This window comes from Lissotriton vulgaris, chromosome 12 (genome assembly GCF_964263255.1).
Source record: "Lissotriton vulgaris chromosome 12, aLisVul1.2, whole genome shotgun sequence".
In the NCBI taxonomy this organism is placed as follows: domain Eukaryota; kingdom Metazoa; phylum Chordata; class Amphibia; order Caudata; family Salamandridae; genus Lissotriton; species Lissotriton vulgaris.
In genome coordinates, this window is record NC_141700.1 from 306,050,520 (window position 1) to 306,194,698 (window position 144,179).

Here is a 144,179-nt window from a genome sequence, read left to right on the forward strand (position 1 = left end):
AATGGGCATTACTTACCCATAGATGGGAGGGATTTAGTGAAATTAAAAAAGGGGTGTAGGGAGGAAATGATAACACAAACACACACAAACCCAAAAGTGTAAGACAATTGATAGTCAGAATCTACATTTTTAAAGTTACTACAGTCCTAAAGGTGTCAAACTAAAGAAAATATATGTCAGCCCAGACGTGGATCCGATAGGAACATATCTTAAGTGAATGCCATTATTTTGACATTTAAATTCCTTTTCTTTCTCTTTTTCTCTCTCTCCTCATGCACACTCTCACTCTCTCTCTCTCACATCCACTCATAGTCCCAGGAGGAGACCCACATACCCACTCAGAGATCCACTCAAAGACTTATGCACCCACTCACATACCCACACATCCGGTCGCAGATCCACCCAGACACTCATGCACCCACTCACACACCCACACTCACTTCAGATGTCATCAGTAATGTCATGAGTGAGGTCACTGATCATGTAACAATTAGGGGTATGTGAATACCTCCTCCTCAATTTCTCAGTGCTCCTCCATTAGCAGATATAATTCACAGTTCCAGGTGGTGATTTTAAATATATGTATTTATTTAGATATCCAGTATTTGTTGCAAAGTGCCGTACAGTAAAAGATCTTCAACAGCTGACACGTGTTTCGCCCTTCAGGATCAATCAGACCACGGCTTCCTCAAGGTTTTCACAGTGATAACATCAGGTTTTCCAAAGTCAGCTCAGGGTAAGTAAATCTTGTGGCACAAAAGTAATTCAGCATATATAATAGGTCGGGCTCAAATGCTTCTTTGGTGGAGTTAAGTTTAGAACCTGCAGATATTGGCCAATCACTCGCACGTTAGGTAACTATAACTGCTGAATTTCACAGTTTTTGTACGAGTTAAATCTGAGTCTAACTATAACTTCACCGTAACTTTTTTTTTCTCAGTGAATTTACATATATATATATATATAAAGATATATATATATATATATATATCTTGCCGTTTACCGCGTTTCACTGGCAGCCTCCCGCCTGTTCGCAGCGCAGCGCTGCACAGAAAACCTCGAACACGGACTAATTTGGTGAAACTCTTTTTAATGATACAGAGACTGCCGCATGACGTTTCGGCTCCTAGGAGCCTTGCTCACAAGACAACGCCACAAATCCTGTTGCTCGTTTTTAAAGTGCCAGTGCTCAGTTTAATCATCACCACGTGATTAATTTAAATGATAAACAGTGAAGATAGATTCAAATGGATGCAGAGGCTCACCTATTAGGCAGCAAGGTCGTGGACCAAAACAAATTTAAGCACAAAGGCAAATATTGTCAATGATACATTAATTGATTAAAAAATAATTATGTTCAGTTGATTAAACAAGTTTTGTCAATAGCGGTTAAATACCTTAAAACTCATAAAATCATTGGGTATCCACATCTGCATGTCTAAAAATTGAAACGATTGACTGGGTCACTTGAGGCACCTCAATTCTGCATGTAAAAACCACATTGTATATCGCCATAAATTAATCTAAAATTGCAATGTTAAGAATAACGATAGATCAGGACTCGTATCTATTCATGTGCAAAATAATGCTAATAGTGCAAAAATGCAATGTGCACATTTGATAATATAAAGTGCAAATGCTTTAGGTATATGTGCAACAAATGCTATGTAAACATAACCCTATTCATAAACAATTATGAGTTTTCTGATCATCTTATACAGAACTAATGACGATGCTTTGCTATAAGATAGTATAAACAATGTGATAGCTGACACACAAGGAGATGCCTTCTTCTGATCAGATGAGTGACCCTCAGATCTTTTATAAATTAATGTGATCGAAGTTTTTTTAATGGTTAACCTGCCCATTATGCGAATCCTATCCAGAAATATCAAATAAATGTGAAAAAAAAATGTTTAAGTGCTCTTGGTGGTTATGAACCTGTGTATAATTATTCAATCTACTAATGTTAGATATAGGCAGTGGCAACAGCACATATACAGGACCTCTATGATAAAGAAATAAATTCATACTGAACCCATGAGGATATTTCATGTATGTACAAACAAACTGAAGCCACACCGGGGCTATATATACTGGAGCAGTACTGGTCGGGGCCCTGTAATCCCCTTACATCTGGATACCCTGAATCCATGCCCCAGCGGGAGCATGGCTGAATGTTTATCAATAGGAGTTAAAGAATACCCCAGACAAGAAGAGCCATGATGATGTCATATTCACTGCCCTCCAGGGATGCCAGCCGGCTATCCCTGCCTCCTAAGTGCAGCCAAATGTTCACTGAAGAAATGGTGGGTTGAAAGAAACACTATTGCAACTATATAATTATGGTAGGCAGGTGTAAAGATCCTCTGTAGTATTTAGCCCGCCAGGTGTCATGGTGTCAAGTTGCAATATATATCGGGTCTCCAGCTTACGGAGTTTACTCTCTCTATCACCCCTACGCCGACTAGCCTTGACAGAGTCAATAACAAAGTATGTGAGACTGCTATTGTCGCTTTGATGGATTTCACGGAAATGCTGTGCCACAGGATAAGTATTGTCCTGATTTGTAATGGCACGTAAATGTTGAAGTATGCGCTTGTGTACAGGGAGCTTTGTGCTCCCTACATACTTCAACTGACAAGGGTACTCCAGGATATAAATTGCAAACTCTGTTTTGCACATCAGCACTTGAGTGATGGCATGTTCCTGTTTACTGAAACCATCAGTGAATGTCACCTTATTTACTCCATGCTGGCGAGATTTGCAAGTTTTACACTTGTAAAATCCATTGTTTTCCTTCAACCAGGTTGTCCGGTCAAGGACCTCATGGCTGGTGTTAACTAGCTGATCTCTTAGTGATAGGGCCCTACTGAATGTAAGCGATGCCCTCTTGGGTAGCAAGGGCCCAATTATGGGATCACCAGTGATGATAGGCCAATTCTTATTGATGATGTTATATATGGTCTTATGCTGCCTGCTGTAGCCCGTAATAACCCTGAATTCCATTTTGCATGTCATGTCCTGATATGCATGTATATATATATATTACCTACTGGCAGTCGCTAGTAGGTAGTTATAGTTAGGACCTAGTTTCCATAGGAAATCCGCAACATTCTATTGGGAATAACTTTGGTGTCGGTGGACGAGTCTTCGCAAATTTCTCAAAGAAGATGGCCCGCTCTTTCCCTGAAAGTTTTGGGGGGATTCATCAAGTGGGGGCTGAGAAAAAAGGGGGGTCCCAAAACGTGTTTTCCTCACGTTATTTTTCATAGGACGATTAGACACGGCTACAGCCTGAATGGCTGAACGGAATTACAAGAAATTTGGCAAAATGGTAGAGTCTGATCCGCAGATCACGCTTTTGCTTAAATGGTGTAAATCCCTCCAGTAGTTCCTGAGAAAATCAAAAGAATATATATATATCTATAAGCGCGCACCGTACGCGCACGGGTCCGCATACCGTGCACGTACCATATTTGGACCCTGCGCGTACGTACGCGTGCCTGTGTGGACCTTCGCGTGCGCGAGCTGCATGCTGATTGGCTGCCACTGTCTGTCAACAAACCAAAACAGAAATTGTTGGCAGCCATCTTGTGCCTTGGTAGATTGAGGTGGTGCGCGTATCCTGCGCGTACGGTGTGCGTACGGTGCGCATACTGGTCCGCGTATGTACATGTACAGTATGGGTACGGTGTGCGTACCTTTCCGAGAAAGCTGCATGCTCATTGGCTGTCAACACTCCAAACCAGGAAGTGTTGGCAGCCATCAAGTGTGGGGGGCCCAATCACACTGCCCCCGGGGACCGCCGCCCCCCAGGGCAAAGCAATGCAGCTCCCTATACTGGAGGCTCCTGGTGGGCTAGTTGGCCCCCAGGGACCCCAGTATGCAAGGGGAATTAGTTCCCCCTCTGCAAATGCGCCAGGGGGCTGCGTTGCAGAAAGGTGTAAAAAGGGGCATAGCCTCATTGCACCTTTCTGCAATGCAGCCCCCTGGTGCATACTGGAGGTTCCAGGTGGGCTAGTTGGCCCCCAGGGACTCCTAGTATGCAAGAGGAATTAGTTTCCCCTCTGCAAACATGCCCGGAGGCTGCGTTACAGAGAGGTGTAAAAACAGGGTGTGGCCTCATTACACCTCTCTGCAATGCAGCCACCTGGTGCATACTGGAGGTTCCAGGAGGGCTAGTTGGCCCCAGGGACCCCTAGTATGCAAGGGGAATTAGTCCCCCTCTGCAAACTCACCCGGGGGCTGCATTGCAGAGAGGTGTAAGAAAGGGCTTGGCCCCAGAACATCTCTCTGCAATGCAGCCCCCTGGCGCATACTGGAGGTTCTAGGTGGGCTAGTTGGCCCCCAGGGACCCCTAGTATGCAAGGGGAATTAGTTTCTCCTCTGCAAACGTGCCTGGGGGCTGTGTTGCAGAGAGGTGTAAAAAAGGGTGTGGCCTCATTACACCTCTCTGCAATCCAGCCCCTTGGCGCATACTGGAGGTTCCAGGTGGGCTAGGTGGCCCCCAGGAGCCCCCAGTCTGCAAGGGGAATTAGTTCCCCCTCTGCAAACACGCCAGGGGGCTGCGTTGCAGAGAGGTGTAAAAACATTTTTTTTCAATTTATATTAAAAATATGTCATGTAATTTAAAAAATAATATATCTAATAATAAATAATTTATAATAATGTAGTAAATCAGTATAAAAAATATAACAATTATTACATTTAAAAATTATCATTTAGAAAACCATTGAAATTCACTGAAAAAAAGCATAGGTTTCAGCCACGTTATAGTTAGGAATTACCATTTAAAAAAACCTTTGAAATTCACTGAAAAAACGTAGGTTTCAGCCACGTTATAGTTAGGAATTAGCATTTAAAAAACCTCGCAAATTCAGTAAAAAAAAACATAGGTTTCACACACTTTATAGTTAGGAATTAGCATTTTAAAAACCTTTAAAATCACTGAAAAAAACATAGGTTTCACACCAGTTACAGTTAGCTGGTCATTTTACTCATATAAAACCTTTGAAATTCCCCCGTTATAGTTAGTTCAGCTACCTAGAACTCGCGCGCCCGCAATGCACTGCTGATGACGTCACATATTACATCACTCATGACATGGTCAGTGACATCACTCATGACATCGCTGATGACATCTCAAATGACATCACTGATTACATCATCCTTGTGAAAGAGTAGCAGATCTCCTCTTTCTCTAATATAACCTTTGATACACACATTCAAAAATAGAAACAAAAAATTTCAAGAAAATGGAGATACCAATACCAGTTACAGCAACCAATTCCAACATCTTCTTCCACATCCACTCATTCACCAACAGTTCTATATAGTCACTCATACATGTACTCAATCATCATATGTACTCATACACCTTTACATCCTGTTACACACCGATACTCATCCATAGAGTTACTTACACATATACTCACACATGCAAATAAACTATCAAACATCCATTTACTTCCATATACAGCTATGCACACAAACATACACATACTGACTCTCTTAACCCTTTCGATGCTCATGACGAGCTCAGCTCGTCATGATGCACAGTTGAGCTGTGCTGATGACGAGCTGAGCTCGTCATGAACAATGGGAGTGATAAAATATCAGCACAGGAGGGGGAAAACGCCTAGCAGCCAAGGTGTTAAACGATCACTTATAGAAACACATACTTAGTTATAGAGGAACTCTTCAAATCTCTAAATCACATATATACTCACTTATATACACTAATACTCACATATAGTCGTTTAACACATATGTACTTAGTCATAAAGACAGTCATTCACTCACTAACACACCTATACACACACTCATCCACCCATACAGTCCTGCACACATGCTGTCTTCAAAACACATATAAACAGTGAGTCACTTATTAATGCATCTATGTGCTAAGTAATATCCCCCACCAAGCCATATAAACACGCAGACACTCATACTGATACTCAAAATACCAACTGATAACCTATATAGACACTCATGTAGCTACTCACCAACCCATGCAGCCACTTATTCAAAAAATGTGTGAGACTGATACAGATGTTTACATATTTAAACATTACTCACTAACCTATGTATTCACTGAGATACAATTAATCAGTCAGTTATAGTTAGGTGAACTAACTATAACGGGGGAATTTCAAAGGTTTTGTATGAGTAAAATGACCAGCTAACTATAACTGGTCTGAAACCTATGGTTTTTTCAGTAAATTTCAAAGGTTTTTAAAATGCTAATTCCTAACTATAACGTGTGTGAAACTTATGGTTTTTTCAGTGAATATATATATATTATTTTTTTATATATACATAATTATTGCATCATTATTTTGTCACTTTAAATGTTAATTACTCAGTTAATTATGAAAAAGATGCATTCAAATAAGTTCACATAAGTGGTAACAACATTTACTACTTATTCTATAAAAGCAAGAAAGTAAATGAGCGTGAGACATTTTTGTGATTATTGTTTATTAAATATTTAGAAAATAAAGTGATACATTTAATTTTCATATGTTTTTTCAAACACATTTTATTTGGTGAGCTTATGTGATGTAACATGTTATTTTATTGTTAATATGTTATATATGAATATTTTACATTAATGTGCATGTAAAGAATACATTAAAATCATTTAAATATTTTTGGAGAGAATAATAAACTTTACTAATTTTCCCTACACTTTCCAAGCGAGATCCCTCAGCCATGACGGCAGAGAGCTCCACCTGCTAGTGCAGAATTAGTAGTTATTTTTCACTTGTAAAACTTGTTGTGAGATGCATCATGCCCTGATGTTAGGGGGTGGAGACATACAAGTCTACAAGTAGGTGTAAAACTACTCTCTGAAATGGTGAGGAGCAAAAAAGTGGAGAGTCACACTTTGTGAACAGCCGCGGCCACTGCTGGTAAGAGCGGTGAGTCGGTGGGGCTGGCTGGGGGGTATTTTGCAACACGACCACATGGTAAAATTAAATAAATAATTAATTTTATCTCGTGGTTATCTCTCGACACCCCCCCCCCCCCCCCCCAAACCGGCCTCACCGCTCTTACCTGCAGCGGCCACAGCTGCTTGTGATTACATTTGCTGCCGCATATTTATCTTTGTGATACCTTAATTTTGTCTCGGTAGTTCAACTGGAGAAATATGATTTTTAAACAAATGAGCAAATTAAGACTCTTCCACACATCGGGTAAGGTTTTTTGTAAATATATACCCTTTAATGCTGTGAACACATATACTGGTTCTGCATACATTATACTCTGAAGAATTATTTTTCAATGAGTAATCTGCAAACTGCGTCTACCAAAAATATATTTGCCTTTCCCTTATAATATTTTATAAGTTATTTTATTGAATTTCGTTTAATATTCTAGAAAGATTAAGCGCTATCATTCGATAAGTACCCGGAGACTATTTTTATTGGCATGTGGCACCGCACACGAACATTAGTGGGTACAAGACATGACTTGATGAATCATCCATAGTTTACTGAGGCGCTCTATTCAGAAAAGACTTACAATCAATAGTAAGTGATTGCACATTGTTTCTCATCGATAGGCCGCAGGAATGCTTGACAAAATAATGAGCTGCAGCTGATGACAATCACTGTCTACTGTCTTTATGCCAGTTTGATTGCCTGCACATCCTCTGGTCTGTACAAACAATCACAAAACACTGAACACAGCAAACACAATATCCAAACAAAAGTCGAACTTTAAAGGGCTGAGTGCTTAATTCACAAGATTGTGACATCATTAGGTTAACAGCCACCTTGTGCTTTTATGGTGTTATGCTTGCATTTCAAATGTCAAAATGTAGCTGTAAAACACTTATGCCACCTGTCAGTGGAACCACTTTGCTACAGCATGTCCCTGATATCGCTTACGCATCTAGGCACAAATCACCAATTCATTTTCAGCATGAAGTATACATTTAGAGCTAAAATTGCGTCACTTTTACCTCTGAGCAATTCACTTGAGGATTTCTTGTATGAGTAAAGGATTTTACAACTCCGTGGGGCATATTACTTTTTGCCACTAAAGTGGCGATTTTTTTATCGCCCTATCAGCAAGCTGTCGCTAACAGCAATTACCGACAGCTTTCTGACGAAAGCGATCGGTTTGGGTGCCGCTTTGTATGTCAGCAATATTTATCGCTAATGACATGCAAAGTAGGCATTCTCGACCAACAGACCTGATAAACACCCGCTAACAGGCCTATCGCCTATGAGCAAAGAGGCTCGGGCCCCGGTTAGCGATGTAAAAAGTTGCGCTAACCGGGGTCATCGCCGTTTTTTTAACACCTGCTAATTTCATGACTTAGCAATACCTAATATGGGGGGGGTGGATTATGCTGATACAACCACAGGGTAATATCAGCAAGGTTTCTCTCAATCTCCATGCAACATCTCTGGTTTTGTCCCGATGTTAGCCCTTCCCTCCCACTATCACTGGAATATATATCACCATAGTGCTAATTGTTGCTAATACAGCTTTTGCATGGCGATATATTCCAGTGATAGCTGGCGATAGAAATGTTTGCGCTAAGCGCACTCTGCGATCTTTGTCGCAGTACCTTGCTAATATGGCCCCAAATGTGTCTGCCCAAAGTGTGAAGAAACCTGTAGTAATATCCCCATGCAAAGAGGGAGCAGGTCGACTGCCCTATTTTTCCCGGAAAGTTTATAAATAACTTCCCTTCTGGTATAGATAGGGGAACAGACATCCAAAAAGGCTTTAGGGAGTGTAGAGGAAGTTGTAGATCAGTGGGCAAAATGATTTTCCCTGAGGGAAAAAAAAATGATTTTCACATGCAAATTCACACTTCCCCAGTGCATAATTGTAAACCTATGAACAATTAAGCATTGGGGCCTGGGAATAATGTTACATGGCATTTCTAGTAGTACACCTGAAACCTGTGGCTAGTGCGACTTTCCAGGGGCTTTATTGCATAAAGTGGCCCGAGGGCACAAAGGGTGCTTTCTGCACACCTGGAGCACTAATGTATTACAGAAGGAGATACAGATGCTTGCACAGATAGCACCAGCGCGATTGTAAGCTGGTGTCCCTCAAGTAAATGTGGGCCTGGCAAATGAGTGACGCACTTGATTATGTATTATGGACTCAGGTATGGAAACAAAATGGCCGCTGGGGCTCAAGCTGATTTCATGCTTCATAGAGGTGGAACACAGTCATTCCTATGGACCCTGCCTCTGAAACACGCCACCTGCAGGTGGGTGTCATCCCTCTCTGCACCCACTTGCTGTGGAATCTTTATCCCTCCCCCTTATATAGCAAGCTGATTGCTGCTTGCACTGTAAAATACATACCAGCATCTTCAAGCAGTCCCTCTGCTTTCCACTAAGATGGAACTGTCCTGAGGGCAGCTGAAAGATCCCAGCAGGACTGAAGCACCACTTCATATGCAAGAAGGCACACTGGCCGTGTTTGCAACTGGTACATAGCAGTAAAAGTATGCCATGGTGCTCACGGGTATTTTGAGGATACATAAAACACAAGGACTGACCCAGAAATCCAGTCTGGAACCTGGATCAGCTTTAAGAAAATAACACAATGGTCTCGTGGGTCAAATTTCTTTCAAAGATTTACTACCCCATTTAAACCTGAACCTCTGTAGGTTTAGTAGTGTACCAATAAATGCATTTACAGGTTCAATATATCATGCCAATATGATGGATTCTTTTCACTGTGTCATGACATCATGAGTTGGAAATTCAGTGCAGGCAGTGCAAGGTGCATAAAGTACTCAGTGCAGAACACAAATGTACATATATACGTGAGCACATCAAAATAATTCAAGGTATCCACAATAAATTCACAACATCATCATAAATGTACTAGCATGTTGAATTATGTAGGCAGGCTGACGCCGTGGGTATGTCAATGTTTTGACCCAAATGGAGCTAACCCATGTTCACATGAATGCAAAACCTTAGACTGAATCACAGTGTTTGCTGGACGTGGATTATTCCTGTGTCGCGAGGCCTGGATCTTTGAATGGAGCCTGTTCTTGAGTGATGACAAACACCCTGTTCAGTCTTAGGTTCGGCATGTTTGGCAATATGGTAGTTTGAAATTATAACACTGGTAGACAGGCCCATTTGGGATAAAAATGTCCCTGTAATCTTGGATGGCAAATGTGGCGTGTGCAATAATTACAATCCTAGGCAACAATAATCTTTTCCTCTTTAAAAGGATGACTACAGAGTCAGTGGTTGCGCATTACATGTTAGTGTGATTGTAACAGGGCTTTATTTCTGCAAGGTGGTTGCAGGTATTCGGTACCCACATTCATTTTTCGAGACCAAGGCTTATATTTCATCATCGATTTTGATCAGGTGCAAGAGGGAGACAATGCAAGAGGGAGAAAAGGAGATAAGGAGAAAAGAATATCCCCACAAAATGCTGGCCCCTTGCAGTAAATGACAAGCCTACCTCCTCTGTTTCAGTTCGCAGTCTGGGAGTTATTTTCTGATAATAAACTGCCCCTTGAAGATCACAGTATAATCCTGAGCAGGTTTGATTATTGTAACTCTCCTCTTAAGTTCCCCAATCTTTTTACAAATGGACTGTAAATGAATATGCTGCTGCTGCACAACTAGCTCTGAACAAGTTCAAAACCCTTGTCCACCTCGGACACTCTCAAGGAGCCACACTGGTTACCAATCAAGCAGAGAATAGCTTTTACACCTTTACGCATTGTTTTTAAAGCTCTCCATGGCCTTTGACTAGTCCCTCAGCAGAATCGCTTTCGAAGATATTCCCCAAGGAGGTGTCTATGCTCTGCATCAGCAAACCTAGCCAGCATCCTTAAATTGAAGAAAACAAGCCAGGGAGGGTGGACTTCCGCAGTGAGAGCAGCTCAACTATGGAATCAGCTTTCTTCCTTCCTCAACTCTCAGAAGACCTACTGTCTTTTATTAAAACCCTTAAAACTTGGGGGCATATTACCAAGGGGGGCGATAGGCAATTATCGCCGGTTTAGCGGTCGTTTTCGGCCGCTAAGCGGCGATAATTCTATCGCTATATTAGCAAGCTGTCGCTAACTGATGTTAGCGACAGCTTTTAGGCGATAGCAAGCGGTTTGGGGCACGCTTTGCATGTCAGCGATATTTATCGCTAATGACATGCAAAGTGGGCATACCCAACCTGTTAGCGACTGAAAGCAGTCGCTAACGTCGCTATTGCCTATTAGCAAGGCGGGCGTAGCGATGGAAATATTCCCGCTATGGCCAAAAACTAACGCCTGCTCAGACCAGTTCTTAGCCATGTTATCCAATGGGAGGTGGATAACATGGCTAAGAGCATTTCATCGCTAATGCGTGAATATCGCTGCATTCTCAGCGATATTCACGCTATCGCTGGAAAAATTATCGCTTTGGAGATAAACGTTGCTTAGCACGTTATCTCAGCGATAATTTCCGGCGATGCTTAGCGATAAAAAAATTGTTGCTAAGCCTAGTTAGCGATAAATATCGCTACTTATTGGTAATATGCCCCCCTGGTTCTTTCCTCAGTATTTCTCTCTCTGGTTGGATGTGCAGCTGCTGTTACCCCCAGTATTTAAGGTTCTTTAGCACCTTGATACCTTTTTGCTGATAAGTGCTCTCTATAAATACTTAGGTAAAAAGAAAATATAAGTACGATGAGAATGGTAGGAAAAGAGTGACAAAGGGAGAAAGGAGTGATGAAAAAAAAGGGCCTGCAAAGGTGAGATAAACATGAAGTGTAGGTTGGTGGAAGAAAGTGACATGTGGTGGAATCAGGATTAGGGAGCATTGATATTCAGCAGCACAGCATTCCGCAAAGTCAACTTAGGGTCCTCACTTTTTCCCCTTTCCCTTATTTTTTTTTTCAAAGTAAGCACTGAAATGCATCTGCGCTGGTGAGGGGCCGCTCTGACAAAAAAAGAAGTTAGAAAAATTCTCGACTGACAAAAGGACAATTCATAACTTTTTGAAGGCTAAAGTTAATGAGTTGATGATTGGATTATTAATGAGTTAATGATGGGGCACAATGAACTTTTGATTAGTCTTTTATTGAGTTGTTAATAGGATAACTAATGAGCTCGTGAATGAGTAATTAAAGAACCTATGAGGATGTAATTAATAGGAATATTCGGCCCCTCAAAACAGGGTTTGCGACACTGTTTAGCTCAATCACGTGATTTGTTATGAATAAAAAAAAGGGCAGAGAACTACTTGCTTGTCTTCTCCTCAAGATAGCATAGTAACATTGGTCATTTGATACAAAGCATCCTTATACGCTGTGACAATTTTAAAATGGCAGCATTTGGCAAACGTATATGATATGGCTGGGAGAACAGCTAGATTTAAGCAATTAAGTGAGTCTGGATGAGAGCTAATGAGAGCCCTGGGATCGATGCCTGTGCAGTAAGAGGATATTTCATAGGACGCCGAGCTCAGCACACAGCCACAATTTCCTGACTTTTATTCCTTTCAGTCCCTTTCGTTTTTTGGCACAAAGACTATCAGTCAATGAGAACCCATTAAGTGCAGAAAAATCTGAGGCTTCTAAAAAATGACACCCAACAAGACCCAGTCCTCTCCTTCGCTGAAAAATGTAGAGTTGAATTTAACTGCTTGGTTAGAATAGAATCCCGTGTTCTCGGTTTGTAGACAGCAAATCAATATATGCATTTTAAAGGTGACATTTCAACAACTGTGGCAAACCCGAGGCTCTGGGTATCATTTTAGTGTCATGTTTAAACCGACCCTTTAAATAAATTATGGGTGTCTTTCTTGCAATATTTTGCATATTTTATACACACGTATCTTTATATACATTAGTGTGCCGCTAATCGTTACAAGGGTGTTCACCATAAAACACGGTGTACAAATATTGCTTGACGCAGTTTAGTGTTTTTTCACTGTTTATTTTTAGAGTGAAACTCTCAAAATGGAAGCTGAAATAAAAGTTGTTTTGCAGCCAATACTCTGCTTTCTTCTCTATCACAACCTCACCCCCTCTCTTCCTTAACTTTGACACCCCCACACTTACATGTGTGTTTTCCTCCCACAGAACCTTTATCTCAGTTTTTCCAGCTTCTCACTCGTGTGTGTCTTTTTTCAGTCCCTTTAAACTCACCCCAGCCTCTTTTTTCTGTTAACTTAACTGTCTTTACCCTGGAACCCTGAAGCAGCCCTGACAATTTTTTTTCTTTTCATTTGATGCTTTCGGTTAAAATATTGTATTTTAATGGCTATCAATTCACTAACTTGTTTAATAAATCATGCAGCAAAACAAAACAGGATTTGGGTAGCACAATGAAGCTAGAGGAAACTTGCCTTTATGGGCGATGGAGCTCTGCCTTCTTTGCTTACTGACCCTTTTATTTACAGCATCCGTGAATAGTAGCCTAATACCCATTGCTGGTATGATAAAGACAAGCATTGGAAAATGCAATAGGTTTCGTCTATTTGATTAATCATATACTTTGTTGTTGTAAGTTTTAGCTTGGTGATAAGTTACTGAAACTCCATAAAAGGGTTAAGACTTGTTTATTGAGAAAGCCAATATCTTGAACAGTAATTTGTGGTAATATGACGTGGGGGGATTAGGTAAAGGGCAGGGTAGAAAAAAAAACATGCACGTTTGAAACGCGTACAGCTCCGGTGAGATCAGGGAAAAAGTTGAGGAGAAAACAAACAAAAAAAACTAATAAATGCACGTGTAATTCATCGCAGGAACCCGGAGTGCTAGAGTTTGCTGATGACAGGTCCCAGTGTCTCACTTTGATGCCTTTCAGATAGCAGCTCTTGCAGGTTAGTCTGTCATTGCCACTTTAAGGAGTGCACTGCAGCAAGCTGCAGGGAAGTTCATATGAGTTAGGACATCGGAAACTGTCTGGCTGCTGAATGTTCATCTGTCATACAATGTTGGGCAAGTGAAACATACCTCGGATTGAGGAGGAGAGCCCACCACAATTTGTGCACACACAAAATGGGTATGAGTGTGTTTGGGGGGAGGGTGCTGTGCAAGAATAAATGAAAACATTGCCCAACAATGTTAAATCTTAGGTGCCTATTGCTTCTGCATGTCATGTCCCCAAGCACCAAAGTGAACACTGAACATATGTGAACTGCAATTGTATTACGCCACCTATCCAATATTGTGTAACACGGACTATTGGCATTTCAATAGCTAAGTGATTAAACAAATAGCACTATACATTTTTAAACAATTTCAACTGACACCGTTTATTTTTCTTTAAAAGAATTTGGTGAGAGGATGTGGCATTACGGTCGGAGCTGCTGACCGTGCTACGTGGGACTGGGTTTGGGTCTCAGTGTTTGCTCGGCATCCTGTGATTCTGGGCAAACTTCTTAATCTCCACATGTCTAAAAGAAGAAAAAAATGAAAGTGTCCATGTGTTATGTAAATGGTACTCATGGAAAGTGCTGCAATGCCATTGTGTGGGAGTCGTGCTGAATAAAACCACAAAAAACAATAAAAGGTCCATAATGGAGATAAAAAGGGAAGGTAGCTGAACCAGAGAGTGGGTAAAATAACAAAGGAGGGAAGGAGTTTGTTAAAAAAACGGCGAGCGGATGATATATTTTTCTTTTTTTATAAGAGATTTCGCAAGCACAGTGCAAGAGCAAGCACTGTGCAGGTGAAACCTAAAAAGCACCATGACTTTTTAACCAGGGTGATGAGACTTTTGATCATCCATATCAACATCTGTTTACTTCATGCCTCGGTTCAGCTGTAGTGCTCACATATCTGCTTTCACCTTTTGTGCTCTGCTTGTTGTTTCTCATGACTCCACGACCTCCGCTTTCATTTACGTGTCCCATCCAGTAAAAGCAGTTAAGCAGAGTGTTGTATCTTGCCCCTTTAAGTGTGATGCACCTGGAAGAATGCTAGGTGCATCACATGAACACTGGGGAGCACTTCAGGCAGTTACTGGTATGTGGACTGCAGTGTGGTGGCTCTCCGGTGGGTGTCACTCATAATACTGTCAGCTCGCTTAATTACTGGTGACGAGCTAAGAAGACGCCCACCGAGTGAATCCAGTGTGTGGAGTTGAAATAAACAGCTCCCATCTCGGCAAGCCTATTGTGGATGACTTTGCGTACTAAGGAAAGGTCAGCTACTGCCTTCATGACTGGAAGTAATGCTAGGAAACTGAGTGCTGACTTTGGTTAGTTTTGTGACTTATTTGATGTTGAGCGTATTTTTGTGGTGATAGAACTTTCATCGTACATATTGCAGCAGTTGAAGAAAGATGGAGTATTTTTTTAAAAAACAACCTCGAGATGGCCATAGCGTCATTCTGAAAAGAATACCGGGCACGCTACACAGAAGCAAAGTACTCCCTTTTGGACAGAGCATTGATCTGGTGGGTTATTCCATTCAAACCATCGTTTTTAAAGGTAGGAAAACTGTTGGCAAGGTGTACATTACAAAAATAGGTAACAATCTCCTGGGATGGTGCCACCAGAGAGATTGGTACAAAAGGGGGTGGTGAGGGATGGAGCATCTGAGCAAATCAAACACTCACACCCAGTCAACAGATCTGTGTTTAATCCATCACCGTTCTTTATCCCACTCTGCCACCCAAGTTCAGACATGGCCATATGCAAATCAGTCTGACCCTGTGCCTCATGGGAACAGTCCAGCCCAAACTGCCAAGCCATGCCTTCCCTGGACCGGAAACAAGCTTCCTAGGACCGGACAAAGCGGTACCACCCCCTTTTGTACCGCTTTGTTATGTTATGTTATGTTATAAAATGCTCTTTTATAGCGCACGGCTACTCCAAGGAGTGTCCCGGCGCTTTGGCAAAGAGAGAACGTGGAAGGAAAATACATAACACAGCACCCTCCACATGGCAGAAGAGAAATTACTGGGCAAAGAGCCACGTCTTGAGGTCCTTTCGGAAAGCAAGCAGGTTAGAGGTAGATCTCAGAGCAAGCGGAAGCTTGTTCCAGCAGCACGGTGCCAGATACCGGAAAGAACGACCTCCAGTTCGAGCTCGTTTTATGATGGGAACAGCTGCTTTGGCCTGCATAGCGGACCTCAAGAACCTCCTAGGAGCGTAGAAAGCCATCCGCTTCCGGAGATAATTCGGGCCGGTCGAGTGGAGAGCTTTAAAGGCCAGAGTCAAGATCTTAAAAGTGACTCTTTTAGCAATCGGAAGCCAATGAAGTCTCTCAAGCAACTCTGACGCGCGGGCCCTTCGCGGTAGTCCAAAGATGGCTCTAGCGGGCGAATTTTGTACAACCTGCAAACGAGCGAGAAGATATTTCGGGAGGCCTAGGTAGAGGGCGTTCGCGGAATCAAGGCGTGAACCTATCAAGGCCTGAACTATGATTTTTTTATGTTGGAGGGATATTAGAGGAAGGAACTTCCGCAGCATTTTTAAAATACCGAAGCATTTTCTGGACAGCCCTACAACCTGGGGTCTAAAAGAGAGATCAACATCAAATAAAACACCCAGATTTTTGGCTTTTTGCGAGGTGTCCTCTGGCGGAGACATATCACGCGGCCACCAGGACTTCCACTCGGGGTCCGGAGGACTTCCGAAGAAGAGCAGCTCCGACTTAGCCGAGTTGCATTTCAAACTATGCCTCTGAAACCATTCAAACACAGCTTCCGGACAATCCCTGATCTGACCACTGTCGAAATCTTCACCCTTGTTACACGTGAAAAGTAGCTGGGTGTCATCAGCATAGGATATGATCTGGGCACCAAAAGATTCCGCTACCTCCGCTAGAGGGGCCATATAGATATTGAAAAGGGTGGGGCTCAGGATTGACCCTTGAGGAACCCCAACCTCCAGCGGAGGCATTTCAGCAGAAAACGGGGGTGCCCAGACCACTTGACTGCGCTTTGTCCGCCATAATTTGGCAGGGTATGCTCAGACGTGAGTCCCTTGCTCACTTTGCCACTGGATTCAAGCAAGCCTGGCTGAAGACAGCTGTAATGCCAGAAACCGGTCCTAGGAAGCTTGAATCCGGTCCAGGGAAGGTATGGCTTGGCAGTTCGGGCTGGACTATTCCCATGAGGCACAGGGTCAGACTGACTTGCATATGGCCATGTCTGAACTGGGGTGGCAGAGTAGGCTAAAGAACGGTGATGGATTAAACCCAGATCTGTTGACTGGGTGTGAGTGTTTGATTGGTTCAGATGCTCCGTCCATCACCACCACCTTTTTTACCAGAGAGATCTGGGCATCACTTTAAATCCTAATGCTCGTGAACAGGTTAGGTTAGTCACACAACAGAATCAGAGTGCCAACATCATCAAAAATTACCCAACAGTTTTTAGCAACAAACTGGGGTTGCTCAAAGGTTTCAAACATAAAATAATTGCAAAAGCACGATCCAAGCCTGTTGTACACAAGGTAAGGAGAGTACTCAACCTGATGTTAGTAAAATTACAAGAGGAGATCAACAGACTGATGGACCTGGGGTAATTGAGGAGATTTAAGCATTTGAATGGTTGGCCCCGATTGTTTTGTCCCCAAAGGAAAATGGTACCAAGATCCGGATGTGTGTTGACTTGAGGAGCCTGAACAACTGTATCTGGGTAGATAAGCAGCCTCTGCCTAATATCAAGGAGGCTCTTGAGAAATTGTATGGTGCCACTGTTTTCAGTGTAATGGATCTGTCCTCGTCTTATCATCAGGTCTTACTGCATGACGAATCAAGGGCTTTAACCTCTTTTGTCACACCTCTGGGAGGTTTCAGGTTCATCAGAATGCTGTTGGGTTAGCTTCTTACGCTGCCTGTTTGCAGAGGTTGATGAATGAGGGTTTAGCAGGGATAGATTCAGTTCTGTTTTTACAGGACAATATACTTGTCTTTGGGAAGGACACGACTAGCCATGATGTTGTTACAAATCAAGTTCTATTGAGACTACAAGAGTGTGGTTTAACTTTAAAAAAAGAAAAGTGTAAAATTAGTGTTAGGTCTGTGTCATACCTGGGCCACACCATCTCATGGTGAAGGTATCAGCCCCAAGATTGATTTAGCGGAAGCAATCTCACAAGCCCCAACACCTGTCAACAAGGAACAAATTAAATTCTTCCTTGGACTTTCTGAGTACTATTCAAAGTTCATTCAGAATTTTGCATGTGTCATACATCCGTTGAGACTTTTACTCAAAACTAAAGCAGAATTTGTATGGACTGAAGAATGTGCATCTGCTTTTAACAAAGTTAAGGAAATTATTTTTTGCATGCCCAGTCTAGGACACTTTGATGTGGCTAAAAAAAACATCCTAACCACTGATGCAAGTGTGCATGGTCTTGGTGCTGTTCTGTCGCAAGTTGTTGATGGCTGTGAAAAAGGTGTGGGTTTTGCTTTGCGCGTTCTTAAAGGTTCAGAAGAGTGGTATTCTGTTATAGAACGTAAAGCCCTAGCGAGTAGTTGGGGTATCAATCATTTTAGATTTTATCTTTGGGGACAGACCACAAACCATTAGTCCATATGTTTACATGCAGGAATGTTGATAGCACCACACCTAGGATTAAGAGATGGATTGAAAGGTTGTGGGAGTATAATTTAATTGTTGATTACTTGCCAGGTTTGAGAAATTTGCCTGTAGATTTCGTGTCCAGGTTGCCTTTAGAAAAGCCTAGTTTCACCAGTTTTAAGTCTGTCATATATGTGTCAAAGAACCGGCCCTTAACAAGTCTGAATGGAATTCAGGAATTGCAAATGATGAATCTAAATTATTTTGGATGACTATGTGGTTAAGGGATGGCCATTAAGTGCTGATGTGCCCCATTTAGTGAAATGGTTTTGGAATGTGCGTGATGAGCTATGCTTAGTAGAAGGGAACCTCTATAGGGGTGACAGATTGGTTCCTCCCATCTGTTTGAATAGAAAAATTATAAATCTTGCCCATGAGGGGCATCTTGGGCGCTGTCGGACCCAGTCTAGGGGCAGAGAATCATACAGGTGGCCTGAAGCTGACCGACAGGTTGGAGATGTGGTCAGGGACTGTGTCCAGTGCAAGCAATGACAAGTCTAAAAAGTGAGAATGACCCCACCTTCACCAGCGGATTTACCAGACCAACCTTGGACTAAACTAGCTTTAGATATTGTGAGGCTGTTTGTCATTTTAGCCTCCAATGAGAGATTTGTGGTCGTTTTGGTAGACTACATGTCTAAATGGGTCTCAGCTTGTTGCATGGGATCTGTTATCACAGAAAAAATAATAGAGTTCCTTAGAGATATATAGTAACTGACAACGATGTACAATTCACTTCACTAGAAATGGAAGAATTTTTTAAATATCTCTCCATTACCCATCATTGCACAGCCCTTTACACACGGCAGGCCAAAGGCCTCATTGAAAGCATGAACAGGCTGGTTAGAGCTGGTGCTCAAACTACTGTTGAAATGAATATCCCTCTAAAGAAAGTATTGCATGAAAAATTGTGGGCTCATAGGAATGCCCCCAACAGTGTCACCGGTGTAACTCCCTTTAAGAAACTCAGAGAGAGGCCAGCTGGATCAAACCTCACACCCCGGTGGCTGCATACTAATAAGAATGTTGTAAATGATGAGTCCAAAATTAAGGCGAGGAGATACCAGGATATGTACAAAAAGAGATATCATGAGAAGAAGGGAGTTAAAAAATGTTTTTGGAATGTAGGTGACATGGTGTTTATTAAAAAAAACGGAATGGTCTCACAAAGGTGAAAGCAAGTTTATGGGCCGTAGGCGTATGTCATGAAAAATGTGGTTATGCTGAATGGTGAAGATTTTTGGACCATGTCTCGCCTCACTAAATGTGTGGGGGGCGCAGACACTAATTAGAAGGTGGTTCAACATGGTGGAGTTCAACCTGATTCTTTGTCTATAGGGAAGAGGGTGAGGAAACCTCCACTGTATCTTAGTGATTATGTTCCCATGTAGTGTTCACCAACATTGTATTTACAATAGTATTTACAATTGTCTTTTGTTACATTGTATTGTTCACCAACCATGTATTCTTGCCTTTCTTGTTCTTTCTTTCTTCTGTTATATTTCATCAACTTTTTGTAAAGGAAAGATGCATTGTATCTTGCCCGTTTAAGTGTGATGCACCTGGAAGAATGTTAGGTGCATCACTAGAACACTGGGGAGCACTTCAGGTAGTTACTTGTATGTGGACTGCGGTGTGGTGGCTCTCAATTAGGACTTCCTTTCCTTTCACTCATAATGCTGTCAGCTCGTTTTATAACAGAGTTCCTCACAGTCAACCAAATGTGAAAACAGGTTCTGTGTTTTAAAAATAGGACATGAAACAGGAAAAGAGAAGTGTGAACAGATCTGGAAAATATAACCAGCTTAATTTAACCCCGCAAGCACTTGTTAGGTGGTTTATAAGAAGTGCAGTACTTGCTTGCACAGAGCAGGAACTTAAACAATGGAGTCATTCTTATTAACATTCTTTGGAACAAAGGAAGTCTGCTTGGACAGATGTCCTTAGCAGTCATGCAACCCACCGAGCAGCCTCACCATCTTTCTAAATCCTACTGCTCACCATCCTCCCTGTCATTGGCTCCCATGTTGGACCAAAACAGATGTGGAAATGATAGGCTGCTGCACTGTATCACAGCTGGATGGTGGGCGAGCACTGTCAATATACACTCGCCAGAATAGAACAGTATCTTGATGCATAGTGCACATACCAAGATGCACACAAAATAAAATGTGCTATCCTCCGCCCAACATTGCAGCACCGAACATGAGCTATGATATAGCAGAAAAGCTTCAGCACACTAAGTAACTCTAGCACAGTGTTTAATAGAAAAAAATGAAATTGTCAATGTGCAATTGAACTGGTGCACATGGAAAGCAGTCAAATACCTTCAGGTCGCATTTGCATTATATAATAGCTCTAAAAAAAGAAAAAAAAGGCCTGAATGGAGATAAAAAGCATGAAGGAGGAGCGTGGGAAGCACTAGGAATGGCGCAGCAGGTGGCTGAAACGTGGGGGTCCCACAGGAGTGGAGTATTTCAGGAGCACTACAAAGCTCCTCAGAAAGTCGCGGCACAGCCATTTTTATATGGCTGTGAGAATGGGAACAGTTAAGGAGCAGGGCTGCTGCGATTAAGGGACTTCTGAGGTGTATCTCTATCGGAGTCTGTTGCAAATATCAAGGAGGGAGATCGACACGCCAAGAAGCCGCTCAGCAGCTGGGGAGCGACAGTTGTTTCTCCTAAAGTCTGAACATGGGATGATGTGGCCATACAGAGGATCGGGCACCTAACATGAGCTATGGCGTCGTGGAAAAGCTTTAGCATACTCTAGCTCAAACACAGTGTTTAATAGAAAAGCAAAACAAAATGAAAGTGTCCATCTTTAATATAACTGATGTCATCATTGTTGTCTATGCCAAAACAAAAGCTCCACTTTGGCTCACGGAGTAGACTAGTCGTAAAGTACTGGCTTTTCTACTTCTGCGAGAATACTGTGAACTCTTGAGGTTCCTGTGGAACGTCCATGGCAGTGAAGGCAACCGGAAATAGTATGCTATAGCCAATAGAAATGGAGAAAAAGTAAGTGGCAAACACACAAACCAATGAAGCGTAATGTTGGGATGTAAGCCCCTTCGAAGATTTATATTAAATACAATAGATTTCACATGCATACCTCAAGCGGTGTGCAGGCAAAACCTAAATAAATGCTGCCCCTTGGGTTCAGCAGCAGTTTGAGGCAGTGACTGCAGTCTGATGGCAGTCCAGGTGTATTAAGGCACCTGCACCAGCCATCAGAGAGATTGTCCAGGGTTGGTGAAGTACCAGCCCTGGCCTCAGGGACTTTCCCAGGTGTGATGTGCTGAGGTTTCACTACTAAAGGTAGGCCTGGGTGCTATAGACTTAAACTCTGCAGTGCCCGTGACTGTCAATCAGTCTTTCACCCCACCCTTTCCCAACTTGCCACAATGTTAAGAAAGGGTGGTGTGAAACAGCAAGATGGTGAAACCTGGTACCTGCAAATGTGCAGGTGTGAGGTTTCAGTTCTATTCTCTAGTGGTGTTGGAAAATAATTGGGGGGTGTCTGTCCAAGGGTAAATGAATCAAGAAGAACTCATAGAGAACTTATACAGGCAGCAAGATAAGTAACGATTGCTTTAAAATGTTAGGTGAGACTAGAGTAGGTCTGTCTATGTTTGAGCACATGTACAAGTGAAAGTGAGTGAGGCAGTGACAGGGAGAGATGAGGTGAGTGACAGCAAGAATGAGTGAGTCAGACTAAGAATGAGTGTGTGAGAGCAATAGTGAGTACAATGGAGCGAAAATGAATAAGTGGCAATTGTGGGTAAATTGTGAGGCAGATAAACTGAGTTGTAAATCAGCCTTAGCCTGCTACCATCAAAAAATTAAAACCTCTAGATGTGCATTTATACAGCTGCAAATAGAACAGGCTGGAAACTCATCTAAGGCATTCTTTGATATTGTCAAAGACTTTGCCTCTCCTCAAGAATGTAAACAGTCACCCTTAGAAACAAAGGAGCTTTGTGATTCTTTAGCGATGTATTTTCAAAATAAAATTTCATTAATTTACGATAACTTTCCCACCTGGAGTGCCAACTATACTAGCTCCACCGGGTGTTCGGATGTCCTTATTTCGGTGCATGGTTGTCATCTTAATCATTTTGAACCCATCTCAATAGAGGATATTAGTCACCAACTTTATGCATCAAAACCAGGGTCCCCAAGCGATATATGCCCCCAAATACTATGGCGCTTCTTGCATCCATCTGTGCCTCCCCAATTCAGGAGATTTTTAACTCCTCTATTTATAGGGGTTCTATTCCAACCGGGTGGAAGGAAGCCCATGTTCGCCCAATACTTAAAAAATCTACAGCAGACCCGAAGGTCTTGAATAATCACAGACCGATATCTTTGTTACCTTTGTTGGGGAAGATATTGGAAACCCATATAAATAAACAACTGAGCCACTACTTAGAGTCCAATAATATCTTGGACCCTTCGCAGTCAGGCTTATGGTCGGGCTTTAGCACTGGGACCGCCTTATTGGCGGTCACAGATTCAATAAGAATGACCCTTGATAAGGGAAGATCCGCAATGCTTATTCTCTTAGACCTCTCCGCAGCATTCGATACTGTCTCCCATCGACTGCTTGTGAAGAGGCTGCGGAAGTGTGGTGTTGCGGACCTCGCCTTGAAATTGCTAACAAGTTTTCTGGCCGACAGAGGGCAAATAGTCATGCTGGGCCCTTTTAGGTCAACAAAAATTCCAGCTGGATAAGGGAGTTCCGCAGGGCTCATGCTTGAGCCCCACTCTCTTTAATGTATACATGACCCCGTTGGCCAAGATCGTTCGACCTTATGGGTTTGAGATTGTATCAAACGCGGACTATACTCAACTGGTCTTCTTCATTGAATTAAATCTAAATGAAGAGAGAGTACGTTTCTCTGCAGGAATGTTGGCTATTTCAAATTGGATGGCAGAATCCTGCCTCCAACTTAATCCGGAGAAAACAGAGCTTATGTTTCTGGGAAAAACACAGGATCTGAATCTGGCCGATTGGTGGCCTGTCCAGTTGGGGCTTGCTCCTAACCCTTCATCATCAGTAAAGAGCCTGGGAATACAATTGAATGACAAACTGACTATGAAGGATCACGTCAGTAACATCATGGGCTCTTTCTACTACAGTCTTAGACTACTTCATAGAAGTATTCCATACTTGCCAGTGAAACATCGCAGAATGGTGGTCTAGGCGATGGTGGTGAGCCAACTGGCCTACGGGAACGCCCTACTGGCTGAAGTGGGTGAGACCTTAGTAGCAAAACTCCAAGTCATCCAAAACACAGCAGCATGGATGGTCCTAAACCATCCCCCGGGTTCGCCATCACTCCCCCTGCTAAAAGAGCTCCACTGGCTAACAGTAAAAAATAGGTCTTTTTTAAGATTTGCTGTTTCACTTTTAAAGCCACCAATGGAACAGGTCCTGGATACTTGCAAAACAAACTTTGTAAGCAGACCTCATGCCGCAACCTGAGATCTAATGAAAGGGCTCTGCTGATGATTCTGCGCATCCGGCGGACGCGATCTGAGGGTAAAGCTTTCTCATATATCGCCCGTAAGTACTGGAACTCTTTACCAGAAACACTGCATAAGTCCACCTCATATCTGGTTTTTAGGAAACTACTTAAGGCCTTCTTATTTTAAATTTCCTTTTGGCTTTGATACATAATTCTCCCCCCTCAGTTTCTCACCTAGGTAAGCGCTGAGATGCCCCGGGTGAGTCATGCACTATATAAGAGGCCAATAACATAACATAAGTGACTATGAGTGAGTGAGAATGAATGAGAATTCATGAGATTAAGAGTAAGTGTGAGTGCAAGTGAGTGTGAATGATTGAGAGTAAGAGTGAGTGAAAATGAATAAATGAGAATGTGTCTGAGTAACAATAAGAACAAGTGAATGGCTGAGTTAAAATGAGTGAGATAGAATATGTGTGAAGGGGTGTGAGTGAGCGAGTGAGAATGAGTGAGAGTGTAAATAAGTCAGAAAGAATAAGAGTGAGTCCAACTGTGACAGATAGTAAATGAGTCAGAGTGAGTGAACATGAATTAGAATCAGTGAGTGAAAGTAGAAGTGTGCTCAAGTGAGTATGAATCAGTGAGAAAGTAAGAGTGGATGTTGGATGAAAATAAGAGTGAGTGAATAAATGAGTCTAAGTGAGAATGGGCGAATAAAAGTAAGAATGAGTGCAGGAAAGTGACATGTGACAGTGAATGAGTTAGAGAAAAATAAGAGTGATTGAGAAATGAGAATGAGTGCGAGTGAGTGAATATCAATGAGCATGAGCAAGTAAGAGGTTGTGTGACTGAGTGAGTAAATTAAAGTGAACATGAGTGAGTTGAAAGGTGGTGTTGGACTTGCAAGTTTGGCATTGGCGCTGGAATACTGAAGGTAATTTTTTGCTTACAGCAATACTCATGGCATAATTGTGTCAAATGCTACTGGAGGGCCTGCAGGACTGATTGTGCCACCCACAGGAGTAGACGTGCAAACATGTCTCAGGTCTGCCACTGCGGTATCTGTGTGTGCAGTGCTAAACTGCCATTTCGATATCCACTTGCCAAGCCTAAACCTTCCCTTTTATTACATCTAAAGCAACCTTAAGGAATACCCAAGGAATCCCCATGGGCAGGGTGAACTGTATTTAAATGATAGGGCATGCACTGATGTGTTTTACATGTCTTGGTAGTGAAATACTGCAAATTACTGTGCAGTTCATGCCTTGAAGGAAAGGTTGTACATGCACACAGGGGGGACCCACTATGTGCCCCCTTGCATGTATACCCAGGCCTAGAGGCAAAAGGGGGCCCTGTAGCCCCCCTAGTTTCCTCACCACCAGCATTTTCCTGGCATGAGCACCGCCATGAGAGCACTGGTGGTGAGGAAACTCATAATATGCTTGGCTGTGCTGCAGCGGCACCACCAAGCGTATTGCAGCCTCAGACGGCCACCCCACTGCCAGTGATCATGGTTCCCCAGCAGTTGGGGCAGCCCCATGGTGGTCAGACCACAAGAGTCTTATTACGGTGGTCAGACCATTGGTACGCCGGTAGCCACACCATCACCATTGTGTCACCGTGTTTGGTGGTCCACGGACCACCAACCTCATAATCAGGTCCTTTGTTGCTTCTGCAAAGATTATGGCCCAGAAATAAATGGTATAAAAACGAAATATATAGCGGCCGATTAGGAATGGCGGGCAGATCGCCCCTGCCAGGCTGGCAGAAGCCACCGCCGGCCTGGCGCGGGCGATCCGCCCGCCATCCTTGCTCTAAAGACCCCCTATGACGGGGGGACAACGGCGGACGGTCGGTTGGTCAGCTGCTTTTCCGCCCCGGTCGCAAGGCGACGGGGGCGGAAAAGGTATAATATGGTGGCGGTGTCTATCAGACACCGCCAGCCATATTATGATGGGCAGATTTGAATGCCTTTATGTGGCAGAAAGGCATGTGGCGAATCCCTGTGGGGGCCCGTTCGCGCCCCCAGGGACTCCGGGGGGTGCACATGGGGCATTTCAAAGTGCAACATGGCAGGCACCACACAGTGCCTGTCATGTTGTGCTTTGAAATGCACAACATGCATTTTTACCATTGCGGCGGGTGGCGCTTTCAGTACCGCCCGCTTCAATGGTAAAAATACAGGATGCGCCCCCCAGTGTGGTGGGCGCATCCTAATTGCCAAGGCGGGACCGCCGCTCCTATGCCGGCAGTCCCGTTTTGCACGGGGATGGCGGACGGGCAAAGTCCGACCGCCATCCTAATGGGGGCCATAGTGTTCAATGCACACAAAAAAAGCAAAAAGAAGAGTATTCTTAGAAGGGAAGATACTGGAAAGGGTCTACAAATTTGATTACCCAGGGGTGAGACTTATTTAATCTCAGAATTGGAAGACTCAGATTGAGGAAAGATCACTGACCTTAAGGCATCAAGCTGGGGCTATTATTAGGTTAGCTAATTGAGCCTCGTCATATCCTATTCCCTCAGCCTTGGAGGTCTATACAGCGCAAGCTTGTGGAGCATCTCTATTTGGCGCAGAACTGGGGGGCTGAAACAAGCTAGATACACTTGAAGCAAGTGAGAATTTATTGATCAAAACACTGTTGAAACTTTCAACTAGTGCACCATCACTACCACTAAAACGTGACCTGAATTTAAAATCAATTACTTATGTAGTCAATTTGAAACAAATTTTATATTTGGTTCGTAGACGAATAACTGAGGAGTTGACACCCTATTGAGAATGTCTTGAGGACATACTAGGTAACCATCGGTCACACTTAATTCCTTGGCTAGGATATATAAACACATGGCTGACTGGGCTACACTTGAGCGAGTATTAGATACACATTACAGTATTTCCATCTAAAGATCATGAATCTGTGAAGGTCATTTATTGGAATACTGTTCTAATCACAAGATTTGCTGCTGTGCCATCAGGCAGCCTTTCTCGCCATTTCTTGACTTCTTAGTGTGAAGCATATTTTGCAGAATTCATGTATTATGTTAATCCATTTACCAAGTTCAGGTTAGGGATTCCCCCTCTTGCCTCTTTAGCTTGTTCATGGCCTAACAGTGATAATCCTCCAACTCTATGTCCTGTAGTGCCTAGGTGCGCCTGTGTGCCGTTCCCTTTGGATCAAAGATCAATATAATGTATTCAGAATATACAAGACAACAAGATCTGTACCATCTTTTGGATTTCAAAATGTCTGCAATCAATTTGGCACGTAAGAACCAGGAAAGGTGTCAGACAAAGATTGTGAGGTATATTTTAAAAGCATAGTGCACTTTAACCACTAATATATGGATTAGTATTGTGAAACAGTTGCTAGTCAATTACTCTGAGTTATTCTATATGATTTATATGCTGCATTGACTCAGTTGTTTATCATTGTAATTTGTACTTTATGAGCTGCACATTTTTTATGTATTTATATGTTTTTATGTGTACTTTTATGGTTATATGTACCGAATTAATGTTCTTGATGATGAGTAAAACTCAGATTATGATCACAAATACTTTAGCATTAGTGTGACAATCATAGCATAAGGTATACTAGAAAAGACACTGTTTAATCCAATGGCAAATGTAGACATAGAAACAAAAAATACAAAAACAAATGGAAATAGAAAAAAGACCACGCCAGAGGTTGGCACAGGCATATATATTCTAGACTCCACACACTTCAGCGCCGCATGACTATGTGTTCATCACTTCAGTACCTCATCACACATGCAGTCATTTGAAACCTACACTAAAATAAAGTAGCGTGTATAAGATAAGGAGCAGATTGAAAGACAGTTTAAAAGTCAGAGCTAGCTAGGAACATTAAATACAACTACATTTTGCTGGACTGCAACATGGCCTGGTCTGAAGTGTAGCTTTTATTGTGCAGTCACATTCTCTGGGTTTCACGAAAAGGTGGCTAAGAAATATACTTTATGTCTTTGAATTTTCATCTCAGATGAGGAACTCTAGTCACGCATGACTCAGTGGTGATTGCCATGGTCTGCTGTGCAATTCCTTCCATCTAGTTATGCTTTCTTCCCCTGCTTTGCTGCCTCAGCTGGCTCCACCTAAAGAGCTGTGCTGGTGCTGCCTCTATTCAACATGGACATTTTGCAGCCTAATATTCCTAAACATGCCATCATTGCTAGGTTAACAAGCATCAGCAAATCCAATAAGTTCAGCCTCAGAAAGCTGACATGATGGTTACTTTCAAAATGTATATTGCAAGACTATGCCACAAAAAATAACAACAGAACAAAATAAAACATGCAGCCACCTAAATGTGGCTGTCATATGTTTGCAATAAAAAGGTTAAAACTAAAAAACATTCACAGTTGGTGCTAGTCATTGTTTTTGAACAACAAGCCTTTCAGTTGTATCATGGGTTATTTGATTATAATTATTTGTTAAGGACACAAGACTAAATAACCACCTAGCCAAGCACTCAAAGCTCAGGCAGCTACTATGTTACAATATCTCTTTAAAACGTTATAATAGCAACTTTAAAAAGGACTGCCAGCAAAATAAATTACTGTTATTTATGTTGATATAGATTATAAATAAAATAAAACCTATTATGCACCAGGTTTGTCAGTGAAGGTAAATCATTATTTGTGGGTGGTCATTAACAATGTGCACACACGCTTCGTATATTAGTCAAACTGTGGAGGGAGCCAATGTGTAAAGTGTTCTGACCCATTTCCCTATACTGAATGCTGTGGTGGGCCGAATCGGAATTTGCCAAGCAATGTGACAGTAAGTTCCAATTCTGTTAAGGACACGGAGGCGAAGATTATGCTTATCTCTCTTCGCTTTATTATCATTAAAAAAACACAGGAGCCACAAAGATAAACAACCTATCATCAACTAAGAAAAAACTACAACAAGGGAGGTATGTGAGTCCATAGTCCTTTCGCCATTTCCAGCACTTGCAGTACATAGTTCCATGTTTGTCGTTCCTCTTCCTCTTTCTTCGCGCAAGTCACGCCCAATTATCACTGGTCCTGTTTCGACCCATCATTTCCTGGAAAGACAAAGATACGGTCAGGAAATGAAGAACTTAAAGAATCTGTAAAAATGCACAAGAACGACCGTATAGAACCAAGAATGGATGCACAATCTTCACAACCATCAAAAAGACACCAAAAGTGATTACTTACTACAGTACGGGCGGGTTCGCACTATCGTGCTCCGGGTGGGATAATCCTTGCCTCTGTGTCCTTAATAGAATTGGAACCAACCGTCACACTGCTTGGCAAATTCCGATTCTATGTCAGGACCAGAGGCTTCAGATTATGCTACTTTAAATCTTACTTACTACCACATAAGCCAAAACCAGTTTAAAATAAAAACGTTTGAGCGTAGGGTCCGAAGACCAATCCGCTGCTCGCATCAAATCCTCCAGGCGCACCCCCAACACAAATGCCTTAGAGGCCATGGCTCTTCTAGTGGAATGAGCACGAAACTGTTTCGTGTCAATGCCAGCTTTTTGCATGACCCAACGCACCCATCTTGCAATTGTAGGAGACGACACAGCCTTGTGTGGTTTCCTGAATGCTATCAAGAGTTGTGGTTCACCTGGAGGACGAAATTCTACGGTCAAGTCTTCATAGGTCTTGAGACAACCTACCACACACAACTTCGGAGTATCCCGAAAAGCCAGGTATGATACCATTCGGGCATGAGACTTAGTATGGCGCCCTATTGTAAAAACTACTCCATCTGGCGAAAATGTTCTCGCTGAGATGTCCAACGCACGGACATCCAAACCTCTCCTGCTGGATACCAAACACAGCAGCATAGCCAATTTTGAGGAAAATTCCTTCAAAGAAAGGTATTTATTGAGTTGCCAAGATAAAAAGAGATTCAGAACTAAATTAACATCCCAAAGGACCAAATGCCGAGGCTCCGGAGGCAAGGACACCAGGATAACAAGTAAGAGTCTACAGACCAAAGGGTGCTCCCCAATTGGTTTCCCATTGAGCGGGGCATGACCCGTGGAAAATGCTGCACGAATCACATTTATTGAGCAATACGCCAGCCCATCATATACCAACTCCGCCAGAAAATTCAAGACATGCACGACGTCCGCGACCACGGGATCCAAGTCCCTTCGAACACACCAACGAAGCCATCTTTTCTCAAGCGGACTTATAACGTTTCGTGGTGCTGTCTGCCCAAGTCTTTGATAAGAGGGTTGCAGCCAGCCCCGAAAGGCCTGGCATCGACCAACACTGCCTGAAAGCCGCCACACCATGAGACAGAGTTGTCCCTGCCCGATTAGATGGTGTGGCATCCCATCCGGGTTCAGAAGCAGGAGAGGATACCAGGGGAGTAGGGTTGGAAAATCCCAAGAAAGTTCCAGAAGAATCGGAAACCAAACTTGAGACCTCCAACAAGATGTTACCATGATCACTTCCGCCCCTTGGCGGCGGATTTGAGCCACTGCTCTTGTTATCATTGAAAACGGAGGGAACGCATACCCAATCTCCATGGTCCAATCCTGAAGGAAGGCATCCATGGCCACTGCCATTGGATCCGGTCTCCAACTGAAGAACCGGGGAATCTGTTTGTCCAAGCGGGAGGCAAAGAGGTCCACTGAGAATGGGCCCCATAGAGACTGGACCCATTGAAAGATGTGGGGTTAAAATTTCCAGAGACTGGAATCGTGCAAGTTGCGTGATATTTTGCTGTGGCCGAAATGTGGTGATCCAGACAGAATGTCCAGAAATCCTTTGCTAAATTTGCCAGAGCCCGCAAACAGGAGCCTCCCAAACAACTGACGTAACAGACCGTGGAGACGTCGTCCATCTTAAGAAGGACACAGGATTGCACTCTGTCCCTGGTCCAACATTGGACTGCAAAGGACCCCGCTAACAGTTCTAGACAATTGATGTGGAGGTTCTGCTTGACTGCAAACCACACACCACTGGTGGAAAAACCCTTGCATCGCGCGCCCTAGCCAAAGCGGCTGGCGTCAGATTCGATGACCAGGTCTGAAACCGAGCCGAAAATCACCCGCCCGTTCCAGGCCTCCATGTGGGACAACTACCACGTTATCTCCTCCCTGGCTTCCTCCGAGAGGGGAATCATATGGTCGTAAGACTTCCCCTCCTCAGATGCAATGCCTTGAGGCCTTGGAGCGCCTGGTCTTGTAGGGGCCCTGGAAAGATCGCCTGAATTGACGAGGAAAGAAGGCCCACCACCCGGGCCAGTTGTCGCAAAGAAATGTGGGATTTTGAAATCGTTTGGTGCAACTAGTGACAAATCTTTGCCATTTTCCGAGACAGGAGACTTAGATTCGCTTGGACAGAGTCAATCCCAAAGCCAAGAAAGGTTATCATCAGGGAAGGCTGCAGAACTGATTTGGCCTTGTTGGTCACGAACCCCAAACCTTGGAGCAGAAACACCGTCTGATGGAGCTGGGAGGCAAGGGTCCGAGGGCACTTTGCCATGAGAAGTAAATCGTCCAAGTAAACGATCATGTGATTGCCCTGAGCGCGAAGGAACTCCACTACCAGATGAAGCACCTTGGTGAAACACCATGGTGTTGAAGACAGATCGAACGGAAGGGCGGTGAATTCGAACACCAAGCCCTTCCAGCAGAACTGCAAAAACCGACGATGTGGCGGATGGATGGGCACCAACATATATGCATCTTTCACGTCTAGGTGGACCATCCAGTCGCCGGCAGGAGAATGTCGTGGAGAAGATAGATTCCCTCCATTTTTAAATGACGATACACCAGCCAGCCATTAAAGTCCCTGAGGTTGATAACCGGACGTTGGCAACTGTCGGCCTTCTCCACCAAGAAAATGTTGCTAAGGAACCCATGGGGATGTATCGTTGATCGGCAAATGGCCCCTTTACGGAGCAACTTGGAGACCTCTTCGTCAATCAAATGAACATCTAGGGTGCTGAAAGAGATCGGTCAAGGAAGAGCCTCTTGTCAAGGGTCCCCGTGAAACTGTATATGAAAGCCCTGAATGGTCTGGAGAAAACATGCGTCTCAAGTTATGTTTGCCCAAGCGCGCCGAAAGTCCGCTGGCTGACCCCCAATGCGCACTTGAGCTGCTGGTAGCACACTTACCGTTGGGATTGCCGCCAGAGTTAGTCTTGAAACCTCCGTGTCCTCTGAACCTTTGTCCTTGCGTTGGGTAGAAGTTAGTATAGTTTGCAGAAGTATTATATTGTCCGTGTCCAGAGCCTTGTCCCCTGTTGGAGTTTTGATGGAATCCGCGGCCGGAAGAGCGGCTCTGCCTAGCCTGGCCCCACGTAAAACCCGCTGGTTAAAGACCTTTTTGATACTAGACTGGGCTTTGTCCAGTGAAGTGAAAATCGCAACAAATTTCCCCAGCTCTTTCATAAAGGGGTCACCAAAAAGGCCCCCCTGCGACACAGCTCCTGCCTCCGAGGAGGCCAGATCCCCTAGTTTAGGACCTAATTTAATCCAAAAGAGAGCGACGACGCTCTGTTCAATTAGCGTTGCCCATAAAGATATAGCACGTTGGGCCCAATTAGAAAGGACTTCAGGAGAAATGGGGGACCCCGAGACCGTCGCCTCTTCAGCCATGTCCAGTATTTCCGTCATTGGACCGTTGGCATCGAGTAATTTATCTCGACTGGATCACCAGGACCTGTCAATGCCATTCCTGGGATCCTTTGTGAACTTAGCATTAAATGTAGCCATTTAGGGGTCTAGCTCCAGCTTACGCAATCTTATTCGCCAACGAGGGTCTGGGGCACTATGCACGAAGACAGCCTCGAGCTTCCTTCTCCAGGGGCTTCCGGAGCCTGCTAGCCACAAATCTGGCCACCTAATCACCAGTAACCCAAGCCGCCGAACGAGGATGCATGATTTTATCGGGGTTGAGCATGTCAGAATCTTCCTCTGCTGTAGCGGCGGAGGTTGAAGGGGTCGCTGACGGAAGCCAAGGCTGTGAAGACCCCGCCTCATCATTAGTATTATCCTGCGTGCCATCATCATCAGTTGCAGGGGAAGGGGGTCCAGGGGCTCCTGCGGGACGTCCATCGGCGGAGACGGAGGGACAGAAGGTGCCACCGAGGCCATAAAAGCGGACTTAAGGCACCAAAGCCTCCACATCCACCCCTTCTGGGCGCTGCTTTTTAGTAGATGGAGGGTTCTCCCCCGGCTGCTGGGTAGAATCCGCAGTGGGATCCGCATGCGCGGCCGCTATTTTCGTTCACTCCATTCGACCAACGACCTCATTGACAACTCTATAAATTGAGGTGTCCACCGCCTCAAAGAACTCGTCATCCCAGGGCAAATAAACCTGCACCTCTTCCTCGTAGTACTCAGAGTGACTTTTCATTGCCTGTTATGTTATGTTATGTTATGTTAAACAAATTTGTAAGGCGCAACTAACACCATTAGGTTTCTTGGCGCCATAATGAAGAGAGCAGATGAGGGAGCAACAGAGACCATTTATTTGTAGGATTCAGTAAAAAGAAGAGTTTTGAGGGAAGATCTGAATTTGGGATACGGAGTAGACAATCTGAGAGGCAGAGGGAGGGAATTCCAAAAGGTGGGGGCCAGGAAGGAGAACTTGAGCCCGCCGTGTTTCTTCCTCTTGTATCTAGGAGTGGATAACAAGGCCAGTTGGGAAGACCGGAGAGTGCGAGGAGGGGCGTAGGGTTGAAGGAGGGAAGAAATAAAGAGGGGGCCCTGGCCGGCAAGGGATTTGAAGATAATGCAGCCCAGCTTAAACTTGCAGCGGGCAGCTACCGGAAGCCAATGAAGGCTTTTTAGGAAGGGGCGGACGTGTTGATCTCTTGGGAGGGAGTGGATCAGGCGGGCAGCCTGATTCTGAATCCGCTGGAGCCGCCTAAGTTGGTAGGCTGGAATGCCAACATAGAGCGCGTTGGCGTAGTCGATCCTCGATATTACTAGCGCAAGCAGGGCCAGGGTAAGGGCCTCAGAAGTAAGTAGCCGGGAGATTTTCCTAATTTTCCTTAATTGAAAATGGCTGGAGGAGACTACCGCGCTAATCTGGGGCGTCATAGAGAGGACGCTGCTGATGACGACTCCCAGACTTTTGGCGCAGTTGGCAGGGCGGGGTGGACTGCCAAGGCTGACCGGCCAGAAGGAAGAGTCCCAAGGGTTGGAAGAACCCCCGACAAGAACCAGCTCGGTCTTGTCGGGGTTGAGCTTCAGATGGTTTGAGCTCATCCAATTGCTAATGAAGCAGAGGGTGTTTTGAAAGGTAGAAATGGAATCAGCAGAGGAATCAATGTTGAAAATTAGTTGTATGTCATCAGCGTAATTGAACGCTGTGACATTAAACTGTCGGAGGGCGCGAATAGGTGGGGAAAGATACAAATTAAAAAGGAGGGGGGAAAGAGAAGAACCTTGTGGGACACCACAGGTAAGTTTAACCTGGGAAGCAGAGAACTGGGATAGTCTGACAGCTTGATGGCGTTGGGTCAGAAAGGAGCGGACCCAGTCCAGGGTGGAACCCTGGATGCCTGCCTCCCCGACACGGTCGACCAGAATATCATGGTCGACCGTGTCAAAGGCGGCCGACAAATCCAGGAGGACCAGAGCCTGGCAGATGTTAGCGTCCGCTCCCCTGCGCAGTTCCTCCATAACAGAAAGAATGACGGCTTCTGTTGAGTGCGCGGGTCTAAATCCAGCCTGCTGGGGGTCCAGTACACTAGAGTCTTCCACAAAAGAGCTAAGAATCTGAGTGACGTGCGACTCTAAAACCTTGCTGAGAAAAGGGAGAAGGGAAATTGGACGATAGTTGCTCATAATAGAAGGGTCTGCCAAGGGTTTCTTTAGGATGGCAACCACCTCGGCCTGTTTGAAGGGTCCAGGAACCTCCCCTATGGTCAAAGAGTTGTTCAAAAGAGCAAGGGGGGGGTCTGGACAGGAAGTAAAAGCTTCTCGGAGGACCGAGGGGGGGCAACAGTCGCTGGGAGAGCCAGAAGAGACTTTGTGTAGGAGTGACAAAAAGTTCTCCTTTGAAATAAGGGGAATGTGAGTGAGAGTTTGAGTGTAAGAATAGCTGGGAACACAAGAAGGTGTGGGAGCAGGTGGAGAAATGGAGATACTGGTTTTAATTTTGATGATTTTCTCCACAAAGAATTGGTTAAGGGAGTCGCACAAGGATTGGGAAGGGAGGGGGGCTAGGGCGACTCTTTCTGGGTTAGATAGTTCATCCACTATAGAAAAAATATCTTTGGATTTATTGGAGGAGTTCAAGATTTTGCTTGAGAAGTAGCATGATTTGGCCGCAGTAATTGCCTTCTTGTACTCCTTCAACCGAGACGAAAAAATCTCTTTTGATTCGAGGGAGTAGTCCCGGCGCCAGCACCTCTCTGCTTGGCGGAGACTGAGTTTGTGTGCGCTAAGCTCAGCGGTAAACCACTTTTAGGCATCATGTCTGCGCCTTGTCTTGACAGGTTTTAAAGGTGCCACAGTGTCGGCCGCGGTGGTGAGCCAGTGTGTAAGGGTTTTGGACTGAAGGTCAGTGGAGGTGTTGGGTCCAGTGATGAGTGGGGACGATGAGCTCAGAAGAGCAGTAAAATGGTTGAGATCAGCTTTATTCCAATTACGTGCCAAGAAATTGGATTGGCGGGCAGGAATGATAGGGGAGGACATTGCTAAGGAGAAGGTAATGAGGTGGTGATCTGACCAGAGACAGGGAAAGATGAGGGGGACAGAAGTGACGAGAGAGGTGGTCCAGACTTGATCTAAAGTGTGACCTTTAACATGCGTAGATGCATGTATGTGTTGGGTGCAATTGAGACTCTGCATTAGATCAGAGAAGGCGCGCGAGTCAGAGGTTTCGTGAATGTCTGACGGCCAGTAGTTAAAATCCCCCAGGACCAGCACGTTGGAATTGCTGATGGTAAGCTGGGTGATCAGGTTGCCGAACTGAATAGAAAAGTCGGGCATGGGTTGAGGGGGACGGTAAATCAGCACACAGATGAACGAGGACCCAGGCTGCTCCAGTCTTAGTACGAGACAGTCTGTCGAGGAAATGCTGGGAAAGGGCAGTAGGGAGAACCTAATGGGGTGTCTAATGATAGCTGCAACCCCACCGCCCGCTTTGCCAGTAGGGCGATTGGTCTGCAGAATGTAATAACCAGGGGGGATGGCTGCCAGGATGTCTGGAGACGAGTCATCTGTAAGCCAGGTCTCGGTCATGAACAAGATGTCAGGTTGTTCTGAATCCAGGAGGTGGAAAATTTCTGATTGATGGCGGACCAGAGACCGGGTATTGAGGTACATTACAGACAGTGGGGAGGAAGAGGAGCTAGGGAGTGACGGGTTGCGGGCCACGGGGTCCGGGGTAGGAGAACATTTGTCAGGGAAGGTAGGAGAGATTTCTGGGAAGGAAGTTCTGGTCGTGAACAGGTTGTGGAGTAGCAATTTAGGGGTGGAAGGGGGGGAGGAAGGGCGGGGTCGTGAGCAGAGACAAGAAAAGAGCGAGTGTAGGTAAGAGGGGAAGCAGAGTAACATGCCCTTAGCCCCGGCCGGCCGCGGACGGGCGCAGACGGGCTTAACTCAGGCACAACTCCGGCGCTTAGGCGCGCCCGCTGCGCTGACACATAAGGGCCATTTAAATAGGGGAGGAACGAGGGTGGAGTGTCAGGGCTACACTCCAAAGGAACAAGCCCAATCCAAGATGGCGCCCGCGAGCGCTGGGAACCGGTGGTTCCAGGCAGCCCCCAGTCAACAGCTCACCTTCTGAAAATAGAATTTCAGGGGTTAGTAGCCTGCATAACAAAAAGGATTGTGTTAAAACAATTAAAATAGATCTTAGCGAGAAAACACGACCCGCTCGCAATCAGCGGGGCACAAAGCAGGTGATGCCTGAAATTGCTCTCTGAGTAGTAACACCACCCAAAGTTAATTCCCAAATGATCTTATGGGAAAACAGGCCAATCAGAAGCGTAAAAACCAATAATATGCGCTGAGCACCAGGAATGAAAGTGGGGAATAAAACCAAACAAGAATAGGCAGGCTGACAGGCTGTGCACATTTTTTGTAACCCCAAGGGTCACAATAAGGCCTTCACGTATCCTCAAACGCGCACGACCCTCAATAAATTGACTGGGCCTTCTGCCTCCCTGTGCACGTGCCGCGAGATGCGTGGTAAAAGGTAGGGCGCGTTCGCGCGCAAACAACCAAAGTGGGACTTGTGCACAATACAACGCTTAAACAAGTGCGTCATAATGCAAGTGAAAACCCCAAATACGGACCCCCGCCGGGGCGTTAAACACACTGGAAATACAACCCGGGAAATACAACCTGAGTAACCCGGGTGTCACATTGGAGCAGGCAGGGACAAGGCGTTTGTTCTCCACTCTCGCCGAACGACTCCTCAGTGAGGAGCGACGCTGCGAGAGCAACCCTCTCTTATCAGATACTGCACTAGCAGGGGGCCAGTCGCGTGAGGAGCGGAATGAATGCTTCCCCGGCTTACGAGAGAATCTGCAAGGCAAAATATAAACAGTGCCAAACAATAACCGATTACACACAGGCAATAAAAAAATATACGCAAAGAACACCAAAGTAAAAAACAGGGCCCAAAAACAGAGAAATAACAATAGAGAACTTATCTGGCTGCGAAGCAGCGAAGAAAGAAAAAGAAGAAAGACAAACATGGGACTATGTACTGCAAGTGCTGGAAATGGTGGAAGGACAATGGACTCACATACCTCCCTGGTTGTAGGGAGTTGTACTTTTTTCTTTGTTGATGATAGGTTGTTTATCTTTCTGGCTGCTGTGTTTTTTGAATGATAATAAAGCAAAGAGAGATAAGCATAATCTGAAGCCTCCGGTCCTGACATAGAATCAAAATGTGAATGACAATGTAACAGACCAATGGATGAAGCCCAGTGTATGATTTTTGTAAAGAAAGAAGAACAATCCGATATAATGAGTAATCACACAAGAGATGTGTCTTCGTAAAGGAGAGGTTTATTTCCGTCCTTTCAGGTCACAGGTTAACACAAATCTGCCGTTTCCCATGAGCCCATTAACCGCCCTCCAATAAAGACACTCAAAACAAAACACAACAAGGAGCGTGACAGCCAGCCACGAGCAGGGAGAAATACACTCGAGACTGCTCGTGACTGTCATGTCAACTTGTGACAGCCACAAGCAGATGGAACATGCTAGTGACTGCCATAACAGTATACAACACATGTTCCGCATTTCTTTTTTTAAATTTTTTTTTTTACTTATAACATAATCTTTGTACTTTTCTGGTAAATGATGTACACACACCCTCTTGGTGGAGGAATCACAGCTATGGCGGGAAGAGTAAGAATCCTGCCTGAAGGAATCACCACCAAATTCAACACCTGAAGATACATTTCTGCTTATATCTTTAGATGCAAGAACACTTCCCTTGAAAACAGAAATCCTGTTCAAATCCCAAACACTTCCACCCTCAATTCTCACAGCATTATTGGGAACTTCAATGACTTTCTTGGGATTTGACCAACAGTGAGAACCTTTATAAACACATTCTTTTTTTTTTAAACGGACCAAATCCCCAATTACAGTTCTTTCTTTACTCGCAGTACCCCTTTTCCTATCCATGACTTGTTTCATCCTCTCTTTATACTCGTTAACTCTGTGCCTAACTAATTGATAGTCAATTGTAGCTATATTTTTACCTTCACTTAATTTTTTTTAACCACCAAGGAACTAACTTGGTACTTGGTTTGCGTCCCCCTAGAAGTTCAAATGGGCTAACCAAAGTGACTGAATTAGGTGAAGTCCAATATGCTAACAACATAGATTGCAAAGCGTTAGGCCAATTAAGACCTCCCTTAGTAGACAATTGGATAGATTCCTTTACTACGCGGTTAAAACGCTCAACTTGACCATTAGCCTCAGGATGGAACACAGCTATTCTTCTATGGGTTATTCCACATTTCTCCATTAGGCATTCCATTTCCCTACTTATAAATTGAGGTCCATTGTCTGTGAAAATCTCCTGTATCCAGAAATTCAATTACACTCTGTGAGGTGACCTCCTTAACCATTTTGACCTCAGGCCATTTGGAATAATAATCAATGAGAACAATACAAAAACTTTCATTTTTTGATAGCACATAAAATGGCCCAATGATGTCCAAACCTAATTTCCTCTATGGACCAACAGGAAAATCAACAGGATGGGATTCGGCACGCAAAACAGCAGCTGACTTGTCACTGTTTGAATACTTTGCGCACAAACGCACAAAATGTTCAATGGAAACATCTATTCCAGGCCACCAATATGTCTCCCTGATAAGTCGCCTAGTAAAATAAATACCCAAATGTCCCTCATGTCCAATGTCCATAATCACATACCTTAAGGCAAACGGAGGAACAATTTTGTCATCTTTCATGACTGACCCATTTTCTTTTTTTTTTTAATTCAAATCTTTTTTATTGAAGAACAAAGCTGAAAAGAAAGACAATACAATGACTCTTCCAAGGTACAAATGAGCAGAATGATGGCACCAAGACACTTACAGTAATCAAATCAAGTCAAAGAGGAGATAGAAGAAAGATGGGAGAGAAAAGGAGAGGAGGAAAAAGAGAGAAGAGAAGAGAAGAGAGTAGAGAAGAGAGAGGACAGGTGTATCCACAAAGCGGTCATAACCAGTTTACCCAAACCTGGTTCGGCATGCATGTATTAGGAAGTATACAGTAAGCATATATGGTTGAACACACTAAAATTCAATAACAGTTCTATGGAACAAGTTGACCATTGAGATGTGCCTCATGGGGGTTCAAAGTGGCAGGATGACGCATCCAGGGATGACCAGAGTTTGTTGTTCGAAGGCTTCCAAGTGGCTGACTGTAGCGCAGGATTGTCTGCCCCTCTTAGAAAGGAAAGCCATTCCAGCCACATTTTAAAGTTGACTTCAGCAAAATTTTTCCACTTGTAAAGTATGACCTTGCACGCCAATGTTAACATGATATCAAGCAATTGTCTGTCATGATTCTCTGGCAATTGTTCCTCCAGAGGGCCCAGAATGACATATATAAATTCTTGAGTAGGAGTTATTCCAAATATCTGTTGGATATATGAAAATACTTTGTCCCAGAATGGACGCAGTAGGGTACAGTTAAAAAGCATGTGTGCCAAGTCACCTGGCGCTTCTTGGCAGTTCCAACAATTAGGCGTGTCCCTCAGATTACATTTAAACAGTTTCTGAGGGGTCCAGAACACTCTGTTCAACAACATATATTTCGTTTGGCATAGGATCGGGGAAACCTTGTTTGTTAGTGCGGTGTTATGTATGACCTCCCAATCGATTACTATTCCTGTGGAGTTAGGCTCTGATTCCCACTTGATTTCGGATAACTTATGTGGCTTCTTGGGCAGGGGGAGGAGCAGTTTATATACTCTAGAAACAAAATGACCAGCATGGTACAGTAACCGGAGGCGGTTCACCAGCCAAGGCGGCTCTGTAGAAAGGAGACGCTTGGAGATAGCAGCTTTCAATTTCAGGAATTGGTAAAATTCTATGTGAGGCAATTCAAATCTCTCTTGCAATATCGAAAAGGGTAGAGGCCTACCACTTTCATAGAGGTCATTCACTATATGTATACCCTTAGTCGCCCACAATTCCCAATAAAGGGTCTTCCCCTCTATCCTGAGCATAGGGTTATGCCATAGTGAGAGTAGAGTAGATCTCTTGATCTCCGAAGCAGTCTTATGGGATTGGTCAAGTCGGAGGAGTGCTCTTCTAGTATTTAGTAGAATGTATTTAGAGTGAGGTATATGGGTCAAATCCATGGTGAGGAGAGCCGAGAGGGGTGCACGCGCCATTAACGACTTTTCGATATTTAGCCACACTGGAGTGTAGGATGTATCATCAACTAGCCAAAGGGCCCCTTGTTTACAAAGGAAGGCTGTTTGGTAGTTCCTGAACGAGGGCAGGCCCAGGCCGCCTTTGTCTTTTGCTAACTGCAGCTTTTTTAGTGATATCCTGGCTTTTTTCCCTCGCCACAGGAACTCACCGAACAACCTGTCCACCTTCTTGATGAATTCTTCTGAGAAAGTCATAGGGAGCATGCAGGCTAGATAGTTAACTAGGGGCGTGCACATCATTTTAAGGGTCTCAGCCCTACCCCACCAGGATAGATATTTTGGTGACCAGCTATCTAGCAATGTGGATATCTTTTTTAATGTTAAGTCCTCATTTAGCTTCAGAGTCGTAATCAAATCCCTTTCAAAGTCTAAGCCCAGATATTTAAAAGCTTTCGGTTGCCAGGTAAGGCCAGAGGAGCCTAGAATGTCTTTACTCCCGATATTGTTTAACAATTTGACTTCTGTTTTGTCCTTATTCAGTTTATATCCTGAAACTCTAGAGAACCCCTCGATTGTGTCCATCAAGGCCGGGATAGCCTCGTCAGCTTTTTCCGTTAAGATCAGCACATCATCGGCGTAGGCCGTCAATTTTACAGTGCAGTCATCAAATGGGATACCAGCGATTGCTTTGTTATGTCTAATATGCCACAAAAAGGGTTCTATTGCCAGTAAGAACAAAGATGGTGATAGTGGGCAACCTTGCCTCGTCCCTTGTTTCAGGCAGAAAGAGGATGAGAAGGAGCCACCTGCTCTGACTTTTGCAGTGGGGCCGGCGTACAGAGCCATTACGAGTTTAGTGAACGTTTCTCCTAAGTTAAAATGGTGTAACACCGCCTTAAGGAAGGACCAGTCCACCTTGTCGAATGCTTTTTCTGCATCCAGCGTGACAGCTACCGTGGGAGTATTCAGAAGTTTTGCTTTTTCTAGGGCATGGGCTAACACCCTGGTGTTATCACTAGACAGTCTATGTTTTAGGAAGCCCGCTTGAGATGGGTGTACAAGAGTGGGGAGGACCTTTTGTAAGCGAGCTGATAGAACCATGGCCAACAATTTACAGTCCAAATTAATCAGGGAAATCGGCCTATAGTTTTTTGGTAGCGACGGGTCTTTGCCGTCCTTTGGGAGAACTGCAATAGTCGCTTCTGCTAACGTACCCCTCACTTCCCCCGACTCAGTAAATTCGTGGAAGAGGCTCAGAAGAGGGTCAACCAAGTCTGATTGAAAGGTTTTGTAAAATTTGGCAGTAAAGCCATCCGGGCCCGGTGCCTTCCCACATTTCAGTCCCCTAATTGCCTTTTCCACCTCAGTAGCCGAGATCGGCTCATTAAGACTGAGTTGTTCTTCAGGCTTTAACTTTGGTAATACACACTCCTGAAGATATTCTTGAATTTTGTCTTCATCCACCAATTCATTTTTGGCGTATAAGTCCTTATAGAAGTCTTTAAAGACTTCGGTTATTTTTTGGGGATCCGAGTGAGTAACTCCCGCCGAGTCCTTGATAACATTAATAGCATTCCTTTGGACCTTAAATTTCAAATATGCCGCTAGGCTCTTGCCGGCTTTATTAGATTCACATAGCTTGAACCTTCGCTTTCTGTCTAGCCACACCCCGCCCTTTCGCTTACTAGTTTGTTATATTCGTATTTTTTGTTGGTCATGGTATTAAATGTCTCCCGGTCTCTCGTCATTTGGTGTTTGTTCTCTAGGATGGCTATTTCCGTCTCTAACCCTTCTAGCTTTGCATTACAATCTCTGTTCATTGCTGAACGAATTTTGATACACACACCCCTAATTGTACTTTTCAAAGCCTCCCAACGTACTAGGTCCGAAGTGTCCCCTTTCGCATTAATCTCCAAATAAGACCTAATGGCTGATAGAATTTGAATTCTGTTTTGTTCTTTACTCAAGATTTCCTCATTGAGTCTCCAGGACGTTTGTTTAGGGGACGGTTTAATGTTAGTGATGGATAGAGATATGCATGAGTGGTCTGATAGAACCCTAGGTTCAATTGAAGTATCCTCTATCCTTGCAACGCCATTTTGTGTAATGAATATGTAATCAATGCGGGAGAACGAATCGTGCGGGGAAGAGTAGAAAGTATAGTCCCTATCAGTAGGGTTTTGTATTCTCCATGTGTCAATTAAGTGAAATTGTTGGCATAATTTGATAAATGCATTATGTGATCTGCTTGGTTTGAATACACATTTTGAGTCCCTGTCTAAGGCCGGATCAAATGGAAGATTGAAATCACCCCCAAGGATATGCACCGCCGTATCAGGTATCGTTGCAATCTGTTTGGCTAAGTCCCGCCAAAATTCTAAGTCATTAATATTAGGTGCATAAACGTTAGTGACAAAGAATTCTGTATTATCTTTGGATAGTTTCACTGTGACCCAACGACCCTTTTCATCTGATGAGGAAGACAGTAATTCTACCTTGGACTTTCTTGATAATAGTACCAGAACACCATTCTTTCTTCCAACTGCACCAGAACCGACAACCTCTGAATAAAACTTATTGCGCAGAGTGTAAAATTGTTTAACATCTAGTTTGGTCTCTTGCAGCAGTACAATGTCTCCCTTCTGTCTGCGCACATAGTCTAATATCTTTTGTTTTTTAACGGGCTGATTTAAACCTTTAACATTCATAGACAGAATCTTTAATCGATCAAGCGAGGTTGTCCCAAGCGGAGTGGAAAGTGTTGTTACTGACATTTATAACAGTGTAGGTATCATGAGTGCTCCACGAGAGCCCTGGAAATACATGTTACACAGCGCATAATGGGAGGAACACATTTCTTTGCCCCCTATGGAGTATAACAGGCGGAGACCATGGTCCATCATCTGGGCGCCCAGGGATGGGGCATGGCTAGTCTGGGTACCGGTATACAAATATAACATATGCATGATACAGCTTGTCCAGATAAGAGCAAAGAGACAGGTCAGAGGGGAAAGAAAAAGCAAGGAAAAGAGAAGAGGAAAGGAATAAGAGGGAGAGAGAAAGGAAAGTACAAAAAATGTAAACCATAGAACATAACACCCACCCCCCCCAATACCCCACATCCCCCCACCCCACCCTCCCCAACTGTAATACAGAAGCATGGCGACGTGAGGAAAACCGCAGTAACCCTCCCGTCTAGAACTAGTCATGTATAAACATTGGAACAGCTATGCACAACGTAGAGTGCCGATAAACATTATGCAACATTATGCAAACAGTGTAATATTGGAGTGATGTGGCAGAACTAACTTAGGCATAGTAACACGCTCCTTCTGCACATTTTTGATAATTCAGAAACAAACCAATATACCTACAGTATATCTATCAAAGTGGTGCTGTCGAGCAAAAATTTGACAATATAGCCACATAGCCTATTGGAAGGTATTATAGCTTCATACCCTCAGCATAGGGCCCCTAATGGTTATTGGTATCTAGGTTTATGCGTCAGTGGTGAAGAACCTAGTCAAAAACGAAAACCTGCCAGTAATCGTTCCTTAAACAAAGAGCCCCAGCACGGCCCGTCCGAAACCAGTCTAATCTGATCAATCCTGCCAATGTACCGGGTTTTGGATTCATTCATACACGACTTAACACATCTTACACCGGTATCTTCCTCATTTTAATCAAACAGGGCAGACCAGCTCCAATCAAAAAGTTTAGATCACTAGCAACAGGCCACGTCAAGTACAACCTAGGGAAATAAAGTCAGGAGACTCCAGGACCTTAGTTCAGATCTTCGGGCCACCTTTCAGGCAGCGTAGAGTTCTCGGTGCAACGAGGCATCCGTCAACTTGAAACCTTACAGAACGGTGGACTTGCAATTTGAACAGCTCGTTGGGCTTTGTGGAATTAACATAGCAGAGATATCCTAGTGAGAGCACTAAACCTCAGATGTGGTCATCTGTAACCTGACGCCGAGGCCGAGGCTGCTTGACTTTCTGGGTTATTAGTTTCCATATCGCGTTCCATGTCCCGTTCTTCCACGTCTTCAAGCATACGTCTGAGTTTCCTGGGGTCCGTGAAGTAGGAAGACGAACTACGTATTGTCACCCTGTACTTTGCTGGGCCCACAAAGCCATATTGATATCCCTTTGTTGACAGTTGTTGGCGTAGCGCAAGGAAGGCCTTCCTTATTTCTACGGTTTCCTTACTGTAGTCTTGAGAAATGTAGACCTTGGTATCCTTCCACAAAATATGATTGTGCTTCCTCACGAAGGCCAGGATTTGCTCAACATGTTGGTAGCGTAACGGTTTACATACGATGGGCCTTGGTCCTCTCTGTGTCTTAGTGATTCTCCCCGGTACTCTGTGTGCCCTATCGAATTCAAGAGGGTTGGTGAAAGTCAGGTTTGTGGCTTTAGTGAACCATGATTCCAAAAATTGAATGCATGAACCTTCCGACTCCTCGGACCCTTCCGGAATTCCAAAGATGCGTAGGTTCCCCCTCCTATTCCTATCTTCCAACTCGGCCAGTCGTCTAGTCGTCTGGTCACAGGAGATGTGTAGGTGCTTCAGAGCCTTGGTGGTTTCAACCTCTATGTCCTCCAGGCGGCTGATTCGGGATTCGGTTTCTGTTAGGCGCGCATTAGTATCTCTGATGTCTTGACGGATTGCTACCACTTCCTCCTTAGTGGCTTTGGCTAGGTCCTTCACTTCATCTAGCCTATTCAGTATCATGTCAAGTGCGTCCGGGGTAACTTTCTTTGGCTTATTTGGTGATCCCGGGTTTGAGTGATCCGATTTAAGTCTTTTAAGGGTACCCTGGTCTTTGGTATCCATCCTGATTACTAGAGCCTCTTCTGAGTAGTTAAAATCGTGGAGTAGAGTATACAACAGAAGTCCATACAAGAGGATAGCCAGCTAGGTCTCAGTACACTGGGAGCACGTCATAGATAGAATTTTAGGTACAGGGCACCACATTCATATATTCCAAAGGCGCACGGTGTGTGTACAATGACCTTGGAAACTCACTGCAAGGACAACACTATCATTGAGGGGTACACCACATGTGGGTTGCTGTGTAATAAAAAGAGAGCCGAGTTGTAGGCACTTGACAGCCTTCTGGGCAGTACTGGTATAGTAGGGAGCCGAGTGTCGTTTTGCTGGCAAGCAATCCAGGTATTCAGCACAGCAGCTTCACACCCTCATCATCAAAGTCACATCCATCAAGAGCAGAGCACTGATCAAGCGTTTTGCAAGTTCATACAGTCTAGTGGCCGACAGTGCAGGCATGCATCTTAGTTTACACTAATTTCTTATGGCAGAATAGAAATGAGCGCAAGTTTTCCATACTGTAGGGGTAGGTGCCAGAGTCGCTCCCCCGATGTTACATGCAGGCTAAATTGGGTAGGTTTAGTGAGGAGAATCACTTTGCCTCGGTTCCCAGTCATTGCCGAGTGGCGGCCGCCATCTTGGTTAAGGCGAAGGAAGCCCCCGGCATGGCCGATCACACTGTACTCACGCGACCGGCGACCGGTGATTCTGCCTTCTGTTCAGCGAGCGCACCTTCGTGGACTCTTTCCTTCTGTCTCCGGTCCTCTCGTTGTGTCCGGTCACCGCATCGTCGCGCTGGGGGTTCACTTCTCACTCCGTGTTTTCCCCTCACCACGCACTGCCGCCATGTGCGTCCGGAGCTCCGTTCATCACAGTGCACGATCCGCTGCTGCTACGGACACGCGGGACGGCTTCTTAGATTCAGGAAGTGGTCCGGTTCCTGACTCTACTGTCACATCCCCGCTGCAGAGCCGAAAAAGCGTTCCAAAACTGGATGTGGACGCTCGTGACGGGAGGAGAGACGCTCTAAGCAGCCATCTTCCTCGGCGTCCAAGCCACGCCCCCCATGACTGACCCATTTTCAATAGCTAACTCTTCTGAATTTTAAAGAAACTCATCATGTCACCTGACAACTTCCTTTGTTCAGGCCAACCTTGAACAATGTATTTTTTGATGGTATTTAACTCTACGTCATTTTCCATTTCTGACTTCCAAACTTCCTCACAAAAATTGGGTCTTTCCCCATGTATTAAATTTACATCACGTGAAGAGAAAGCTACTTTACAATCATCCTCCTGATGTATTTTGCACAAACAGTTGGTAACCTGGACATGCAATCAGCATGCATGTTCGCCTTTCCTTGGACATACTCAATCCTGAAACAAAAAGATTGTAGTCTTGAAGATAGCCCAGCTAAACGTACAGAAAAAGATTGACCTCCACTTGGAGACATTAAAGATATGAGTGGCTTGTGATCAGTTTTTTTGGTAAATTCAGTCCCCCATAGAAAACTTCTAAAATGTTCTACCTCCACAGACAGGCAAGTAGTTCTCTCTCAATGACCAAATAGTGTTTCTCAGCTGTTTTTAATGCCCTGGAAGCACATGCTACAATTCATTCTTTTTCATAGTCCTTATGTAATAAAACACCTCCCAATCCCAAATTGCTAGCATCAACCATAACAATGAATTTTTTTCCACATACAAAAGGTTTTAAACATGGTGCATTTACAGTAAAACATTTTAAACTTTCAAATGCTTCAGACATCTCACATGACCAAACAAATTTTGCATTTTTCGTAAGTAGACATCTGAAGGGATATACTTTGGCTGAGTAATTAGGAATGAATTTTGCATAAAATTCCATTAAACCAAGGAACGCAAATAATTGGTCTTTTGAAGAAGAAACTGTGACATTAATTATACTATCAACGTGCTTGTATTTAGGTTTAATACCATTTCCACTAATGGTATGTCCGAGGTATTCTACGTCTTTTGCTTAGATATTGCATTTGTCTAGACGAAGAGTGAGACCTTTGTTTGCTAAAGCAGCTATAACATTGTGAAATTACAACTATGTACTTCATCGTCCTTACTGTAAACTAAAATGTCATCTTGAAATGCAGCAGCACAAAATAGTCCCTCCAGAGTCTCTTTCATCAGTCTCTGGAAAACCGAAGCAGCACTAGCAGGACCGAAAGGCATGCGGCAGTATCTAAACTGGCCTTCCGGTGTATTGAACGAAGTCAAATTTTTTTTAATCTTATGCTAGAACTACTTGGTGGTACGCACTCGCTAGATCAATGCACGAGAACACTTGTGCACCAGCCTAGGTTGATACCATTTCATGTAAATTAGGTAAGGGATGGGAATAAACCCAAATGGCATGATTTAGGCTGCGTAAATTGACACATAACCTGAGCTCGCCTGAAGACTTAACCGAAATCACAATGGGAGAAACCCATGGAGAGGATTCTATGGGTTCAATGATTCCCCAATCACATTTTTGAGCATATCTTTTAACTTGCTCCTGTAGGAAAGAGGAACGTTCCTTACTCTATGACGTATGGGTACAGAGTTATCATGTAATTTGATAACATGCTCAAAACCTTGGTATATCCCTAACTTCTCACTGAATACACTAGGAAACTCCAAGGTCAATTTATTAATTACATTTGAATTAGATTCAGTAAAGGAATCTCACGCATACACAGGTGGATCAGCTCTGGGGTCTAGTCTAATGCCCAATTGTTCTTGATGTGGCCATCCTAACAGAGACTTTCCTGACTTTGCGACATAAACCTTGCTGAAAGTGTGACGACCTGAAAAGGTCAAATTAGCTGAGAAATAACCTACTGAATCAATGTTGTGTCCTGTATAACCTCCTAGAGATACATCAGGAGGGAGAAGGGGTCTATTTGGCCATTTTTCATTAAAAACTTTTGAAGATATGATAGAATACCATGCACACGAGTCTACTAAGAATCTCTATTCAACACCGTCTACATTGATGAAACATGAGGGAAATTTATAAAAGCATTCAGCATCACAAATATTGATAACTGTGTTGATGTCATTTTCTTCATTATCACAACCAAAATCCTTATTTTCCAAGCATTGTATATAATTCACATTCTTAGTCGGAGTTTTACAAAACTTACTGAAATGGCCTTTCTTATTACACTTAGAACAGACTTTATCAAATGCAGGACACCCTTTAAAATTTGCTAAATGGCTATTGCTCCCGTATATAAAATATAGTAGTTGTAAAGCAGTTCAAGAGTCTCTGCATAGCCCATAAGGCAATTTTTGGCGAGGCACCTAAATATATAAAAGTTCTGGTGAACAAGTACGTTTCTGGCAGGGTTTTACGATCATTCAAGGCCTGTAGGCTAGCCTCATCTAGGTAAAGCCTTAAAACCAAAGGGGGCAGAGCGTTCTTGGTCCTCCTCCCACAGATCTGGAATGATCTACCGGAGAACCTGTGAAACAAACTGGTTTTGCTTACCTTTAGGAAGCTCCTAAAGACCTATCTATTTAGAGAAGCACTGACATCGGTATAAGCTCTGCTTCCGCTGCCGCTAGCTATTTGACTCTAGCGACCTGTTTACTTTCTCTAGAAGCGCTTAGAAACCGGTTGGTGATTTGCCCTATATAAAAATAACATAGCATAACATAACAGTTGTGAGGTTTTTTTCTCAAATTTTGTATTGCTATTCTTATATTTGCTTTCATATTTATTAAGGTTATCGTTCCTTTGGGTATATCCTTTCTTTTGTTTCTCTGTTTCTTTAGAGTCCTTGTTGACACTAAAAACATTGCCTTTCTCATTGCCTCTAATGTCTTTTCTGAATTTTTCTGAATGTTCACTTGACTTTGCGATGTCAATGGCAACATTTAATGACAGATCTGATGTAGACCATAGTTTTTCTTGAACTTTTTTGCTGTTGGTTCTCATTAATATTTGATCTCTTAAGACTTGTTCGTATGAAATATGCTCAAAAGCACAAGAAACTGCTAAAGATCTACGTGCTGACACGTAATCCTCAATAGATTCATCAGGTTGTGGTTTGCGTGAGTAAACAATACATCTTTCCATAACTATGTTCTCTTTTTTAACCAAAACAAATGTTGAGTTGAGCAGAAGCATACAGGTACACATTAGTTCTCCCAGGGTTGACTAATGCAGGTAACGTTTTAAATTCTTTAAGGCCAAAACCTCTCAAACAGTGTTTCAATAGTAACAGTTTCCTTTCAGCATCACAGTCGTCTCCTTCTAAGACCTCCACATAAGCTAGGAAGACCGGTTCCCAAATTTCCCAAGCCATTGGAGGTTCTCCAGAACATGAGAGAAAAGAAGGTGGAGGAGCAATCCCAGACATTTCAGTTTATAAGTGATATCACATAAAATAAGCAAACAAATAAATGGTTCAACACAATAATCGTTTTGAAAAATAAATAATAGGTATCCCATCCTCGTTGTGTAAAGAAAGAAGAACAATCTGATATAATGAGTAATCACACAAGAGATGTGTCTTCGTAAAGGAGAGGTTTATTTCCGTCCTTTCAGGTCACAGGTTAACATAAATCTGCTAATTCCCGTGAGCCATTTAACCGCCCTCCAACAAAGACACTCAAAACAAAACACAACAAGGAGCGTGACAGCCAGCCACGAGCAGGGAGAAATACATTTGAGACTGCTCGTGACTGTCATGTCAACTTGTAACAGTCACGAGAAAGATGGAACATGCTTGTGACTGCCATAACAGTATACAACAATTTTGTTTGGAAACAATTGCCTGTAGAGAGAGATAATTCTGCCTCAAGTGCCAGAAATAAAATGGAGACACATTGAATATTTCTCATCGCTGCTAATTACATTTTACAGTCTGTTACTGCGGAAGTTGCCAGCCTCGATCCGGGCCTAACTGTTCACCATGTTTGAGGGGAGGGTCAGGCAAGTCTCTGCGCATTTGCCAATTGAGCCTGTACCAGAAACAGAGGCTCAATTTGTATATTTTTATATTTTACAGTCGACTCATCCTGTTGAGAGCAGCAGATACAAATGTGAACTTCACAGAAACAGCAATGTGTTGTGCATTGAGCTGCTTCCTGTCGATTGTCCATCATCTGCTAATATTTATAACTTGGCATTCGGGTGTGTGCCAAAATGTGGAAAGGTCTTCAAAGTCGCTCAAGATCAAGGTAAAAAAAAGTATAAATATGATAACTTAACAAGCATGCAAGTGTAGGTCACAGTCTACAGGTCTGTGGAGAGCCTCATTTTCATCAGTATAATGCAGGAAAAAACAAGATTCCACAAGTAACATTCAGCAAGGCAAAAAACATGTGAATACAATGTTTCAATCGCATCGAAAACAATATGTGTATGCCAATACAACAATGAAGTTATACACAATAGACTACAAATGCATCAAAAATAAAAAATAAAATACATCTTTAATCGCAGTAGGTTTGACGATTGATTGCCTACATTGTATTTTGCAACAGCCAAATGATTTTTGACACACAACAGCCAACACATGTATCTGGGTGTGTAAACAAATATGCTTCTTCAGGGCTTAAGCGAACTGGTTGCTAAACAATATTTTTCCCTTCATTCAATATATTTAGTATTAATGTATTTGATATATACCATGTACAGTTTCTTTAATAAAATAGTGTTTTAATCTGATTTAAAAACTTGCATTTTGCCTTTCCAAATGTCACTGTTTGAATCTAGATTTTTCAAATTTATTCTAACGTTTGGTAGAATTAGTCTTTCCACAGACCTGTAGGCTGTGCCCTACATTTGTATGCTTGTTCTAGTACTAATTCTTGGTATAGGGTTGCCCGCCTGGTGGATGGTTGCCTCGACAGCAGAACCACTGGTGTGGGACAGTTGTCTCTTGTTACCCTCTATATGCATTTTCCTAATCCCCTATTGCATTACAAGTGTTTGAAAAAAGAAATAGAAAACTTGATCAGTGTAATATGGCACTGTACAACATGTATTGAATGAGTGTGGAAAATCAATATGTGCTTGCACAATGTCATATGCTAGTGTGTAACCTGTATTTTCCTTTCAGTTTGTCTGTCTCAGATATACCTTAGTTATGATACTTTTAGTAAAGGATGCATGCGATTTCAGGTGTTTACCTTAAATGGATGTTTTAACTATCTCTCGCTCTCTCTCCACTTCATTCATAATAGCCATTATTAACCGAATTGCTGACTGGATACTACTTTCGTAAAGCTAGTTACCGATTTGAGATAACAGGACTGGACTATTCCCTTCTTCCTAGTTGATGCGTCACCAATTTCCTTCCATAGTCGTCGTTTGGGACCACTGCACACGCAGGTGCTGCGTGGCCCACTAATGATTGAAGCACCTGATGTTAGAGCGCCTCTGAACTGGTAGAATATTTCTTCGGTGTGAGAGTTTTTGAACTCTTCAGTATCAGTTACCTCAAATGTTTGAGCCGTGTGGTTTGCTGCTGAATGTATTAAAATACATATTACACAATCTAGCACGTGCTAGGGTGACGAAGAGAAATGGGTGAGTGTATCACGGAGCAGGTCTACTTAATAAAGTAATAAGATACCAATATGTGCGCGCGCGTGATCCACAGTGGCGTTTATACAATATTTACATGACCTTCTTGTAATGTGTCCTTTCACGAAAGAGAAGTGTGTTTGGTTTCCTCCATCTTTCGAGGGGCATAATTCAGGCCCCTGAAGTCACTGCGATATTAGGATCTTTAGGTGGCCACATTTAGCCTAACGGCACTGAATATCTCTGATTTAAGGAGTCTACAGGGGAGGCCCAGAATGATTTACACCACTGCATCTTCTCCTTTAATGCACATTCTACATGTTTTTTATCTTTAACGCAAAATGGTAGCCCATCACACACAAACGTTGTAAGATATGAGACTGTATAGTTTTTGTCTGTGCAAAAAACGCCACGAGTTAGTGACTGATTGTGCAGTGCACTGAACGCCCAGCAGTTAAAATGTGTATGTTTAACTGTGGGCAGGGACGAAAGTGAATCTTTTAGGAGTTTAATTCTAAATCTCAAAGGAAAAAATACTGCCAGACTCTTCTGCTAAAGCTCCAAAGGGAAAGCTACACGAGTTCCACTTTCAGAAAGGAATATACCAAGGAAAAGTAGTCTCGAAAAATGCGGTAGCTCATGTGAAAATGTACCTTTCTTCATCAAAGCTAGGAGGTACAGTTCATATTTGGGAAGTATGTGTAAACGCGTGCTCCTTGTCCTGAAATGTCGGCTTAATACAATTTAATGAAGCTCCCCTGCTGAATGTGATGAGTGGCCCCTGAGTCACCCATGCCTCACAGATATTCATTAACCTTGGGCTGAATGGGTCTCCTTGAACGGTGGTGGCCCCTGGAGTGTTTTGCCCCTTTCAGCACACCATACTCTTTTAGTTGAGCAGTCATTCGACATTCTGAATACCTCGTTCCTCTGAGAGATTCAGGTGGCTTGGAAAGCACTAGCTGTGGGCCTTCCACTATGTTTTTGGTGTAAGTAAACCAGTAAACAGTGACCCAGGCAGAGAGTGTATATTGGCTTCCTTGTAAGATGCCCACATCCAGCGAGAAGTGCTAGATCTTACATAACTTTCAATGGGTGGAAGTTCTGCACCTATGTCATCAGCAGGCCAGCACATTGTGGTGCCGTATTGTTGTAATTTATTTTTATTTTATATAGCGCTAGCTAGACCCGGGGTTATCAGAGTGCTTTACATACATAGGTGCATAGCATAGCATGACAGAGAGCTGCGCTCAGATAAAAAACAAACATTATAAGCAGTCGTACATTGCATAGCACGATATAACGGTGCATGAGGATATTAGCAACACATTATAACCAGGGGATGTATTGTCAAAAGGGCCTCAGGTGCAAAGGACCCACGTTTTACCATGCGGGTGCACTTTGTTGTTACTGAAGGGGTCACACATGCTTGCAAGGCCCCCTCTGTAATATGTAATGCACCAGAACACATGCAATGCCAGTGAAGTAAAATGCCAAGGTTGGCATTTCCTCAACAGAATAGGTGTGTGTCTCCATCTATTAGAAACTCTGTTTCTGGTTTGTAAAGGTATACACACTGTCCAGGCAGGAACCACACTCCTAGTCAGAGTAAGTCACAACACACTGTAAATTATCCTGGGTTCACCCTATGGTAGCTTGGCACAGAGCAGACAGACTTAACTTAAGATGCAATGTGTAAAGTATTTGTGCAACACTACAAACAATAAAAGTGAAAACATAACAAAAAGTCTCCAGACCAGGTTAGATAAATAGACAATAATTTTATAAATAAAGCAAGACCAAAACAACAAAAATCCAATAAGTAGAAGCCTAAATATACATTTTTAAAGAATAAAGGTAAAATAGTTATTAGAAGCAATAAACGCTTAAAAGGGATATCTGGTCATGCTAGACCAGGGCAACGCCAAAAGTTCAGGCCGACTGCACTGGTTTGCGAACAAGATGCAGGGACCCTCTTGGGACTGCTGAACCAAAGTACCATGATACGGAATGTGTCGTTGTTGATAAAGGTAAGAAGTGAGGCCTAAGCAATGCGTCACATTTCTCCACGCTATTTCGTTGATATGGCCATTCTAAGTGCGATGTGCTGGTTCTGTATGCAATGCATGGCTGCTGCTCCTGCAGAAGGGGATGCGTCAATTTCATAGGTGATGTGCTGGTGCTGAAGGCAATGTGCCGGGTTCATCACTCCAAGCAAGGAAGAGAATTTGCTGGTTCCAACTCATGCAAATGTGTGCCGTTCGATGAGAATGCATGGGTTCTGGTTGAATCAGCACTAGGGGCCAGATGTAGGTAATCCTATTTTACAGATTCTAAAGTACCGAATTTTACTGATTCAGTATTTCAGAATCGGTAAATGGGATGTAGCTAATTATTCGGTAAATTTTACAGAATCAGTAGGATTTGGTATTACCGATTCTGTATTTACCGAATCAGTAATTCCTATGCGCCTGGAGGCCCATAGGAATGATTGGGAATTACTGATTCGGTATTTACCTATTCGGTAAATACCGAATCAGTAATTCCCAATCATTCCTATGGGCCTCCAGGCTCATAGGAATGAATAGGAATTACTGATTCGGTAAATACCGAATCGGCAATAGGGGGGACCATGTTCAAGGGTGGCAGGGTGTCACATTGACCCCTGTTGCACCCCTGAATAGTGCATGGGTGCACATGTGGCTCACATTCATGCCCTAAGGGCATGTATGTCTGCCACATGGCACAGTAAAAAAAGAACAACATTGCTTTTTATTAAGGTGTTCGATATTTACCACCAACTTTTATTTGGTGGTAAATACCGAAACCTTAACTGTGCAATGCACTCATTTGAGTGTTCTCTACGTTTCAGATTTGGTAATTTACCGATTCGGTATTTTAAGGAATCGGTAATTTACTGATTCCTTAAATTACCGATTGGGTAAATTACCAAATCTGAAATGTAGCCACCTACATCCCAAATGCCAAATACCGGTCGGTAACTGTCGAAATTCAGTAATTTCATCCGTTAACGACCGGTATTTGGCCACCTACATCTGGCCCTAGATACCCACTTCCAAGTTCAAGCAATGCAGGTCCAGTCCTTCTCACCCAAACAGAAGGACAGCAGGCAGCAGGGCAGCTAGGCAAGGCAAGAGTCCAGCAAAGCAGCAGTCCAGCAGAGTGGCAGTCTGTTCAGCAGCACAGAAGTGCTACCTCCTGGTCGAGTCTTCCCAAGTCCAGAAGTGTACTGAAGTCATGGTGTCAGGGGTCCAATACTTAAACACTGTTGTGCCTTAGAAGTGGAGGAGACTTCAAAGAAAGCTTGAAGTGCATAGATGTCCTTTCTTCCTGCCCTGATTCCAGACTCACTACACTGAGGTATTCAGCCCTTTGTGTGTGGACAGGACATAGCTTATTCATCTGTAAGTTTGAGGCTGAGCCCAGCTCCTCCGTCCCATTTCCCAGGAAGGCCAATCTAGACACACCTAAGCTCCCTTTGTGTGCGGCTGTCTAGAGACAACAGGCTGTCTTGGGAGAATACACAAAGCCCAGCTTTAACAACCCACACTGAACAGACAGGCAGCAGGCACCAAATGGCTAAAGTAAGTAAATGCCAACTTTCTAAAAGTGATTCAGAAAAGGGGGTGGTGATGAACAGAGTGTCTGAATTAAGCAGACCACTCTTACGCAGTCCAAAGATCAGGGCTTGATCCATCACCGTTTTTTAGCTCACTGCACCATTCCCAGCTCAGAACCTGGCTACATGCAAATTAGTCTGACCCTGGCCCAGTGCATCATGGGAACAGGGCAGACCAAACTACCAAGCCAATTCTTATACTGGGAAGTAAACAAGCTTCCGGGGACCGGTTTCTGGCATTTCAGCCGTCTTCGGCCCGGCTTTCTTGAATCCTGATGGTGCAATGAGCAAGGGACTCACATCTGAGTATACCCTTCCACACTGTTCATCACCATCCCCTTTTCTGGCCACTATAGGTGTGGCAGGGTATACTTAGACATGAGTCCCTTGCTCACTGCACCATCAGGATTCAAGCAAGCCGGGCCAACGACGGCTGAAATGCCAGAAACCGGTCCCCGGAAGCTTGTCTCCTTTCTGGTGAAGAATTGGCTTGGTAGTTTGGTCTGTCCTGTTCCCATGATGCACTGGGCCAGGGACAGACTAATTTGCATATAGCCAGGTTCTGAGCTGGGATGGTGCAGTGAGCTAAATAACAGTGATGGATCAAGCCCTGATCTTTGGACTGGGTAAGAGTGGTCTGCTTAATTCAGACACTCTGTTCATCACCACCCCCTTTTCTGAATCGTTTTTGGCCACTATAGGTGTGGCAGGGTATACTCAGACAAGAGTCCCTTGCTCACTGCACCATCAGGATTCAAGCAAGCCGGGCCGACGACGGGTGAAATGCCAGAAACCGGTCCCCGGAAGCTTGTTTCCTTTCTGGGGAAGAATTGGCTTGGTAGTTTGGCCTGCCCTGTTCCCATGATGCACTGGGCCAGGGACAGACTAATTTGCATATAGCCAGGATCTGAGCTGGGATGGTGCAGTGAGCTAAATAACGGTGATGGATCAAGCCCTGATCTTTGGACTGGGTAAGAGTGGTCTGCTTAATTCAGACACTCTGTTCATCACCACCCCCTTTTCTGAATCAACTTTCTAAAAGTGGCATTTGCAAAAATGTAATTTAAAATCCAACTTTTTGACAAGTTGTGATTTTAAATTGTGAGTCCAGTGACACCACACTTGAAAAGTCTATGTCTTCACAATTGGGAATTACACTTAAAAGATATTATAAGCTAACCACCATGTTATTGTATGGGAGAGATAGGTCTTGCAGTAGTGATGAACGAATTTGGGGATATTTCAATACAAAGATATATAAAACTTAATAAGCTAACCACCATGTTATTGTATGGGAGAGATAGGTCTTGCAGTAGTGATGAACGAATTTGGGGATATTTCAATACAAAGATATATAAAACTTAATAGTACATGTCCTGCATGTTAAATACATTGCACTGTGCCGTGTGGGTTAGACAGGGCCTACCTTAGAGTTGATTTCTATATATAAATAGGAAAGGTTTATTTCAGGCAAGAGGGTTAGCTTGCCAGGTCGGAGGTTCAGTATAAAACTGAACATACAGGCTCTGCAATGGCAGGCCAAAGCCATGGTTAGATGGCTACTGAAGTGGGTGGCACAGTGAGCGCTGCAGGCCTGCTAGTAGCATTTAATTTACAGGTGCCCAACGCACATGTAGTGCACTTTAGTACAGACTTATACATAAAATTAAATATGCCAATTAGGGTTAAGCCCATGTTACGATGTTTAGTAGAGAGAGAACAAGCCCTTTAGCACTGGTCAGCAGTAGTAAAGTGTACAGAATACTAAAATCAGCAAAAACAAGGTCAGAAAAATGAAGGGGAGGATGGTAAAATGTTGGGGGAAGAACATGCTAAGGCTGTCAGGTCTAACACCATCCAATTGAAGAAACTCCTTACATTTGCACCCGTGCCACTTACAGACTAGGCAATACCAAAGGGGATGATGGACAGAGGGTTTGAGCAAATCAAATACTCACCCCCAGTCAACTGATCTGGGTTTAATCCATCATCATTCTTTAGCTCACTCCACCACCCCAGTTCAGCCATGGCCATATGCAAATCAGTCCAACCGAGTGCCTCATGGGATCAGTCCAGATTCGAACTGCCAAGCCATGTTTCTCCTGGACCGGAAACAAGCGCCCTGGGACTGGTTTAGGGTTCATAACCCTCATCAACCAGGCTATCTTGAATCCAGTGGCAAAGTGAGCAAGGGACCCATGTCTGGGCATACCCTGCCAACTTAGGGGGAAAAAAACGATACCTGTTAGACATGGCCCTTTTCGTAAGGTCATCCCTGAACTTTTTGTCTTCCTCCTGTATTTGGTCTGACCTGTTTTTGTTAGTTTTATGAGTCTGGGCACTTTACCACTGCTGATCAGTGCTAAAGTGCATATGCTCTCCCTATTGTAAATTGATGTATGGATTAGGGACTCCATGATTTGCTGATTTGGATTACTTGTCAGACCATAGTACAGTGCACTGAGAGTGTCCAGGGGTTGTAAACCAAATGCTGCTGGTGGGCTTGCAGCACTAGTTGTGCCACGCACAGAAGCAGCCTGTAAAAATATGTCTAAGGTCTGCCATTGCAGAGCCTGTGTGCAGTCTGGTACTGCCATGTTAACTGAGCACATGCACCCACTTGCCAGTCCCTAAACCTTCCCTTTTCTTCACATCAGACACCCCTTGGTAGGCGCAAGGGCAGAGTGCATTGTAAGTATTAGTTAGGACAAGCCCTGGTGTGTGGTATGTCCTAATAGATAATTAAAGCCATTTTAGTTTTTCACTATTGCAAGGCTACCTGTTCTCCATAGGTCATTATGGGCAGTTAGATTATTACATCTTATAATCCTTACTGACTCAGGCAACACAGTAGAAATTCGAGTTTAGTATGCCTGAAATCAGAATGATAAAATACATATTTTAGTGAAGTTGATAGTAACATTCTGTGTTTGAAAATACCTCTTTTAGAAAGTAGGTGCATCTAGATGGGAGGGAGGAGTTGCACTTGGGACCTGAATAGATCTGTGCCTTCCCTCCACAATGCTGGCTCCTCCTCGTGTGGGGTGACTGATATTTGTGCTCTGCACTGTGAAAGCAAAGAAGGAGTCATGTAAATAGAGTGCTCAAGGACTAACCAGAGCTGGTTTGGACTAGGCAAAGGCCCCTCTGCCCTGAGAGGATAAAGGATTTTGGGGTATAAATTCTGGGACCCTTATCCCAAGAATTTAGATCACTTTTGGACAACAAGAAGAAACCTTTGCTGACGAGAGGAACCAGAAGAAACTGAGTGAAGACTATCCCTAAGCTGAAGTGCTGCTTGGGGGATTGGCCTGCAGTGGTTGCCTTACTGCCAAAGAAAGGAGAAAGGACTTAGGGGTAGAGGTAGGTAAATAGGATTTACAGATTCTAAAATACCGAATTTTACCGATTCAGTATTTTAGAATCGGTAAATCCTATGTAGCTAATAATTCGAGAAAAAATTACTGAATCGTTAAGATTCGGTATTTACCGAATCGGCATTTACCGATTCGGTAACGAATCGGTATTTACCGATTCGGTAATTGCCATTTATTCCTATGGGTCTGGAGACCCATAGAAATGAATTTCAATTACCGAATCGGTAATTACTGATTCAGTAAAGTAGGGAAAGAGACAAGGGTGGCAGGGTGGCACTTTGACCCCCTGTTGCACCCCTGAATAGTGCTTGTGTGCACATGTGGAACACATACATGCCCTAAGGGCATGTATGTCTGTCACATGGCACATGTGCAAATGCACAGATTTGCATTTACAGAGGTATTCGTTATTTACCACCAACTAATAGTTGGTGGTAAATAATGAATCCTAAAAGCACAGAAGCACTCTTTAAAGTGCTTCCTACATGTCATTTACCGATTCGGTAAATACCGAATCAGTAAATACCGATTCGGTATTTACTGAATCAGTAAATTGGCCCTCTGCATAACAAAAGCCTATTACCGGTCGGTAATGGCCGAAATTCGTTCATTTCGGCCATTACCGGCCGGTAATAGCCCTCCTAAATCTGGCCGTAAGTGTGCAATTTATTCAACTTGTGAAGGATCTCCAAGTGCTTGAGAAAATAGCTTGCCTCCTGCTGAAAATCTCTGGGACAACAGACTTCAACCCCCAGCTCCCCAGAGTTCTTTGGATGTGCCTGCTGCTGTTTTGGGCCTTCTGAGGGACTGCGTGTCGCAAGGAGCTGGACGCGCGACTCAAGAGGGAGAAGCGTGCCACTTTTGTACCACTGCCGTCGTATCTCTGAACAAGGGTGTTTCGCTGCTGTAGCTGACGCATTGCACCGCATCTCAAGAAACGTCCCGCAACTCAGAAGAAGAGTGTCGCCATTGCATCTCTGAACAAGGGTGTCGCCGCTGTAGCTGACGCATTGCACCAAAACGCAAGAAACATCTTGCAACATCAAAGAAGCGTGTCAAAGCAGCTGCCGTCGCATTTCTAAACAAGGGTGTCGCTGCTGTAGCTGACTCATTGCACCGCAGTGCAAGAAACGTCTTTGCAACATCGAAGAAGAGTGTCGCCGTCGCTGCCCCTGCCGACGCATTTCTGAACATGGATGTCACCACTGCAGCTGAAGCATTGCAGCACATCACAAGAAGCGCCTCGCATCCACGGAGAAGCGTGCCGCCGTTGGAGCCGCTGTCGATGCATCTCTTCACAAGGGTGTCGCCGCTGCAGCTGTTTTATTGAGAGGAAGTGTCTCGCATCGAGGGAGAAGAGTACCGCCGCCAAAGCCGCTGTCGTTGCATTTCTGACCAAGGGTGTCACCGCTGCAGCTGACACATCAAGTCGAGACATCTGACAACATTGGAGAAGCACGCTGCATCAAGAAGAAGACACAATCTTTGTTTCTTTGCAGCGGATCTTCAATGCATCACTGTCCTTGCGTGCCAGGGACTACCGCATCACCTTTCCTGCAACACTTTTCGTTTCCCTGTGTGTCACATCTTATGGTACATTGACTCAAAGTGGCGCATTTTAAGATCTAAAGAGAACTAAGCAAATTCTACCATTTTTAAGTACAGTATTGTGGATTTTTGTCGTTTATGGTCTTGCGTTAAATCCATATAAAGAATACTTATTTTTAGTATACAACTGTGTGGTGTCCATCTGCAGTGTTGTCACTGGATTACTGTATGTGTTCACAAATGCATTACACACTGCCTCTGAGATAAGCCTGTCTCGTGCCAAGCTACCAAGGGGGTGAGCAGGAGTTATTTTAGGAGTGTACCCCCTTACCCTTACTAGAGGCGAGGGTCCCTATTTATCACAAGTACCTACCTGTGCCAACTAGAGATCCCCAAATCTAACAATACCAAGGAGCTTTCTCTCCCTAAGTGCACCAGGTATGCCCAGACGTGGGGCGTGACCTCACTGTGCCACTGGAATCAAGCTATCATGGCTGAAGAGGGGTGAAACCCAAAAAACAGACCTAGGATGCTTGTTTCCGATCCAGGGAGGACCTGGCTTGTCTGTTCGGGCTGGACTGTTCCCATGAAGCACCGGGTCAAGACTGATTTGCATATGATCAGGTCTAAACTGGGGTGGCACAGTGACCAAAAGAATGATGGATTTAACCCAGATATCTTGACTGGGGTGAATGTTTTGATTTGTTCTGCATTCCGTCCATCAATTGTATGTCTTTTGCTTTCTTGCCCTCAGTGCGCCAGGTAAGTCCAGGCATGGGTCCTGGGCTCACTGTGCCACTGGAATCAAGCTACCCTGGCTGAAGAGGGGCGATACCCCGAAACTGGTCGTAGGATGCCAGTTTCTGGTCCAGGGAGGACCTGGCTTGGCAGTTCGGGCTGGACTGTTCCCATGGGGCACAGGGTCAAGACTGGTTTGCATATGGCCATGTCGAAACTGGACTGGCATGGTGTGCAAATGAATGATGGATTTAACCCAGATCTCTTGACTGTGGGTGAATGTTTTGATTTGTTCTGTATTCCATCCATCAATTGTGTGTCTTTTGCTTTTTTTGCCCTAAGTGCTCCCTGTATGCCTAGACGTGGGTCCTGTGCTCACTGTGCCATTGGAATCAAGCTATCAAGGCTGAAGAGGGGTGAAACTCCGAAACCGGTCCTAGGATGCTTGTTTCCAGTCCAGGGTGGACCTGGTTTGGCAGTTCAGGCTGGACTGTTCCAATAAGGCACAGGGTCAAGACTGATTTGCATATGGCCAGGTCTACACCGGGGTGGCACAGTGAGCAAAAGAATGAAGGATTTAACCCAGATCTCTTGACTGGGGTGAATGTTTTGATTTGTTCTGCATTCCGTCCATCAATTGTGTGTCTTTTGTGACGACAGACGCTACTGCTTGCAGTTGCTGCTTGCTGCTTGCAGTGGATTCCTCGTGTGCGGCAGAGTGCTCTCGCCCGAGAGCTGCGGGAGCCGCCAAACAGGAGCAGCCAAATGCCGAGCGCTGAGCGCCGAGCGCCGTGAGTGCCGCAAGTTGCCTTCCTGTGCGGCAGGAGCCGCGAGTTGCCTCCTGTGGAGGTGGAGTGGGTTTGAGCACAGCGCAGCGTGTGTGTTGCCGCTGCGGTTGGCCCTGAGGTGCTTTGGCTGTGCCCAGTGCCTGTCTTGCCCTGTCCCTGTCCCTGCCCTGTGCCTGTCTTGTGCCTGTGTCCCGCCCTGCCCCGTCCTGGTCCGGGCGGCGACGGAGGAGGAGGCACGGCATCCAGTGCAGTGTGGAGCAGCCATTTAGACCGGGTGAGCAAGCCCATGAGCCTGTAAACCTACAAACCCTACAAGCCTGTATGCCTTCATTCACTAGGAGGAGGAGAGAAGAGGAGGTGGGGCTGAAGTCCTGTGCCTGATTTGGGGTTTCCGTGTGGCATGTGGCGTGCAGGGTTACAAAACCCGATAGTCTCAGGAGAAAAGTAAGAGGCAGAGGTGGTAAGCAGGCAGACGGCTGTGGGAGCAGCAGCAGTGGAGCAGCAGTGTCCAGAGAGCATCTGGAGAGCGAGAGCAAGAGAGCAAGAGAGCAAGGTGAGCAGGGTGTGTGGGCGAGGCAGTCAGGCGTGGTTGGCTGTTGGCGCTCGCCCCTTCCTCACCCCCCCTCAGCACCCCCTCTCCCCGTGCCTGCCGCCTAACATCCAAGTTTAGAACTAAGGGATTTTCTCTGTGGTTCCTCAGAGGTGGGTCCCCAATGAACAATCTCCCTGGGGGCCAGTGGATCCGTGTAGTCTCACGTCGTTCCCTGTTTCATCTTAAGGACACCAGAGACTGCGCAGGAATAAGAATACGTTTTGAATACATTTTGATATATCCTGGCGTAGACTGAATAGACTCTAACCAGTCTCTAAAAATATCTGTTTGGTCAGTTCGAGCAGTGCGGTGCTTACAATATGAACTGGTAAAATCATTGCGGCAAGCATTTGAACTTGGTATCACTGAGCAATCCGTTCTACCGTAATCTTTGCCATAAATCTTACCAGCAATTCATAGAGCCTACAACGGTCTCTACGCCATCTATCCCCAGAGCCAGACGGGGGCCGGCGTGTGGTTCTGATTGAACTTAGATTAGACTTTGATTGGGCCACTGCTGAATCGCCCAGGCATCGGGTAAGAAGGTATGTGGCTAGCAGTGGGGTATCTGCAAGGCAACTGAGGAGCATCTGAGGGATCTGAGGCAGCGCTAATTCTGCCAACTTCCTCAAGGTTGTGCTTTTATTCATTCAACCTCTTACGTCTTACGTATTGTTATCTGATTTTAACTTTTACCATCAACTGCTGGAGGAGTAATAAGTCTAAGCGGCGTTTTATTACTGGGGCAATGGTAATGTCTGTTAGGCGACTGCACTCACAGTCAAAAGCAAAATCAGCAGAAACCCTAGTAACCAGCAACCAGTGTGTTGTGAGCCCCCTGAGTCCCTTAAAACCTAAGAAAACCATTCGTCAACATAAAAGCGGAGCTCATCTGACACTATTGAAATCTTATCCATCGGTAAGGTCAATGTTTACCAAAAAGGGAAGAAGTTCTAAGTACGGAACTGGTCTAAACAATGGAGATGAAGGAAAGGAGGAGAATCCTTTAGAGGTTTTAATGAACCCCGAAATATTAACCAAGAATGAAGCGGAAAGTCACTCAATAAGACCAGAGGTGCTTTTCCCCGTTGTAAATATACTGAAGATAAATGGAGATGAATGTAATGCAACACCCCTTTTTTCAGTAAGAAGTACAGATCTGCAGCAAGTAGAAGGGGAGGATAATATTTCGGAAATGGAGATGGAGCAGGCCCTATCCAAGCTTGAATTAGTGGGTTCTCCTCAAGGTAAGGGCAGTGATAGAAAGGAAACCACCCCAATCTCCCCATTAGCAGATCTGATAACCCTTTTTGAAAAGGCAAAAGACAATGTCAGTACTCAGAGGTTCATGTCAGACTGCTCAATAGTAAAAGCAAGTGATATCACTACTAAAATGGAACGGCAGAAAGACTATAGCTTACTCATTGGGCAGGTGAAAATAGAGGATTTAACTCTTCCGGACATTGCCATACCATTGGAAAAAAATGCCGTTCGAGTAAAGCAGCTAGAAAAATTGGATGCTCAAGGTTTGGACTCAGAGTCTCACTCTAATAAAGAAGTATTGACTTCTCGAGAAGGAGCTCACACACATACACCTATCATGTATAGTAGTACTCCTACTAAATTTTCTTTGGCTTCTGGCTTACGTGACTTTACAGGTGAAGATCTATCAATGTCATGTGATAAAAGGACAAGAAATACTCAGTATTCATTGCTCACAAATGAGAATGCAGGGGCTGAGGGGCTAATGAACACATTCCTCAAATTGGAAAAAATCTTATTTGCAATCTTGTCTCTGTTGGAGAATAGTTCTTCTAACACCAATCATATTCTCAAAGTCCTCACGCCCATTTTAGGTGGGGTTTTAGATCTTAAACATCAGAGTCAAGCATGTGTGAAATGTGTTTCCCCTATGTCTAGCAAAGCATGTCAAACGCATAATATAATAAATAATACTGATAAAGTATATGGGATAGGGGAGCCAAAAACATTGTTGGTAGACTTTGAAAGTTTGTTACCTGTAAGAAATTCAATCTCAAGCCCATCACAAGTAGACCTAAAAGATTCTGTAAAGGTCCCTAGCCCAGGGGTAAGGTTAAATGTAAGTGTTTCTCCTGTAAAAGACACAGTGCGTGTTTTTCCAATTTTTAATATGTGTAAGTCAAAAGAACCTAATCCTCAACAACCAGATGAAATAATTAATATCTTAGAGAGTTCTACTGTGGGGGAAAGATCAACAGTAAGCAAGGAAATTACTAAAAATGGTTGTAGGAGGAAAAGGAAGATGAATAATCGCAGGTTCCCAAAACGCAAGCAGAGAAAGATACGGTTTCAACCAGTAAACCAAAAGGAAAACACTTACATAGCCCCTGTGGAGGAAAAGAATATAATGTCTGTGGGGCAATTAAATTTGAGCTCGAGTTTGAATCCCGAGCAGGATCCTACCCTTTAGCAGAATAGCTCGTCTGCTAGGCTGAACCCCAATCAGAATAATGATGGGGAAGGTGAAGGCATGTTGAGTAGGGGCTCTACCTCGCATAGTAGCTCAGGAACCTAACAGGTCAATCTAAAAAGCGCTGTAACATCCTCGAGTATAGAACTAAGTGGTGCCGTACATGAGTCAATTGGACCTGCTTTCTCTCAAATGAATCCAGCATTAAGTAATAGTGGGGGAGTTGGTCAGAGAATGATTATAGCGGGGACTAAAAATAAAGGGGGGAATTTAAATGTCGATCTTCCCAGAAGCCTGCAGGAGACTAATTTAATTGGGCTTTCTGAAATAGGAGTTCGGCAAGTGAATAAGACTTTAATCTTTATCCCTCTTTTTGATTCTGAGCTAATGACACTGAATAGAAGCGCCCTTCTTAGAATCATATCTGAAATAGATGATCTAAAGTTAATTACCAGTAATGACATTGAACTGGTTCATTTAGATTGGAGGTATAAACCATATGCAACTAGAGCTATTTTTACATCTGGGGTAGTGTATTCGCTTGTTTTAGCAAATGTGGATGGCTTCAGGAAAAGAGGAATAGATGTAGGAAGGGTATCGGGTGCAAGAGAAATTAAGCTTTCAGCACCTGAAGAGGTCCTTAATATAGATGGTGGAGACGAGGTGTCTAAATGGAGTTGGATCGCAAGTACTTTGAATGGGGCAAAAACAACTAACACAAAACCCATAGAGCGGGGGTAGCCTATTGGGGGCAATTGTGTCTTGGAACATGGTGGGGCTAGGAAAAGAAAAACAGAAACTTAAATCCTTAGAATACCTAGCCCCTAAGATAATTTTCCTACAGGAAACGTGGGCAAGTGATGATTTTCAGTTAGAGAACTACTATGTATACTGTAGTAAAGCAAAAAAATCTACAAAGGGGCATGCAAGTGGGGGGTTAGCCATTTTGTTATGCGGGGAGTTGGCATGGGACCCTGTGATATACATACATCCATCAAATTTCTGTATCTGTGCCAAGCTAAAAATGGAAAAAAATAATTTTGGTAATTCAACCTTTTTGCTTTTGGTAAATGTGTATATACCACCTGGGAAAGCGTTTACTCCATTGGTTGACTCCATTGCTCTTTTGTGCAAGACCTATCTAATAAAGAGGAAAGAGTATGTATAATGATGGTAGGGGACTTTAATGCTAAAATAAGTGACAGCTCCATCTCGTCTTTTTCCAACGTGGAATTGGAGGAGGTTTGGTTCATACCAGAGTCAACATTCCCGGCCGATTTAAAATCAGACAAACGTGGCCTTTCGCTATTGCAAAATATTAGGAACCTTGACCTTGTATTATTAAATGGCAGATCCCCAGAGGATTCACCCGCAGCACTTACATTTCATGGGACATTTGGCCACTCCCTACTTGAATATATGACAGTGTCTTTTCAACTGGTTGTGGCATGCTCACAGTTTAAAGTGCTTCCCACTAAATTGAGCGACCACAACATGTTGGTGGTTAATTTAGCATTAAATTTTGAAAAACCTGATATCTGGAACCAAAGGAATGATAAGGTAACTTACACTCGAAATAATGGTTGCACATGCTGGTCACATAAGAACCTTCCGAACTTCCAGTGGGTAGTTTAAATTATTGCGCCCAGTTTAATCCGGGAGTGCCCAATTGTGAGATATGAAAGAGTAATGGCTGCTATAAGAAATCTGGGAAGAAAGAAGCAAGGTGAAAGAGCCGCCCCTAAAGTAATACTCCCCTCAGAAATTAAAAAGCTTAATAATAAGATAAATGGGCTGATTAGAGCACAATTTAGAGATCCTAGCCCATTAAGACAAAAAGAGATATATAGATTAAAGCAGGTACGGAAAAGAAAATTATCAGCTGGCCGTAGGGCCTCCGAAGATGAAAAATGGGTTAACCTTCGGGAAGTGGCACTTTCTGGAGATTCTAGAAAATACTGGGCCTTAATAGCCAAATTCTGTGATAGTAGAGAAAAATCTCAACCCATGTTAATCCCAGAAACAGAGTGGTCTATTTATATCTCCCTATTGTATGCCCCTAATCTATTAGAAAATGAGGGTGAGGGTTCCCCTAATACCATAGCACTGGCGGGTGACGTAGAAGCGCCATCATTGAGGGAAATTGAAGGATATATTAAGTGGGCAAGATACTCGGGTGCAATGGGTCCGGACAATGTCCCCGTAGCCATAATAAAAAAGGACTGTGGAGACTGGGCACAAGTATTACAACTTTTATTTGCCCATAGCTACAATTTTGGGGACATACCTCACTCATGGAAGGTAAGCATAATAGTTCCGCTATACAAAAAGGGCCCTTAAAACTCCCCGGCTAGTTTTAGGCAAATTTCCCTTCTAGATGCAATGGGAAAATTGTTTGCTAAAAGTATCCTGGTTCACTTACAAGAGTGGGTATTTGGAAACAATTTAATTCCCCTTGAACAATCTGGGTTTCTTAAGAACAGTGGCACTTTAGATAACATCTCTGTTCTGCAAACACTAATTGATAAATATCCCGTTGGTCGGAGGACTCCATTGTATACAGCATTTATTGATTTCTCCACAGCGTTCGATAGGGTAGATCGGGCGACGCTGTGGAGGAAATTGATTACTATGGGGATCCCAGGAAATCTGCTAAGAGTAATAATTGCACTTCACTCCGAAACATGGACCCAAGTTCTGTTAGGGGGGACTCAAGGCCTTTCAAAGAAAATTCCTACCAACAACGGGTTGAAGCAGGGGTGCCTCTTGCCCCCTTTACTCTTCTCAATCTACATAAATGACTTGCCGAGTCGGATGGGGAAGAGTAAAGGGGATACTCCACAAGTGGGTAATCTAAAAATAAGTTGTTTGCTGTATGCTGATGACGCTATAATAATGGACTTAACCCCAATTGGGCTGCAGAGACGACTATCGGAATTGGTTAGGTACACTAAGGAATACTTTTTAAAAATAAATGTTTCAAAAAGTAGTGAGGATTTTCAGGTATAATGGCTGTAAGGTTAGAGCAAATTTAAAATGGTTTTTAGGAGATGAAATGATGGAAATAGCAACATTTTAACCTTATCTAGGAACATTTTTCACAAATAGGTGTTCTGCTAACAGGCACATGGAACATTGCAAAAGTAAAGCGATCTCACAAGCCTCTGCAATTAATCGCTTGTATTTGCAATGTGGGAAAAGAAATTTCTCTCATACTATTGCCGTATATAAAATAAAGATTCCCCCAACCTTAAAATACGCAAATGAAACGACAGATGAAGGTGAATGGGCAAAGTATGAGAAGGTGGAAGGAAAAATCTGGCGAAATTTATGCAATCTGAGTAACGCTGCGTCAATTGCAGCCCTTAGGCTCGAATTTGGCCTTCTTTCAACATATGTCTTACCAATGGAAGTTTGTTTAAGATGGGGCAATGCATTGATAAATGGCCAGGAGAACCCATTAAGGTTGGCATTGCATAAGGAAATTTTTGTTAATATGTTATCAAAAAGTGCAACTTTTAGGAATTATCTAAAGGCTTTAAGCAGTTTTGGTATAGATTTTGAAGGGGCGGCGGGTTTGGATAAAAAAGAATTAAAATATATAATTAAAAGAACTATATACGTGATTTCACGGGAAAGAGATTTGAAAATATGCCGTGTGAATGGAAGTTTGGACTGTATCGCGGAGAGCTCTACAGTTAAAAATCCTCAGCCATACGTTCTTTGGAACTTTAATCATGGAGTTCGCAGAGTGATTTTATTATTAAGAATGAACCTGCTGCCTATGAGGATTGTAACAGGTGCCTGGGAGGGTATCCCCAAAAATTAAAGATACTGTGATTTATGCAATGGCGGCATACAAGACCTTAACCATGTTTTAATTGTGTGTCCAGCACTTCTCTCAATACGCCGCAAATACTTAAGGCATGGTTTTTTACAGTATCATATCTCAACAGCAGAACAAGCCCGTAACTTCCTCTTGCTCCCACCATCTGAACTGATTTGTTTTAAAAAATTTCGTTTTTTTAAAGAATTTTTGAATGTATATTAGAAAAGTTTAATAGAGGAGTGTGATCCTTATGCTTTTAAAGTACTGCGTGATAAGTTCTGATGGCATTAGCACTTTGTTATGCACTTTAAGCACTTTAATTAGTTACCAAATATGAAAATTAATGCTTAAGTTTATTGTGTTTAGCATTCTTGTAAAATAGTTAATTAACAAAGTGCATTTCCTTAGAAACATAGCTCCTGGGCAATTATTTGTGAGAAATGTCCTATAATAGGGTATTAATGCACTAGCACCTTTGTAATGCAGTAGCACTTTATATAGCACTTTATAAAAACATTTGCTGCTACTCCTATTCCATGATTACCCCCCCAAAAAAAAGTTTTTTAACTATTTATGTAAATTGTATTGTGTATATTGGATGGTAATGGTATTTTTACTTAACTAAGTGCCACCCAAACGCAGATGAAGTTGTATCTACTCAAGTTTTAAATATTGTGATTTGTATGAAATGTTGTTTTATCTGTATTTTATGTGGAATTCCTCGGAATTCCAAATCATAATAAAATAATTGAATTGAATTGAATTGTGTGTCTTTTGCTTTCTTGCCCTAAGTGCGCCAGTTATGCCCATACGTGGGTCCTGGGCTCACTGTTCCACTGGAATCAAGATATCCTGGCTAAAGAGGGGTGAAACCCAAAAACTGGTCCTAGGATGCTTGTTTCTGGTCCAGGGAGGACCTGGCTTGGCAGTTCGGGCTGGACTGTTCCCATGGGGCACAGGGTCAAGACTGATTTCCATATGGCCAGGTCCAAACAGGGGTGGCATGGTGAGCAAAAAAGAATGATGGATTTAACCCAGATCTCTTGTCTGGGGGTGAGTGTTTGATTTGTTCTGCATTTCGTCCATCAATTGTGTGTCTTTTGCTTTCTCCCCCTAAGCGCGCCATCTATGCCCCGACGCGGGTCCTGGGCTCACCGTGCCACTGGAATCAAGCTATCATGTCTGAAGAGGGGTGGAACCCTGAAACCGGTCCTAGAATGCTTGTTTCCGTTCCAAGGAGGACCTGGCTTGGCAGTTGGGACTGGACTGTTCACATGAAGCACAGGGTCAAGACTGATTTGTATAAGGCCAGGTCTAAACTGGGGTGGCATGGTGAGCAAAAAAATGATGGATTTAACTCAGATCTCTTGACTGGAGGTGAATGTTTTGATTTGTTCTGCATTCTGTCCATCAATTGTGTGTCTTTTACTTACAGACTAGGACACAGAGGCAAAGAAGCCATCAGGAGGCATCCTGACTGTTCACCCCCAACAGCTGGCCACAAGTGGGAAGGGGGAGGGAATTCAATAGATTCCTCAGACATCCCTATGCAAGCAGGTGTGATCACTCCCTAAATTCATCAGCCAAACTTAATTTGAATGCCAGAGATAACCATAAAGGCAAAAAATAATGAAGATAATCACAATAACTTACATTAAAATTGATATCATACAAATTCATCATTTAAAGTGACAAGGGTAATATCAAATGAGTAACATAACATTCAGAGATAAAAACATACAGCTAAACCCTCAGTGATCGTGGTAACAGATCTAAATCCTTTTCGCTCAGTTACTCCTGCACTCTTGTTCTCAGAGAAGTATACAGATAATAAGCAATGGGATGTTTTCAATATATTTATTGAAGCAATGTTATTCTTGTATAGAATACATGTGCTGCGATAATCAGTAGACAGAAGCATATGAAAGTGATTACAAGCACCAACAGAGTAAATAGCAGATATAGTTCCACCATGGTGCTAAGACAGTGTGTATGTATATGCAGGCATATAGTACAAGTTAGTACTCAGGGGTCCCCCTACTATGCAATCCCTACTTTGTGTATGTCTAGACTAAGTCTGGGTGGTGAACTCGCTTGCAGAGTTTTCCTGACTCCGCATTACGCGGAGCTCAAGCAATTCTGAAAAACTCTGCTCCGAGGAGCGGAGCAGAGTTTTTTTCCTCACTTGCATTTGTCAACGTCAAGTTGGCGAGTGTGAGCTTGGAAAATCAGCTTCCCGGTGAGATTTCTCAAAGTGGGTGGTCAGATTTCTCATCGCGAGTGGTAGTGTTTACTCACCAACGCTTGTGTTGAGAAAGCTGCCGCTCAAGTAAAAAATCTACTCGAACAGCAGAAAGGAAACAGCGCCTGCTTGCCCTGCGCATGATGCCTTTTGCGATGACTTCATGGTGCCGACAAGCATCTGGCACAGAAAATCACTGTGAACTGCATTTATCTACACAGAGCTCCACAAGCAGCAGAGCTTTATTTGCACTTCGCAGAATTCCAGGTGGCGGAACTCCGCAAACTCCACCCAGGCTTAGTCTAGAGTGTATGTAGGTGAAGAGCCAAGAATCCCCCCCACAGGATGATCCAACCCCATAACCTGGCAGGAAAGAATGTAGGACCCCGGCTTGGTCACAAATTGGACTTACCTCACAGAAATGTCAGGCAGCTGCTTGGTGAGGCCTCAGCATGCAGGACCCCTTGATGTCAGCAGAGTGTCTCCTCTTGCAATCCCCAGAAATGCTTCTTTATTTATAATAAAAAGCATCCTTACAACGTGCACGCAGATAAGCATTGTTATGGCTATGTAGACAGCTCTGTCGCCCCCTGGTTGAAGATTGAGTGACATTTGTAAATTATGCCTAAAGGCCTTTTATTCAGTGTCCAAGCCATCATGATAATGTTGCACGAAGATGAATGTATTAGCAAAGCAGTTTCAGAGAAAGTAATCCAACATTGTCATGCATGCAAATTTGTACAAAAGGACACAGCAAATAATTTTACTGTGCAGAAAAGAAGATAATGTAAAAAAAGTGCAGCATTGCTACATGGGTTTAACTCAGGCACATAACAGTACAGAGCATGTAGAAAACTGTCCCGCTGTAAATTGAAACAGGTTTGATCTCTCCTAGTAATCTAAATTTAGTGAAGGATAAAATACTTACCCAGGGCTGCCTTTCTATGAAGTGTATACTGAAACTGAGGAGTTTCCACACTCCACAATTTCCTGATAAAGGGACAGGCTAATTAAAATGTAAGTTTAACCTCTTGCTTGTCTACTACACTAGCAAGTGTGCGGTTGTCAAACAGCGATGAATGTCAAAACCCTGCAAGTGTTTTGTGCAACAGGCAAACCTAGGTTTTCTAGGACACTTCTCACATGACATGCATGATTTAATCATTAATCGGTTCAAACTAGCTTCAGCATTAACATAAATAGAGACCCAGAAGGCCATTCAGCCTAACTTAATACATTTAGTGAAGGTGTAGACCTTCGTGGTATAAAAAAAATTGGATGACAAAGGGGGTACATAAGGAAGCCACCAGCAGAAGCAAATCTTGTCGTTCTGGATAGCTGAACAGTTGGCAGACCCCAAAACCCCTGCTCCGTACGTAGCAGAGGCAACAAACTGGGACTTATAAATCTCTAGAATAAGTGTGATTGCCACCGGATGGATTGGTTATGTTGAGAAGGACCCTCAGCGACTTAGAAAACTTAATGCTACAATTTAAAATATGAAGGGACCACACCTCTGAGGAGTCAAATGTAATCCCTAGGTAAGAAAAACAATTAGTCCTTTTGAATCAATTATTATCAACAGCTGACGAAGAAACACTCAGGGGAATATTCTCAAGGACTTATTGCCGAGTTAACTGCACTTTATTGCAGCCAAAGTGGCAATAAATATATCGCCCCATTCACAAGCTGGTGTTAACAGCCCATTTCACCAGTTTACCCTCGATAGCAGCTTAAAAATCCTCACCACAGATGACCCGCAATTATTGCTAATGAGATGCGCAGACAAAGACAGAAACCCTCAGAAAATGCTCCACCCTCACAGACCCAACACCAGAGAATGTCATTGCCCACTACATGCTCAAAGAGACAACTATCCTCCGCATCCTGACCACCATTGTCCACAGGCTGAAAGTACCAACACAGCTGACAACAAACATCCCACCTCAGCTGGTCGTGCTGCATGTGTCAGCATCTGGTACCCTCCAACCAACAGCCACCTGAGACGGAGGAGTCACACAGCCAGCCCAATCCAAGTCCCTCACAACGGTCATGGATGACACCATCTGCTTAGTACCCCACTATGTATTTTTCCCCCAAACTGCGCAGGAACAGCCAGGGACCAAGCAAGGCGTCCACACCACAGCTTGCATCCTGCATGTGTCAGGTGGCAATCGACTGCACACATGTCCTACTTGTGCCAGCTGGCAACACTGCACACAATAAGTGCAATAGAAATCACACATATCCCACCAATGTCCAGGCAATATTGGACCAAAGGGTAATCTCCACCAACATTGTTGCTAACCACCCAGGCAGTGCATGATCCCTACACCTTCTGACCAGGCAGAGTGCATGATCCCTACACCTTCTGACAGTCCATCATCAACCTGCGCTACCAGGATGGCACCCAACGAAATGCACTGTTCGTTGGCAAATACCAAATGAACACACCACACACCTCAACTCCACAATCATGCAACTCACAACACTGGGAATGCACATGTCACAAGCTCACATACAGCATGCTGAACAACATGAACACCCACCAGACATGACAGCACAACTTACTGTGGGAACCTAGGCCCACCATGTACATTAGCCATCAACGGCATGGCACTGCAGCCGTACAATAGCATAATGTGGGATGAGGTGGGGACCAGGCATGTGCAAAGGAGGGAAATGACCCATGAATGATAATGTACACAATGCCAAGTGTGGCGTGGATGTGAGGGCCAGACTGCAGTATGCATACCACACACATATCAATGTCGACATACACCGCTGGGGTTTGGAGTGTAGTGGACAGTGGACTCAACCATGTCACCCCAGCCAGTGGGGAAGATCACGGAAATGTAGCTTGTTACGTCCCCCCGCAAGCATGAGTGTAGTGGGCTGGCCGGGCGTATGCCAGGCCAGTGTAGGGGTATGAATAAAAGGCAAGTAACTCTGGGCATTGTCCCCTTTTGGAATGCCCAACGTCTCTGCCAGGATGATGCCTCTCATCCCACCAAGAGGCTGACGCCGTCGCTGTGAGCAGGGTTGCCTGCGATCCTGTGTGCCTGCTGCACCCCGGGACGCTGGTCCCCAGACTTGGCCTGCCCACCCCTGTGCACCCAGGCCTCAATGCCCACCTGCTGACACCGTTGTGTGTCGAAGAGGGCCCACTGCGTACCTGTGCAATCTCCAAGCCCAAGGGACGCAACTTTAGCAGTCTCCTAAGACCATCAAGGCCTCTGCAACACAGGCCCTCTGTACTCCTTTCTCATTGATTTACACTACCGGCAGTCACAGCGGACAAGTAGGCCACACATTTGAAACTGAGTCTTGATTTCCCCATGGCAGCGAATATTAATTATGGCTAAGTTTATGTCACTATACTCCATTCGATGTGATGACATCAAGTCTCTGCATAGCATCACAACCACATGTGCATGTGGGCCCATGCGCACTACTGCCCTTGGCCTACGCTGTGAACGAGTAGGTCACACATTTGGAACTGAGTCTTGATATCCTTATGGGTGAGTTCATGTGTTCATGGGACGTTTGATGTCACTATACTCTCTTTGATGTGGTGCCACCAAGTCTGTGTATAGCATTCCAACCACACGTGTCTGTGGGCCCACGAAGACTAGTGCCCTCAGCCTATGCTGTGCTAGAGTAGGTCACACAATTGAAACCGAGCATCGATTTTTCAAAGGCAGAGTTCATATCATTGCACTTTGCAAAAAGAAGGGGGAATTTGCTATATTCGATCTGCACATCAACACTTGCCTCTTTGTATTTCTAGAACATATACTTATGGATATATATTTGTTTTTTGAGTGCAACCTTGATGTACAATGCTTTTCCTCCTTAAGAATTACCCACGTACAAATCGCCCCACAGCCGTGTTGCAGGTTGTTACATCCATATACGATACAAAAACATCATTTGCACATCACAAAAAGTCTCTTTCAATCATTTGCTGTAAGCACGTATAGACCCGATTTCTTTGTCCAAAGGAATCACGTAGTGTATCCAAAATCCAAACTTTATTTCTTTTTAAAACACAGTTCTTGACAGTCGACGTGCGTTTCGCCCCCTACGGGCTTTCTCAAGGCAAATCTACAATTTGTACGATACTTTATCTTCCGATACTTGCGTATTATGTGCTCCCTTTAAAGGGAGCACATAATACGCACGTATTGGAAGATAAAGTATCGTACAAATTGGAGATTTGCCTTGACAATTTCATATCATTGCACGCAAGGAGAGGCATAAGAGGAGATGACACCTTGTAGTCGAGAGGAAAAAAGGATCATCGTTACAGAGGTGATCGAACACTCCCGACAACTGCCCTGGTGTCACTAACTCTGTGCAACGCGAGACTAAGACATGTGGCTGTGGGCCACTGCTGACCACTACCTCCAGCCGACAATGTGGTCCAGTAGGTCACAGAGTCTTGATTTAGTAATGACGGAGTTCATATCAGTGTACCAGCATCATCGAAGACTGCATTCCCTCTCAGCCCCGGTGCCAATAAGTCTGTTCCCCGACATTCATGGAAACTCTCTGGTCAAACTTTGGTGGCGTCTGAGTCTCTGGACTAGGGGGTAGTTTTCATCCTCATGTAGCTGATACCAAATTGGTGGTGGCAACTAGGCTGTAGCATTCCACTCCTCCATTTGCTGCTTCCCGATGGCTAATGCCCTCTGCATCATGCCCTGGAGGACACCTTTCACTGTCCCCCGTGACCCTCTGCCACAGACCCCTTGGACATCTTCGAGGACCAGCTCAATGTGCGTGGCCCTACCTCAGTGGAATGAAAGTCACCGTCCCATGGCGGTGTGCCTGTGCCGGCCGCTGTGCATCCGGGGCCACTAACTCTGTGCAGCTCAAGTCAAGGGCCCTGTCCGATTGAATAATGGATGACCTCTGAGACAATGGCCTTGGGGTTGTTAATGCCATGTGTCTGTGGCCCTGTGCTGTCCGCTGCCTATGGCCTCAACAGTGGTCCACCAGGGCTCACACATCAAATCCAGTCCTGACGGGCCTGGACGTAGCATCACTGCAGGAGGCACACACCACCATTGCCAGGACCACCTCCAACGCCATCTGGCAGAGTCGAAACAGTTGTACTGGCAGACTAACAGAGTTGCTCACACCTGTCATGGATGCCATCATCTGCCTGATACCCTGCTCAGCATCCAGGTGCCACTGATTCAGTGCACTGCAATTACAAAAGAAAATAGTACAAAGTTTCTAGGTGATGTGGTGATCACCATTAAAGTGTCATAGCTAGTGAAGTCTAGCAGTGTGTTACAGGAGGTCAAGGAGGGGAATTCCTCCTTTCGGCACTAGGGCCCTCACACACCCAACAAACTAGGTGTCATGCTTCATCATTCAAGCCTGCTCCTCGTCGAGCCGGCGCGGCAATGCCCCATGGGCACCCTTAAAGGGGCTCTTTTTTGGAGATCTTTTGTTCCTTGCCGTAAGGTTGCAGTGGGTGTGATGAGCCTACTTAGGTGTAGACGTGTCTAGTGATGTTAAAAGAGGTAAGGGAATCTTCTTAAAGACTTTGGGGCATATTACCAACAACTAGCGATAATTATCGCTATGTTGGTTTAGCGGCGATATTTTTATTGCAATGCTGCTGCGATTTTTATCGCTTAGGAGCCTTGCTATTATCAAGGTTTATCTCCTAAGCGATAAAAATCAGCCGAAATGCATGAATATCGCTGAAAAGTCAGCGATATTCATGCATTACCGAGCTAATTCTCTTAGCCATGTTATCCACCTACCATTGGATAACATGGATAAGAACTGCTCAGGGGCAGGTGTTAGCTTTTGGAGATATTCGTGCTTAGCGCGAATATCTCCAAAAGTTGGTAATAGGAGATAGCCATGTTAGCGACTGTTTCCAGTCGCTAACATCTTGGCACGCCCACTTTGCATGTCATTAGTGATAAATATCACTGACATGCAAAGCTGGCCCCCAGATGGTCGCTATCTCCTACTAGCTGTCGCTAACTGGTGTTAGCGACAGCTAGGTAATAGGGAGATAATTTTATCTCCGCTTTCTTGGCTTTTAAAGCCAAAAAAGCGGAGATAAACCCCCTTGATAATATGCCCCTTTATTTGTGAGGGACCCTGCCTGATTAAAATAATAAGGGAGGGGTAGCGTATTTGGTTCTTACTGTGACAAATTGCATGCTCTACTCCCAGATGGTCAACATGTTTCTTGCCCTAGAAATGTCATTCAATGATCAATGGCGATTCTTCAAGACCGTGAAAAAATTAACTTTTAAGTATGGAAAACTATGTACAAATGAGTGGAACGGTGCTTTGCTACCTACCACAGGTTTACAATAGTAAACTACCTACTAGGGTTGTGAGGCAACCTGTAATTAAAAAGAAAAGAAAAGAGAACACAACATTCCATATCAGTTGCCCATTTGGCTATGGACGGATGTTCAAACAACTTCACGTAGGTAAAAATTATGTTCCAATAAGCCCATCGCACTGTCAGATGACCAGGTGGAAAAAAACAGCGTGACTTTCATTAGACAAAAAAACATAAAAACACCTTTTGATTCATTAGTGATAACGCCAGCTAGGTGAGTGTGGTATGAGCTCACCTCTAAAAGTACAAGAAATGGTCTCATCAGGTGCAGCGGAGAAAATGCACACCCAAAGAGTGGTGTCTTTGCAAAATCGAAGTAGGGAGACACACAAATGATAGTCAGGAGTCATGATTATGGAGGCTACAAATTGACTTGTGTAATCACTAGTGGGGATATAATGCTGCCGTCCTAGTCAGTATGCTAGTGTATCGCAATGGCCACAAAACATCCCCCTTAAATATTCGCACACTGGAGTCACTCTAAATATATGCCGGCAACCATGGGGGGGTTTAGGAGAGAGACTTACATGCTGCTTGCCCGCTTTTCTTAGAATGAGATGCTACCAGGCCTGCCGCAGTAAAGCCCAGGTCCAGACTCAGGCTGGTGGCAAAATAGATGGCACCACTGGGCCAAGAAGTATAAAGTGGGGCTGCAAGCTCTCACTACTGGTACAAAAACCAATACTGGGGTCAGGCGCTGCAGATTCCACTCATAAGCGGGAACCAAGCCAAGGCGCCATCACGTCTCAGTGAACTTACCTGTTCCTCGTTGGGAACTCGGCATCAGACCTACCATGATCCGCTGCCTCCTGGAAGGTGCCACCTCCTTGCTGTGTGTGGCGTTAAATATCCTCTAGTGCGAGCATGGAGTCGCAGACCGGTCCATCGCAGGATGTGGCCACACAGATCGAAAGTGCAAAGATTACTAGAGGTGCTCGTTTGGCTTGTAAACAAAGCAACCATCTTAGAGCAGAGTATGTTGCTCAAGGAACTAGCCCTTAGTTTTGGAGAAAGGCAATGGGGCAGTTAACCTTAGATCATTAGATGGTGTACTATAATCAATAAAAAAGACAAGGTCCTTGTTGCAAGTCGAAGGGGCTGAGAAGAGGGTGTGTGTTGAGTTTGGTGCACCAACAGGAATGTCGACGGTAAACAAGTTGTTGTAATGAGTGTGACTGAAGCGGCATACACCGGATTTATTAGGTCAGTCACATGTTAAAAGGAAAAAATCCACCCCCAGTGTGTTGTAAGGTCCGTTGATTGTGTAGGTTTGCAGACGTCTAATCAGGTTATAGCAACTGTCCTTACTGTTAGGGTGGTGACTCATATAGAAAAAGGATGGCATACGCCGTTACCATATCAGCCAAGAGTGGGGACGTACCTTAGTGTATGCTCATAAATAAGGGGACCTGCAATCATGGGGCCCCTTGGTCGCCAAGGTTGTGTAGCAAGTATTATCCTCTTTCGTTTGTGCTGGGCGTGGGGACCGAGTGAGTACACATGTTCAATCACTCAGGGCCCCCCAGGGAATGTCATCATTTAAGCCACAATTGGCTGCATTTAAGCGGTGCACCCACCTGTGTTCTAGCCTAAACAGAGCTGTCTAATATGTGGGTGAGTTTCTAGTATAAGCCATTTAAGGCTCTCAGGGGGGTTTTTGTTTTCCAAGTAGTGCGTGTACAATTTAATATTGGTTTTAAGGCACCGGATATTGCTCTTGTGTTCCGTTATTCTGGTTTTTGCCGTTCTCATAGTCATTCCAACGTTGTGTTTGGAACAGGGGCATGTCAATAGATATATGCACTGACTAGTGTTGCAATTGTTGTGCTTAGTCATTATCCATGTAAAAGTATCTGTAAGTTTGATCTCTTTATTTGATTTTTTTCGTGGGCAGACAGCACATGACCCACAGGGGTAGTGTCCTCTGACAGGGGGGAGATCTCATAAGCGTCTTTGTGTGGTGGTAGATTTAGGGCTAGGTCTGGTGAGTATTAGCAGATCTTTGAGATTGTTGGTCCTCTTAAAAGCGAATCTAGGTTTGGCTATTTCAAGTTCACCTGTATTTAAAATTCCCCAATGCTTCTTTACTGCTTTATAGGGCTCGCCTGCTAATGCGCTTGCGCATTGCTGGCGAGCCTATATTGGGGCTTAACGAGAGCTTAACGAACGGGCGATTTAACGCTGTGCCCGAGAAAAGCAGGCTCAATGCGCAAGCGCATTGGCAAAAAGCGCGTGCACATCAAAGCCACCAGCCTCCCTCCCATAGGCATCTCAAACTTCCCCAGCGTGCGCTCGGCCTCAGGCCGGCATTTCTCCTCCCCTAATTATTCACTGCACGGCCGGCCGGCACATCTAAGGCTGCTGCTCCCAGTGCGTCTCGTTACCCTTCCTCCCTTGTAATTATTTACTTCACTTTTCACGGCTGCCAGGCCATGACTCGCATCCCGGCGCAGCGAAGGCATAGGTATGGCAACTTTGTCCATTGTCACCTTTCTTATGGTTACCGTTGACTTGTATTCATGTTTTATTCACGCATCCCAGCCGTGACTCGCATCCCGGCGCAGCGAAGGCATAGGTATGGCACCTTTGTCCGTTGTCACCTTTCTTATGGTTACCGTTGACTTGTATTCATGTTTTATTCACGCATCCCACCCGTGGCGATCAGATCTCGAAGTTGTCGCCTCGCCTTAGAATAAGAGGCTGATTGAAGCTTTTTGCATGCCAAGTAACCGGACGTCTTTGCTGATTTTAAACTGGAGCAGAAACAAAAAGCATAACTGGGCGCCTTGAAACATAAAACCTGAGCATCGGAGCACTGGAGTGCTGCACTCATCGCACGCCCTTAATTGCATTCCTGTCACGTATAAAAAGCTGAAATCTTTCGAGACATTGTTCCCCGATTCACAAAGAATTTCGCATGGAAGTTAAGCTCACATTCGGCGCAGGGTTGCCATCTTTCCATTTGTACAGCTATTCGTACCCTTCACGTAAAGGACTGCCTTTTTAGCAGGTAGTAATAAAGTACGTAGTTTTTGTTTCTATACAAGGAATGAGCAGCAAGTGAGGGTGACGTCATAGCAGAAATGCATAAGCTGGCGTGAATGTCATAAGAAGGCCAAAGGTAATCTGTGTTAATACAAACTGTGAGTACAGTAATTGTGCGATGCAGTGGAGTGGCAGCGTGTGATAGGTAGTTTTTAGGTCTGGCGTAAGTCCAAATCTTTTGACTGCAATGATACTTTAATGTGCTTACTTATACGCATTTCAGCATGCACTCTTCAATTGGTTTGTTATTGTTTCATACCTCCTACCCTGTACATTATACTGTATAAAGCATGGGGCTTCGGTCGGCCCATTTATGTTACTGGCTAACTTCATTGTGAACAACTTCATTTCACCTTTTCGTAATCAGCACATCTGCATTGAAAGTAGTTCCCTTGTGTGCCAAGCTCCAAAAATACTTTGCTTTTGACCATTGTTTAATGTTTTAGATTCATGACGGACAGGAAGCTTACCAGCAGTAAACCATAAAAACAAAAACACTGGAAGAGCCAAAAGCCTGTTAGACCTTTTGACTTTGCTAAGGTTTGTTTGGAATACACTTCAGACTGACTTTAGTTTGCCACTTCCTTTATAGCATGATTATAGGGTGACACAGAGCCAGCTGGCTATTTAAGAAAATAAGACATTTAGAGAAGAAATGCTGTACAATATTAACATTAAACTGTACATAAGATGAGCTAGTTTCAGTTATGAATATAAATGATTGTATTTGTAAATATATATATACTCAAAACTCAAAACTATGTATGAAGTTTCGGTCTGTGTTACCCTACCAATTTTGTTAACCAGCCCCCTGCATCCTTTTCCAATTTTCAGATGCATCACATTCGCATCGGGCGTGCCTTACTGATATGTGGCACCCCACACCCAGGTCTACATTTCGCTTTAACTTAGAAATAGACCTTATACCAACTGCCCTATGCAACTGCCCCTTGCCTCTCACCCAATCCTTTTTATTTAGGATTTTTTAAGAATTGCATTTTATTTTTAGGATTATCCTCACCGTTATTTTGAGCACTTACAGCACTTTATGCACTATTTGCAACATTATCCAACTATGTTTATCAATTGATTGCCTTACAATACAACAGAAGGTTTCTTGTCTGACTAAACGGCATTATGCCGATATTTTTCCAAATGTCCAGTAAATGTTATAATATGCATTGTGTAAATATATGAACTTTGATATTGTCCACATATACGCGATTATGTGAGCTTGTAAATATGGTTCAATGTAATTATATGTTTTTATATACATACATATATATATATTTTTTTACCTCAAAAATATATGCACATTTATATTTATATATATATTTATACATATATTTTTTCCATGGGTATTCATACCGAAAGTCATGCATTTATGCGGATATATTTTTGCGAAAATAAGATTAATTTTCCGTTTTTCATTTTAAATGCAAAATTTCATTTATGACATTACTGGCATTGATGTACACTATTAACTGTTTGCCCTTCTACCTGTTGGTCAAAGTAACTTTGTAACTTTTGTGGTATTTTACAAAGCGCAGTCTATCTTCCAAACAGCGCTTAAATGTTGCTAAGTCACACTTTTTTCTATGTCACTCACACCAGCATCACGTGTCTAAAGTGCTAGCTGTTTAAAAGGTCCAGTAAAATCTATTGACGTTGTCATGTGATCAAGCCACTTCGGTGGTGAAACGCGTTATGGTGGAATAAACGCTACAAGCTTTTTGCACTCACTTTGGGCTCGTGTCTGCTTCTTTGGTGCTGGCTGGATCTTTGTCGTTGCACCCAATCTGTGTCAGCAGCTCTTCGGATATATATATATATATATATATATATATATATGAATAATATCTATATATAGTGCAAGTTATTTTTCAGTGCTGTATAACTGTTCTACCACTCTACCACCCTCACTCTGCCGCCCTCACTCTACCACTCTACTGCCCTCATGCCCTCACTCTACCGTCCTCACTCTACCACTCTACCGCCCTCACACACTCACTCTACTGCTCTCAATATACCACTCTACAGCCCTCAGGTCCTCACTCTATCGCCCTCACACTACCACTCTACCACCTTCACTCTACAGCCCTCACTCTACCACCCTCACTCTACCACTCTACCGCCCTCACTCTACTGCCGTCACCCTACCACTCTACCGCCCTCACCCCACCACTCTACCGCCCTCACTCTACCACTCTACCGCCCTCACTCTACCACCCTCAATATACCACTCTACTGCCCTCACACTACCGCCCTCACTCTACCACTCTACTGTCCTCACTCTACCGCCCTCATGCCCTCACTCTACCGCCCTCACTCTACCACTCTACAGCCCTCACTCTACCACTCTATGCCCTCACGCCCTCACTCTACCACCCTCACTCTACCGCCCTCATGCCCTCACTCTACCATCCTCACTCTACCACTCTACCGCCCTCACACCCTTACTCTACCGCCCTCAATATACCACTCTACTGCCCTCAGGCCCTCACTCTACCGCCCTTACACTACCACTCTACCGCCCTCACCCTACCACTTTACCGCCCTCACTACACCACTCTAATGCCCTCACTCTACCGCCCTAACTCTACCACTCTACCGCCCTCCCTCTACCACTCTACCGCCCTCACACCCTCACTCTACCACCCTCAATATACCACTCTACTGCCCTCACACCCTCACTCTACCACCCTCACACTATGACTCTACCGCCCTCACTCTACTGCCCTCATGCCCTCACTCTACCACCCTCACTCTACTACTCTACCGCCTTCACTCTACCACTCTACAGCCCTCACTCTACCACTCTACCGCCCTCACTCTACCACTCTCACTCTACCGCTCTCACTCTACCGCTCTACCGCCCTCACTCTACTGCCCGCATGCCCTCACTCTACCACCCTCACTCTACCACTCTACCGCCCTCACTCTACCACTATACCGCCCTCCCTCTACCACTCTACCGCCCTCACTCTACCACTCTACCGCCCTCACTCTACCACTCTACCGCCCTCATGCCCTCACTCTACCGTCCTCACTCTACCGCCCTCACAACCTCACTCTACCGCCCTCAATATACCACTCTACTGCCCTCAGGCCCTAACTCTACTGCCCTCACACTACCACTCTACCACCCTCACTCTACAGCCCTCACTCTACCACCCTCACTCTACCACTCTACCATCCTCACTCTACCGCCCTCACTCTACTGCTCTACCGCCCTCACCCTACCACTCTACCGCCCTCACCCTACCATTCTACCGCCCTCACTCTACCACTCTACCGCCCTCACATCCTCACTCTACCACCCTCAATATACCACTGTACTGCCCTCACTCTACCACCCTCACATCACCACTCTACCACCCTCACTCTACCGCCCTTACTCTACTGCCCTCATGCTCACCCTCTAACGACCTCTCTACCACTCTACCGCCCTCACTCTACTGCCCTCATGCCTTCACTCTACCACCCTCACTCTACCACCCTCACTCTACTGATATCATGCCCTCACTCTACTACCCTCACTCTATCACTCTATCGCCCTCACTCTACCACTCTACAGCCCTCAATCTACCACTCTATCGCCCTCACGCCCTCACTCTACCACCCTCACTCTACCACTCTACCGCCCTCATGCCCTCACTCTACCGTCCTCACTCTACTGCCCTCACACCCTCACTCTACCGCCCTCAATATACCACTGTACTGCCCTCAGGGCCTCACTCTACCGCACTCATACCCTCACTCTACCACCCTCAACATACCACTATACTGCCCTTACGCCCTCACTCCACCACTCTCACACTACCACTCTACCGCCCTCACTCTACCGCTCTCACTCTGCCTCTCTCACTCTACCACCCTCACTCTACCACTCTACCATCCTCACTCTACCGCCCACACTCTACTGCTCTACCGCCCTCACCCTACCACTCTACCGCCCTCACCCTACCACTCTACCGCCCTCACTCTACAACTCTACCGCCCTCACACCCTCACTCTACCGCTCTCAATATACCACTCTACGGCCCTCAGGTCCTCACTCTATCGCCCTCACACTACCACTCTACCACCTTCACTCTACAGCCCTCACTCTACCACCCTCACTCTACCACTCTACCGCCCTCACTCTACTGCCCTCACCCTACCACTCTACCGCCCTCACCCCACCACTCTACCGCCCTCACCCCACCACTCTACCGCCCTCACCCCACCACTCTACCGCCCTCACCCCACCACTCTACCGCCCTCACTCTACCACTCTACTGCACTCACTCTACCACCCTCAATATACCACTTTACTGCCCTCACACTACCACTCTACCGCCCTCACTCTACCGCTCTCACTCTACCACTCTATTGCCCTCACTCTACCGCCCTCATGCCCTCACTCTACCGCCATCACTCTACCACTCTACAGCCCTCACTCTACCACTCTATGCCCTCACGCCCTCACTCTACCACCCTCACTCTACCACCCTCATGCCCTCACTCTACCATCCTCACTCTACCACTCTACCGCCCTCACACCCTCACTCTACCGCCCTCAATATACCACTCTACTGCCCTCAGGCTCTCACTCTACCGCCCTTACACTACCACTCTACCACCCTCACTCTACAGCCCTCACTCTATCCCTCCCACTTTACCACTCTACCATCCTCACTCTACTGCCCTCACTCTACCACTCTACAGCCCTCACTCTACCACTCTATGCCCTCACACCCTCACTCTACCACCCTCACTCTACCGTCCTCATGCCCTCACTCTACCATCCTCACTCTACCACTCTACCGCCCTCACACCCTTACTCTACCGCCCTCAATATACCACTCTACTGCCCTCAGGCCCTCACTCTACCGCCCTTACACTACCACTCTACCGCCCTCACCCTACCACTTTACCGCCCTCACTCTACCACTCTAATGTCCTCACTCTACCGCCCTAATTCTACCACTCTACCGCCCTCCCTCTACCACTCTACCGCCCTCACACCCTCACTCTACCACCCTTAATATACCACTCTACTGCCCTCACACCCTCACTCTACCACCCTCACACTATGACTCTACCGCCCTCACTCTACTGCCCTCATGCCCTCACTCTACCACCCTCACTCTACTACTCTACCGCCCTCACTCTACCACTCTACAGCCCTCACTCTACCACTCTACCGCCCTCACTCTACCACTCTCACTCTACCGCTCTCACTCTACCGCTCTACCGCCCTCACTCTACTGCCCTCATGCCCTCACTCTACTACCCTCACTCTACCACTCTACCGCCCTCACTTTACCACTCTACCGCCCTCACTCTACCACTCTACCGCCCTTACTCTACCACTCTACCGCCCTCATGCCCTCACTCTACCGTCCTCACTCTACCGCCCTCACACCCTCACTCTACCGCCCTCAATATACCACTCTACTGCCCTCACACTACCACTCTACCACCCTCACTCTAGAGCCCTCACTCCACCACCCTCACTCTACTACTCTACCGTCCTCACTCTACCGCCCTCACTTTACTGCTCTACCGCCCTCACCCTACCACTCTACCGTCCTCACCCTACCACTCTACCGCCCTCACTCTACCACTCTACCGCCCTCACATCCTCACTCTACCACCCTCAATATACCACTGTACTGCCCTCACGCCCTCACTCTACCACCCTCACACTACCACTCTACCACCCTCACTCTACCGCCCTTACTCTACTGCCCTCATGCTCACCCTCTAACGACCTCTCTACCACTCTACCGCCCTCACTCTACTGCCCTCATGCCCTCACTCGACCACCCTCACTCTACCACTCTACCACCCTCCCTCTACTGCCCTCATGCCCTCACTCTACTACCCTCACTCTACCACTCTATCGCCCTCACTCTACCACTCTACAGCCCTCAATCTACCACTCTACCGCCCTCACGCCCTCACTCTACTGCCCTCACTCTACCACTCTACCGCCCTCATGCCCTCACTCTACCGTCCTCACTCTACCACTCTACTGCCCTCACACCCTCACTCTACCGCCCTCAATGTACCACTGTACTGCCCTCAGGGCCTCACTCTACCGCACTCACACCCTCACTCTACCACCCTCAACATACCACTCTACTGCCCTTACGCCCTCACTCTACCACTCTCACACTACCACTCTACCGCCCTCACTCTACAGCTCTCACTCTGCCTCTCTCACTCTACCACCCTCACTCTACCACTCTACCGTCCTCACTCTACCGCCCTCACTCTACTGCTCTACCGCCCTCACCCTACCACTCTACCGCCCTCACCCTACCACTCTACCGCCCTCACTCTACAACTCTACCGCCCTCACACCCTCACTCTACCGCTCTCAATATACCACTCTACGGCCCTCAGGTCCTCACTCTATCGCCCTCACACTACCACTCTACCCCCTTCACTCTACAGCCCTCACTCTACCACCCTCACTCTACCACTCTACCGCCCTCACTCTACTGCCCTCACCCTACCACTCTACCGCCCTCGCCCCACCACTCTACCGCCCTCACCCCACCACTCTACCGCCCTCACCCCACCACTCTACCGCCCTCACTCTACCACTCTACTGCCCTCACTCTACCACCCTCAATATACCACTCTACTGCCCTCACACTACCACTCTACCGCCCTCACTCTACCACTCTACTGCCCTCACTCTACCGCCCTCATGCCCTCACTCTACCGCCATCAATCTACCACTCTACAGCCCTCACTCTACCACTCTATGCCCTCACGCCCTCACTCTACCACCTTCACTCTACCACCCTCATGCCCTCAATCTACCATCCTCACTCTACCACTCTACCGCCCTCACACCCTCACTCTACCGCCCTCAATATACCACTCTACTGCCCTCAGGCCCTCACTCTACCGCCCTTACACTACCACTCTACCACCCTCACTCTACAGCCCTCACTCTATCACCCTCACTCTACCACTCTACCATCCTCACTCTACTGCCCTCACTCTACTGCTCTACCGCCCTCACCCTACCACTCTACCGCCCTCACCCTACCACTTTACCGCCCTCACTCTACCACTCTAATGCCCTAACTCTACTACTCTACCGCCATCCCTCTACCACTCTACCGCCCTCACACCCTCACTCTACCACCCTCAATATACCACTCTACTGCCCTCACACTCTCACTCTACCACCCTCACACTACGACTCTACCGCCCTCACTCTACTGCCCTCATGCCCTCACTCTACCACCCTCACTCTACTACTCTACCGCCCTCACTCTACCACTCTACAGCCCTCACTCTACCACTCTACCGCCCTCACTCTACCACTCTCACTCTACCGCTCTCACTCTACCGCTCTACCGCCCTCACTCTACTGCCCTCATGCCCTCACTCTACCACCCTCACTCTACCACTCTACCGCCCTCACTCTACCACTATACCGCCCTCCCTCTACCACTCTACCGCCCTCACTCTACCACTCTACCGCCCTCATGCCCTCACTCTACCGTCCTCACTCTACCACTCTACTGCCCTCACACCCTCACTCTACCGCCCTCAATATACCACTCTACTGCCCTCAGGCCCTCACTCTACTGCCCTCACACTACCACTCTACCACCCTCACTCTACAGCCCTCACTCTACCACCCTCACTCTACCACTCTACCGTCCTCACTCTACCGCCCTCACTCTACTGCTCTACCGCCCTCACCCTACCACTCTACCGCCCTCACTCTACCACTCTACTGCCCTCACACCCTCACTCTACCACCCTCAATATACCACTGTACTGCCCTCACGCCCTCACTCTACCACCCTCACACTACCACTCTACCACCCTCACTCTACCGCCCTTACTCTACTGCCCTCATGCCCACCCTCTACCGACCTCTCTACCACTCTACCCCCCTCACTCTACTGCCCTCATGCCCTCACTCTACCACCCTCACTCTACCACTCTACCACCCTCACTCTACTGCCCTCATGCCCTCACTCTACTACCCTCACTCTACCACTCTATCGCCCTCACTCTACCACTCTACAGCCCTCAATCTACCACTCTACCGCCCTCACGCCCTCACTCTACCGCCCTCACTCTACCACTCTACCGCCCTCATGCCCTCACTCTACCATCCTCACTCTACCACTCTACTGCCCTCACACCCTCACTCTACCGCCCTCAATATACCACTGTACTGCCCTCAGGACCTCACTCTACCGCCCTCACACCCTCACTCTACCACCCTCAACATACCACTCTACTGCCCTTACGCCCTCACTCTACCACTCTCACACTACCACTCTACCGCCCTAACTCTACCGCTCTCACTCTGCCTCTCTCACTCTACCACCCTCACTCTACTGCCCTCATGCCCTCACTCTACCACCCTCAATATACCACTCTACTGCCCTTACACCCTCACTCTACCACCCTCACACTACGACTCTACCGCCCTCACTCTACTGCCCTCATGCCCTCACTCTACCACCCTCACTCTACTACTCTACCGCCCTCACTCTACCACTCTACAGCCCTCACTCTACCACTCTACCGCCCTCACTCTACCACTCTACCGCCCTCATGCCCTCACTCTACCGTCCTCACTCTACCACTCTACCGCCCTCACACCCTCACTCTACCCCCGTCAATATACCACTTTACTGCCCTCAGGCCCTCACTCTACCGCCCTCACACTACCACTCTACCACCCTCACTCTACAGCCCTCACTCTACCACCCTCACTCTACCAGTCTACCGTCCTCACTCTACCACCCTCACTCTACTGCTCTACCGCCCTCACCCTACCACTGTACTGCCCTCACCCTACCACTCTACCGCCCTGACTCTACCACTCTACCGCCCTCACTCTACCACCCTAACTCTACCACTCTACCGCCCTCACTCTACCACTGTACTGCCCTCACTCTACCGCCCTCACTCTACCACACTACCGCCCTCACTCTACTGCCCTCATGCCCTCACTCTACCACCCTCACTCTACTACTCTACTGCCCTCACTCTACCACTCTACAGCCTCTACCACTCTACCGCCCTCACTCTACCACTCTACCGCCCTCATACCCTCACTCTACCGCCCTCACTCACTCTACCGCCCTCACTCACTCTACCGCCCTCACTCACTCTAAAGCCCTCACTCACTCTATCGCCCTCACTCACTCTATCGCCCTCACTCACTCTATCTATTGCCCTCCCTCACTCTATCTATCTATCGCCCTCCCTCTATCGCCCTCCCTCTATCTATCTATCGCCCTCCCTCTATCTATTGCCCTCCCTCTACCGCCCTCCCTCCCTCTATCACCCTCCCTCTCTCTATCACCCTCCCTCTATCTCCCTCCCTCTATTCCACCCACCTCCTTCTCTAACTCCCTGTTCTCTTCTCTTCTCCCGTGCATATCTGGTGCTCTCTTCCACCCTCACTCCCACCACCACAGCATCACCACAGCATAACTCAGCACCACCACAGCACCACTAAGCACCATCACAGCACCACTCAGCACCACCACAGCATCACTCACCGGAACCACTGCATCACTCAGCACCACCACAGCATCACTGGTTCAAATATGTTCTTTCAATGTTTCAAGCTGTTTTCAAGCGTTCACGCTTTATTACAAATCACAAAAAGATGTTAATATTTCTCTTCTGTTCTTGGATTTTCTTCACAATAAAAAACACTGAACTTAATCTTCACAAAAGTTATTTACAAAAGTTTAGGCAATTGCCATTACAAATTAAATAAATTATTTAAGTAGTAATTATTTAAGAAAATGAAAAGCCATTGTTATTTGTAATATCAATACATCTTAGTCACGTAAATACAAAACATGTTGCATTACAAATGCTATAGGTGTCACATTTGCGAAAGTTATAACTATTGGCATTGTAAATGACAAAGCTATTAATTTAGCTATTTTAAAACATAACACATAAATAAAAAAAATGTCATTTATAAGACCAATAGCTCAAACTTTCCTAATGCGAGCCCTATTTCATTTCCAATGCTTGTTTATCATTTGGGACCTTGGTGTAAACGTGGTCACACAGGTAATGTTGTTGTCAGGAACCTTTTCTTTGATTTCTAAAAGCCCCTCATGGTGATTGTTGCAGGCGCGTTTGATGGAAGTCCTTATGTTGTGTCTGGGATATTGTCGTTTCTCTAGGTTAGTGGTTAACAGGTCCGCCTCTTTTTTCTAATCCTGTACCGAACTACAATTTCTCCTGATGCGAAGAAACTGGCTGAACGGAAGGTTATCCTTCAGAGTTTCTGGGTGATAGCTACTGTAAAGTAGTAGACTGTTTGTGTTGGTAGGTTTTTTGTAAAGGGTTGTGTCTAGTATACCATTTAATAGTCTGATTGTAAGAGAAAGGAATGGAATTGCTGATTCTGAGATAGTATGGGTGAACTTTAGGTAATCATTCTTAGTATTGATCCATTTGCAAAATTGAATGCATGTTGGCAGGTCGCCTCTCCAAAAGATGAGGATGTTGTCTATGTATCTCTTCCACAGTCTCAGGTTATCTGCGTAGGGGTTACTGGCATGTAGGCATGTACAAACATGCCACACTGGGGGCAAACGTGCTCTCAATTGAAGTACCCTGAAACTGGTGGAAGAGCTGGTTGTTAAATTCATAGAAATTCTCAGTTAACGCCAGGGTGGCAGACTGCATGATAAATTGGACGGGAGTTGGTGATGTCCACTCGTTGCTCCTCAGAGCTGTTTTGATTGCTGTGAGTGTCTCCCTTTGTGGGATGTTGGTCTAGAGCTGTTCTACATCAAGGGTGACCAGTAGGTCAATGTCAGTGGTGTCAGCCCACCCATCAATTATACTTAGAACTTCCGTCTTGTCTTTTACATATGACAGAGTTTTTTTACCAGTGGCTGGAGAAATACATCACAAAATTTGGAAAGGGGTTCCAGAGGGGACCTTATCCCTGAGACTATTGGTCTTCTAGGAATAGGGGTGGTCCCCTTGTGTATTTTCGGAAGGGTGTAGAAGTATGGGACTTAGGGCTGTTTGGTGATAGGGAACTCTGCTTCTTTTTTGTTAACCCAACCATTACTCTCGGCCTTGTATACCATAGTGGTGATCTCGTTAGTCAGGCGTGTAGTGGGATCAATAGTAATAGGAGTGAAAAACTTTCTATCCTGTAGTTGGCGTAGGTATTCTGTGTTATAGTCTTGGGTGGATTGAACTACAGTCGCACCACCTTTATCTGCTTGTTTTATTGTAATCCCTGTATACTCCAATATTGTTTTTATAGGTGTATGTTCCTGGTTGGACAGATTGTGGAATGGAGTATAAGCAGTCCCTTTGTCCGGTTCCTTAAGTACAGCTTTCTCGAAAGTCAATACTTCTGTTGGCATCATGTATGGCAGTAGGGGTGAAAGTGGAGGGATTGTGTAGACCTGAGTCATTAATGGTGAGTTCAGGGTTATCTAGAAAGAATGCTTTCAAGCGAACTTTCCTGAAAAAGTTGTTGATCTCACATTGTGCGTGGAATCTGTCAATCTTCGGGGTGGGAACAAACCCTAAGCCTTTTTTCAAATACTTTTTCCTCAATGGCTGAAAGAGGTCTTTGGGATACATTACCTACTAGACTCTCCTGCCCCTTGTCTTGCTCCGGGTGTCCATCCCGTTCGGCTGGTTCCTGCCGCTGAACTTGTTTCTGCCCTCCTCTTCTGTGCCCTCTTCCTCTGCCCAGGCCTCTTCCTAATTAAGGTGGGTTCTCACCAGGGTAAAATTAGGGTTGGTACATTTGAAATGGCCAGTATGGTGGTTGGGGACCATGGAATTGGTGCATGTTATAATTCTGGTACTGCTGGTGCTTCTTTTCTTTTGGTTGGTTGTTCCCCAACTACCTTTGTTTGAGTTGCTGCTGGAAGAACCCCTTCTTGTGGCATCACTGTTATCATCTGATTAATAACTACTTTTGTTCAAAGTGTAGTCTGATTTAAGGTATGGGTACACCTTCTCCCTGTCAAATCTTTGTACATCTTTTTGGAGTTTAGTGACTTTCTGTTTCATCAGGTATTCTTTTGCTCTGCAATTTCGCTATTGAGCTCAGCCTCACTACCGCCTCCCTGCTGCCCCTCCCACCCACGTCCATCGAGCCTTCCTCTCCCCCACCCTAACTGTGACCACCTGGACCTGCTCCAGTACGGCCGCTCCCCCACACTCCTCCGGTGCATCAGCTACGACGATCCCTGGTATCGTAGCAGCGCGCTGAACAGTAATCTGCTGCTATATTTACATATTAGCGCCTCGCACGCGTAGCGCTTCTGCTGACCGCCTGACTCTCAGTGCTTTTGGGATCATTGTTGCTGTGATTGTATTTGGACGCCCCACACGCGTAGCGCCTCTGCTATCTATCTGCCTCCGTCAGCGCTATTGGGATCATTGTTGTGGTATTTGTGCCATTGACGCTGTATTTGTGTAGCGCTTCAGTTTTAATTGTGCTTGCTGCTCACTCGCTATATCCTTGCTACTGTTACCCCTGTCTGCCTCCCCTCGGACCCTCCATTTTGCTGTTGTTGATCTCCCCAGGCCCGCCCCTCAGCCTCACTACCGCCTCCCTGCTGCCCCTCCCACGCTCCGCCCCCCCACTGTCCATTTATGTCAGATGGTCCCACGCGCTTCGGACACGCCGAAGGTGCGCCAAAGGTAAGCCCGTCTACGCCCGTCCGCGCCTGGACCGCGCCCAGCGCCAGACCCCCTGCCCCTCGCGCTGCCCAGCCCTCCCGCATTACCTATGACGCCGCCACCCTCCTAGCCCTCAACCCCGGTCGCGCCCCCAACTGCGTCCAAGCCGCCCCTGGACAAACTCATGGTCCTTTCTCCTGCTACTCCTGCAAATTCAGCGGCACCGACAACATCTCCGCTACGACCACACCACTGACTCCCGACCCCAACCACCTACAATGCATCCTGCTCAACACCCGTTCAGTCCACAGGCACGCCATTGACCTATGGAATCTACTAGACACCATCTCTCCAGACGTCGCCTTCCTAACAGAAACATGGATGAACGCTTCCTCCGCCCCAGACATCACCATTGCCATCCCTGAAGACTATAAGATCACTCGCAAAGACCGTACCAGCCACACAGGAGGAGGAATCGCTATCGTCCATAAGAAATCAATCCGCATCTCAACCAGCTCTGACGCTAACCTCGCCAACTCCGAACACCTTCACTTCCAGATCCATATCGACCCCAAAACCACACTCAGAGGCACCCTCCTCTACAGACCACCAGGACCCCGCGCAAAATTCAGTGAAGACATCACGGACTTCATCACTCCACACGCGCTCCCCTCCAAAGAATACATCCTTCTGGGAGACCTCAACTTTCACCTTGAAAAGAGTAACGACCGCAACACCACCACCCTCCTGGACAACCTCGCCAACCTAGGACTTAAACAACTGGTCACTTCCCCCACCCACATCGCAGGTCACACACTCGACCCCATCTTCACCTCCAGCAATCATGTCTCCTTTAGCCACACTACGGATCTCCTCTGGACTGACCACAGCTGCGTTCACTTCACCTACAACAAGACCAAACCCGCCAACCACCTCCAACCGACTCTGCAAAGAAACTGGAACAAAATCACCACCGACCAGATCTCCTCATCGCTCCTTCTAAACACCCCAGCCCACTCCTCGGACCCAAACCTAGCCGCCGTCAACTTCACCCTATGGTTATCCAACACCGCCGACACCTTGCACCACTGAAAAAACGTCAAAGCAAACCTGGCAGCAAGAAAGCCTCATGGTTCAACGATGATCTCAAGAAGTCCAAGAAACTCTGCCGCTCCCTTGAAAAGGCCTGGAAAAAAGACCCAACCACCAGCACCAAGGACTCCTTCAAAAGCGCCACCCGCACTCACCACCAACTGATCCGAAAAGCCAAGAAAACAGCATTCAAGGATCGACTTGACAACAACGCCCACAACAGCAAGGAACTTTTCAACATCGTCAAGGAATTTTCCAATCCCTCGCCCAACTCCAACGACATCACCCCCTCTCAAACCCTCTGCGACTCCCTAGCCTCTTTTTTCCACAACAAGATTGCAGACATCCACAACAGCTTCGACAACCAACCCGGAAACCAACCCACCCTACCATCTGCTGACCATCTTCCCCCCGTGAACACCCTTAACGCCTGGAATCCAATCTCCACTGAGGACACAATCCGCCTGATGAATTCCATCCACTCAGGATCCCCCACAGACCCATTCCCTCACCACATCTTCAACAAAGCAGACTCCGTCATAGCACCGCACCTCCGAGACGTCATCAACTGCTCCTTCAACTCCGCTACCTTCCCAGAAGACTGGAAACACGCTGAACTCACCGCCCTTCTGAAAAAACTAACAGCGGACCCCACAGAACTCAAAAATTACCGCCCCATCTCGCTTCTTCCATTCCCGGCCAAAGTCATCGAGAAAGCCGTCAACAACCAGCTCGCCGCCTTCCTCGAAGCCAACAAATCCCTCGACCCCTCACAATCTGGCTTCCGAACAAAACACAGCACTGAGACCGCCCTCATCGCAGCAACAGACGACATCCGAACTCTACTGGACAATGGAGACACAGTCGCCCTCATCCTCCTCGACCTCTCTGCAGCATTCGATACAGTCTGCCACAGCACCCTTCTACAGCGCCTCAGAAACATCGGAATACAAGGAAAAGCACTTGAATGGATCACCTCCTTCCTCTCCGGAAGAACACAGAGAGTCCGCCTCCCACCATTCAAGTCCGAGGCCACCGAAGTCATCTGTCGCGTACCACAAGGATCCTCACTCAGTCCCACCCTCTTCAACGTATACATGAGTCCCCTCGCGGCCATCGCACGCCAACACAACCTCAACATCATCTCCTACGCGGACGACACCCAACTGATCCTATCACTCACCAAAGACCCCAACACCGCCAAAACTAACCTACACGAAGGAATGAAAGAAGTGGCCGAATGGATGAAACTAAGCCGTCTGAAACTGAACTCAGACAAAACAGAAGTCCTCATCTTAGGTACATCCCCCTCTGCTTGGGACGACTCCTGGTGGCCGGAAGCCCTCGGAAAAGCACCCATCCCAACAGACCACGCACGGAACCTTGGCGTCATCCTGGATTCTTCACTCTCAATGAACAGACAAGTCAGCGCCGTATCCTCTTCCTGCTTCAACATTCTTCGCATGCTCAGAAAAACATTTCGCTGGATCCCCTCCGAAACAAGGAAAACAGTCACCCACGCTCTGGTCACGAGCCGACTGGACTACGGAAACACCCTCTACGCAGGTACCACCGCTAAACTCCAGAAGAAACTCCAACGAATCCAAAACGCCTCAGCCAGGCTCATACTAGACATCCCACGCAACGAACACATCTCTGGTCACCTGAAAGACCTCCACTGGCTACCCGTCAATAAGAGGATCACTTTCCGACTGCTTACCCACGCACACAAATCACTCTACGACATCGGACCAGATTGCCTCAACTCTCGTCTGTCCTTCTACACCCCCTCCCGCCAACTACGTTCTTCCAGCCAAGCCCTCGCCACTGTACCTCGCATCAACAAGACCACCATGGGAGGCAGATCCTTTTCATACCTGGCTGCTAAAACATGGAACTCACTCCCCGCTTACCTTCGCCTCACCCAGAACCACCTAGCGTTCAGAAAGCAGCTTAAAACGTGGATATTTGACAAATAATCCTCCTCCCCTTCCTAAGCGCCTTGAAACCCTCTGGGTATGTAGTGCGCTATACAAATTTTATGACTTGACTTGACTTGAAAAGGGACACTTGGATGGTGGTTTATCCAACCCATGGACCGTTACTGATTGAGTTTTGTGATGTGGAGAGGTTGCGCAGCAATGTCACCTCAGGCAGTGTGGGAGGCCTGGGACATTGATGAGGAAGATGATGCAGGTCTAACACACCACACTGCATCTGCATCAGGAATATCCAGAAGGGACACAATCCTAGACAATTCAATCATATGAGCATGCTCAGCTCCAGTGCCCCAACCTCAGTGCTCAGCAACTCACTGACACTTCAGTTTGTTTATTGTGTGTCCTCTGTGTTTGCTCCGGCTACTACCATGATGCTTCACTGTAGTTTCTGTAATACTTGTGTGTTCCGTTTACGTTTTGATATTGATCTCTGTTCAAGTTGTTGCCAGCACCAACCACTCTATGAGGGCTGGCTCACACTCACCCCACACACATCCAGCAGAAGTGTCACCATACATGTGACCCTGCCAATAAAGGGGCCGGGCGCACTTGCCCGTAGCCAGATCAACATACTATCTGCGTGTGTCCGTGTGGTCATGATGTATGAATGAGGGCCCTGGGCCCTACGACATTACATTGTGTTGTGGACAGCGGATGCAGACATGGCACCGCAGGCAGCAGTTTAGAGTCTGGTCATGTAGCTTGGTCGTCACCCACGTAATACGTAAGGGGAGTGGACTGGGCCATTGTACCCAGGTCCAGTGGGGTGTGTGACTGATGATAGCAGGGCTCTGGACATGGTTCAGTGGAGATAATGTTCAAATCATGTGTCTCTGTGGCAGTGTGGGTCTTCTCTGTGGGGTGTAGGTGGTCCATAAAAGGAATAAGACACCCACGTATCTGATCTAGTTCGTCTTCCATGGGTTCGGACCCCACCCGCACCTGTTCGGCCACCTCCTTTTGCCATTCTGACACCTGGCATTGATATGCCATGTGTGGGTCGGTGAAGTGTTGGGAGCCGGTCGAGCTTGCGGATGCTTCCTGCTGTGTGGCCTGTTGCAGGGGCTGGGTTCTCCTCTATGTAGCTTGGCTGCCCTGGTCCTGGTGGTGGGTTTAGTGGGACGTCCATGGGCTGTTGTAGGGCGTTGGTGTTAACGGTGTGGGTGTCCTCTCCGGCATGAGTGGTCTGGTCTGCCCTGCTGGAGATGTTCTGTGTCCCTCTGCAATGTGAAGGGGAGATGCATGTTGCCATTGTGTTGACATGTATGTTGGTGCATTGTTCTTGTTTACATGCAGACTGTGGGAAAATGTACATTGTGACTGTTTTGGAGGTGCTGAATTTAGATGCAGGACAGTGGATATCTGGAATACATGACGGATGTGAGGTTGTATGCGTACATTTCCATTTGACAGTTTCCAGCTCTGTCAGATGTAGTTGGCCTGTTTCTGTGCATGTGCGAAGCCAGTTGTGTCCTGCAGTGTCGGGTTACACATTGTACCGCATTGTCGTCAATGTGGATGTGGTATTATTGCTATGTGTGGGTGCTGCAGTGTGCCACGGGGATCATGGACATGATTCCAGGGTCATTGTGGGTGTGCAGTGTGCTACATATCATTGTGCATGAGTGCCATTGTGCACATCTCCCGCTGTCCCCCCAGTCCCTGGTCGTTACTCACCCTGTTGCTGTTGTGTCAGGTACTCCCGAGGTGTGTCTGGAATACCGACTCCTTGCACCGTCTCCAAACTGATGACTGTGGCCTCCGTTTCCTCCAGCTCCTCTGTGGCACAGGATTCCCACCGCCTGTCGCCATTGCTGCCTTCCTGTTGGCAGCGGCTTTGTGCCTGGTTTATATTTTCACTTCATTCCAGCGCCTCTTGGCCGCCTCCATTAGTCTCCTCGACACTCCGACTGCATTCATGGTGGTGTGATTGTGGGTCAGTTGATAGTAGTGTTCCGGCACCTCCGTGACGCTGATCTGGTTTTGCTGTGGACTGCACCCCGTCTTCATCTCCCTCTTCTACTTGGCCTTCCCTGACCCCGTTGTTCCTTGCTGGTGGTCTTTGGGGCTTGTGGGGTTCAAGTTGGCCTCTGTGCTCGGTCAGGGTGCATCCATGTTGCTACGCACTTTGAATTGTTTCGGGTGTGTTGTTATTGTGGCTTTTATAGTGCCTTTTCCCGCCAGACGCGTGAGATTTGCAGGCCTACCGCTGGTTTTCACAGCTTTTTGTATCACAATTGGCCTCATTGCACGTTTTTTTACGTTCGTGTTTTGCATTTTTGCGGCGTCACGTTGGCTTTATCGCAGTCATTTGACGCGTTGTTGGGGGCCTATTGCATTGTGCCTCTTTGTTGTGAATACTTAGTTAATATGGCGTAATTTTCCCGCGATAAACTGCGATGATGAAGGTTGCGTTAAGATACTTTTGCGATGGTTATCACACGTTCTTGAGAATATCTCCCTCAGTTGTTTGAGGCCTCTCACTATATCCATCTATATGGGTATCTCTGCCTCCTTTTCAAATTCAGACAGCTTTCATAAGGCCTGTAAATGGTTTTATAGCTCTTTTATTGAACTGTAAAATGACCCATGGTTTTAATGTGAGTTTCTATAGCTTGGAATCCTTAATCTTCTTGTACAGGGCTACTGGTGAAAAACAAAGCTGTGTACTGATATAGAGGTAGAATGTGTACAGGTTGTTTACTGCCTGCTGATGCTGTAAACACTTTTGGTTTCTAAGAGTATGGCTTTATTCAAATTGTACAATAGTTGATGATTATACCACTACTATTGTACCAACAAGGTGTGGAGGTTCAGAGCTGGGAATGCAATCTTTAGTAACTGCCTCTAGTGTGTTTAATGATGGAACACAATTAGTTTCTTCCCCGGTGTAGTGGGACTTTCCTAAATGATAACAGTCTTTATGCTCCCCACACAATTTTTCTCCTTGGGCTGAACGTGATTGGTATGATTGGTATGCTATGAGAGTAGTCTGTACCTCATTATTCAATACATATTTGCAGGGATACATTCAAACTGTTTATTGTCCAGTGTCTGTTATTAGGTAGACTCAATCATATTGACTTGTAAACTGTGCAGAATGGCAGTAAGGGCATTTGTCCAAACTTTTTCCGTAAAGGTGGGCATTACCAAGTGGTATAATGGCTTGACAATTTCTGTCTAATATTTTTGGTGTGTCCTTGAAAAATTGAAAAATACCATATTCGCTTGCAAGTAGCATTTTAGGGAATAGTCCAGGGGCACAGTTTTCAAGAAATTCTGCTACAAATCCATTTCCTTCACTTAATAATTTGTAGTCCCCAAATATCACACTAAGTAATGCAATTTTGGACTTTCTAAATTTATCGACCTTCTGCAAGGATAGTAACTATTTTGTTAGCACTATTTAGGTGCTCTTTCTGTCATTAGTAAAATAAATGTTGTCAATGTGTGAAATTACATTTGGGATGTTAAAGAGTTCCATAATTCTATTTGAAAACTGTGAGAACTTGGATTGTTGATTACTGCAGTGTGATCCCTGATTAAGCAGCAGCCATAATCCCTTGCAGGGGAATGCACAAAAAGTCACTGAGTTAACCTGTGGCATCACGAAAAAGGATCCCACACCAGGTTAGAAAATAGAGCTGTATTTAATAAATAAAACAATACAAAAATGCAAACATCAAATCAGTAGAACCGGAGTTACAAATTTTATAAGAATAAACTGTAAAATAGTGCCTAAAAGCAGAAATTACCAACTGTGGCCACCTGGTCTCTCTGGTTCGGGTGAAAGCCTAGAGTTCAGGATGTACAGTCCCAGATAACTCCATCTGAAGTTTTACCTTCTTAAGTTTTGTGCTTAGAGCTTTAATCACGTTGGAGATGGTCATGGGGAGCAAAGAGAGCGTCAAGGACAGGGGTTGGTGAGCGGCGAAGAGCAGGCCAGGCTTTGTAAATGGGTGGGCTGGAGCTTCACGTTGTCGGTCCACCACAGGTGATCGACACTTGCTGTGCAAAGGCAGCGACTCGTGCTGACTTTCAGTGCAAGCAGCACAGTCTGAGTGCAACCTGGCAGTCCTTGCAGCAGCACAGCAGCCTTTATTCCTGGCAGACTATCCACAGGGCCAGAAGTGTACTTAAGTGCTGATGTCAGAGACCACCCTATTTTTATACCCTGGTTCTGGAAGGTGGCAGGCACTTCTAGGCAGTGTATTTGAAGTGCATGGAATTCCATGCCTCCCCTGCCCTGCCTCCAAGATAGCCGAGGTGCCAATGCAGGGCTGTGTTCAGTTTCACCCCACATCCTGCCAGCAGGTGGCCCATTCAGGCACACCTAATCCCTCTATTATGTGACTATCTAGAAGGAATTCACAAAGTGTGACTGTCAGCATATCTATCATTTGATTCAAGACAGGATAAAGGCACGAAAGGGCTAAGGTCAAGCAAATGACAACTTTCTAAAAGTGGCATTTTGAAAATTGAAATAAATCTGACTTTCCCATTAAAGAGGGTTTATCATTACAATTTCATATACACCAAACATAACATAGCCACCATCTCGTATTGGATATTACAGCTGATTACATGTAATAAGGAATCCCCAAAGGTATCTTTAGGGAGGAAAAACTAATTTTGGAGTTTTTCCCTACAAAGACACGTAAAACTTAAAAGTACTTTTTCAACCTTTTAATTACACAACAACCTGCCCTATGTACTACCTAGAGCATACCCCAAGGGTGATGAATTTGTAATAAAAGGAGATTGTAAGACTTGGTAAGGGGGTTTTAATGCCAGGTCAAAATGGCAGTTCAAAACAGCATTCAGGCTGCAATGGTAAGCTTAGGAGGGTGGCCCAATAAATGGTTCAGGTCTACTAGAAGCATTTAATTTACAGGCCCATTGTATTGGGCATACCAATCTAAAAGGGACTTACAAGTAAATTAGATAAAAAAAACAATTTAACAATGTTTTAGGGAGTGGGCACAAGCACTTTAGCTCTGGTTAGCAGTGGTAAAGTGCACAAAGTCCTAGGGCCAACAAAAATAATTTCTGCAGAATGTGGAGGGTAAAAGGCAAAACATTTGAAAGTGACCCTGCAGAGAGGGCCAACAAAAACTGTCCAGTGCTTTTGTTATAGCCATGTGGTACATGAGTACTGGCATACCAAATGCTGCAAAATGTATACATTGTCAAATATTGCACTAGGCTATATAGGGAAAATATACACAGACTGATATGTGGTCCACTATTCTGTAAATACGTTTATATATAAAGTTTGCAAATATATATGCAAACGTGTTAATCATTTTTCTACACCTGTTTTATAAAAGGTGCACAAATAATGAAATACCTTCAAATACCAATAAATATGTGGCATGATGTGTACTGACCTTAGTTGAGGCAAAAAGAAACTCATAAATAACTGTCCAGCCGCTGTCAAAATGGGTTATCATTCCCAAAATGGAAAAATAGGCATTCTACAGATATGATGGCATTAATGGATGTTGAGGCCTCTGTCCTTTTTCTTTAATCCAACCTGTACTGCAGGAAAAGTATCTTTTCATGGCAACAAGATCAAAATGGATGTACAATGTGTGACCCAAATCTCCAGTATGCAACATTGTACAGTGACTGCTCAAATCACGCTGATTCAGCTGCCCATCAAGAACATCTATGCTGCCAAAGAAAGGACTCTTCTAATCAATTTCACCTCAATAAGCCACTTACGTTTTGGTAAATGTATGTCTCTTTTGTGAAATTTCAGAGTTAGGATTATACATCTGAAATAAATTCTTGTTTTATGTACATGTTATAAAACTATCTAACATTCTGGAAGTGCTTGGTGAATGATTGATGTGAAACTGGCCTTCATTGATTCAAACTCCAAACTGGTAATAGACTGTTGCTTTTATAGTTTAAAAGGGCATAAGATTAAGTGCCCAACTCTTCACATTGCTTCCTCTCTATAGCTTCAGTTAATACCAATTCTATATATATAATTTGGTGGATTGCCAACTTACACCAGTTGACTCATCTCTTCTTATGCCTGCCTCTCACTTTCTCATTTGAAAAGAGATAATACCCTACCAGGACTGAACACTTTAAATCTGCTTTCCTATCTCCTTCAGTCTATGGCATTTGATCTTCTAGCTTTGCTCTTTTCTCAATACTAAATATGTAATACATATTCCCCCATTCTTGCAGTGTCAGGCCAAAAGGTGGTATCAAAGAGGAGATTATATGTCCGCCTCACTTAGCCGGACACTTGTGACTCAGTCCGTGATGAAAGGTTGGCCCAAGACCTCTTGAGCTTTTGGTACATTAGTGTTGTCAGAGCTCCTATAGCCTCTATTGCGAGTATGGTTACCTTACGAAGAAGTTATTACAGTTTGAGTTAAAGTATGACTGTCCACCCAGGTTTTATACGAATATATAAGAGTATTGGCCCAAAGGAGAAGGGGCACAAAATGGGATCGCAAACAACCGTACTGCCTGTCAGAATGGGTTGTCAATCCCAAAATGGGCTATTCTCCAGATAAGATGTCATTGGTGGATTTTTGGACATCTGTTCTTTTTCTCTATACTACCCTGAACTGTGGGATATGTATGCCTTCCAAATAGAAGGCCAACATTCTAGTGTGTGAATAAATCTCCAGCAAGCAACCCTGAGCATGGACTGCTAAAATCACAATGATTCCACTGCCCATCAAGAATATTTAGGCTGCCATCACAAGACTCTTCCAATCAATTTCACCTCAATAAGCTACAGAGGTTTTGCGAACTGTATTTCTCCTTCAGGAAATTTCAAAGTTAGGGTCAAACATCTGAAATAAATTCTTCTTTTATTATAATTATTACAGAACTATGTTACATTATGGAAATGCTTTATGAATGAGTGTTGTGAAACCAACATTCTGTGATGCAAACACCAAACATGCAAGACTATTGCATTTATAGTTGATAGGGCATGAGATTAAGTGTCTACCTCTTCACATTGCTCCCTATGTATAGCTTCAGTTAAAACCAGTTCTATAAGAGGTTATTAAAGTTACAGTGCAACTCTGAATGTCCAGCCAGGTTAAATAGAAATAAACAGAAATGCTATCCCAAAGGACAAGAGGCATATAGTGGGATCGGATCACTGAAATAATATCGACGGACAAAATATCGACTTGCCAAAATATCGTGGACAAAATATCGACAGTCAAAATATCGAGTTTGTATCTACAAACAGGTAAGTACAAAAATATCGAGTACAAAATATCGTTAACAAAAATATAGATGTAAAAAATATCGACTTTATTAAAAACAGTGTTAAATTAAATTAATATTAAATTTTAATTACTAAAATATACTTAAAACGACTTAAATTAAATTATAATAATAAAATAATAAATGAAAATAATAAAAATAATTTTTTAAAATCTTATTTGTTGACCCTGAACCCTAAAAATACCCCTTTACCCAAAAACCCAAAACTGACCCTGAACCCTAAAAATACCCCTTTACCCATGACCTGAAAACTGACCCTGAACCCTAAAAATACCCCTTTACCCATGACCTGAAAACTGACCCTGAACCCTAAAAATACCCCTTTACCCATGACCTGAAAACTGACCCTGAACCCTAAAAATACCCCTTTACCCATGACCTGAAAACTGACCCTGAACCCTAAAAATACCCCTTTACCCATGAACTGAAAACTGACCCTGAACCCTAAAAATACCCCTTTACCCATGACCTGAAAACTGACCCTGAACCCTAAAAATACCCCTTTACCCATGACCTGAAAACTGACCCTGAACCCTAAAAATACCCCTTTACCCATGACCTGAAAACTGACCCTGAACCCTAAAAATACCCCTTTACCCATGACCTGAAAACTGACCCTGAACCCTAAAAATACCCCTTTACCCATGACCTGAAAACTGACCCTGAACCCTAAAAATGCTCCTTTACCCAAAATGTATCAATATTATTTAATTACCAATTAATTATTAATTAACAATAACAATAAAGTAAATATATTAGAACATTAGGTGTAATTATTTTAATAATTAATATTATTTTTTCAAAATTAATTACTTAAAAATAACACAAAATTATATATATAAAAAATGTACTCTAATTAATGTAATTAACTAATTACAATTAATTAATTAACAATTATTTACTAATACAAAATATATTCAAAATTATATTAATTAATTAACTAATTAATATTAATTAATTATCAATTAATTATTAATTAAAAATATTAACAAACATATATTAATTAATTAATTATTATTAAATTACTTCCCACCCTATTCCCCTATAAACCCACAACCCGCTACAGAATTACATTACGCAATTATTATCAAAACAAAATTCATGTAATAAAATATTTTATAACATTAATACACACTATTCAAACATATTATTACATAAAAATACACTATAAAATATTATATATTATTAAAAAATCGATATTTTTGCTATCTATATTTTATACAGTCGATATTACTTCACTTACCTGAAAAACGATATTTTTGTAGTCGATATTATGTCCAGTCGATATTTTGTCCAGTCTATATTTAAAACTCGATATTATGTCCAGTCGATATTTTGGAGTCGATATTTTGTCTCTATACCAGTGGGATCATCATAATCCTTCTTAAGATCATCTTGATCTAGCAAGTGCACAGGTCAGCAGGGTTGTAAAGTTCTTCATGACAAAGCATGAGTGCAAAAGTAATAAAGTTGGAGCAGAGAAGAAGTGGGCTTTCCTGGTAGAGCCACCATTTAGCTCCTTTTCACTTGGAGATACTGGCTTATAATACAGCACTCCTCTGGTCTCTCATTAGCAAAACAGAGGACTTTTAGACACTGAGCACCTCTATGTGCTCCCTGCGATGGTTATGGTAAGCATGAAGGCAGAGGTTCCGGTGGCATTTCAGTCTTTCTTCTAGCTGCAAGGATATGTGAAGCACTTAGGCTACCTTCTTTAAGTACTACTGCTGGGTCTACAAAAGACTGCTCATTGTTGGTTTTCATCCTTGTTCTGAAGAGAAGTACTAGAGTATATGTCAATTATATGGCAGTTTGGTGTCATCCCACTGCCAATTATAGTCATCTCTTCAGTTTGTAATTTCATCAAATTAATTTGAATAAAAGGTTCCTTCCTTGGAGGAAGTTCTAGAAAGGGCAACTCTTCTCTTCTCCAAGAATTTTATGCTATGGCCTACATACAACTGAGCATTGTTGGACTTGGCTCTTTTTGAAAGTTTATCTCCAAACCTTTTACCTTTTGCCTGCTATTTTTCTGACCTGTTTTTTGTTGACTTTAGGACTATGTGTACTGTACCACTGCTAATCAGAGCTTAAGTGCGTGTGCTCTCTGGGTAGAAAGTGAACTAATAACACCACTGAGTTTAGGCTCCCACAGTAAGGCCAAGCCTTGAATCAATAAATAACTAAACACATGCCAATACGGCTACCTTATTCATACTCCCTTGCTTTAGAAACGCCATATTGAGAATCCAACAACAAGTGCCATAGACTACTTTTTCAGTCTCTAATCAATCTTTTTCTTTATTTGCTTTTTTTACATATCAAAATTATACATTACTGCAAATCATTAAATCTTTACACATTGCACCTTAACAAAATCTTACTTCATAAAATCTTCCTCATACATTCAACATTCTTCCGTTTCCAATCTCACATTCTCTTCATACTATATTCCCATTCAATCACTACACCACCAGCATTCACCCTATATACTTAAATTTCCTTTTTAGAAACTTCTTTTAAACTTTTTTAACCTACCTACTCTGCACTCAAGCGGAAAGCTCCACTCTAGCGGTCACGCACCAGCCAAACAGCGCATCAGCCTCCCAGCCCACCTCTCGCCGCACCCGCTTCGCGGGTGCCGCTTCGCCGGTGGGTGTTGGTAGAGGCAGCATCCTGAAGAACTGAGGCGAGGACACCGGCAGCAAGACAGCAAGGCGGTAAGGGGCGCGAGGGACCAGCGGGGCTGCGAGCGTGCGGGGACTTCATTTCCCAGAAGTCCCTGCAAGACCAAGGAAGAGCTTCCGGTCCGCTCTCCCTGCTGGCCCGCCCCCCGCCCATCCAAGTCCGCTAAAAGCGTCCCTCTCCCTCCACCTCGTGGGACACCTACCTACTCTGCACTCAAGCGGAAAGCTCCACTCTAGCGGTCACGCACCAGCCAAACAGCGCATCAGCCTCCCAGCCCACCTCTCGCCGCACCCGCTCCGCGGGTGCCGCTTCGCCGGTGGGTGTTGGTAGAGGCAGCATCCTGAAGAACTGAGGCGAGGACACCGGCAGCAAGACAGCAAGGCGGTAAGGGGCGCGAGGGACCAGCGGGGCTGCGAGCGTGCGGGGACTTCATTTCCCAGAAGTCCCTGCAAGACCAAGGAAGAGCTTCCGGTCCGCTCTCCCTGCTGGCCCGCCCCCCGCCCATCCAAGTCCGCTAAAAGCGTCCCTCTCCCTCCACCTCGTGGGACACCTACCTACTCTGCACTCAAGCGGAAAGCTCCACTCTAGCGGTCACGCACCAGCCAAACAGCGCATCAGCCTCCCAGCCCACCTCTCGCCGCACCCGCTCCGCGGGTGCCGCTTCGCCGGTGGGTGTTGGTAGAGGCAGCATCCTGAAGAACTGAGGCGAGGACACCGGCAGCAAGACAGCAAGGCGGTAAGGGGCGCGAGGGACCAGCGGGGCTGCGAGCGTGCGGGGACTTCATTTCCCAGAAGTCCCTGCAAGACCAAGGAAGAGCTTCCGGTCCGCTCTCCCTGCTGGCCCGCCCCCCGCCCATCCAAGTCCGCTAAAAGCGTCCCTCTCCCTCCACCTCGTGGGACACCTACCTACTCTGCACTCAAGCGGAAAGCTCCACTCTAGCGGTCACGCACCAGCCAAACAGCGCATCAGCCTCCCAGCCCACCTCTCGCGGCACCCGCTCCGCGGGTGCCGCTTCGCCGGTGGGTGTTGGTAGAGGCAGCATCCTGAAGAACTGAGGCGAGGACACCGGCAGCAAGACAGCAAGGCGGTAAGGGGCGCGAGGGACCAGCGGGGCTGCGAGCGTGCGGGGACTTCATTTCCCAGAAGTCCCTGCAAGACCAAGGAAGAGCTTCCGGTCCGCTCTCCCTGCTGGCCCGCCCCCCGCCCATCCAAGTCCGCTAAAAGCGTCCCTCTCCCTCCACCTCGTGGGACACCTACCTACTCTGCACTCAAGCGGAAAGCTCCACTCTAGCGGTCACGCACCAGCCAAACAGCGCATCAGCCTCCCAGCCCACCTCTCGCCGCACCCGCTCCGCGGGTGCCGCTTCGCCGGTGGGTGTTGGTAGAGGCAGCATCCTGAAGAACTGAGGCGAGGACACCGGCAGCAAGACAGCAAGGCGGTAAGGGGCGCGAGGGACCAGCGGGGCTGCGAGCGTGCGGGGACTTCATTTCCCAGAAGTCCCTGCAAGACCAAGGAAGAGCTTCCGGTCCGCTCTCCCTGCTGGCCCGCCCCCCGCCCTTTACGCCTCCTACTTAACAACATCTCTCTCCCGCAGCGCGGGACGCAGCTCGGGCGAAGACAGGGTAAAGACAGGGCCGTTTGAGGCCGTTCGAGGACGGCAGAGGACGGCCACGGCCCTGTCACCCTGTCACCCTGAACTCCACGTCGATCCCCTAGCCCCCCACGAAAACTAACGCACATTATTGGGACTCAGGATGCGTCCCAAAACAAGAAGTGCGTCGAAGAAAGCGACTCTGGTGACGCAAGTGACCGGCCCCATAGACCTTTTCATATCCAGGGTCAATGACACCATTGACAAAAGCATCATCCTACTGGAGAAAAGAGTCTCTTTGGACCTTATGCAGGCAAAACGATCTTCGCTCGGTTCACTTGCCACCGCAAATTCCCCCGTTCACCAGGCGGCTAATAACTGCTCCTTGCCATTGCCACTAACCATAGCTCCTACGTTGACTGTTCCAAATTCCGTAGATTTATCCGTAACCCAATCGGACTCTGATCAATCATACGTCGACCTCGACGCAACCCCAGACTTAGAAGCCTGCCAATCACCGGTTGAGAAATCAGACCAGAGTGCCATCAGCAACCCTTTACCACCTGATCCAGTAATGACCCTAGAAACAACAATAATAAGGGAAAATATCTCCACCCACCCCAAGGCAATGCCAATCATCAAGGAAAAACCAAAGACAAAAATAAAGAACCATAATTTGATCACACCTACCCCAAATTCCTCGGCAGGCATCCCCTGTTGGGTGGAAAACATGGTTATGGATTTAAAATCCGACCTTGAGGCCAAAATCACAGCGCAGATTAAACCACTCATATCAAAGCTGGACAGACTCACGTCTTTAATCAACGCCAAATGTAGTTGTAAATCAAGTAGGAATGGTCCCGCCCCAACGCAGGGAGCAAAGGAAATACTCCAAAAAAAACCATCCAGCACCAAACAAACAATAGGCATAATAGACAAGTCTAATACCTCACAATCCAAAAAAGCGGCAGTAACACATTCATTACCCAAAAAAGGGAGCAATCTGGATGCCCCCCAAAACACCCCGGAGGCGGTAGATCCTTCCTCTGCCATACAAACAGGTCCAGAAGGTCAATCAAACACAAATAATAGACAAACGAAAGGAAACTCCACCATTCCAGCAGAGACCCCCTCCCAAGAAAAACCATCAGATCTGAAGACCAAGCAACCTCGGCCAAAAATAATAAACTTACCCCCGGAAGCTTCTCCCTTCGTGGTGGTATTAACAGCAGTTCCCCCACTGAAGGAGGGTGTAAGAGAAACCTTCGCAGAGCTGAGGAACAAATGTGCCCAGTGGCTCCAACTCCATAGACCACTACCTGCCCACATTAGGGGCGACATCTTCTCCGCACGTAGAGGAGACTGGGTTGGTAGAAGCACGAAGGCAATAGCGGGGGACGTCATCAGTATCAAATTCAGGGAGATAGGTGCAGCAAACTACATTTGCAATTCGCCGAACAGAGGACCTGCCACACAAATAAATCCCCTTCCCTTGTCTTACTTCCTACCCCCATCCTCTAGGCAAAACTTTCCCTTGTATGTACACCCACCAAACACCGGCCCTATAAATCCTTCTGAATACAACACATACCATCCCCAACGCTACCAGGATAGGCCAAGCTCCTTGAACAATTTACAGCATCCAGCTTTCCAGTGGCAACCACCTGCCTTATTTCCCCAACCCACACATCTTGTTACCCAACCTTCCGCAAACCCACCTCAATATCCACACCAAACCACACAACAATGGTGGCAACCTCAGCAATTTACGCACTATAACACCCACCAATGGCAACAGCCGCGTCAAGGATGGTTTCCCCCATTCAATCCACTAGGCCCAAACCATCAAGGCAGGGATAGGAACGAATGGAGTGGACAGGATCATCGGACAAAGCACAACGACCCTACACGTTGGGATAGTTGGAATGGCCCCCAACTAGCAAACAGATATAGTCCCCTGGAGTACGTTGATTGACTACCACAACCTCAGGAATACTCCCAAAATCATACAGACCGTTTGGAACCCACTGAATCCCCATCAGTTCCTCCAGCCCTAGAGATTCCACCTGCTCCTGATAAACCAAATGAATCAAAAAGAACAAAAAGCTCAAGGGACTGCCTAACAATCCTGAGTTTGATCTCGTGGAACATCGCTGGATTAAGGACAAAAATAGAGGATGGGACAATCCTGTACCACTCGCTTAACCATCAAGTATTATGTATACAGGAGACATGGTCACTACAAGAATATCACCTGCAGGGGTACAAGACGTACTCGTCTCTCGCGCAGTCGGGACACACAGGCAGACCAAAGGGAGGCCTGTGTATTTACATAGCTAATACTATCCAAAACGTTAAAACAAAGGTTATCGAACTGGCACCAAATTTGCAGATCCTTGGTCTTTATTTCCAGAAAAGAGAGTCGATGATTATTATCAATTTCTATAACAACCTGGATGAATCAGACTTTGAGAGAGTTTTGGCCCACCTCCATGAAACACTAACTACCTTCAGAACGCAGCAAGGAGAAGGAGGCCCGGCAACTATAGTATGGGCAGGCGACTTCAATCTTCACGCCTGTACCCAACTAAAAAGAAAATGCCCAGGCATGGTGACAGAAGACGGCCTCTTACTTACCCATTTCTCGCACAACAAAATGGGAAGGCAAATGAATGATCTCCTATCCGACCTGGATCTCCAGATAGTAAACACCTTGGACTATGGGGAAAACTCACTTGCACCTACCTATATAGGAAGAGGCTACCAAACTACGGTAGACTTTATAATCATATCAGCTTCCTTACAATCAAGAGTAAAGAACTTTGAAGTACTACCAAATTCTCAAAGTGACCATGCAATACTAACTCTGGAAGTCTTACTAACTTATCAAAAATGCTCTCCAGTAATAATAGCCAATGTATTGACTCAGGAAAATATCAACGTGGATAAAATAAATGGGTACACCATAAAGTGGGAGAGGATAAATCCAGAGGAACTCACTAAAGAGCTAATAAGATCAGTCTACCCCCAAATTGAAATCTGTTTGGATATAGCTACTAATGACAAGGAGCTTTTAACTAACTTCGCCCAAATTATGGAAAAAACCAAGGTGCTACTTACAAGAAAACAAAAACCTGACTTATCCCGGCCTACTGGCTGGTTCAATCAAGAGTGCACTAAGGCTCACACAAAACTAAAGCTAGCCTTAAATAAAAACGAAAGGGATTCCAGAACAATAGCCACTCTCAGGAGTGAATACCAAAAAACAAGGAAAAAGAGGAAAGAGGAACTGAAGCAAGCGCTATGGCACGAACTCCACACCAGTGCCCAGGAAAAAAACTCTACAGCCTTCTGGAGAATTATAAGAACTCCTTTTTTGGCGGATGACACTTGCCCAAAAATCGAAGCCGCCATAGATGCTGCAACTTGGGTATCACATTTCACTAGTATCTTCCAAAAACCAATCTATGACCAAGAGCTGGAAGAAGAGGAAAAAATTTTCCCACCATACCCAATAGATATAAATTTCGAAATTCCTGAAATTCTTGCGGCATTGAACTCTACCAAAAAAGGGAAAGCTCCAGGGCCGGATGGTGTCCCGGCAGACCTTTTTAAACACCAAACAGATCTTTGGGCACCAATTTTAACAAGGGTCTGCAGCGCTACGGCAAAAGTAGGAATTTTAGAGTCTTGGTCTAGGTCCATCATGGTGCCAATTTTTAAAAAGGGTAATCGTATGGACCCCGCCTGCTATCGCCCAATTTCCCTGCTGGACTCACTGGGGAAAATAGCAGGAAGAGTGATATTAGAAAGACTTCAGGACTGGGCGGAGGAAAGAGGCATCCTATCCGACCTTCAATTCGGATTCAGAAAAGGATTAGGCACTGTGGAACAAGCTCTAAACTTATCAATAATCTTCGGAAAATATGTGCATGCAAAGAAAGCAAAACTTTATATGACCTACGTAGATCTGTCCGCGGCTTTCGACTGCGTCTCCCACACAAAATTGTGGTCCCTTTTAGCACAGATGGGGGTAGACCAACCACTCCTGAACTTTCTAAGGGAACTCTATTCCAACCCATCCGCAAGAGTTCGCTACGGGACAAAGGGAGAACTGACGGCGTCCTTCACAGTAGAGCGTGGGGTCAGACAGGGATGTGTCCTGGCACCCTTCCTTTTCTCCCTCTATACCAACAACTTGGAGGTCGAGCTATTAAAGGGTGCCCGTGACCTCCCTTTGGCCAAACATCGCCCGATCCCCGCCCTGCTGTATGCGGATGACGCCGTCCTCCTCGCACAAACTCCCCGTGAACTCCAAAGGTCCCTTAACAGATATTCCCAGTTTATGAGAACTCTTGACCTCCATATAAATGTGAAAAAGACTTTCGTAATGAAGGCGGGGGTCGGAAAAAAACACCAAAAATCCATCTACCTCGACAGCCAAAAAATTGACTCAACAAACGAATACTGTTATTTGGGGGTCATGATAGACAATAAACTCTCCTGGAAACCAGCAGTAGAAGCCAGAAAACATTGTTTTAAAAGAGCACTAGCCGCATTGGTGTCGTTTTCTCAAAAATTAGGAAAACGTCCACCCAGGGAACTGTTAACCATATACAAAGCCAAGTGCCAATCTACAGCCTTATATGGAGCAGGACTATGGGGACACACGGACGTCACTTCTCTGCAAATCGCAGAAAATAAGTTTTTTAGATTCATCCTATCTGCCCCCAAAACTTCCTCCGTTTACGCCTGCCACCTGGAATTAGGGGCACCATATATTGAAGATCTTGCCAAAATCCAACCACTTCTACTTTGGCGACGTATTTGGGCGTCAGATAAAAACGACCTCACAAAAACAATACTGGCGGATGCAATGTCTCTGGACTACGTCTTAAAAATCAAATGGCTGGCCTATATTCGGACCTTTCTTAGCGACCTTGGAATGGAAAAATATTATCTTAATCCCGACAAAATTGGAGAACTCGCAAACGATAACCTAAAAAAGCGAGCGTTGGATCATTTGACAAATTTGAGACTTCAGGCAGAAGCTGGAAAAAAGTCGGTGCAGCATGCTGTGCTGGTCCAATCTACCCTTTCAATGCAGCCTTATTTAAATCTTGACCTTGGTACCTTTGAACGATTTCTCCTGATAAGATTCAGACTGAACATATTTCACAAACTGGTGGTCTTCCCAACACCAAATGTTTGGGATTTAAATTTACCCCCATGTCCATGTGATGGGACATCAGCTCAATCCACTATTCACACAGTTCTGTTCTGTAAATTTTATCAGGAACACCGCAAACTCTGGCTACTGACCCTCTTAAAATCTTGGGGTCTTAGACAATGCAGAGCAGCCATGTTGAGTTTGCAGCTTATGGACACCGAAGCCACATGTTACCATGTCCTTAATTTTCTGAAATGTATATATAGACATCGGAAAAACCTCTAAATTATAATAGTACTGTAATTCCTTTTTGCTGTTATTTCTTTAATTAATTGGTAACTCAGATCTCATTGAAGATTCTTTAATTGTAATTGTAATGCTTTTATGGATCGTAATAATCCGAATAAAGTTTATATTTGATTTGATTAAACTTTTTAAATGCAAGCCATAGAATACAATATTCTAACACAAATGTTCTAGGTCCAACAACTTAGACTTTGTTTGAAACTCTTATGGCAAAACACAAACGGGTCTACGCGTTTTGAACTCCTTCCAATTGTGGAGTTCCCATCAGGACCACACAGCTTCACTTAATATAGCTCTTCCCATTTAGCGAATACCAACATTAGCATATTAATGTTTCTTCAACAAGCCGATCTCTTGGACTGCCAATAGTCCTACAAATGCTCATGGGCGAAGGCGTCGCATCGCCTCCACTCTTCTTGGTTTGTTTTGGTTTAGAAACAATTCTTTTGGGGCGGGCCTCTTCTTTTGCTGAGTTAATCTTGAATCATTCTGGGACGCGTACGGATTTCCGCATTCTCGGGATCAGTGCACACTAGAGTCCATATCTATCAAAGTTTTGCATCATCCTTGCAACACCGATTGAGGGCACAAAGGCGACGCAAAACCCAAATTAGATTTATCAAATGACACAAGGCCACCTAGCATGACGCTGCGTGGCTTGATAAATCTAGAATAGTGCAAGGTAGTGCAAATTTCTGCCTTGCGTTACTCTGCAGCAGGGAGGCATTCCATGGGTGCAGCGTGGGTGTTCCCATGCATCCACCCTTGGATTTTGGCACATTCCCAGATTTACCATTAGTGGTAGACCTGGAAATGTGTCCAAATGCTACGTCTCATAAGTGAAGAAGTCTACGCACTCCCACATGTACCCAAATATCACTTAATTAATGTACTCAATTTAAACAAATGAGTGTGTGCAAACCAGTGAAAGGCAGCCAGTCTAATACTCAAAAACTATCTTTGATGTAAAAACACCAGTATACTAGATGCACAGCATATGTTAATGTATAATAATTTCTCACAATTTCAAACTATGATTCAAATTTACAATCAAAAATCAAAACATTAGATTTTGTACTGATTGCATCTATATCATCTTTATCTTTTGGTTAACACAAAAATCCATCAATGTGCAAATATGTAAATACTTTGCATAATGAACATGAAACTTCTGCATTTCACATAATCAATATATTTGAACAGAAAAAGATCCCTCATTTTGGCATTAAAAAATTACAGCCATGCCCAATGCATTTCGGGATTACGGTAATCTCTTCTTCAGGGGCCACTGTTAGGGAAAAAAACAATAATGAATGGTAAGAAGAAAACTGATCATGTTAACAAGAAATATATGGTTCATCTTCAACGACCATGGTTTATCAATAAATTCCTTATATGCATATAGTTAGGTGATTTACCAGCCATACTGCATGCATGAATACTCAATCCTACTCAAGAAAACAACTTACTCTATGGCTCTTGGCTGTGAAAATTTTGGAGACCAACTTCAGCAATGCGAGACTGTCTCAAATCTTTAAAAAGAAACACTGTAATAAGAGTGCGTTCTCTCTCTACATGAGCTCTCAACTTACTTAACATAAAACACCTGATGCCTCTCTGCTCTCTCAGAAAACGACTCTGTGTCCAGAAATTCCTCTGTATGGCGATAACATACCTCAAATTAATACCTTTCACCTGAACTGCATGGAAACCTACAAAGATGGCTATACATAGACCACTGTTACCTGAACTGTTTCTAGATGACCATGAAAAAAACGCCTCCCACGTTGTCAGTCACCATAAACCAACACTCCTACTGTTGTTGCGATACGACTCATAAGACCGCATGAACGCTGTTTAGAATGCTGCTGCAACAGTGATCTGCAATACAAACATGTGTAGGTTGCTCAATTCCCGAGACGCTAACACGCTGTGCTCAATAACTGCTTGTCTGCAGACTGCCGACTCACCAGAGAAAGTCTTCTGTGTAACTACAACTGTTCTCCGTTTCCACAAAAGTCAGTCTTGCTAGAAGTTACCACACTGCTACTTCTATTTCAAACGCTCGTGACTCGCACCTGATTAGACCATGGATATAGAAAGAAGACTACTCGACTGCAAAGTGAGAAAGCAAAGTGTGTTGAAGGTAAATCGACAAATAGCAAATATATAGTTAGCACAAAAGTGCTTCATTGTACCACTGTATAGATGCATATGAAAGCACACTCTCAACTTGTTTCTGAATGACTGACACAAAGTTAAAATAATTGTCCCGAAAAACGCTGACCAACATGGATATCACATTGATTGTCCCAGAAAATGATAACAGTGAAAGCAGAAAACCGATGAGAGAAATGAAATGTGAAAATGAATGAATAAATAAATAATAATAAATTTGTGATGCCCCGTGTGACTTAAGCAATTGCATATTTACAGTCTATAGTTCAACAAAACACGACAATCCACTACTGAGGTGTGTAGAGTGCATGACACAGCATATTACTCTAGCAACAGAGTTGCTTATAAAAAGATTGTGTGCACTGTCCCTATCCAATACACAAAGTGAGCAACTAAGCTGAACAAGATTTGACGTGAACATTATTTACAGAATACACAATATTTCAATCCTGTCATTCGGACCCTTGGTGTGAGGGTCTGTAAAAATTGTGTCCACCATACTTTTCTTTGAGCTAATGCCTTGTTGTTGTCAAACCCCGATTTGAGTGGCACTGCTTCTAAAATCATGAATTTTAACTGCGTGTTGGTGTGTTGACGTTCCGCCCAATGTAATGCGAAGTGTGATTTAGTTCTTTTGGTGCGTATAGTGCTTTTATGTTCTGCTATCCTCACTTTGATCTTTCGTGAAGTTTTCCCTACATATAGTAGCCCGCACTGACATTTGATGGTATAAATGGCATTAGAAGTGTTGCAGTCACCGTTGTACCTGAGTGTTATAGGTTTCCCAGAGTGCAGATGATTAATAATGTTTCCTGTAATCCCATTGTTGCAGTTGACACAATTATAGCATTTACGCATTCCTGCGAATTGTTCCAGTTCGACTTTGTTTGTCGTTGTCAGCATTTCCTTAATGTTGCTACTGCGGGTGTATGCGAATAAAGGTTCACCTGCAAATAAACCCTTGAAATCTGGCTCATTTTTCAGCAGTTCCCCCCTATTTCTTATAATTTTTCTGATAGTACATTTTCGACAAGGTCTTTTATTATTCATCATTACTCTGTAGAGTTAGCAGGGTGGAGTAAAAAGGTGTAGCAGAGAAAGGTTTGTGAGCCAAATGAAGTATTGTTACCTGATTACAGTGCTAGTACTTTATCATATATCATACATTACTTCTGCTGCGATGCAATGACTGTGTCATTGTAACTGTTAATTCCATAAAACGTGTTATAAATAAATACTTACAAATGTGCAAAATTAAACTGATCAATAACACGAGAAATTAAAGTATTGTTCCACAACTAAGTACACTGTAGGAAGTGAATACAAGTAAATATGTCATTAATAGAATAGGCTAGAAACATAACATTGTATTTATTTAAAGGCTCATTCTCTTCAACTCAGTGTTGAAGATGGTGATGAATCTCTAACTTTCAAGCTTTCACCACATCTGCACTTTTTCTTTGTAAATACAGACCTCCCCCTAATCTGTAATGGAATGTTCAAACTAAATAGAGCTCATCAAATTATTTCTTCTCTTCTCTGGTATGGATTTTAGGTGTGGATTTGAGCCAGTGTTTTGCCTTAGATGTAATATGGCAGCTGTCAGAAAACAAAGTAGCCCAGTCGGAGAGGAAACATATTGTTTGTGTTTTCTATTCATTGCATTAAAATAAAAACGTGGCTGGAAGTTAAACAGCATGCAAATAGGCCAGATTGCAAAAGCTCTATCACATCTGAAAGTATGTCTTGCTGTGGAAAGACCGTTTAATTGTATTGTTTTTTCACAAAGCAAAAACAATATTGGGTATTAATGATTAATACCCAATATGATGAATTAATAGATTTGCATAAAATAATTATCAAAAATTATTAAAACATATCTGTTAGTTTTTTACACAATTTCAAAAATTTTTCATTGAATATTTGTCGCCATAACCTTTCTGAAAGCAAAGAATTCTATGTTAGGCTAAATAGTTGAATTTTCTTGTTTGATGAGAGGGCTCATTAAATTAGATGTTGGCAGATAACCAGGTAACTTGCTGTTGCGGCATAGTAACACTGTTGTCACACTTACGCTGGGTCAGACACTCCATGATAGGCTTTTCCAGCAAATATTACTTTCCTACACGCCATCACGAACCCTCGGTGAGGTGTAGTGGGGGGAATCTTCACAGCGAATTCCTGGCATTTTGAAGGGTGCATTGCAACATGGGAGTTGTAAAATGTACCCCCAAAGCGTTGTTATATTTCCAGTAACTAAAAAAAGAAATAGAGCATGCAGCCTGAGTGCTTGAAGTTTTTCTAAATTGTCAAATACATTTTAATGATTTCCTGGCAAAATATCCATGGATTACATGGTTATTTTTGGACAGAAGTAGAACCACCAACCAGTGGCAGGGCCACCGGGGCAGTTGCCCTGGGTGAGAAATTCTTAGGGGTGCAAAAAGGGGGCGGGCATAAATTGTGCCACGCAATACTTGTCTTGCCCTGGGTGCTGGCAACCCACACTACGCCTCTTCTGCCAACAATGATGGAGTCCAGTGACTCTAAATGAGACAGCTGGTTCAAAACTATTTCTGGCAGTGTCATGGCGACCTGATTGGCCTTCCCTTTATAGCGGTAGGCGGTGCCACAATCTGAGGCATCTTGGTTCCTCAGACTTTAAATGAGAAGGGGGAAAGGTGGGCAAACGGGATGTCCCATGTTTTAAGGCAGATGTCCCAATGTAGAGCACCTCTAATCTGCCTGGAGCTATATATGCTACAATGTGCAGCTTGACAGCGATTTCAAATGATGCATTTATGTTGCTCTATGAATGTTATAATCCATGATGGCTGCACTGCAAGAAATTCTTGATCTGTAAATTTGTGTGTGGCGCTGCACTTTATATTCATTTTCATGTGCAAAATGCTGTGCAGCAAATTAGGAAACTTGCTCAGCATTATGTCCTTTCATGAAGAAACAGTATTTCTTACAGCTCCATAAGTGCATTCATATTAGTTGTTAGACCTGGCATAATTGGCATGAGTCTCCCTTCCATTTTTACTGATTGCCTCCTCTGTTTTGATATGTTTTTGCTGGTTTTATGCTTTGGGCACTGTGCCACTGCTATTCAGTGCCACAGTGCAAGTGCTCTCTATGTTAAATTAATGTACTAATTGGTGATTCCATGATTAGGTTATTTGATTTACTTGTCTGCCCCTATTATAGTGCACCATGTCTGCCCAGGGTTTGTAAATCAAATGCTGGTGGTGGGCTTGCAGCACTGGTTGTGCCACCCACAGAAGTGTGTCTCAGCCCTGCCATTGCAAGGCCTGTGTGCAGTCTAGTACTGCCATGTGATGGAGCGAGCAGATGAATGAGATTTTGTTCAAACTCGCTAAGTTAAACTTCCATAACAAATGTAATCGTATTAATAAGCATGTGTTGAAATGATTAATCAACTTAATTTTAAAAATGCATACATACAGAAAAACATGTGGGACAAATTGTTATGCTCTATGTTGCAATTGCAAGTATGTGTGAAAATAATAAACTAACCTTGTCTATTGTCTTCATCCGTATTCAATGCGGCTGATTAATTAAGGCTGATTAATTAATCACAGTGGAAAAAACAACCTAGGAGGAAGTCTTAAATTGCCTACACAATGGTCACAGGACAAAAAATTTAGAAAAGGACAGTTTCCAAAACAAAAATTAAAACTTTTTTTATATACTGAGTAAATTTATTATTAAATGAGACAATATAAAAATACATATATCAAGTAGCAGAATAAAAATACATTTCGAAAGTATAAATCACAATAAAAAACACATATATTGATTCCTTTCACAAGTTTGAAAAAAGGGTGGTGTATCAAGTTGTGTGTCGACGCGTTTCGGCGGCCAGCGCCTTTCTCAAGACAGAAGACAACTTTCTACAATTTGAAACGGTTTGTGAAACCAGAATGTGTACACTCTATTCAGATCGTTGGGCGATTAGAGGATTCACGTAGCATTGGCGATGGAATTTCTAATCTCAACAGTAATTTAATTCTTATATTCAGCTGATGTCGAATTATGTTTCATTCTTTGATTCAAGACTTGGTTATTGAATAAGCCTGTTATTAAACACAATATTGTATCGCCTCCACGGGATATGACAAGTAAAAGGTGGCTGTAAGGTTTAGAGACAGCACCTGATTATATAAATCTCCATTGATTTATTCTTTAGATAGCGGCTGGTAAATACTTTTGGAGTCGATTTGATTGAAATTGGATACCAAATTATTCAGCTCACAGTCTTGCGTGAAAAATCAGCACTAGACTTCTGAACAGAAAACACGGTTGTAACAGATGATCGCCTCCACGCGCTACAATCTAAGAGACTGCCAGTGAATCCTTGTTACTTACTCCCTCGGCGTTTGTCAATATCGAGGCAACGTCTCAGAAGCAAACCGAGAACAATTCTGTTCAGAAGTCTAGTGCTGATTTTTCACGCAAGACTGTGAGCTGAATAATTTGGTATCCAATTTCAATCAAATCGACTCCAAAAGTATTCACAAGCCGCTATCTAAAGAATAAATCAATAGAGATTTATATAATCAGGTGCAGTCTCTAAACCTTACAGCCACTTTTTACTTGTCATATCCCGTGGAGGCGATACAATATTGTGTTTAATAACAGGCTTATTCAATAACCAAGTCTTGAATCAAAGAATGAAACATAATTCGACATCAGCTGAATATAAGAATTAAATAACTGTTGAGATTAGAAATTCCATCGCCAATGCTACGTGAATCCTCTAATCGCCCAACAATCTGAATAGAGTGTACACATTCTGGTTTCACAAACCGTTTAAAATTGTAGAAAGTTGTCTTCTGTCTTGAGAAAGGCGCTGGCCGCCGAAACGCGTCGACACACAACTTGATACACCACCCTTTTTTCAAACTTGTGAAAGGAATCAATATATGTGTTTTTTATTGTGATTTATACTTTCGAAATGTATTTTTATTCTGCTACTTGATATATGTATTTTTATATTGTCTCATTTAATAATAAATTTACTCAGTATATAAAAAAAGTTTTAATTTTTGTTTTGGAAACTGTCCTTTTCTAAATTTTTTGTCCTGTGACCATTGTGTAGGCAATTTAAGACTTCCGCCTAGGTTGTTTTTTCCACTGTGTATTTTCCCTGACCTAGGGGTGCATGTTTCTATTTTGCGTATACAGGGAGCCCTTGTTTGATACAAGCTGATTAATTAATGGCATGTGCCTATTGGTGTGCTTATCGTATTGTATGTCTTTTCTGTGGCAAAAGCTCGTGGAGAATCCTTATGGTCTAAAAGAAGAAGGTTAATATAAATGCTGCTTTGTGTGCTTGGCTAGGTAACATAGTGTAATGGGTTTTTAATAATTAGCAAAAGGGGGTGGGTAACAGAATGGGTCTCAATTCTCTAATTAATTACTGTTTTGTGTTTGTTTAAATACTAGTTACCGTGAGAGGCCTTAGGCCTACAAAAGATGGCGTTTTCGAATCCTGTCCAGAAAGGAGCCTTGCACAGTGGAAAGTTTTACCACGTCGACAATTTTGTCAGAAAAATACTGTTGAATAAGTTGTGCTTAATGTGCTCATGGAGAGAATGTCCAAGGACAGGAAGCGGCAAGATTGCCAAGGCAAGGAAGTCATGAACTGTAGCTCGAGTAAAAGATACTTTTACAAGGAAGCGGAATGACACGAAAGCACAGGACAATAGGGTTAAAGAAAAGCCCGTTCTCGGTTTGGAGATGGTTATGACATACTGGTGGACTGACACGGCTCAGCCAATGACAAGTTTGGATTTATGGAGAAGAATGCAAAATGTAGTTACTTTAGCTAGTTAGAAAGATATAAAACCTGACCCATGGGGAGGAGGGAATCTCTTCTTGTTTCTCGATTCCTGAAGGCGTGACGTGCTGTTGGACTCTTTTCGGCGCACGTAAGGACAGCAGTCTTTTGAGATTATTCTTTAGGTGAAGTCAGTTTTAGACAGGGAGTTAGGGAATGGAAACTTATATTTCGTTTTAATTCATGCTAACTGATTTATCTTAAAAATGTCAGACTAATAAGTCATTTCCTTAATAAAAATAATGCCTTCACTTTGCTAGTAAAATAAAGATTTGGATTAAAAATGCTCTTTCTTTGAATAAAAATTAAATTTTGAAATGACAAGCTGGTCTTGTTTATTCATGGTCTAGTTATCATTAGTTGATCCATTCGCCTTTGTGACTTAATTAAATGACATATGTTTTAAAACCATGGTAAGAAATGATAAACTGCAGTTGTAAATAAATGTGTATATAGTTTGTGAATAGTTCTGATTAGTTAGGTCACATGATTCAGTTTGCTCAAAAATTGTCTCGTAAGTTTATGGGCCTTGGTAGTGATTCATGATTAATGGTGAGTATTGTGGAGATGAGTAGCGTTTGTGAGACAGTTTTTCATTAGGAGCGCTGGATCAATTACTTGGTAGCAGAGTTACGGTTACTATGGTAACTGACATGTTACATGATAATTACATAGGATACATGTCTAAAACTTGTTAAGTTTGTTTAGTTGTTATATGTAGTCGAAAGGTTTTTTCCAGCAGTGTGTAAAATTCCTAGTTGTACCGGCAAGAGTAGTGTGACAGGTGAAGTTACACAGTGCATTTATTCTGTTTCAAAATAGTGGTATTGTCATACATCACAAGTGTTGTGGACGTACAGCACAAGTTTAGGGATCTTAGGTGTGTTAGGAAGAATGTATAGTGAGGATTGTCTATGAAATTGTAGCTTTTGAGTATAAGGACACCTGTCCTGTTTTAAAACTCACTGTGAAAAGAGTAATAGAATTTATCCAAGCTTGAGTGAAGGGTAAGGAAGCGTCGTCTATTCTTACTAGCAAGTGAGGATTTTTATTGGCGGGTTAAAGTCCTACCAAAATTTCATGTATGAATGTTTAGGGATTCTTTCTGTATGATTGTGTGTGTTAGAAGGGTAGGGCAAGGCTACTTGTTTTATCAACAAATTTAAAAATCTTGTGAAAATAGCATTGTCTATTTCATGCGAAAGGATACTTGAATGATTGAGAAAGCTATCGCTTTATTTTAGCGAAACAGACAAATGGTTTGTTTTTGTGGAGTTACTAACTGAATTCTATTAAAAGTTTTGTTTAAAAATGGCGCTGTGAAAATATTTTGTAAAGGAGGTGTCAGTGTCAGAGCAGAGCGAGGACAGCAAAGCTGCAGCGGCAGCATACGTCACAGGGTTCACGCTGTGATTGGCTAACATACGTCACAGTATTCGTGCACTGATTGGCTCATGTGACTGGGTAGGCTTGCAGCTGAAATTCAGTAATTCTATTGGCTGAACAGAGTAGTGACGTGACTTAACATGATTGGCTTGTTGGTGAGTTTCGCGCACGGATTGGCTAGTGTAGCGGAACAACAAGGAAATATTTACGATCTTTTCTAAGTAAGCGGAATTGTTTAAAAATATGGATTATTATCACAGGAGAGAGGAAAAGAAGCTTTCATGGTTTCAGAAAATGAAAAATGTATTTAAAAGTGACAAGAAAATTGAAACGCGAGGTGGAAGATTACTTCGTAAGTACAAAACACCTGCAGCTTATATGTTAGGTGAATATGGTTATCATACTTGCCTTTGGATGGAGAATTGGATGAAATATACCAAAAATGATGGTGTATTGGCTTGGCCGGAAGATGGGTCATTTAACATTAAGGTGTTGAAAAACTTGAGAGAAAAAATGATGACTCTTGTACCAAAACCTAGACCTACACAATTTGAGGCTTAAGTTGAATGGTAAGATGAGATGATAGAATTAGAACGAGAAAGCAGAGGTGTAGTAAGAGGCACTAGATTAGACATTAATAGAGAAACTCATGAAGACAGAAAGCGTCGTTGGAGACGTATGGATATGTGTGATGGTATGTACCCGGGCAAGATTTAGTGAAGAATCTAGTCAAAAGAGTACTGAAAAGAAAAATAATATTGGTGAAGATAGTGAATTAGAAGATTCGGTTTTAGAAGAGATATACATTACAAAATCGAAACCGCCACCTTATCAACCAGTTGGTTCATGGTCTTCCCCAATAATTCCTCAAGGAACTCCTCCAAGTGCTCCTCCTAGGGAAAGTAATGATGAGACTCCACCTAGATTAAATCAGAATAATGCAAAATGTCCTGAGAGAATAGAAACAAGAACTAATTCGAGTACATCTGGAGAAAGTAGAAATTATGCCGAAACTCCAGTTCAGGGAAATAGAATCTCAAGAAATGTAATGGGAACAGAAGGATATGGGGATATACCAAATGCAGAATACATTTGATCAAAAGAAGAATTAATACAGCAGTTAACTAAAGGCATGGAAGCAGTAAGGGTACCAGTAACAATTGGACCATTGCAAGGCCTATGTGCAGTCTAGTACTGTCATGTCAATGTGGCAAGTGCACCCACTTGCCAATCCCTAAACCTTTCCTTTGCTTCATATAAGAAACCCCTATGGTAGGCCCAAGGACAGGGTGCATTGTAAGTATAAAGTAGGACATGCTCTGATGTGTGTAGCATGTCCTAATAGTGAATTACAGCCATTTTCGTTTTGCACTATAGAAGGCTACCTGTTCTCCATAGGCTAGAATGGGCAGTTAGATTATAACATTCTTATAATCCTAACTGACTCAGGGAACATGGTAGACATTAAAATTTAGTATGCCTGAACTCAGAATAATAAAATACATCTTTTAGTAAAGTTGGTTTTAATATTCTGTTTTTGAAAATACCACTTTTAGAAAGTAGGTATTTTCTTGCCTAACTGTCCAGGCCTGTCTCTGCTAGGTTGTGTATTCCTTGTCTGGGTTTGTGAGTGACAAGGCTGGGATATTCCAAGAGACAGCCCAGTGGTGAATAGAGAGATCTGCATCTAGATGGGAGACACACTCGACCCTGAGTTCTCATCCAGCAAGGACATCACCTTCAGCCAAGCCACCGGACTCCACTGGATGGACCACAGCTGCGTCCACTTCAGCTTCAGAAGGACCACGATCCACCACCACCAGCAACAGGTTGCACGCAGAAGCTGGAACAAGATCACAGCCAACCAGCTCGCGACTTCCCTGAGCATGAACACTCCCACCAGCGCAACGAACCCAAGCTAGGCGGCCACCAACCTCGCGAAGTGGATCAGCAACTGCGCAGATGACCTCGCTCCTCTGAAGACCCCGCCTAGCAGACCCGGCAGCAAGAAAGCCCCATGGTTCACAGAGGAACTCAAGAGTTCCAAAAAGAACTGCCGAGCACTCGAGAAAGCCTGGCGCAGAGACCCAACACCGAACAACATGACTGCCCTCAAGCTCGCTACCCGAAAACACCACCAACTGATCCATGCCACCAAGAAAACTGCATTCAAGGAACGACTGGACAACAACGCACACAACAGCAAGGAACTCTTCAACATCGTTAAAGAGCTCTCCAACCCCAACGCCGGAAACAACGGCATCACCCCTTCGCAAGACCTCTGCAACTCCCTCGCCTCCTACTTCCACAACAAGATCGCGGACATACACAACAGCTTCCGCACTCAACCGACGCACGCCACGACTGAACCACCGCCCCCCACCACCACACTCCGCGCCTGGACCCCGATCAGCACCGAAGACACCATCCGCACGATGAACTCCATCCACTCCGGATCTCCGACCGACCCCTGCCCTCACCACATCTTCAACAAGGCCGACGCTGTCATCGCACCCCACCTGCGGGACATCATCAACACCTCCTTCGACACCGCTACTTTCCCGGAGAGCTGGAAGCACGCCGAACTCAGCGCTCTACTAAAGAAGCCATTAGCTGACCCCACCGACCTCAAGAACTACCGCCCCATCTCGCTGCTCCCGTTTCCTGCAAAAGTCATCGAGAAGACCGTCAACAAGCAGCTGGCCGCCTTCCTCAAGACGAACGGATCCCTCGACCTCTCGCAGTCTGGCTTCCGGTCCAACCACAGCACCGAGACTGCCCTGATCGCAGCCACTGATGACATCCGAGCCCTGCTCGACAACGGAGAAACAGCGGCCCTCATCCTCCTAGACCTCTCCGCGGCCTTCGACACTGTCTGCCACCGTACCCTAGTACAGCGCCTCAGCAACGTAGGAATCCAGGAGAAGGCACTGGAATGGATCATCTCGTTCCTCGCCGGAAGGACACAGAGAGTCCGCCTCCCCCAGTTCAGATCAGAAGCCACCGAAGTCATCGGTGGCGTTCCTCAAGGCTCCTCGCTCAGCCCAACCCTCTTCAACGTCTACATGAGCCCCCTCGCAGCCATCGCACACCAACACAACCTCAACATCATCTCCTACGCCGCCGACACCCAGCTGATCCTCTCCCTCCTCAACCACCCCGCCACCGCCAGAGCCAACCTACACGAAGGGATGACAGACGTAGCCAAGTGGATGATGAACAGCTGCCTGAAACTGAACTCGGACAAGACGGAAGTCCTCATCCTGGGATCTTCACCCTCCGCCTGGGACGACTCCTGGTGGCCCCCCGCCCTGGGCTGCGCACCCAAACCAACAGACCACGCACGCAACCTGGGCTTCATCCTGGACTCCTCCCTCTCCATGACCAGACAAGTCAACGCCGTCTCCTCGTCGTGCTTCAACATCCTGCGCATGCTACGTAAGATCTTCCGGTGGATCCCCACCGAGACCAGGAAGACGGTCACCCAGGCCCTCGTCACCAGCCGTCTGGACTACGGCAACTCCCTCTACGCCAGAACCACCGCCAAACTCCAGAAGAGACTCCAGCGGATTCAGAACGCCTCAGCACGACTCATTCTGGACATCCCCCGTCGCAGCCACATCTCCGGACACCTGAGATATCTGCACTGGCTCCCGGTCAACAAGAGAATCACCTTCTGTCTCCTCACCCACGCACACAAAGCCCTACACAACCAAGGCCCAGGATACCTCAACAGCCGCCTCAACTTCTCCTCTCCCACACGCCAGCTTCGATCGACCGGCCACGCCCTCGCCGCCGTCCCCCGCATCCGAAGAGCCACCACAGGAGGAAGGTCCTTCTCCTACCTGGCCGCCAAGACTTGGAACTCCCTCCCGACCCACCTCCGCCTGACCCAGGACCACCTTGCCTTCAGGAAGCAGCTCAAGACCTGGCTGTTCGAGCAGTAGCGGACCCCCCTCCCCTAGCGCCTTGAGACCCTCCGGGTGAGTAGTGCACTATATAAATGCTTTGATTGATTGATTGATTGATTGATTGAGTTGCACCTGGGACCTGAATTGGGCTGGGTCTTCCCTCTACAATGCTGGCTCCACCTCCTGTGGCTTGTCTGATGTCTCTGCCCTGCACTGTGAAAGGAGAGAAGGAATCTTGTCAACAAAGTGCTTCAGAGCTGTGCCTTCCCTTCCCTGTGCTGGCTCCACCTCCTGTTTGGCGGCGTATGTCTCTGCCCTGCACAGTGAAAGGAAGGAGAGAGTCATGTAAACAAAGTGCTCAGGAACAGGTTTGGACTAGGCAGAGGCCTTCAGAGAACAAAGGATTTTGGGGTATAAATATTGAGACCCTGATCCCAAGAAATAAGATCACTTCTGGAACAAGAAACCTTTTGCCAAGGAGAAGAACCACAGAAGTTGCAGGAGTTTGACAGCCCCTCTGCCAGTGTGCTATTTGCTGGGTTGGCCTGCAGTGGTTGCTTCATTGCCAACGAAAGCAGAAGGAACTTTTTAAGGACTTTCATGATTTACAGAATATTCTCTAAGTGCTTGAACTGTGCTTGCCTCCTGCTGAAGTCTCAAGGACAAAAGACTTCATCTCCAGCTCTTCCTGTGAATTTCCTTGCTGGGAATTCTATCTACAGACATTTGCGTGTCGCTGGGAGCAGGAAGCGCGATGTATTGAGAGGAAGCGTGTCACCACAGCAGCTGAAGTCGTCGCATCGCCGGAGAGGCGAGCCTTCGCCGCATCTCCCTGGAAGCGTTTGTTAATTGAAGCTGCCTGATGTCGCATCACAGGAAAAGCGTGATGCCATCGAGAGAGTCGCCATCACACCACAGGAGAAGCATGTCACAGGGCCTGTCGCGGCTCCAAAGTACAGAGTCATTGCAAGGCTGCAAGGGCGTCTACACATCGCACATCCTCATCGCATCACCACATCAAGGGCGCCATCTTCTCGCATCGCAACCGGATTCTTGCATCTAGGCGCCATCTTACGCACCACAACAGGCACGCAGGCCGAGAATCTACGCATCACCTCCGCACCGGTAAGGATTACGATGCATCCCCTACTCTGCACAAGCATTGAGGCACAACACATCATCTCCCCTGGATCACGGAACTGATGCATCTCCCCTTTTGCGAGCCTTTTGTTCACTTCGCGTTACGCATCCAGGTACTGTGTTGAGAACTGTGTCGCATTTACAATCAACTTGAAATAAGTAACTTTTATTATCTTTAAAGCAATCTTAAGTGCAGTATTGTGGATTTTTGTCATTTGTGGTCTTGTGTTAAGTCTATATAAAGAATACCTATTTTTATAAAACCTGTGTTGTGTCCATCTGTAGTGTTGTTTTTTAGAGCCAAGCTACCAAGGGGGTGAGCAGGATTTATTAAGGAGTGTAATCCCCTTATCCTGACTTAGAAGTAAGGGTCCCTATTTGGACAAAGGTGAATACCATTGTCAACTAGAGACCCCCAGATCTAACATTAGTGTTTTGGTCTGGCATGTGAAAGGAAGGAAGGAGGGACCCTGGTTGCATTCACCAATATAGCCTTATAGCCAGTGGTAGCGGGCTCTACTGACCAATAAAGGCCTGCTCCGGCGTTAAAGGTCCAAGCCGAAGGCTGCACCAAAATTAACAGTAAAAGCATCTTGAAAGTCCAGATAAACCATCCAGTCTCCCTCAAGGAGTGAATCCCTGAGATGTGCAATTGTCTCACTTTGAAATGATGTACGTAAAAACATTGCTAAAAGGATTTAGGTGTATAACCAGATTACATTTCATCTTTTTCATTTGAACCAAGAAAATTGTGTTTAAGAAACTAGAGGGATTGCAGCAAACTATATTGCATCTTTCACTAGTAGAGCATGAACCTCCTCAGAAATCAAAAGAGTTTCCTCTTGTGAAAAATGTATAGAATAATAAGGAAAAGTTTGTGAGGGAGTCTGGTAAAGGTATCAACAATAACCCTAAAGCATCTGCAGAGTCTTAAGGATATGAAGAAACATTTTGCCATCGTGGAAGAAAATGAGTTAAGCGACCCCGTCATGGAATGAAGGCTAGAACTCAAAATGGTTCTCTGTATTTTGGGCTCTGATGTTATGGAAATTCCTGCTTTTAAAATCTCTTCCTGTTTAAGGGAAGAACTGGACTTGAAATCTGGAGAGTATCTGCAGGATGTATATATATAAAAAAAAGAGAGAGGACCAAGTGTCCGTGGGGGCTAGTTCACATCCCCTAGTAGATATAGTCAAAATCAAGAAGAACTAGTTCCCACAAAGAAGCTAGATGTTCATGTGTCAGAAAAAAACATGAATTTTTAATGAAACCCCTCACCCACCAACCTAGTTGGTGGCAAGATTCATCATTGGGTCCCACCCAAGGTGCCAAGTGCACCCCAGGTGTCCTATAACGCCTCTTTACAGCCGAGCTGTTTTTATTTAGTGTGGTGTTAGTGCTGTGAGGTGAGCTAGAGTGTGTTTAAAAAGCTGTCCACAGAGTCCTTTAAAGTTAACGTATATTTGCTTGGTGGTGGGCTCTCTGGCAGGGTTTAAAAAAATATTAGATATGTGTAGAGGTTATTTATGTCTCTAATATTCATTACAGTCAGGTCTACATGTTTCAGACAAATTTCGCCATATAATGGCTTTCGTCAGGACCTATGTGTGAGTAATAAAGGTGGTAAGGTGAAAGACCGATTGGGATTATAAAGGACCTTTAGGAGTCTGGTCCAGCAGGCGGCAGTAGGTACGGGAAGCGGGCAGATGGCTTTGATGAAAGTGTGACTACCGGTCCTGCCCTCCCTGAAGGATTCATGTTTCCTCAGATGGTAAACTCATTGTTTTAGCAACACCAGGAGGCACTCTCCCAGTTCTAAACGTGTACCTTAGCAAGTGCGACATCACCAAAGGTCCTTTATAATCCCAATCAACCTTTCACCTTACCACACACACATTAGTTACTTCCTTGTCCAGTCCTGTACTGAACAACGCCCTGAGCCCTGGGCAAATTCTGCACACCCCTATGCTGTACTGGAGTACGCTGGCCCTGCTCACTCTGCTTACGCTTACAGGGGAGACAACAAAGCTACATAACTGAGGTCTTCCCCACTGCCAGAGTTAACATGGTTGCGTCCGCTGTCCACAGCACAATATAATGTGGTAGGGCCCGGGGCCATCATGCATACATAATGAACTCACTGACACACTTGGATAGATAGTGGAACTGGCTACAGGCACTTGTTTTCGGCCCCTTTTTATTACCAGGGTCACATGTCCAGTGATGCCTCTACTGGATGGGTGTGGGGTGAGTGTAAGCCAGCCATCGGGGAGTGGTTGGTGCTGGCAACAACTACAACAGTGATGTTCAGATCACACACACAGATTCAATCATAAAGGGTCCATGACTTGAGCTGCACTGAGGTAGGGGCACTAGATCTGAAATCACACACAAAAGATTCAATCATAATGGGTCCATGACTTGAGCTGCACTGAGGTCGGGGCACCAGATCTGAAATCACACTCAAAAGATTCAAACATAAAGGGTCCATGATTTGTGGTGCACTAAGGTAGGGGCACCATATCTGGAATCACACACCAAAGATTCAATCATAAAAGGTCCTTGACTTGAGCTGCACTGAGATAGGGCCACCAGAGATGAGCGTGCTCATGTGAAGAAATTGTTAATGTCCCTCCGGGATATTCCTGCTGCCTGAGGGGACATTGTTGCGTCCGCTGTTCACAGTACGAAACTCAATCCTAAAGGGCCCATGAATTGTGATGCACAGAGTTAGCGGCACCTGAAGAGCTCAGCGTGTTCACAACCAGCGATGATGGCCTGTCCTTGCAGGTCAAGATTAGATTGGATAAGTGTGAGCCCTGCTGACCGCAGTGTAGGCCGGAGGCAGCGGTCAGCAAGGGCCCACAGCCATGTGGCGTTGACTTGAGCTGCACAGCGTTAGTGGCACCTAAAGTACTCATCGTGTGCGCAGCCAGCGATGATGCATCGCCCGGGCGGGCCGCACTTAATGCAATGTCTGTTGCCTACTGGACTCTGCAATTAATAAATCAAGACTCGATTTGAATTGGGGGCCTGCTGACTGCGGTGTAGGCTGAAGGGAGAAGTCAGAACACACAAGACTCCGCGGTGCTGTGCCGCTGGGTGCGTTGGGAGCCTGTGTCGCAGAAGCCAGCGATCGGCTGAGGATGCTGGTGGTCACACCGGTGTCCTCATGGCAGGTTGAGGTACGCCACCCTGGCAGACGCATTGGCCATCCCGGAAGTGAACCACGCCCAGAGCCCCGGCTTATTTATTCACACTCCTATGCAGGAATGGTGTACGACAGACCAGCCCACTCCACTAACGCTTACAGGGGGATGACAAAGCTACCTGTCCAAGGTCTTCCCCACTGTCTGAGATGACATGGTTGCGTCCACTGTCCACAACACTACGAACACCAGCAGTATATGTCCACATGGACATGTCTGTGCTCTGCATACTTAAGCCTGTCCGGCACATCACCGCCACACTTGGATTTGTGTACATTCTTATTCATGGGTGAATTGCTTCCTTCACACATACTTGGTTCCCACCTCTCCCCATATTCTGCAAATGTGTGGCTGGGGTCCATACCGTTTTCGGAAGTCCCGCTGTCTTGTTCTGTGCTGCCTCTGTGGCATTCTGGGGGTGGGCCTGGTGGTGGTGACAGTGAGTGCTGTGGCCCTGTTGGGTCTCCGAGCTGCATGATCATTGGCTCCATGGCATCTGTTGGTCTTCAGATGTGGCTCTAGGCTGGGCTCCGTTTCATACTGATGGTTGTTGTCCCTGCTTAACACCAGTAAAAGGCTGATGTTAATTCCCTGGTGCTAAGGCTCCTTATCACCTGTTTTTGGATCGCATCGCAGATCTGGCTGGTCGATGAGAATGTCGAGAAGTTTTGTTTTGGTGTGTTTTTGCATGGGAACGCCTACTCTGCATCTCATCTCATTAGCGATAGTTGTCACTCTCATCCGTGGCGATGTTTTTTGCGGCAGCTATCGCTAGAAAGCTAGCAATATCTGCAGTTTGCACCAGCTTTAGAATAGGGCGATAAATCTATCACCACTTTTGCGGTGCTAAAGTGCCGATAATTTTGCGATAAGTCCTTGAGAATATGCCCCCCTGTATAGTGCACTAACTCAACTTTTGATGGCCATCTTGAGAGGGGTGTGGGCACAATTTCCTAAGAAATTGAGCTAGCCGACAGGTGTCTCACGCTTAATAATTATCTGTTTGCTCCCATTTTAGTACTTTCACTGGTGCATGTTGTGCAGTTTAATCACACACCATCTAAACCTTCTGTCACGTCATCTGATTTTACTATTGCCCCGTCCACAGCATCTGCAGATACGATCTCTTTAATATCACCATATGCATATGAACCTGCAATGAAGTGAAAGAGAAATGCACCAAAACTTGCCGCACTCCCGAAGAGCACAATCTTCGTTTAGAAGCACACCTAATTGAAAATGAACATGACATGGACATGTCATGCTGATGGTCAAGAATAAACTGGTACCTATGATTTTGTACACCAACGATGCGGTCCCAGAGGTGAGGGTAGTATAAATACATTGATTAAATCTATTGTGATTTTTATGAATGCCTTGGGCCTTGAAACTGATTTAACAAAATATTTCTACATGACTTGCGGGTGGAAAAACGTTAAGACTTGTGCATTCTCTATCAAGTGCAATAGAATAGAAATGAATCTTCAATTTCCTTACCTAGGCATGGCATTTGAAGGCGTGGATATTTGGGAGGGAAACAACGCTTTGCTCAGTTGGTTGGCTTTATGTTTAATTTGGCTGTAAATATAGTCAATAAACCCATGGTGCCCTTTCAGGAAATTTTTCATAGAAAATGTATTCCCATCTTGACCTTCGTGGCTAGCATTTGAGGGGACTGGGACAAGAGCTGCATTCAGGCAGAGGAAAAATATGCCTTGAGTCGTCTCTTTGGATTGCCACCTAGTAGCTCTAATTTGGCTTTTTATGAGGAACTAGGCATAGCTTCCCTTTTAATATGGTGTTCCATATGCGTAAATCAACAGGCTAGCCTAAACTAAGAAATAATCCTTGATCACTTAGCGTGTGACCATGGTCAGGAGATTTCATGGATATCTTATATCACTAATGGCCTAGAACGACTGGGGGGTTTCATCTGTTCATAAACCTTAAGTGAATTCAGAGCAAGGAAAAACGCTGGTTATAGCAGGCTTTTTCCGAAAAAAGACATGGGTGAGATTGGTGGTTGAACAAAAATTAATGTCTGCTAGATCTTATGTGGATATTAAATCTTGTGTAGCCTTGGAAAAATACTAGTATTCCATTACTGGGAGCACGTAGTGCTTACCCATTTTAGATCTGGATCATTTACATGGTCCTTGAGTTTTCCTTTGCAACCGTTTGATCTTAAATCGATCTGTTTGAGTCCGTGCAGCACATGCTAACCTTAGAGTATTGCAACCCGTTTACGCATGCAAAATGTGAAAGGGCTATGTACAATTCCTAAATTGCAAGTCGCTATTAGGAAGGGGCGTTCCCTTCCTAATAGCGACCGCAGCCCCATTTATGAATGTTTTGCGACCGCAATTGCGGTCGCAAAACACACGCAAATTACCCCCGTCTTCAAGAGGGTGGTAATGCAGTTGCAAATTGGAAGGGGTGCTAAGGGGATCCCTTCCACTTTGTGACTGTCTCTAAAAATAGTTTTTAAGGGCAGGCAGATCCCAGGGACCACTACCTGCCCTTAAAAAATGAAACAAAAACGTTTAATTTTTATTTTTTAAATAGATTGCGTTTTCCTTTAAGAAAAACAGGCTGCATTTAAAAAATATATACATACTTTATTGAAAGGCAATCCCAGACATGGAGGTCTGCTGAGCCCAGCAGGCCACCATCCCTGGGAGGGCCAGCCACTCCCAATGGGGACGCAAATTGCAACAGGCTCATTAATATTCATGAGCCTTGTAATTTGCAACCACATTGAGAATCGCAAACAGTGTTAAACACACTGCTGCACATGGCAAATAGTGCCTCGCAAATTGCAAGTCGCGAATGTGACTCAATTTGCATGGCGCTAGTTGTCAGGTTGTATATCTGGCCCAATATCTTTAGAATAAAAAACAAACTTGAAATTGTGTTGTATGGCTCCATCATTTTGACAGTGCGGTAGGGAACACTTTTAGAAATGTAGTAAAGTACTTCATTGCCCTGACTGAGTAACCACACTCTGAACCAGACCCTAAATCTTATCCCATGAATCAAGCACATATTTTAACCCTATCAATTCTTTATGTGGTGAGTATTTCACAAAAAGCGTAATTGAAAGGAATTGAGGGTTAGGAAAATAGAAATTGTTGAATGAACTGACAGAAATCCTAAATGCTTCTCAACATCACACCAGACATGTCACAAATGTTTTCCCACTTGCTTTTCTTTAAATAAATTGGGCAATTGTATTTTTATAGAAGGACTATTGAACGGTTTGGGTAGAGCTGAGAAAGAGAAAGATGGTAAGGGATCCAAATAAAAGTGTCTATTCTTGCTTCCAGTGTCTGAAAGAAAGGCTTGGAAACATACTCTGGAAGAATCTAAAATAAGAATTACCCTTTTGATAATATTAGCCTGTCTAATAACTAAAAGAGAAATATTCTGCCTTAAGTCTAGAAGAGCTTTAATTTCAGCCCATTAATCATGCTAATTAGTTCTTACTATTTTCTCCACATTTTGAGTTATGTTTACCCTAAGATAACTAACTTGGGATTTAACTAAATTACACCAATCTAACATTCTGTTTGCTAAATTCTGGCACATAATGTCAGTTTTCCCTTTGTTTATTTTTTTACCTGAAAGCAGACCAGAATTCGTATGGTCAGTCATAATATAGTTATAAGCAGATGCAGAATTGAAGATAATCAAATCATCCACATATGATTGAAACTTGACTTCTAAGTTTCCCACTGTAAAAGGAGGACTCAACGGGTTGGATTAGAGTTTGATAGCTTAGTGTTTGATAAATAGGGAAAAATAGGGTCGGGGAATTGGACACCCTGACGATTACCTTTGTATATTGAGCATTTATTGATGAATTGCCGATTAATAGGCTTAACGGCTGCAGCAGCCAACTTTAAAGCTGGGGAACCAGGTTCGAGTCTGGTGGGAGGTTCAAGCATCCTGTGGTTCTGGGCAAATCACTTAATATCCCTGTGTCTAAAATTAATGTGTCCACCTGTAATGCAACTGGTGCTCATGTAAAGTGCTCTGATATCTTCGGGTCGAGTTAGCGCTATATAAAACTGCACACAAAAAAATCTACCTTTAGGATTAAAGTACAATACACTTATCAGATTGCTGAAGTTGTCAGGACAGTCAAATCTGTTCAGTATACAATAGTGGAATCTTAGTCAAATCAAGGAAAAGCTTTCGCTGCACCATCTAAACAATGAGAAGCAAGTCAATTTGACTGATAGCTCTATCTATACATGTACAATATGCAGCTATATTTTGATTTATGGTATTCCCATGTATGAAGCCCTGCTCACCCTGAGGGGAAATAACCCCAACACCTTCTGGCATCTATTAGAAAGTATCCTTAATAAAATCTTCCTTTCATCATCAAGCAATGAGATAGTACAATACAAACTAGATACTTCCTTTGTTTGAATGCAAAAATTATATTTGCTTCCTGTTAAGATGGTGGCAGACTTCTTGACAATAGGCCTGATTACAAGTTTGGCAGACAGGGTCACTCCATCACAAAGTGACGGATATCCGGTCCACCATTTACAATTCCATTATATATATATATATATATATATTTATTACTTTTTTCACATAAAAAACAAAGGTTACAAAGACGTTATAGATAGGCTCAAGTTTCACTCATACAAAACCAGAGAAATTCAGCAGTTATAGTTAGCTGAGCTAACTATCTCGCACCCCCGCAATGCACTGCTTAGGACCTCACATATTCCATCACTCATGACATGGTCAGTGACATCACTGATGACATTTCAAATGACATCAATGATGACATCATCCAGTGACTGTTTTTAAAACATTTATGAGTGTTAAATATATATACGGATGTGTATTGATGAATCAGTGGGTGTATGAGTGCCTGAATGTATGATTCAGTAAGGTATGTGAATGACTGTATAAGTGAGTGATTAGGTATCTTGGTGACTATATGGGTGAGTCACTAGGTTGTCTGAATGTCCATATCAGTCAGTCAGTTGGTGTCTAAATGGCTGTATGGATTGGTGAGTGGGAACGTGAATTGCTGTATGGGTGATTCATTGGTTGTGTGAGTACCTGTATAGGTATACAACTGTGGGTGGGTGAGGGTATGTGTGACTGCCTGCCTGGATGAGTGAGTGGGTGAGTCAGTGGCTGTATGGGTTAGTGAGTGCATATGTAAGAAGCTGTATGGGTGACTGAGTCTGTGTATGCTGTGTTGGTGAGTGAATGGATGTGTCAGTAGTATATGGGTGAGTAACTGCATATTTGAAAGGCTGTATAGGTGAGTATTGGATTATAAGAGTCACTGTGTGAGTGTGTGAGTGTGAGAGTAGCTGTATGGGTGAGTGTGGGCTTGTGTCACTGACAGTATGGGTGAGTAAGTATGTGTTAGTATCTGTATGAATAAGTGAGTGGGTATATGCATAACTGTATAGGTGAGTAAGTGGCCGAGTGATTGACTCTATAGGTGAGTGAGTAGCTCTATGGGTGACTGCCAGTATGTGAGTAGCTATATGGGCGTATGAGTGGATACATCTGTGGCTGTACTAGTGTGTGAGTTGGTGTATGAGTAGTTGTATGCATGTATGAGTGGGTATGTGTGTAGACTAAGGAATCAGTGAGTGGGTGTATCAGTACTGGCATGGGTGTGTCAATGGTTTTGAGAATGGTAGTGTGGAAGTTGGAGTGGGTCTATAAAAAGGTTATATTGGGGTGTGAGTGGGCATGTCAGAGATTCTGAGGAGGATTACATCAGTGATGTCATCAGTGATGTAATTTAGGATGTCATTGGTGATGTAACTGACCATGTCATGAGTGATGTAATATGTGAGGTCATAGGCAGTGCATTGCGGGGGCGTGAGTTCTGCTGAATTTCACTGTTTTTGTACAAGTGTATTTGAGCCTAACTATATCCTCTCAGTAACCTTTGTTTTTTTTCAGTGAATTTCTATGTTTTTCTAAAATGTATTTCCAAACAATGACGTGCCTGTAACCTTTGTTATTTTAGTGTATTTCTAAGGTTTTTAAAATGCTAATTCCTAACTGTAACTTTTGGTTTTTGTCATTGAGTTTCAAGGTAGTTTCAATTTTATTTCCTAACTGTAACCTTTAAACTTTGAGAGTAGCTGTGTGAGTGGCTGTATGAGTCTGTGAGAGTGTGTAATATCTGGGTAATTAAGTAAGTGCATGAGTAGGGCCTGTGTGATTGTATATTTGCATAGGTAGTGCCTGTGTGATTCTATGAGTGCAATTGCCAAAGATAGACTGCAAATACTGGGTGTTTTTGACAAAGTGTAAAACACATATATGGACATATTTTACATAATGTTTCTGTATAGCTATTTAGTAAGAAACTAATTTAACTTTCGCCTTGTGTTCATTTGTCGAAATAACTACATCAAAAATGCATGTTTCTTCTTCATAGCAACACCGGATGTTGCAATGATGTCAGTAGTCATGAATACAAATGACAAAGTGTAAAACACATATATAAACATATTTTACAGAAAGTTTGAGTCCAGCTGTTTAGTAACAGAATGGTTCAACTGTATTTTAACAACACATCTATCTATCTGTATATATAAAAATGAAAGTATGTCTGTTTGTCCTTTATGCATTACTACACCATTCATCCGATCGCCATGAAACTTTGGGAAGTTGTTGAGTACACTCCCGCGAAGGTTTCTGGCAACAACAAAAAAAAGAAAATGTGTTAAATATCGGCCCACTGGCCCCCCAGGGCCCTCATAATCTTTCCAATACTGAACGTTTACAGTTTCCGGTGCGAGTCGCTTTTGCAATGACCATCAACAAAGCACAAGGAGAATCACTGCAAGTGTGTGGACTAGATTTGGAGAATCTGTACTTCTCACATAGACAACTATATGTGGCCAGCTCACGCATTGGAAAACCGTCTGATTTATTTGTGTACGCACCACACGGAAAAACAAAAGATACCGTGTATCCACAAGCACTCGAATAAATAAACAGAATTAAACCAACACTTTAAAATGTTTTCCATATTAAAATGAATACGTTTCAATAAAAATTACACAATGTAAATTGAATGTTATCATAACAAAATTCCTTAAATTTCCTTTCTTCTGAGATCGCAGCAACGCGCGACGGGTAAGCTAGTTTGTAATATACAACAGTTCCAAAAAAAATAACTTTCAGTATCGGAACTCATGAATAGACCATAACTACCAAACAAAGACATTTAATTGGTTTATACAGTTTTATAGCTAAATTGGTGAAGTGTAGCATAAGTGGTGAAGTGCATAACACATATTCATACATATTACATTGTATGATCCACATTTGGGGTTTAATATCAGCTGATTAACAGTTATGTTTGAGTACTTATTTTCAAATAAAATATCATTCTGTGGAAGTTCCAGTCTTCACGAAGACGCCAATTGTTGGGAAGATCATGCAACCGAGACATAAAGAAATATGATTGGATGATACACTTTTCAACTATAAGAACAGGAAGAACACGTCCATTTATCTATCTTAAACATTCTTTTGAAGGAGTTCATTGTGATCAGCTCACTAGCATTTGTTGGAGTGTTTTTGTTGCATATTTTGGCAACTGAGCCAGAACAGGGAGATCAGATGCAACAGCAAGTGAACCAGGAAGTCCAAGAGATGGATTCTGATGACTCTGGAGATGAGGGGCCTCCCCAGAAGAAATCAAGCATTGCATGTGATTTTTATCAGGATTCCATCAGGAGAATAAAAAACAGTCACCAATTGTGTGCAATGCAAAATATGTGACAAGACATTGTCAAGGGCTACAAATAAAAATAACTCTTGCGGGACTACATCCATGCTTTACCATCTAAAAACATACCATGGCAATCGCTCAAAAGCAGCAAGAAGGGAACACTAGGCTGAAAGACCCTCAACTTCAATAGACTCTGCAACAACACTGGGGCAGAGAGCCCCTTCAGAGGATGTAGGAAGCTGGGCTTCTGTTGCCGTAACCCCCTCCACTTTTTAGATTCCTAGGGCCTATGTTATTTCCAAAAACGGTACCTTGTATCCCCAATTGACACCTCTCTGGCCATATGTAAGTCCCTTGTAAAAGGTACCATAGGTACAAAGGGCACTGTGACCAGAGAAGTCCTCTAAGGGCTGCAGCACATATTGTGCCACCCTTAGAGGTACTGTACTTAACACACACACACACACACTGCCATTGCAGGCTGCGTGTTTTGGTGCAGAGAAAAGTGAAGAGTCGGCATGGCACACATATCTGTGTGCCAGGCCTGCAACCAACTGCCTATGGTATAGGTTTGACCCCCCTCTAGCTGAGTGCACTATAACACTGCTGAGGGTACATTTGCGTGAGCACTGTCCCCCTACAGTGCCTAAGACAATTGTTAGACATTGTAAGTACAGTAATGCCATGAAAGAGTTTATGGTCTGGGAGTTTGTCATTACGAACTCCACAGCACCATCATGGATTTACTGAATTCTGGGAAGTTTGGTATTAAACTTCTCAGCATTATAAAACCACACCCACTGATGCCAGTGTGGGATTTAGTATACAATGCACTCAGAGGGCATCTTAGAGACGCCCCCTGAAATATGACCAGCCTCTGGTGGGTTCCCAGACTGGTAAACACCAGCCTGCCACCACGAGACATGTTTCTTGACCCCTGGGGTGGGAACCTAAGCTCCCTCAGCCAGAAACCAAGCCTATTATTGTCAGAAGTGTTCACACCTCCGCCCAGGTCAGAAAGAGCCATCTGTGGCAGGGTAGCTTCAAAGGCCTTGCTGCCGTTCTAACATGACCACCAGCCTCTCCTGCTACCAGGAGCAGGCACCCTACCTGTCTCCCCTCCTTTTTGGCTGGAAGACAGGTGGGAAAAAAAAAACAGCCCAGAAAGTGTGCCCACCTATGCCAACCCCACCCCTCAGGTGGGGGGGTGAGGTAAAGCCCACTCTTCAGTGCCCGCCATCTTGCGGATGGCAGGCATTCTCCAATCAGGATTAGGGATTGTGCCCACTCCCCCATGTGGGGTGAGCATACCAACGGTGTAGTCACCCTAAGCCAATTTGGCTAATGACCTTGAGACCCCAAAACACCCCCTAAATACAGTATTTAGGGAGCAGCCCTGAACCAAGAAGGAAGATTCTTGCAACCTACGAAGAAGAAGGACAAAATAAGACACCCAGCAGATGCGAGACTGCAGAGAAGAACTGACTTGACCCCAGGCCTACCAGCCCATCTGCAGTGTCCAGAGTCCTGTGCCAAAAGTTGCCTATCCTGCAGCCACCGCCCTCCAGAACCCCATTGAAGACTTACTGCCTTCAACAATGACCAGATCTCCTCTGAACAACAGCTCTGTTCAAAGGAAACTCCCAAGACAGACTCTGAGCCTGCTGAGGACAAAAAAACCCGACACTTGGAATCACCATAGCACCTGACGACTATGGCCTGAATACGAGTGGCCCACCAGTCCCAATGAGGTCCTCTGCTCGAGCAGCTACATGTTCTGCAAATAACCCAGTTATACTGCACTGATTAATATGTGCAAAAAAACAATTTTCATTTGGTGTACATTTTATTTTTGCACTCGGGTAAGAATGTAAAACACATGTCATCTTCCTCTTCTTTAGGAAAGACAACAGGAAACGCAGAGTTCAAAATAGCAGGAACATGTACAGGCTGACGACAAGGGTCACAGGCAGCAGCAGTGTTATAGATGAGAGCAGGAGTAAAGAGGAGAAAGAAACAACAGGAGAGGCGAGAGATAAGACAAAGCTAAGTAGAAGAAAAGGAGAGCAAATCAGATACAAAGAGAAAGCAGCCATGATGTGAAGAAGAGAGCATTAAGAAGAGAGAAGACAGAATGAAAGGATGCAGAGGCCAGAGGACAGAGGAAACAGAAGCAGACAAATGATAAAACGGAGAGACAGCTAATCACTGCTAGAAGAGTGATCGTAAAGAGGCAAGATCGAAGGGAGAGAGAGCAGAGCATGAATAAAAGTGAAGAGGAAAAAGGGCAGGGGTAGAATGAATAGATGGCAAATCAGAAATGCAGGGAATAAGGTAACACACCAGGTGTGACAACGATGATAGAAAACAATTAGAGAAGTGAGAAGATAGACTCTTAGAGCAAAGACATAGGGGACAGACAACAGATCAAGGTTAGAAGATAGAGAGTAAGGCAGTGAGAGTGTTGAAAGTGGGGCTCACCGGAGGAAGAAGTGAGCTGTGGCCTCCTTTGCAAAATTTTCAGCACCTGCACTTCTTTTTTTACAAATTAAGCACTGGGTAACTGTATGTGTAGGAAAAACACCAAAAAAAGCATGTGCAGTCAAAGTATGAATGGCACAAGCTGAATCGACGTAAAGGCACTGTGTGTGTAATACTGCATTGTAAAGGATGCTTCCCTCAAAAAGAGGCTCTTAATGGTCAATGGGTGGCACAAGGTATCAAACCTGTGATGTCTTCAGGGTTCAAAGGACTGTGATGTCATTTCCGCTATCCATAGCATCATGGTCCATCTACCGAAGCATAACATACTGGAGTATAGTGCCACATTATAAGGTATGCATTGATCATTCTAAATCAAACGTTCTATTCCAGAGCATTGTGCTGCCTGAAGACGCAATACTGTAAAATAAGGCTTGAGTACCCAATACGAGTGTCACATCTGTACAAAATTACGCATTTCCTGCTAAACGTTAAAGTGCATACGAGGACGATCGTACTGTGCCAGCTACAGGAAAGGAGATGGCAGCTAAAGTAAATGCCTCTCTAGAGGTAGCACGTTTTAAGTAATATCGGCAGCCTTTGTTTCCGGCAAAGTTATATATGTCTGGCAGCATTAACGATTAACACTCCGGGTCTGCATTTATACAATCATAATTTTCAGTATTTCCAGATAAAATATCTTTGAACCAATTACATTTAAAAAAAGAACGATGCCATCTGTTAAACTGATGCTAAATCCTAGCTTTGCAAATGCATTTAGTTAAAGGGATTTGGAGGAAATTAAGTACTGCAGTGCACCAGAACCTAATTACCTGCACTTGTCTCTCTTATCGTAAATTATGCTCCTCCACTGCTTGTTCTTTCTCACCAAAGTACCTTTATTTTCTTTGTCATTATTAAATGGGTTAAATATAATGAAATGTGAGAATTTTAAATGTTTTTCCTGCCTAACTATTCTTGCTGTATTTCAAGACCATAACAGTCTTTCCAGAATATGTAGTAGTAGCAGAATCAAAAACACCTTTTGCTATACAGGGGGCTTCTGTTCGCCTGGTTTATTAAAATATTTTTATTTTTATTAAAGTTGCCCACAAGGCTATTATAATAGAGTAAATCACACACACAGACATACACATACCCATAGTATACATGCAAGTGTGCACAGTGTAACATGCTATTTCTCAACAACGGTAATAAATAGCATATTAGACTATCCACCTGTCCATGCAAGATTCATGGTCTGCAAACTGTCACAATAAAACGAATTCCTTACCCATGGCTATTCTTACCTAAGATGTTCAGCTACATTTAAAAAGGATCATATATAAAATGTGAATACTTTGCAATTCCCAATAAAGTAACTGCTTAGTGAAGTAAAAGGATCATATTATGGGTTCAGCAAAGTAAAAGGAGTCACACAAGATTTTTCTAAACCAACTCTAAAATGTACTAATTAAGGCCTAGATGTATCAAGCATTTTGCGATTCGTTAAGGCCGAAATTCGCAGAATTTCGGCCTTAACGAATCGCTATGGATTATTTTGCATTTTTCGGGATGTATGTATTTTTTCGCAGCGCAAAATAAGAAATCGCTATATTTTGCGTTTCGTTGTTTGCGTTTTCTTGTTTATGCGAATATGTTTTAGCGATTCTCTATTTTGCATGATCGCATTTTAAGAAGTCGCTATGAAATGTATCAAAGAATCGCAAACAGCGAAAAACGGTAAATCGCAAAATAAGAATTCGCAATTAACACTAAATCAAACCAGGTGCAATTTTTTTTGAATCTTTAAAAGACAGTTCCAACTGATTTTTTCAACACAACCATGGCTGGACTTTACCTGATAGCTAGAAGACTGCGCATCCAAGCTCTTGCACAGATGAGACAGAGGCAGGAAAGGATTTTCAAACTGAGGATTACCTTATTTCAACAGACTGAAGAAGACATTTTTGAGAAATATAGACTGCATCCACATACCATTTTGGACTTAATTGAGGAGTTAATGCCTTTTTTGGAGCATGAGACACACAGGACACATTCTATACCAACTCATGTGCAGGTCTTATGTTCCCTGCACCTTCTTGCCTCAGGATCTTTTCAAAGGGTGATTGCAGAGGTGGGAGGAGTATCTCAGAGTGCCTTTTCCAGGTTTTTTAGGGTATTTTTGGATGCAATGATGAACAGGTTGCAACATCATATTTACTTCTCCAGCACACCTCAAGATATCCACAGTTCTAAATTTGATTTCTATCAAATTGCCCATTTTCCACATGTAATTGGATGTATAGATGGGACACATATTGCCATTACACCTCCAGCTGCAACTGAGCATGTATATAGGAATAGGAAAAATTATCACTCTTTAAACATTCAAATGGTGTGTAATGCTAAATATATTATTACTGACATTGTTGCAAAATTTCCAGGAAGCACTCATGATTCATATATATTTAGACACAGTGGATTACATGGACGTTTGAGTGCTGGTGAATTTGGAGATGGATTTCTGCTTGGTAAGTGCTACTTAAAAACACAAAATCAATTTTACAAACGTTTGTGAATCTATTTTTAAATTT